This window comes from Prionailurus viverrinus, chromosome C2, assembly GCF_022837055.1.
Source record: "Prionailurus viverrinus isolate Anna chromosome C2, UM_Priviv_1.0, whole genome shotgun sequence".
Taxonomy (NCBI): domain Eukaryota; kingdom Metazoa; phylum Chordata; class Mammalia; order Carnivora; family Felidae; genus Prionailurus; species Prionailurus viverrinus.
In genome coordinates, this window is record NC_062569.1 from 78,311,926 (window position 1) to 78,417,105 (window position 105,180).

Below are 105,180 nucleotides of genomic sequence, written 5' to 3' on the forward strand. Positions count from 1 at the left end.
AGTATGGTCGGTCGCCCTAAGGTCCAGCATAGAAGGGGCATCTTGCACAGAAGCCCCTACGGCCCACGTCATTTATGTCACGGGCCAGTGCAGAGGAGGGCTGAGGGGGCTGGGAGGGCTAGAGCCAGGCTGCATCCTGAGAATGTTCCCTGAAGAAGGAATCCATGAGAAACGTGCATAGAGGCCCAGAGGAGCAGGGCCAAGGTGCAACTATTACAGCGTGGGCAAGGGCAAGGGCAGACCTTGGGATGCCACTCCCAGGCCTGTTCAAGATGGTCATGCATTTGAAAACAACATTCCACTTTGGACGATTATATAGGGAGACAGGGAGAAAGTTATTTTCTTTGGTAAAAGTTATATATTCACCTGAGCTATGACATTGAAGATAAAGGAATTATGGCATATACCAATGATATGATTAAATTGTAAACTTTGTGAACTTCGCTGTCTTTCATGTCACAGTTTTCCATTTCTTTTAATAAATAACTTTATCCATTTATGCTAAGAATATAGGCCACTTTTTAAAAAAATATTTTTATTTATTTTTGAGACAGAGAGAGAGCATGAGCAGGGGAAGGGCAGAGAGAGAGAGAGACACAGAATCCGAAGCAGGCTCCAGGCTCCGAGCTGTCAGCACAGAGCCCGACGCGGGGCTCGAACCCAGGACCTGTAAGATCGTGACCTGAGCTGAAGTCGGATGCCTGACCACCCAGGCGCCACGAAGATAGGCCACTTCTATGGTACCGGGCTTACAGTCATCTAAAAATCTCTTTTATATTATTTTTTCTGGTTGTAGGTGCAATTCTCCCCCTTTTGTTTTCTTCTCTTTTTATTTCTGTTTGTCTGGTTTTTGTTTGTTTGTTGTGGGGCTATTTGTTTTGTGGTCTGGAGCCAGGCATCTTCTTAAGACGTATATTAACGGTAATAAAATGCGTTAGCTGTTTCTGTGAATAGTGAGTGGTATTGTGTTTAGAATTGACGCCTACTTCGTCTACTGACAGCAAGCCACGGCCAGCGAGCTGGTCTCAGAGGCCCAGTCACACCCCGGGTTTGCAGACGCAGATTACAAAAACCCTCCAGAGGGAAAGCCCAGCACCCGCGAGGCTTCTTTATTTCCATTGGAGGGCGCTGTGGCACTTCCTGAGGACTAAGGGGTTGCCTGCGAAAATTTGGACTGATGGCTGCCAGGTTTCCAGTTGGTTCGAGGGTCTTTTTAGCTCTCCGGCCCGGCCCCAACTGACCCCCAGGCAGGGGCCCTGTGTGCTCTTGGGAAGCCTGGGAAAAGCCCACTGGTGTCTGGTGTAGAGAGGGAGTGGGCAAAATTACGTTGAGGGAGACAAAGAGCTGGATTGTGGAAGACTTCACGGACTTAATTTGGTGTAAAAACAATGAGGGCTAATTGCAGACTTTGTCAAAGGGAAACTGGAGAGGAAAACATTATTGATTACACATTTATTAAGCGGCTACTGTATACATGAGCTTTGGAGGCCCTGGGAACCCAGTGATGGCCAGGGGCCAGCCGCGGCAGAAGGAGCCCAGCCAGTGCAGGGTGGGGGTGCAGACTTGTTCCCTCCACAACACCCCCACGGACCCCTCAGCTCGGACTCTTTGCCAACACAGAGCTGCAGGGAGGCCTGCCAATCTAGTAGGGTATGGGCACGCAAAGAAGCACCTTGGGCCACCCCTGGTCCAGCGTTGGTTGAAGATGGTCCCGGTTCATGGGAAGACCCTTCCTAATGACATAATGACGCGCTGGATCCAGCGTGGAGCCATTTCCTCCACTCCTGGAGCATGGCCTCCATCACCGTCCCCCTCCCCATCCACACACCTTCTTTGGAGACGTTATGGTGCACCTCTCCTGTGTGTGGCCCAGAGCCAGACCCTGCCACTGCCTTTCATGGCACAAAAACTACCCCCTCGGCATCATGGCTATTCTCCTCACCCCAGCGGGGAAACTGGCCCCGGGGCGTTAGTGACACCATCAGAGCATTGGAGAGGAGGTAGAACTGAGGCCTGCAGGCACGTGTGGGTTACACTGCCACTCAGGGGCCGTTAGACCCCCTACCCTGCACCCTCCTGCTGTGCCTCAGGGTATCTGGTCAATAACTTTTCCCTGGACTTGTCTTTGAGCTCACGGACAGAGGACATATTGAATAACAAGCTGACTTTAGACCTACATTTTATTACATCAGAAAGTAAATCAACCTTGAACTGTTAGTTTTGGATTTTATACAAAGAGATAATGCTGCCACCCTCTCTCTCTCTCTCTCTCCAATCTCCCAAATTACGTGTGGTCTCTGTTGATTTATACTTTCTGGGGTAACCGTTTCCTATTCCTTCTTAAATGCGATGCTCCCAAATTGCTTTCGTTGAACGTCACGTTCTCTGTTCTTGTCTCCAAATATACCCTCTATTAGCGATTTACAAGTGAGTGGACATTGTTTTCTAACAGTGATCGAACGGGGGCGCGTGGGTGACTCGGCTGGTTAAACATCCAACCCTTGATTTCAGCTCAGGTCACAATCTCACAGTTTGTGAGTTCAAGCCCTGCATCGGGCTCTGAGCTGACAGTGAGGACTCCTTGGGATTCTCTCTCTCTCTCCCTCTCTCTCTGCCCCTCCCAGGTCTCTCTCTCTCTCTCCAAATAAATAAACATTAAAAGATTAAAAAAACAAACAATGATCAAATGACATAGGTTCAATGAGAGCAGTACCGCCTGCCCCCAGGCACTGCTGGCCCTCGTCCTGGCACCCCTAACTGCTGGACACTGCCCTCTCCCGCCTCAGCGATGGTTGTGGGGCACCTAGGGCCACAGTGACTTCTGTGCAGACAGTGGAGGAAGATCTCTTTGCTCTTCTGTGTTACAGGCTGTCAACAGGCATCAAAACAGAAATGCTTGAACTTCCTGAGGTCTTCTGGGGACAGCCTGTCTTCAGTTCTTTCTCATAATAGGGCTTAGATAATGAGTTCAAAGCAGGGCAAGGCAGGAGACAAATCTAAGTAACAGACAATATTTTATTGTTCCCTTTGACCACGGGGGAGGCTTTAGTACCAGGCAGGCCTTCCAGGCCTGGCTCTATTCCAGGGAGGTGGGTTCTGCCCCCGAAGGCCCCCCACCCCCTCTTGCAAATGGTGTCCTGGTGTCTGTCCAGCAGTCTTCAGACACACAGCAATACCGCCTAGGAGGAGGTCGAGGCTCTGGGACCACACAAAACCTCCTAGCTAGCTATGTAGCTCTGTCCCACTTAACTTAAGAGGGGAAGCTCCAACTTTTATTTTTTTCCCAACTTTTAGAAACCACACGACATTTGTATTGGAAAAGAAAAATCAAAATCATACATACATACACATATGAAAAATTAAAGCATGTTGACCAAGCAGCGAACTTTAGTACTTATGCAAATCAAGTTAGAATACAACAGAATGTATATTGGCATTGTCATTCACGATCCATGTGTTAACAGAAATAAAGTTTCAAATGCAAATTGTAGGACAGTAAGCTCGAGAAAGAGACTGTGAGATGTTCAAAAGAAAATTACATTTTTCCTTGCATGTTGTCCTTCATCCGTGTCGCCAGGGTATGACTATAGGTAATTTTCTAAGTGCCAACACCTGCTGGACCACTCTAGGCTTCTGGGTGGGGCAACCCACCACTATGGAATGAAATGGGGGGCCCATGGCCACGTGGGGTAGTGGGCAGAGGACAAGATGCAGACCCTGGTGAGAATTCAGCCTCCAACATCTGCCTGCTATGCAAATCCCTACACAGAATTTCCATTTAAAAGACAGAGAGGAGGCACTTAAGGGGATTCCAGATTGAATTTTTTCCTGGTCTATATTTGATCTATTATTTTACTTACTTAAGTATTTTTTTAATGTTTCTTTATTTTGAGAGAAAGAGAGTGTGAGCGGGGGTGGGGAGAGCAGAAAGAGAGGGAGAGAAAGAATCCCAAGCACTGACAGTTCAGAGCCTGATGCAGGGCTTGAACCCACAAACCGTAGGATCATAACCTGAGCTGAAATCAAGAGTTGGATGCTCAACCAACTGAACCACCCAGACGCCCCTTATTTAAGTATTTTTATTTTTATTTCAATAGCCATGCTTCCCAATTAAGAATTTCTATATGATGGGGCACCTGAGCAGCTTAGTCAGTTGAGGTCTGACTCTTGATTTCAGCTCAGCTTATTCCAGGGTCGTGGGATCAAGCCCTGCATCTGGCTCTGTGCTGAGCGTGGAACCTGCTTAAGATTCTCTCTCTCTCTCTCTCTCTCTCTCTCTCTCTCTCTCTGCCTCTCTCCCCTGCTCAAGTGCACTCTCCCTCTCTCCAAAACAAAAAAAGTATACAATTTTTTTAAATTTTAAAAAGAGCCCCCATTTATTGATAGTTCACCGTGTACCACCCGAGGTGGAGAATTTGCAAATGTTCTCACTAAATCTTTAGCACATATCTACTAGCCAGGTTTTATTGCCCATATTTCACAGATGAAGAAACTAAGGCATAGCAAGATGAAATCTCTAGTTAGCTCACATAGCTAATAAATAGTGGCACCAGGGGTCAGTTCTGACTCCGAGTGCGGGGCTCCTACTCATGCTAAGCTGCTCCCATTCCTTCCTCCCTACCCATCCCATCCCTCTCCATCTTACTTACCCTTACCTTCCTGCTAATATGCATCCTCACGCTGCCTCAGTCTCCATTACAATCTGAGTCCTGGAGGCTCAATTGTTGCTTAATGTGCTGAATGATGTGGCTGCCTGTTGCACAATCCCAGCATGGAAAGAGAAAAGTGCCCACATTACCTGCCCTGGCCCTGTGATTGGCACCCTCTCTATTTCAAGCTGTCGCCTTCTAATGTTCTAACAAGAACGCCAGAAGCAACGACGTTCCACATCCCTACATGTTTTCTAGAGATCACGTAACAAGCAGTGAAGACATGCTACCAGCTGAGAGCCTTGTTAGATTCAAGACGAATGGAGACTTGGTCCCCTCTTACTGGTCTTCCACTAACTAGCCTCATACATTTTCCCTCTCCACTTTTAAGAAGTCTATTCAAGGCAATCTATGGAGAAGAATGGTCTCTCTGTTTTTCAGTCTCATTGTAACTCCTTTTGAGAGTCCAGGTAAGTCTTTGGAAACCAGGAGAAATCCTCCTGTCCTATGAGTGGCAAGTGGCCTATGTCACTATCTACTAATTCCTGAATTGCCCTTCACCTGTGCACGTACAAGTTTGCCTCCACTCAGATCGCTATGACCCCCAGTGACAAGATGATTCATCCTATTTCTAACCACTGGTGCCAGACTTGCCTATTCAATAAGATGATGAGGTGGTCTCAAAACTAAGACACCTGAGAAGTACCTGAAGAAAGAGATAACAGAGGTCAGAGAAGGGTAGCATGATACAACATGGATAGCCCTAAATACCTACAGCCCAACATATAGAGCAGAGAATTGACTTAGGCTATGTAGATCTTGAGGGGGAGAATCTGGGCCCATTTGTGAGGTTACAAGGTAGGCAGGTCTTGACTCGATATGAAGGAAAGAGTGATTTAGCAATAGAATGCACTGCCAGCATGGTGGAGAGATTCCTGTATGTAAATGTCTTCGGGTAAACACCACACACACTGGAGGGGGGCCTCGGAGCTGAGTGGGAAGTTGCCCTAGTGCTTCTCAGACAGCAATCGTGCATAGGGGCCCATCTGCGCTGGGCAGGAGGCAGGTCCTAGGGACACAAGATTAAAAATAACATAGACACTCTTGTCCCATGAGACCCTTTCCAATTCGGGGCATTGTGTTCCTGTGGATTTAACGTCAGCTGAGGGCAGGAACCACAGCTTACACTTTTCTTCTGTGTTTATAATAACCAACATAGTGCTGTACAGCCAGACCCAATGTGACCATCTGAGGACAATCTTCCTTCTTGTCTGAAAATGCCACTCACCTTGTTTTGAAGACATCAAAAGTTGATGACAGGGACCAGCAGGACAGATGGATGTGATTTTCTGCATTGACTCTCATGCTCCTGGAAAACATTTAACCAGAAATAATGTAATGACTTACCTTTTATTTACCTTCTAAACCTGAAGTCAAGATAATTTCAACACCCACTGAGTCATCGCTAAAGTCAATAGGTCAAAGTCTCCTCTGCAAAATTGATTTCCAGATATTTTCCACGGACTGAAATTATGCGAATAAATTAATTTATTTATTCTTTTGTTAACCAAGCTCAATACATTTTTCTATTTTTTCACCTTTCTTCAACTATAGCACACAGCCATGTTTTCTATTATTAAGAATAATGATTTGCTCACTTAAAGGCAATGCACAGCAGTCAACCTTCTCAGCTTTCTTTGGGCCCTCTGGTCTTTTGGTTTGGGGTTAATAGAGAAAAAAATGATTGGGCTAAATCTAGGCTCCATCGCTGTGTGATGTGGTCAAGTTGCAGAACCTCTCTGAGCCTGTAAAGGAGGAAAGATGAGAATAGTAAAGCTCCTGTGGAGTTATGAGGAAAACACAGCGATTTCCACAGAATAAGGAGTCGCTAACACGAGCTCTGGTGGTGACATTTTCCTGAGGAGGAGCTATTCCAGCCTCAGAAAGCCCGACCTCCCCCTTCTTTCTTTAACCCTGTGGTGGTTCTAGCTTTTGCGAGACTGGACGTTTGCGTGGGTGTCAAGGCCACAGGGAATGGTAAGAACGGTAGGAAGTTTTCCCTCAAACAAAAGATAGTTTCTTTTGTGATCATGAAACGCTAACCCCAAGGATTACTGTGTTCTTGAGGCAGATTTCACACATAGCATCACCAGCCAGAACGATTAAAGAACTTTCCTTGAAAGAGTAGAAAGATTTCTGTCCTGGGTTTAGATAAGGCCTCTTCTCCAGGGCTGGGACTAAAGTGTGACACAGGAGAGGCCTAGGGTACAACACTGAAGGAGATGCAACCCTGAGGATGAGCGACTCCTTAAATTTTACACCTTCACCCTGGCCCTTGCCCCGCCCTAGTCCAGGATTACTCTTCCCCCATCGATCCCCTCAAATGCAGTTTCTCCTTGGGGTTTAGATCTGCAGATCCAGGTCATGGTTATGGGTGAAGCTTGTGGAACTCTTTCCCCACCCAAAGAAAGGGAGTAATTAATCACCGCTGGTCGCTGTGACTTAATTTTTGCCACGCTGAGTTCAGCCCCACATCTCCCAATTTTAGTGTGTTGGCACTGAGTGCAAAGGGCTTTTTCCAAATTATTTCCAGGGCAACTGGTGCTAAGTTACCTTCACAGAAAACCCGATTGGTCCTTGGAACAAGGGTAGTTTGTATTCCATTGGCCGATGTTTTGGAGTGGAGAAATAAATTCCAATCTGTCGTCACAAGACAAACATTATGATGATTTTGTATAATAATCTAGAGTTCTTAGCTGATGAGACGTTGCTGGGCCACGTGAGTCAAGGTGAGCTGCTTTACGGCAGATGGCGTCTTCTCATCACTCTACATCCAGACACCTGACATCACAGATATTGGGTGTTCGATAAACGTTTGTTCCATGCCCATATGAATGAAGAAACACCAGGCTTACCAGAAATTAATACTCGGCCTTCTCTGGGCCGAGGCCCTTTAAGTACCAAAAAAGGGCAGAGCCAGAAATCCAGCCCAGCAATTAAAGCACCAAACCCTGCCACTTCCTCCCTGCGAAAACCAATTGTCCCTCTGCCTGCTGCTGACGTACACTTGTCGTGTTCTGTTTCGTGAGAGAACGGGTTGCTAGCTCTCACCTCAGTTCTCAAAGCGTGACTCGGTATTACACCCCCTTCTAGTTCTATCCTTCCCCTCTGAGGCCTGTGTCTGTTGGCAGGGCCCTGACACAGGCAAACCCCGGCAACTCTGACCCCATGATCCTTCTTCTTGTCTTTGGCTCTTGATTGGTAACTATAAATGCAATATCTGCCTTGGAATAGTTCAAATGCATCACTGCCCTGGTGGGGAGCCCTACTAACAACTGCAGAGGACCTGGTGCCATTTTCAGCTGCCATCTTGAGAACCCTGCCATCAGCCACACGGGGGCTCCATCCAGCAAGCTCTGCCCAGCGCCCTGCTGCCATGTCAGGCAGGCTGTTGACCCTCTACTGGCCCTTAGGCTCTCGGGCCCGTTCTCCTCAACCAGCTTTCGCAAACCTCTGATAACCTCAGCACACTCAGACATACATGGCTTAAACGGAAAGAGTATTGTCTTAGTACAGTGATGTGGGCCTTACAGATAAATGCACAGATAAGTAGTTAAAACAATGAGACGAATGACCAGAAAGTGGGGTAAATGCCCATCCCCAATTGGCATGCAAAAAAGTTGGAGCCAGGTGGATGAAACGAACCCAAGATCACTTATAAGTGCATGCACCTGGCATGTGAAAACCTTCCCAAGTTTGAAATTTGTGCCATCAGACACAGTGAATACCTGTAGCCCTCCCTTTGACACCCTTGGCTACAAATTTCTTAGAAAACATACCAAGATATCATCTATTTTCATTTTCATTTTCATTGTCAGTAGGTAAATGGCAACACTTCTATCTAAGGAAATTGAAAAAAAAATTCAGGGACCATTTTATTCGGCTTGACTCTAAAGTATTTCAGTTTGTAAGCATTGGGGCGCCTGGGGGCCTCAGTTGGTTGAGCATCCAACTTCGGCTCAGGTCATGATCTCACAGTTCGTGGGTTCGAGCCCCGCATCAAGCTCTGTCCTGACAGCTAGGGGCCTGGAGCCTGTTTCAGATTCTGTGTCTCCCTCTCTCTCTGCCCCTCCCCCACTCACGCTCTGTCTCCCTCTGTCTCAAAAATAAATAAACGTTAAAAAAAAAATTAAAGTGTTTCAGTGTGTAAGTATTAGACATATGGAGTAGCTGCGATAAAACTAAAGATACTCATAAAATACGTTTAAAAAGGGTTCTGATGATTTTTCCCATTGCTGAGTTCCTGTAAAAGTCAGCATGGAAACAGTAGCCGAGGAAACGAGACAACACCCGCCCTGACCAAATGCTGGAGATATAAATCGGCATGGTCTTTCTAATAGGCAATTTGGGCAGAAAAACCGAGAGCTTTAAAATTGTCCAAATTATTTGAACCAGTGATTTCACTGGTTAAGAATCCATCCTGCAAAAAGAACTCGAAAGCCAAAGATTCCTAAATAAAATGTTCATTGCAGCTTTCTCTGCGATAGTAATCAACTGAGAACAAAGTAAATAAATACCCAACAATAAGCGAATGGTTACACTGTGATACACACGATAGAATCACAGGCACTCATTATGTTTTCTAAGTGTGTTTAATGACGTGGGAATATATTCAAATTGTGATGTTAAATGAAAAAATGAAGATAAAGTTTCATATGCACTATGATCTATATTGTATTATTATATATAAAATAATTACATCTAATTCTTGGCATAGAACAAAAGAGACAAGATGGAAATGCCCCGAAACATTGCCACTGTTAAAAAAGAAAGAAAGAAAAAGAAACATTGAGCTATGTATCTCTGGATGATGAGATTATGGATGAGTTTTGATAGGATTGATAGGGTGCTAGGTGAGATATTAATTGCTCTTTATTACATGCTTTCTTTTTCTACCATCAGTGAACTGAACCCATCCGTAGTGCTTTCGAAATTGTCACCCATGGAAGATCTGAGAACCAAGATACCAAAAGAAGTGCTCCAAATGCAAGAAAAAATGGTCAAACTGAACATTTTTTTTCTCCCTCCTCCCCACCCTCAGGTTGGGATGAGAGCTGAACCACCCCCGAACAGCATGGAAATCCCAAATCAGAGACCCTGAACCTCACTTCAGGGGTGGGAGGCAGGGAAGGGGTGCATGGAGACAGCATGGAAGGAGTCTCCTGCCTAGCAGGATGGCACCAGAGCAGTTGATGGGGCCATGACTGCAGTATCTAGATGGATGGGCTTAAAGGAAGCCTCGGGAAGCCCGCTACACCCTGGGTGGCCTCAATAGCCAAATTTTCCAAAGCTTAAAGAAGGCGGTAGTACTTAGCTGAAAAAAGGCCTCTGGTTTAGGAAGGGTCCCAGGGCTGAGACAAAGGGACGCCTGATCACAGGATGCAGGAGGGACATCTTGCTAAGGACGAGATGAAGCCAGCAGGACATTAGCTAGCTCGTGGGTGGACAGGCCAGCTGGCTGTGCCTGAGGACCAGATGAGATGGGTCACCTGGCCGAAGGGGCCAGCGCAGACCCTTACAGCACAGGCAAAGGCGGACACCCCTCTCTGCCCTTAACTAAAGGATATTGCCTAAGTCTCCCTCTCCCCACTCAGGCTTCCTTCTAACCCCGGGGGGCCAGAAGCAGCATAAGGGGCAAACCTAAATGGGACTGGGCTGCAACTAAGCAGCCGAGAAATAAGGCCACCTATAACTCATCAGGTTAAATTTCACGAAAGGGGGCTCAGACTCAGAAATTCCAGTGTGTGTGTGTGTGTGGGGGGGGGGATACATTTAGATTTTATACACTCAAGCTTCTGACATACAAACTACGTACTCACTGCATATATTTTTCTGACTTCCCAGTTTTTAGTGATGGCCGCATTTTGTATCTTAAAAGATTATTTAAAAGAAAAGCACTGAGCCCACACAGAGGTGCTCATGAGTCAAAGCCCTGAAGGAAATAGGGCAGAAGGTGGATGAAAGGTCACCCTTGGTCCTGAGGATCAACTTGCCAGATGACCAGAGCTTGTGTTGTGTCTCTAAGAGCCAGGACGCCGCTCTTGGAGAGAACGTGGAGTCCCGACCACAGCTTCTGAGCGTTTGTCATGAAGATTCTACAGGATGGTGTGAGCACTTGGGAGGGAGTGTGCCAACAGTCCTTACGGTTGCCTTCTTGGCCATGTCATATATCCCCCTTACTTACCTCCAAGCTCCCAGAAAATTGATATGGATAAGCTTCCTTGTAGAAGGTCTCCTCCCCACCCCCCCCCCCCCCAAGGAAATGAAGTGTTGTCCTCTGAAACACTACTCAGACAACTGGGTAAATCTGTCTACCACATAATGGTGACCTCTAAATATGTGAAGAACAGGTAGGTCTTCATGTTAGGGCTTCTTTGCTCCAGGCTAAACCCAGCCAGGTCTCTCTGCGATATTTTCCAAGCCTCTCACTGCCGTGCCCACTCTCCACTGGGATTGGCAAGGGCCACTTACGAGCAGGGCCTGGAACCCACACTGTGGCCCTGGGCTCTGGCCGTCAGGACCTTAATTCGGCTAAGGCTGTGAAGGGCATCATGGAAGTGTTTGTATTCTTAGCTGCCCCCAAAGCAGCTCAGCCTGCAGCGTGGGACTCAAGCCCAGAGCTTGGCCAAGGGAGTTTCTGTTAGACGAGGGCTCCCCTCCGCGCACTTGTGAACTGGCCGAGGCGCCAATGGCATCCAGCTACCCAGGGCCCAGGCCGTGCATTCTGAAAGGGCAGCCCACCCTGCCCTGATACAGGGAACCCTCCTCTCACCCCTGTTCCACACTTCAGGCAGAAACCTTTCCCTTCCTCCCTTCTTTTCTTCAAGGACCTTACCCAAGGTCTCAGCATCTCTCAAAGCTCTCCCTGCTCACTCTGGATCACCTGTATCTTTGCTACATCTGTGGGCCTCGTTCTCCCTCCAGGAGGAGATAAGTCTCTTTCATATTAGACGACTTTATCACTTTGCTGCCGGGCCGTACTTTCCCCTCACGGGCCCCATGCCGTGCTCAGATCTCAGTAGAGGGCACTTCCTCTGCTGAACCCACAGTACTCCAGGGCTGGCTGTGCCGGCCCCTCCTCACCTTGCCTAGGTACACACCTCCTCCCCTCTGTGTTCCAAGCTGACTCCGGAGCATCTCCCCACCCCCTTCCACCTGCCCCCAGCAGCATTGACTTTGGCAGATTTCTTGGGGACCAGAAATGTCCTAACCTGTTTGCTTTTCCGGGGCTGATGTTTGCAAGGGTTTACTTGGAACCAGAACAGAAATCATCCCACGTCCTTATGCAATTTCCCCGGCAGGTTCTGACAGATAAATAAAGCCTTTGGCCCTCCATTGGTCTACTTTTCAGAGCAGAGCCCCTGGGTTGGTCCTGAGGCTTCCAGCCATCTGCCCACCTGCTAGGGTCCCTCTGGAGCAGCCATGAAGTCCCTCGCCCTGCTCCTTTGCCTTGCTCAGCTCTGGGGCTGCCATGCTGCCCCGCATATACCAGGTCTGGTTTATAGGGAACTGGACTGTGATGACCCAGAAACAGAGCAAGCAGCCCTGGTGGCCGTGGACTACATAAATAACCACGTTCTTCAGGGCTACAAGCACACCTTGAACCAGATTGACAAAGTGAAGGTGTGGCCTCGGGTAAGTAAGCCTTCCATGTCTGAGCCGAAAGAACCCCTGTGTGGAGCTCAGCTGGGTGTCTCAAAGATCACATCTCCCAACACAATGAAACTGCAGAGGGTCAAACTCTCTGATTTCTTCTCAGGAGTGAGGGAGGGGGAAAGTGGGGGAGCGAGACATTCTGAGCTGTGGTCATGGGTCTCAAGAGGGTGCTGGATGGGGGTGAGGAGGTGTGTGGGACAAGAAGGGCTTCGAGGAATATTTTGAACAGCACAGGTAGAAAGTGCGGCTTGCTAGAAAACTCTATGCGCAAGATGCAGGATTCTGGCCGATTGGATTTCACTTCTCTTTCTTTGCTTCCGTTTCTCTGGATGAAGACTGAGAATGAATGAAACTAGCATTTGACAGCCATCTACTGTGCGCCAGGCCCCTTCCCATACACGATCTCCTTACTCCCTCCCAGCCCCCAGTCCTGCGTGGTAGGTATTGTCCTTGTCCTACATGAGAGAACCCCGAGCCTCTGACATTAGGGCATTTTGTTGTTGTTCAGGATCATATAACTTGTAAACATTGGGCTGGGATTTGATTCTGAACCCATGTTCCTTCCTCTACACGAGTTACCTCCCAAAGAGAGGTGCCCACCTCTCAGAAAGAAATCTTGGCACGAATGGCGTTTACCTCTTCACAAGCTAGACAAGTAATCGATGCAGTCTGAAGCCAGTGACAATAAAGATTAAGCTGGAAAATATGGCTTGTGGAACAGTGGAGAGATTTGGGGCAATGGGGAAAAGGTATATGTCTACTGCCTATTTTGAATTAGATTTTATATCTGATGAAGGGTGATTCTTGAAGCAAACAATTGAATACAAGCCTTTCACCGGCAGGAACCAGTGTCGCGTGCCATGAGAGATATTAAGCTGAACCATAAGAAATTTCTACTTTTGTATATTAAAACCAGTCAAATATTGGCATTTTAATGGTTCAACCTAACATAAAAGTGAGAAAGTTTTTCTTTTGAGCTCAAACGCCAAAGATATTTACAAGATATTTACAACCCAAAGGAGGGAATAAGGTACAAGATATTTACAACCCAAGATATTTACAAGGTATTTACAACCTACAAGATATTTACAACCCAAAGGAGGGAATAAGGTAAGTATCTGGATGTGGGGACTAACCTCTGATCTCACAGTGGGACAAATATTAGACATCAGGATGGATTTTAGGAGGGCTGCAACTGTACTGACGCCCAGTGGTGGTTCAGAGGAAACACCCATGAGGTCAGGGGAAATAACACACAACATAAGCATTTGAGGGAAAAGTAAGGAACAGAGGTTGCAATCTTCACTAAAGGCAGAGCTTGACAGGTGCTTTCCTAGAGAAACCCAGGAGTACCTGCTTCTATTCCTGCAGCTGTATCTTCAGGACGTTTAATTTGGGCACATCTGCACATCATAAAACACAGCTTCTCCTTGGCAAAGAGATCCCTAGGTTTCAGGTAGTAGCGAGTCAGGCAGAACTAAATGAGAGGCAATCAGAGCTGGGCTAAAAGAAAAAAAAAAAACATACTTGTATATTCTGGATTTTCCAGCCTTTGCAGAAAGGATACAGAAACAGATGAACTGGCAAGAATAACCACAAGGAGTTTCAGGGCTCCCCTATCTGCCTTCCTTGCTATTCCTTCTAGACGGTACCAGCAACTCACAGCTTCCGCAGTCTCAGAGGGAGGCTCGCGCTTCCCCTTCGTCTCCAGCAGGGGGCAGTAGAGGGCAGCAACTAGGCAAGCCCAATGACAAACCGCCAAGGACAATTTTTCCTTTAGGAAGGAAAAGAAAATGGAGAAGGAGGGAAATTAGATGATGAGAGGGAAAGCAGAAAGAAGCAGAGGGAGGGATGGAGCAGATACAGGAGAGACCATTAAGGTAAGATATTATCCTACACCACCTTACTTTGCCACTTGATTGAGAAAAAAACGAAAGCTGATTTTTTTCAAAGCGCCGATCGAAGCGTGAAATTTTCTTTTTTTTTTTTTTTAAATTTTTTTTTTTCAACGTTTATTTATTTTTGGGACAGAGAGAGACAGAGCATGAACGGGGGAGGGGCAGAGAGAGAGGGAGACACAGAATCGGAAACAGGCTCCAGGCTCTGAGCCATCAGCCCAGAGCCTGACGCGGGGCTCGAACTCACGGACCGCGAGATCGTGACCTGGCTGAAGTCGGACGCTTAACCGACTGCGCCACCCAGGCGCCCCGAAGCGTGAAATTTTCAAAGCGAAGTATCAGTGCTCACGTTAGCTTCCAAGTAGAACTCAGGGTGATGACTGTGGTTCCATCAACCCGTCCAAGGCCACGGTCCCTTCTTCCTTGCAAACACCGTCTGAGCTCGCGCAGCCGACAGAAGTAGACCTGAGAAACCCTGGTCCCTGTCCTGCCCACGGGCCAGGTCAGAGCTCGGTGGAGGTGCAGACTAACAGTAGCAATGACCTGTCCCTCGCCTCTCCAACAGGCGTTACTTCCAGCCCGCTGGGTGCTCAAGCTCTCGCCCGCGCAACGGGATCAGGCCGCTCACTGCTTCATTCTGTGTCTCCACAGCGGCCAATGGGGGAGGTGTTTGAGCTCGAAATAGACACGCTGGAAACCACGTGCTACATACGGGACCCCACCCCCGTGGCAAACTGCACCGTGAGACAACTGATGGAGCATGTGAGTGCCCCGTTTAGAGTGACTGCAGGTGGTGCCCCAGCCAGGTCCCTGGTGGTTCTGCAAAGTGCAGGCCCCGTGTTGCCCAGCTCCCCAGCCTGCCTTCATGGCTAGCCAGCGTGCAGTCGCTAAAATTACCATTGGATGCTGCCTTCCCTGGGGCTGATTTTTACAACAGTTGAGCCCTCTTGTTGTAGCCCTTGCCCCACACCAGTGAACACCGTATGTCAGTGTCACCCGGTGAAAGTGATTTCATGAGGCTCATCTTTGACAACCACGTCTGAGGGAGCGCCCCACACACCCCAGCCCCGGGATCCCAGTGGAAAATGAAAGGCCAGCCCTCCTTCTGAGGCTTCACTGTGGGTTTATTTCTCCAGGCTGTGGAAGGGGACTGTGATTTCCAGGTGCTGAAACAGGATGGCCAGTTTACCGTGTTGTTTGCAAAATGTGATTCCAGTCCAGGTAGAGATGATGATGATGATTATTGTTCTTATTTTTACCTTGTGGAGTGAGGAAAGGACCTGCGTTGTTTTCAGTGTAACTAGTTTGGGCTTCCTTGTTGGTGAGGAAAAGAAGGGGCCAAATCTCCCGGGATCTGGAATTGTAAAACTGTTTTTTTAAGGAGCTGTTGTCACTGGAGGTGGAAATTGCCCCTTGGCGAGAGGGGCTCCTGCCGAAATGTCAGCATGACAGGAGCCACCTGAAGGTTTAGTAAGAAGCAGAGAAAACACCTGAAGCCATTTGGAGCATGTCCTAGGCCTTGCAAAATAAGCAGAGCTGGGGTGAACGCTGTGGAGAATTACAACCCAGACTCGATTTCTCTCTGGGGGTAGACTCTGCGGAGGACGTGCGCAAGGTGTGCCCACAGTGCCCCCTGCTGGCCCCGCTGAACGACACCAAGGTAGTGCACGCAGTAGAGGTTGCCCTGACTGCGTTCAACACTCAGAGCAATGGCTCCTATTTTCAGCTTGTGGAAGTCTCCCGGGCTCAACTTGTGGTAAGACTGAGGCCCTCGGACAGACGGGGCGGTTTGGTGGCACTTGGGGAATGTAGGTGGTGAAACAGCGGGGAGGGACGGAGCAGGTGCAGAGGCAGTGACAGGAAGGCAAGGTGGGTGGTGAGAAAAAGGGAAGAAAGTATCCTTAGGAGTATGAGCGATATGAGGACGCCGGGTGTCCCGAGGACCCAAAGAACCCTCGGTACGTCACCCCTGCTGAGTCACTCTGACAGCCGCTGTCTGCCCTGGCTTCCTCAGTACTAGCTATAACACCAGGGCTCGCTGTGCAGCGAGTGGGAGTTTCGACATTATCCAGAAGCGCTCGCTCTAAATTCCCAGGGCGCCACGTCTTTATCACGCCTCGCCACCCATCAGCCACGGCCCTCTCCTAGTTGAGGCTTAGAAAGGTGGGCATGCAGTGGCAGGATCCCACAATGCCCTTTGAATCACTGAAACACACCGAACCGCACGGTGGACCGTTCAGCACACCGGAGCGCCACAGAATTCTGGTATTTGAGAAATGTGGCCTCCCGGCTGCCAGCGGCGGCATCCTTGGCAATACATGACAGGTATAGGTGGGGAGGCTAATTAACCGGGATCCGTGGTTCTCCCAACACCCCCACCCCAGACTACACCAAATAGCGTTATTTTAGCAGTGTGAGCGTCCCACGGTAACCGCCCTGGGTAAGCCACGGGGGCCATGTTTCCCGGCCACGCGGTGGGGTCCACGCGAATGTTGTTCCCGGGAGTGTGCAACCACACAGCCCCGGCTGCTTCCCTCCGGCCTCTCCTTCCCTGCCTTTTCCGGTTGAGTCACGTGGCCTCACATGCATTTTCATTTGTTCCCATCAGCCTCTTCCGCCTTCCACGTACGTGGAGTTTGCGGTGGCTGCCACTGACTGTGTTGCTGCAGAGGTCACGGATCCAGCTAAGTGCAACCTGCTGGCAGAAAAGGTGAGCAGGCTGGGGGCCTGGGGATGGACGAACTGGTTGTAGCACAGAGGATCCTCGGAGCAATTGGTGTTGGGGGGCTGGGGAGAAAGAGGTCACAGTGAAGAATACCCGCTCCCTGGGGGGCTGGGTCATGCCAGGCCCTCCTCTGTAACGTGGCCTTCCCCCTCACGAGCTGTCACCAAGTCATCTCACCCACTGGAGGTCCCTGGAGGTAGGAGAAAGGCAGAGGCTGTTTCCTAATGAGGCTGGGTCATGCCCTGCTGCCAGGAGTGTGTTGTAGATTTTCTAGATACACCTCTGATATGAAACCTTTCAAGTCCACAGTGCGGTAATGTCCACGTCTAGGAATTTATCCTAAAGAGATCACCAGAGATGTTCGCCAGGAATAGACCTAATAAGATGATTCATCACGGATTCAAAATGACCCCCAAAAGACTCAAATGTCCAACAGGAGGGGATCATGGAACAACATGTAAATAGAAAATTATACAGATCTTAAAAAAATACGTTTTAAAAGAATAATGAATGATAGAAGAAAATGTTATTATAGTGAGTGAAAAACGGGAGACAAAATGGCGTAGTCACAATGATCCTAATTTTTTTAAGTTTATTTATTTATTTTGAGAGAGAAAGAGAGAGAGAGAGTGGAGGAAGGACAGAGAGAGAGAGAGAGAGAGAGGGAGAGAGAATCCCAAGCATTGACTGTGCAGGGCCTGACGCAGGGCTCAGTCCCAACGAACTGTGAGATCATGACCTGGGCGGAAATCAAGAGTCAGATGCTTAACCGACCGAGCCATTCAGGCGTTTCAAAATGATCCTAATTTTTAAATATATTTAAAAATAAGAAGGGAATACATATATGTTAACAGAAGTTCTCCTGGGTCACCACTCCTTCTGGGATTACGGGTGATCTCTTACAATCTCAGAGCATACCTGTATTTCCAACCTTCTGCTTAGAGTTACATACTGCCTATCTTCTAGAGACAGAAACTAGAATACTTCAGGGGAAAAAATGTTAAAGGATTAAGCATTTAGCTTTTTCCCCTCTGACTTGTTGGAGTGTCAGTGAAACTTGGGGGGAGAAAATCCGCTTTTTAAACCAGTTCCAATAGCTTCTCTCTTTCTGTGGGCAGCAATATGGCTTCTGTAAGGCAACACTCACTGAGAAGGTGGGTGGGGAAGATGTTGCAGTGACCTGCACCATGTTCCAGACACAGGTAAGGGCATCATGGATATACCTGCCCTCATCTTCAGAATACAGTGATGCGTTAACAGTTACGCAGTGTGTTAGTAATTACAGGGCATTTGCTGCCCTGCCCTTCTGAGCCCCACAGTATAAGTAGCTGTGGGGTATATGTAATCATCAACAAATGAAAGCGTGTTTTAGCCACGCCTCCCCCTCCCAGGAGCTAGCGGCTGCAGGGTAGAGCCCATCCTAGGGAGCGGTTGACAAGTGAGCCTTTCTATTTGCAGGGGGTGGGGGTGGTATTCTGAGCGGCACAGAACAGGTGGCCAGATATGCCTGGAAGCTCCCAGTGGCTGCAGGTGTAGATGATAAGGAGGGGGACACTGCTGGGAAAAGCTATAAGGCAGGATGCTTTTGCTTGTGGGGTGGATGTGTGAGTCCACCGATCCCAAGATAATTGGTGAGAAAGGGGCTACCAGAGGCCAGTTACCCCTCCCTTGTGGCTCTGATGACAATCCTTTGCACCTAGGTAGTTCTTTTTTTTTTTTTTGCCAGATTCCTTGCAAATGAAAATTATTACTTTGAGAGAATTGGGTGGGATTCCATCCAGAAGCGTGGGGGGCCTTGCTTGGGAGGAGAAAGGTAGCTAACATGTAGAAATGGTCCTCTCTCCAGCCTGTGCTCCCGCAACCCCAACCAGATGGCACTGAAGCGTCCCCCGTGGCAGACTCAGCTGTACCTGCACCTCCTCCGGCTGACCCGCCTGCAGCTGCCCTGGTGGTGGGACCTGTGGTGGTGGCAGCCCCCCAGGCACCCCTGCCGGGACACCGGGCCCATTACGACTTGCGCCATGCCTTCATGGGTGTGGCCTCAGTGGAGTCAGCCTCAGGAGAAGCAGTCCACGTGGGCAAAGTACCCAATGTGGCACAGCCTAGCGTTCCTGTCGCTGCTGGTCCAGTGGTCCGTCCTTGCCCAGGGAGAATCAGACACTTCAAGATCTAGATGTCAGAGATGAAAAGATTTGGCCCAGGAACATAGCCACCATTATTGTCCAAGTCTGGGTATGGGTGGGGCCTCGTTTGCTATCAAAGCAGGTGCTACACTGGTCTAGATGAATATCACGTCTTCAATCCCAACTCCTCTTCATTTTTCAGAGGATGGAAGCGGGGGCGGGGGGAGGGGGGGTGGTGGCAGTTCTGTGTCATGGAAGGTATAAGGCTGGCAACTTGATCGTCATTGTTTTGACGCTCGGCCGCTACCATTGTGTTCTCTGTCTTCTTTGACCTCACAAAAATGATTGGAACTGTGACTTTGAGAGGTGTTCTTGTCAGCCTAATATTAGCTTATAAATAAAAGTGACTGAAGGACCTTCCTTATTAGAGAAGGTTCTAAGCTGAAATGTGGTCATGATTATTGCCTATTCCCTGCAGGCTTACATGTGTGGTCTGTCTTCAAAACAAACACATCACGAATGTCCCTAAGCAAAATCAAAATGAAAACAGAAATAAAATGGAACAAAAATCAGCCGTATTACTATGCACAAGAAAAATGATGAGACCAGGATCTGCTCACAGGTCATAGAACATGCTCATTTCCTTATGAGAAAATCATTCTTTTCATTTCATAAGGGTCAGAAAATGTTGCTAAAGGAGGACCCAGGGCCTGAACTTTGTACAAACCAACTATTGGTTTTCCCCAATATCCAGGTAAGGGGTGATCTGCAATTAACACAGGAGCCTCACTTTAAACATATCTCTTCATTATTATTTTTTTTTGAGAGAGAGAGAGAAAGGAGAAAGCACACACAAGCAGGGGAAGGACAGGGAGAGAGAGACACAAGCACACAAGCACACACAAGCAGGAGGAAGGACAGGGAGACAGAATCTTAAGCAGGCTCCATGCTGAGCACAGAGCTTGACATGAGGCTCAATCTCATGACTGTGAGATCATGACCTGACCCGAAATCAAGAGTCAGACGCTTAACCAACTGAGCCACCCAGGCTCCCCTATCTCTTCATTTATGTTTAAAATAACTGTTGATGGTACTACATCCACTTCATTCTGTGATAGAGGACTGGTCTTTCGAGCCAATCCATTCTAAGACTTCAAGTTAAAGCTCTGGTTTATAGTATGAATACAGGAGGGATACCTGGACAGGTAAATCCAGTGAATGTTTGTAGATACTATCCAAGTGCTCAGATTGCATAAGGGAATTAACAGTGCGTATAATAGAATGGTGTCTAGACAATTTCAACGTTTTGTCTACCACCATTAGGTGGTTCTGCGCCACCTAAATAATCGGCCCATCCAGACAGAATTTTAAAGGGGAGATTATACTTCAATAAAAGGTGCTAAGGACAAAAAACCAAACAGTTGAGTTGCTTCCCTTGAACCAGGAGACTGGATCAAGGGCTGATACCGTATTACTCTTGCCTAGAGGTTTTGCTAATATTCCAGTAACCAGAAGGAATGGCCAGGAAGGCAGGAAAACCACTACGTATTTCAGAAGCCTGGGAAGATGAGGAAGGTATGGTCAACTGGGCTGAATGCTGCAGAAAGAGCAACAAGAATGAGGACTGAGAAAAATCCACAGGTTAGTTGATGATTTGGAGGTCATGGTGACCCCTGGCAGATGTGGTTTCATTAGGAGGATGAGTGTCAAAGCCTGCCTGCAGAGGGTTGACTGGTGGGATATGATCAGGAAATAGAGGGGCACGTGCATTCTCCTCTTTCAAGCAGTTTGATGGTGAAGAGTGGGAGAGATAGGATGTAATCCAAAAATATAACTGGGGCGAGGGAAGATTTCCTTTTCAGGAATGAGGATTTTTAAGCATATTTAGGGCACACTATGGGAAGACAGGGAAGAAGAAAGACAGAGGAGATGATGGGGCAGGGTGCCAGGAGAGAGATTTAGTAGAGAGCTGGGAACAGGAGGGTTTGAACAAGTCTGCCAAGGAGTCTGGTCCTTCCTTAAGGGAGCTTGCAAGAGGATCCTGAAAAGGCACCTTTCACTCAGTACCAAAAGAGACTCATGCGCTTTCCACCCTTGCTACACAGGTATTGCTCTGAGGGAGCACACGGAGAACTAGCGTTTTCCAGGGCAGGTGGTTGATACCCAACCCAGCATAAGTGAAAGGGGAATGTTACTGTGCTGGGTGCTAGGAATTCAGATGGATGAGTCCTACCTAAGGCATGGCCGGGTCCAGTGGTTCAGAAGGTACCATCTCTCCCCCGCCTCCATGACGCTTTCAGTCATAGCTGGGATGGCCCCTGTCACCCTTACATCTACAACAGCATCAGTGCCTAAGCCTGAAGAAAGAGAGAGGGCTAAAGGAGGAACTCTTCGGGGGAATAGTAGGCACAAAGGCCTAGAGGCAGGAAATAGGTCGATGTGGCCCTGGATGAGAAAGGAGGCTGGACTGAAGCAGTTAAGAGGAGGAAGAGGGCTTTAGAAGATGAAGGTGAAGAAGTGGATGGGGCCAGATCATGAACAGCTTTGAAGTCCCCAGAAGGAGTTGGGGTGTTGTTGTCAGTGCAGTGGGAAACCACTTAAGGTTTGAAGTAAGGCAGTGACATAATCTGATTTATGTTAAAAGATCCCCAGGCTCTGTGGACCTCAACTCGGAGATGGGTGAGGTGGAGCTGAGGGGTGTCACCTTTCCCCCAGAGGGACATTTGGAAGTCAGTGGAGGCATTCACCTGGGGGGCTACCTGACAGAGGCCAAGGATGCTACACATTCTGAAATGGACAGGTCAGCCCCAATAATGAATCATGTTGTTAGATGCTGTAGGGAAAAATAGATCGTAGCTGGGACAGGGCAGCCACAGGATAGGGAAGGACTGGAGCTTTCCAGGGCAGAAATAAGTGTGTACCTTAATGTAAGGTGGTGGACAGGAGAGGTGAAACTAGGATATAATTTTCAGGTAGAAATCCTTGGAGCGCCTCATGGATTTGATGTGGGGGTAAGAAAGGGGGTGTGTGAAAGATAACTCCTGGATCTGTGGCTTTGCAAACTGGGTAGATGGTGGTGCCATTCACTGAGGCAGAGGGAACTGGTTCATTTCATGTGAGTTACCTCCTCTCTATGCTTTCCTCTCTGTCTTGAAATTGTGCCCTTGATTTTTCTGTGTCAGGCTAATAATGCCTCAGTCTCATGGCTCTCAAGGAAGCAGTGAATCTGACAGACCTGAGTGACCTGGGCCAAGCTGCCTTACCTTTCACCCATCATTGTCCTCGTCCTACAACCAGGTGTATACAGCAGCCTGGCAGGGTGCTAGGATTCAATGAGATGCTAGAGGTATATGCTTAGAGGGGCGCCTGGGTGGCGCAGTCGGTTAAGCGTCCGACTTCAGCCAGGTCACGATCTCGCAGTCTGTGAGTTCGAGCCCTGCGTCAGGCTCTGGGCTGATGGCTCAGAGCCTGGAGCCTGTTTCTGATTCTGTGTCTCCCTCTCTCTCTGCCCCTCCCCCGTTCATGCTCTGTCTCTCTGTCTCCAAAATAAATAAACGTTGAAAAAAAATTTAAATAAAAAAAAAAGAAGCATATGCTTAGAGTCTTCTTGACATGTTCTAGGTTCTCAGTAAGTGTCCTCCCTCTCTGCTTCCTCTTGCCCGTCCTCTGAATTTGGTGGCTTCAGAAGACTATGTTCTTGACCTTCTCTTAAATGTGTACTCTCCCCTTGGCAAGTCTTATGATTTTAAACTCTCAGTCTTGCATAGGTAACATCTCACTTTACAGCTCCAGTACAGGTCTCTTTTTTGAATTCCAACATTGCACTTCCAAATGTCTCCAGGATTTCCTCACTTGAATTTATCAGGAACAATTTCCGTTGTGATTTATTTTATCTAACAGATGCATGCCTGAAGATTCAGTGTTAATGAAAATGTGCATATTCCAGAAAAAATTTCTTCGCAAAAATAAACATACTTTAGAGAGGATGAGTTATGGAGCTGTTAAGTCTCCTGCCCTGATAGCACATTTCTTGCATTAATGATGCTGTCTATAGTCTCTCTTTATATATCATCTTTAATAAGTTGCAGAGTGCTCACTTCTAAATTAATAGCACTACATGTGTCTCCCTTCCTTGCCTTCTTGGTGGCTTTTTAATCACATCTAACTCATGTTCCAAGGTTACTGAATTTCAGGTATACTTTTCAGTACTGTGCCACTACCACCAACTGACAATATTTGGCGAGGGTTAGGATGATAGTAAGATTGAGAGCCATAATAATGGCAAACATTAGAATAATTGACTAGCAGTCATCAAAATCACCCATCAAGGTATTGAGGAGGGCACCTTTTGGGATGAGCACTGGGTGTTATATGGAAACCAATTTGACAATAAATTTCATATATTGAAAAAAAATCACCCATCAAAATTTTGCTGCTCATGAAAAATAGGGTGCGTCCCATGATATTGACAAAGGGTGCTAGGTATCTCTTCCATGGGGCAGTCATAGGGCAATGTCATAAACAAGGTTTACCGGTACTTACTTTAAAAATACTCAATCTTTGGCTAATTTTTAAAATTTGAGGAATTCAATTTTTTCCAATTATGTGTATAAGGTGAGGCTTTATTGCTAATATCCCACTCTTTAAAATTTGCATGACTTGGGGTGCCTGGGTTACGCATCCAACTTCAGCTCAGGTCATGATCTTACAGTTCGTGGGTTCGAGCCCCGCGTCAGGCTCTGTGCTGACAGCTCAGAGCCAGGAGCCTGTTTCGGATTCTGTGTCTCCCTCTCTCTCTGCCCCTCCCCTGCTCATGCTCTGTCTCTCTCTCTCAAAAATAGATAAACATTAAAAAAATTTTTTTATTTGCATGGCTCAAGATCATACAACATGACTATCATAAAATATAACTATTTTGTATGTGCAAACCTCAACTGGCCTATTTATCTTCCAAACTGACTCCCATCCCTGAATCTTTCCCTTTTTGGTTAGTAATACCCGGTCACCCAACATTTAAAATTTTATTCATCACAGGGTAAATTCTATTGTTTTAGTCTCTAAGACTTAATGCAAGAATATGTAGCCTATATAATATAGCATTTTTCCATTGCTTCTCAGTTAATTGTTTGCATAAAATATTACTGGTACCAGCATATACTGCCCTTCCAGCCTCTAGCCCTTTCCCTACCCCCCGACCCAGGTCCCCAAACCCCCAAGCACCACTAGGAAAATGTGAAATACATGCTGATGTACTAGCATTCCTGTCACTAGAGACAGAGAGAAAACATGAAATGTCCGTTCAGTAGGTGGTGACCCTGACCCTCCTTTCATGGCCTTCCAGAGTTGAGAGTGTTTGCAGCGTTTATCACAGCATTATTTGAAAGAGCAAAAATTGGGGCGCCTGGGTGGCGCAGTCGGTTAAGCGTCCGACTTCAGCCAGGTCACGATCTCGCGGTCCGTGAGTTCCAGCCCCGCGTCAGGCTCTGGGCTGATGGCTCGGAGCCTGGAGCCTGTTTCCGATTCTGTGTCTCCCTCTCTCTCTGCCCCTCCCCCGTTCATGCTCTGTCTCTCTCTGTCCCAAAAATAAATAAACGTTGAAAAAAAAAAAAGAGCAAAAATTGTAAACAACATAAATTTTGGGGAGTGACGACTGACTAAATTTCGTTACATCCACTCCGTGGACTGCTACACAGAAATTTAAAATCACGTTACAGAAATGTAGCAATTCATATAGGAAAATATTCAGAATATATTTTCAAATGACAAGGTCCTAACTTTGTATAAGCATATTCATACACACACACACACACCCAGGCATGAAAACTACACTGCACAGAAAGGAAAACTAAAATATTGATAGTGATTTATATCTGAGTTGTGAAATAATGAGGAGTTGTTTGTCTTTATTGTATTAATAATTTTCTGTATTTCCTAAACTTTCTATAATGCTCATGTATTAGTTTTTTATGGAAAAAGATTTTTATTTTGTTTGCTTAGAATGGGGGTTATTGGGGCGCCTGGGTGGCGCAGTCGGTTAAGCGTCCGACTTCAGCCGGGTCACGATCTTGCGGTCCGTGAGTTCCAGCCCCGCGTCGGGCTCTGGGCTGATGGCTCAGAGCCTGGAGCCTGTTTCTGATTCTGTGTCTTCCTCTCTCTCTGACCCTCCCCCGTTCATGCTCTGTCTCTCTCTGTCCCAAAAACAAATAAACGTTGAAAAAAAAAAAATTAAAAAAAAAAAAAAAAGAATGGGGGTTATTAACAAACTTCTTCTCTGGTCAGATAGTAAATGTTTTAAGCTTCGTGAGCCCATATGGTGTCTCCCTCACCTCCTTGACTCCGCTGTTGTAGCAAGAAGTAGCCATGGATGATACATAAACGCATGGGTAGGACTGTGTCCCAGTAAAGCTTTATTTACAAAGTTAACAGTGAGCTGCATCTGGCCTTCAGGTAGTAGTTTGTCAAAGTGTCCTAGAACAGTGGAAATAAGGAGAAATGGAGTTGGGAGGAAAATGGTGGTCATAGAGCAAGGTGGTTCCGTGTGGAGTTGGATACTGGTCTCTGGAGTAAGAGTGGTCAAGTAAGAAAGAAGCTAGAGTGTTGCCATAGGGATGATGCATTTGTCTGAACAACTGCAGAGGGAGGGTGGAGGGCAGATGTGTAAGCCTGGAGCGAAACACTTTACAGCTGAGAGGGAGTGACCAGAAGGTCAGAAGAGGGCAGTAACCGGAAGGGGAGGCTGATACAACCATGTGTCATGACCCTCAAAGAAACAGGTTTTATGCAAGCATGGAGGCCTAAACGTCTTGGAAATAACACTGGCAAATGGGGAGGGAGCCAGTGTTACTAGGCGTCAGCATCTAGTCAAAAGTTCTTAGGGAGAAGTTGTATCTTGGGGGAAAGCCAAGCTTGGGTTGAGCCCAGGAAATGACTAGGTTAATAAGATGGGCAGGTTTATTAACTAGGGAAAGGGGTTTCAGAAGGCACAGCGGAAAGAAAGATTTGGGCAAAAGAGGGATGCTTGGTGGTATATCAGTTTGCAGGTGAGGACAAAGAGAACATGAAGAAGAGGAAGGACGCTGGTGAGAGAGGACAGAGCAAAAGGGGTTTTGCTGGAAGCATGTGCGGCCTGCAGGGATTTATGTAGAGAATGAGTAGGCAGAAGGCTGTGTGGATAGTAGTTTGGTGATTCAAGGGCAGCCAATGGGGTTAATTCATTCCCGGGCCCTCAATACAGGAAACAACAGTAACCTCTGCAGGATGCGAGGCCTTTTCCTAACTAGGTCTCATCACCCCCCCTTCCCCCAGTGTCACCTTACCCAAAGTCATTCAAGATGACATTGCCATTGACGTGGCGTTGGTCCCCACTTAGAAGAGCCCAGATGTAACTGCACTGGGCAGTAATGTTTTTCTCATCTCTAGCGCATCCTCCATTGTATTCCTTTTTATGTTTTTCACCTCCTCTTGGTGCATTGCCTGGAGGAAGAGTGCAATGAGTAAATAAAAAAAGAATGACTTCCTCCTAACTGATCTCTCCAGCTCTTCTCCTTCCAGCTCCCTCCTACTGGGCTGCCAGATGCACAAGGCCCAGATCACGGTACTATCCTACAAAGGGAGGATTCATACGATCACAGGTCTCCTAAGTAGGGGGTCGAACCCAGGGAGTGCACAAGATAAATCACTGGCTTGTGGGGGGAAAGCACCAGAAATCCATTTCTCCAGTTTTTAATATTTTACTATATTTGTTGGCTGCATACATCTGATCGTGTGACAATGAGTTTTCCTCTTAAAAAATAGCCTTTGGGTACCTGGGTGGCTTAGTCAGTTAAGTGTCTGACTTCGGCTCCAGTCATGAGCTCGTGGTTCATGGGTTCGAGCCCCATGTTGGACTTTATGCTGACAGCTCAGAGCCTGGAACCTGCTTCGGATTCTGTGTCTCCCTTTCTCTCTGCCCCACCCCTGCTTGTGCTCTGTCTCTGTCTGTCTCTCAAAAATGAACAAATGTTAAAAAAAATTTTTTTTAAATAAATAAATAAATAAATACATAAAAATAGCCTTTATGTTTTGGAGCAGTTTTAGGGTCACAGTAAGACAGAGCAGGAAGTACAGAAATTTTTCACATACCTCTGTCCTGCGCAGGCACATTATCAACACCCCTGACTAGACTGTTATGTTTGCTATCATCAATGAACCTACATCGGCACATTGGTATCACCCCAGTCCACAGTTCATAGTAGGGTTCACTCTTGGTGTCCTACATTCTGTAGGTTTGGACATATGTATAATGACAAGTGTCTACAATTATGGTATCATACAGAGAAGTCCTAAAAGTTCCTCTGTGCTCTGACTCTTCATCCCTCTCCCTACTCCATCCCCTAGCAACCACTGATCTTTTTACCATCTCCACAGTTTCGCTTTCTCTAAAATGTCATATTATTGGAATCATACAATATGTAGACTTTTCGCATGGCCTTTCTTCACTTCATAATATGCAGGTACACTTCCTCCATGTTTTTTTTAGGCTTGGTGCCTCAGTTTCTTTTGGTGCTGAGTAACATTCCGTTTCTGGATGTATCACAGTTTATTTGTCCATTCACCAATGGAAGGACATCTTGGTTGCTTCCAAGTTCTGGAAATTGTGAAGAAAGCTGCTATAAAGATCCATGTGCAGGTTTTTGTGTGGACATAGGTTTTTCATTTCATTTGGGTAAATACCAAGGAACACAACTACTGGATTATTTGTACGGTAAGAGGATGTTGAGTTTTGTAAGAAACTGTGAAACTGTCTTCCAAAGTGACTGCCATTTTGCATTCCCACCAGGAATGAATGAACACTCCTTTTGCTCTACACTCTCACCAGCATTTGGAGTTGTCAATAGTTTGGATTTGGGCCATTCCCCGAGGGGTGTAGTAGAGTCTCATTGTTGGTTTAATTTGCTTTTCCCTGATGACATATGATGTGAAGCACCTTTTTATGTGCTTACTTGACATCTGTATCTCTTCTTTGTTGAGGTTCAGGTCTTTTATCCATTTTTTAAAAATTTTTTTTTTCAACGTTTATTTATTTTGGGGACAGAGAGAGACAGAGCATGAATGGGCGAGGGGCAGAGAGAGAGGGAGACACAGAATTGGAAATAGGCTCCAGGCTCTAAGCCATCAGCCCAGAGCCCGACACGGGGCTCGAACTCACGGACCGCAAGATCGTGACCTGGCTGAAGTCGGTCGCTTAACCGGCTGCACCACCCAGGCGCCCCTTTTATCCATTTTTAAATCATGTTGCTTATTTGATTGTTGAGGGTTTTTTTAACTTTATTTATTTTGAGAGAGAGAGAGAGAGAGAGAGAGAGAGAGAGAGTGGGGGAGGGGCAGAGAGAGGGAGGGAGAGAGAGGAACCCAAGCAGGCTCCACACTGTCAGTATAGAGCCTACTCGGGGCTCAATCTCATGCACCGTGAAATCATGACCTGCACCGAAACCAAGAGTCACACACTTAACCCACTGAGCCATCCAGGCGCCCCAAAACGAAATCTATTTTTATTTTTACTTACAAAGAAAGAAATTAAGCTTTGCTAATATTTAACATATTAATTATTGATATAAACATATGTACTAAATAGTCATATGCATATTGGGGGTGCATATTCAAACCGTTTGTTACTAATAGGGTGCATGATTTAAAAATTACAAATCCCTACTACATGGAATAAAGTCTAGATTCCTTACCTTAGCATTCAAGTCCTTACAAAATCGGCTCCCACCCCTTCTATATCCTGTCTCCTATACAGACTATGCTCTAACCAGATTCAGCTACTAGATCTCGTCTGAACACGCCCTGGGATTTCTTGTTCATGTGCACCTCACGCTACTCCCTGTCTTCTCCCCAACGCCCCCAAACCATATGTGTAAGTGCTATTCCAAGACCCATCTCAAATACCCTCTTCTTCAAAAAGCCTTCCCTGAGCCCCAGCTGTAAAACCCCGCCCTTTTCTGGACCTGTTTTATGGCACAGAGCCCTTTCTATTCTATTTTGTGGCCATTCGTTTGCATGTCTCAGATTGTCTGGTTCATTTTAATTCACCCTCTTATTCTTTAGCCTGCATAGAACATTGCCTTGTTCTTAGAAAGGCTCAAATAAAATCTTTGTTGAGATGAGACATGGTAAGTGACATCACTTCCCTCCCACGTCTTGACCCTCAACACACTGAGACTCCCAGTTTCCAGATAAAATAAATGTTCCCAAGTGAAAGTTCCCTCCATTTCCCTCTGGTACATCTCCAGAGTTGCCTGTTCTTACCTCCTCTCTTGCTCAAAGTAAATGTCTTTCCCCTCTCTCAAGCTCCTCTGCCCACCCAATCCCCAGGTCCCCGTCCCTGATTACTGTCCTTCCTGGCATCTTTTCTCTCCCAACATCAGCCTCACCCTTTCCACTGACCACAAATACTTTCAGATAATCCCCATCCTAAAAACCTACTCCCTTCTCTCAAGCCACTTCCCTATCCCTCCCCTTCCCTTTTACCACCAAACCTCCTTTTAGCAAATGCTTACTTACATTTTTTTTTTTTTAAGGTAGGGGTACCTGGGTGGCTCAGTCGGTTAAGCATCTGGCTTTGGCTCAGGTCATGATCTCACAGTGTGAGTTCGAGCCCTGCGTGGGGCTCTGTGCTGACAGCTCAGAGCCTGGAGCCTGCTTCAGATTCTATGTCTCCCTCTCTCTCTGCCCCTCCCCCACTCAAAAAAAATATTTTTTTTCTCCCCCCCCCAAAAAAAATATTTAAAGTGTTACACGTTCACTAAAGAAAATTTGGAAAATACTGGGAAACTGAAAGAGTAAAAATAATGTCTCCTGTATATAGTCCTGTATCTCAGGTACAGATACTGTTAACATTTTCCTGTACTATGTTCATACTATCCACCCCACGCAGAGGTGCTTTATAAACACCATGTGATTACCCTGTAGTTGCAGTGGTCTAGCCAGTCTTTGTAATTTAACATTGTAACATAAACATTTTTCTTTGTTACCACGTTTTTTCTGTGTCATAGGGTTCACAGATGTAATTTGTAATAATAAGTCAGTAGTTCAGCAAATGGATTTACCATAGTTTGCTTAATCCTTCTCTCTCCTTGAACACTTAGGTGGTTTCCACCCTTTCACAGTTATAAGCGGCCTGACAATAAACATTAGTATGCATAAGATCTTCCAATATTTATGAATCCTTTCTAAGGGTAGAGTTTTAGAAGTAGAATACTCCAAAATATGATTGTTTTAAAGTTACTGACATTTGGGGCGCCTGGGTGGCTCAGTCGGTTGAGCGGCCGACTTGGCTCAGGTCATGATCTCACGGTCCGTGAGTTCGAGCCCCACGTCAGGCTCTGTGCCGACAGCTCGGAGCCTGGAGCCTGTTTCAGATTCTGTGTCTCCCTCTCTCTGACCCTCCCCCGTTCATGGTCTGTCTCTCTCTGTCTCAAAAATAAATAAACGTTAAAAAATTTTTAAATAAAAATAAAAATAAAGTTACTGACATTTGTTGCCGAGTTGTTTTCCAAATAAATTTTACCCATCTGCACCCCCAAGACACGAGAGCGCCCACTTACTGAACTTTTGCCATCACTCCCCATGATGGCTGTTTCTCCCACAAAGTGCTAACTTATATCTGCCTTAGTTAATAAAAGATAATTTATTATATTCCTATCAAGTCTCAATCCACTATACTTTGACTATACTATTGGTGTGAACCAATAGAATGAAATTACTCTGGAAAAGAAGTTGCCAACATCCTCCTTATTTGCCAAAACCACTGATGCCCTGGTTTGCTTTTCCTTCTTTCACTGTTTAATCTGTGTGGGAGGTTGTCATCTGCCTCCCATTTAGAGTTTGTCTTCTGTCTCCATCTCCTCGAGCCATCTCCAAAGTGTTAGTATCCCTGGAACTTTTCTCTCAACTCTTCCTATCTTGTATGCTCTGCCTGACGAGTTCATCCACAGGGTCAAGTGACTGAGTGGCTTTATTCCAAGGTTTCCCACTTCTCTCTTTCTAACCTCTCCTCTCTAATGGGCCTGTACCATCACAAACATACTCAAATCTTTCCCACTTTTTAAAAAGCTCATTCTCAATCCTGTATTCCTCTTTCTCATATGTTGCTTTTTTTTTCTATGTACAGCCAAGCCTTTAAAGACAATGGTCCTGTCTCAACTTCTTGAACTCCCGTCTATTATTTTACTGAAAGGTGGCTTTCACCCCCATCACCCCACTGAAACTGCCATCAACAATGGGTGCCAGGGACCTCCTGGGTGCTGAATCCAGTGGACACATATTTAGCCCTTTATTTGGTTTAAGCTCTTAATGGCATCTGATCCTCTGACCCCCCTTTCTTTTCTGAATTTAATCCTCCCTTATTGATGGAATCCAGCTTTCCCCTCCGTGGCTTCTCAGTCTCAGACTTCTGTGTTATTTTTTTGTTTGTTTTGTTTTGTTTTCAGTTCATCTTCCTCTGCTCGTTCCCTAAATATTAGTGTTTCCAGAATTCCAACCCAATTCTTATCTTATTACCTTATCTGCCTTCCCAGAGTGAGCTCACCCACTCCCATGGTTTTACCTTCTATGGGGTTCTGATGATGGTACTGTTCATCCCCCACAAGCTGCAGGCACGTATCCAACACCTATTACAAATCTCTCTCTACTTAGAGACTTGTCAAGCCTTCCCAATTTAGCAGTCCCAAACGCAGGTCTCCAGTCCTCCCTCCCCAACCCCCCCCCCCCCCATCCAAAATCCCTCCACACAGTCATCTCACCTGAAACCTCTGGGCTCATTTCTGACCCCCTTCCCTCCTCCTCAGTGCCATATTTGTTGGGTTGCCAAGTCTTGATTTCCTACGTCTTTAATATAGCTTAGACCCATCCCTTCTCCTCTGTGTGCACTGTCACTTCTGTCTCTACAGCAGTGTCATCTCCAATAGCTCTCTTTTTGTTCATGATTGCACTGGTCAGGGTTCAGCCAGAGGAGCAGAGCCAGTGGGAGGTATTACAGGGAATTGGTTTGTGCAATTATGTCCCCCCCTTCTTGTGGGGGCTGAATAAACAGTCCATGTAAGACTATGTTCATATCTGCTCCTGGAGCCTGAAGTCCACAGGGCAGGTGTTCAAGAATAGATCAATTGTCAAATGGGGGGATGGAAAGCAGGATGGAACCCACAAGCATGAACCCCATTAGGATAGATGGACATCCAAGTCTATTCTTTTGCCTCTGATGGTGACACAGGTATCCTGAAGAAGCTGGATCACTGCTACCTTGAATGATCTTTATGAGAACCAAGTTCTTAAAACCCTTTGAAATTAGGAAATGCCTTAATCCAGTAATTCCATTTCTAGGCATTTGTACTAAGAAAATAATTAAGGGTGTGAACAAAGATTTACTCACAAGAATGTTAATTGTAGCATGTATATAACAGCAGCAAATTGGAAACAATGTGCATATCCATCAAAGAGAATTGGTTTGAATAATAGAATCAACTGCCAATGTTAAAAATTAAGTTGTGCAAATGGGCTTATTTGTACGTTAAAATGTTCCTGATCTATTACTGGACTTCAAAAGCAAGCTACAATATAGTAACTCAGTGTTATATTATCTGTCTATAAAATGTGTATTCTATGTATATAGAAGAAAATCTAGAAAGATATCCATCAACTATTAGCATGCAATGGGATATTGTCATCTTTTTAACTTTTCGCTCTTTTGAATTCCTCTATAGCGCACATGAATTGCTTTGTTCATATTCTTTTGATGAGAAAAGGGTTTAAATAACTTGTGAGTTCTCTAAGCCCTTGACTCAACTCCATTAAAAGGCATAAATGCATTTGAGCCAAAAAAAAAAAAAAAAAAGGAAGAGGAGAAGGAGGAGGAGGAGGTGGAGGCAAAGGAGAAAGATGAGAAGAAGGAGAGGTAAGAGAAGAAGAAGAAGAAGGAGAAGGAGAAGGAAGAGAAGGAAGAGAAGGAAGAGAAGAACCAAGTATTAAGACTTAAAATTGGCAGAGCATGCATCCACATGCATGATCTCATTTAGTCTTGGACAATATACATGTTGTCCCCATTTTTAGTGAAGAGAGAACTGAGTATGGGAGAAAATAGATTGTACCTGTGCCCCAAATCATGCAGCTATCATGCAGCTAGTGACAGATTCCATCCAACAGACCTACCCAACTATAAGCCCTGGGCCTTTCTACCATACTGCCCAGCAGAGGCCCCACTTGGGAGCACCCATCCCTGAAGCCAGTGACCACACTGAAGGTTGAAAATGAAATTGCTCCAGAGGTCATTGTCCTTTGATAAAAGCCCATCAGAGGCCAGGGGACCTTGCATTAACGGAAGCTGGATTGAAGCTGTGGGGGTGTATATTGGTTTTTCCCTGTAGTTAATGGATTAATATTCTATCTGAGTATTTACTCAACCAGATTCATGATGAAGGAGAACAACAAACACCACCCACTCACTGAGGAAAGCACTGGGTTGGAGGGTTTGGGATTCAATTCCTGGCTGGATACATGATCTTGGGGAAAGTCATCTAATTTCTCAGGATTGTGGTATGCCATTGAAAGAGAATGGTGGGTAGCCTGCTCAATATCTGAGAATACTTCAATTCTGTGATATATATATATATATATATATATATATATATATATATATATAATTATCACACAACATGTAGGAAGGTCATCTTCTTACAGGAAGGGAGACAGGAACAAACATTTCCAGTGTGTCTTAAAGACCCCAGTTTCACCAAACAGCACAGAGAGATTTTCCTATTCTTACTTTCAAGAGGAGGAAACTGGTTCATTAAAAAAAGTTACAGGGACAATTTCTTAAGCTTTTGAGCAGCTTCCTGCATAGAACTTCATACGCTTTCTTCCTCTCCCCACCCTTTCCTTGTTCTTTTTAAGAATCTGTGATTGTGATAGCTTCGAAGTTTTCAAGAAAAGTAGTGAAGGACAAATGAATGCTTTTGCTGCCAGAGTGGCAAAGGGCTAACACATCTTTTTCCTCTGATGGTCCCACCGAAGTCTCTGCCCAGCTCAGCTACACGTCCTTTAGCCTGGTTGAGGGCATGCAAGACAGAGCCTTGAAAGGGACATACCTCAAGGCTAATTAATTATTTACTTATTTCCCAGAAATAAACTCTGAGTTCTGCAGACTATTGTCTCCTCCCAGGGATCTCTAACATTCTCTATATTCTCTATATGCTTTGAGGACCTGGATCCTGAGAGCTCATCAGTACTGCCAGAATCCCCCAAGATTTCTCAGCTGCATTTTGGAAGAGAAGGAAACTCAACCAAGTCTTTGAACACTGCAAAATGGCAAGGTGATGCTCGTAATTTAAAAAGAAAGAAAACGACTTCAGAAATGTTGTTCCCCGTTCAGTCCCTAGCTGGAAGGTATTGGTGCAGTGGAGAAGGGGTGGGAAATGTAAAAAAAAAAAAAAGTGGACCCGCTCCCTCCAGATTCAGGGTAGAAGTTTTCAGTCTTCCCTCCTTCTCTGCTAACCCACCCCTGTATTCTCATCCCTCTTCCCTGCTGTCTTCTCTGCCCCCTCTCTCCCACCCACCCTTACTCTCACAGCACCAACAGGAACTGCTCAGTTGAGCGAGTTCATGGTAATTACCAGCAAGGGGCATAATTGAGGTGTTCCATCCTGGAGGACAGAACCTTCCTCCCTGCCTCCAATGTGGTGCTGAGATAGCTGGCTGCCTGTCCTCCTCTGTGCTCCCATAGCATTGTGTCATCATGTGTGAGAGACAGACAGACACACAGAGACAGACAGAGGGAGTCAGTCTTCATTAGGTGCAGATTCTGGATTTGCGAGTCCACCTACTCGCTAATCCTCATTTGTACCCTCAAATCCATACCCATCCTATTTTCAGGGTCACCCCTCGGCGTGTGCACAGTGATGAACAAGCTGGGTCTCCTGAGGCAGCTGGAGGTCCTGGCTGATGTCAGACAAGGTGACTGCTCCTTGGTGCTGCTCTCGTGCTGTAACCCAGTGTACTTTTCACCATCTATTTAGTGCCCCGTTTTTCACAATGTTGTGCTTTTTGTTGATTCTGCTGCTTGACACGGCCCCCGAGCATAGTGCCGGTGTGCTGTGTAGTGTTCCTAAGAACAAGAAGGCCAGAAATGCATGTGTTAGGTAAGCATCATGCAGGCAGGAGTCATCGTGTCCATGAGTGCAATGTTAGTGAACTAAGTGTATATGAAATAAGACGCCTTTAAACAGAAATCTGTGAAAACAAGGTTATGTATTATTGATCAGTTGATGAAAATGTTGTGACCAGAGGCTTACTGGCCCCCCCCACACACACAGACACACACACAGACACACACACAGACACATACACACACACACACACGAGGTACTGTATTTTCTCCTTACAAATGTCTGTTCTCCTATAGGCTATGTGCGCTTTAGGGATTGCGCCTCTCTCTTATTCACATCTCCCTCTCCCCTGCTATTTAGTACCTGGACTAAACTCCTCAGGAGGAGTTTGATGAATGAAGCATAAATGACCATCTTCTAAAGCTGTTTGAACCACACTGGAGAATCCCCAGTTCACTGGACCCCTCCCACAGGCCTGAATCCCCGTGTGGGTAGTTTCCGTAAGGTGATTCACGTGGGAGGCATCGAGATAAATTCATTTGTAACATAACCAAATGAATAAAGCCAATGCCACCTTCATTGTTTTAATTTTGTGCCCTGTGTACTGCCATGGCACAGATTAATTATGGCATGAGAAAGCCTGGGTTCTCTTGGCCTCACTGGCCCTGGGAGAGTAAACACTGTCAACTTATATATACGATGGGATGGCATCGTGTAAAGAATGAGTCCTTCTTACAAAAGAATGAGTCTTTTTCCATAGAAAATTATAGAAATGAAGTAGGACTCTGACATCCAGTCTGTAAAATCCCAACAGAGGTAGTGTGAACATTCTGTCCTTGACTCCTGCCCTAAACTCAGGCCTGGTGGTCTTATCGACCCTTGGGGCTTCTACTACCAACTCCAAGAGGCTATCTTTCAGTGCTCTCGCTCAGTTGGCAAACTCTGAGCAGTTGCCGTCTGGCAATTGTCACCTGGATATCCTGCCAGCATATTTAACCCAACATTTATTCCAAAATTCAGCTCCTCATCACTTTCCCATCTTTCCATCGAAGCTATTCTTCCTTCTGGTACATCTTGTCTTTGGCAGTCCTTCCTCATGTTCTCCCCAGATCACACCTCTGCAGCCATTTCTGGCCCTCCTTCGCCCTTGTCTCCATCGGCTGCTGGCTAAGGCCCTTCACACAGCCTGCACGTTGAATGAATGAACAAACTAAGGGAATCAGTGACTCAGTCCTAGGTTCAAACTGTTGAAACCTTTCCTCCTCGGTGGTATCAGGATCTAAAGAGCATGAGGTAGAGATTATCAGAAGCAATGGTAAGGAGGAAGGCTCAGGGCCCAAGGCTGGTCAGCACAAGCAACATCGGGCTTCTTGACCCAGGGCTCCAGAACTGGCGCAGGGATCCCTTGTGTGCCAAGTGACTTGGTAGAAAAATGCACATAAGCAAGCGTGCAGTGCTGGTGGGAGTGTGACCTGGGCACCTTGGGAATCCACGTGTAATGCTGTTGTTGGGAATGTTGTCTCAAGGTACAAGACTTCAGTTGTCTCGTTGGGAGAGCGCTCGGGTTTCCTGTTACTTAGTGCTTAGTCAGCTATGGCTGCTCTCACAAATACCAGAGACTGAGTGGCTTAAACAGCAGGAGCTCACTTCTCACAGTTCTGCATGCCAGACGCCCAAGATCAGGGTTCCAGCGCAGTTGGATTCTTGAGGAGGACTCTCCCTGGTTTGTAGACACTCCCCTCCTGGTTGCATCCTCCCATGACTGAGAGAGTGAGAGAACTCTGGTCTCTTAAACCTCTTCGAAGGGCACCAATCCCATCTTGAAGGCTGTTCCCCATGATGTCATCCAAACCCAATCACCTCCACAGTCCCTACCTCCAAACACTCCTGTTGCTGCTCAAGTTGGGGATTAGGGCCTCAGTATATGGATTTTGAAGGGACACACACCTTCAGTCCACAGCCTCTGGGCATTTATGCTAAGGACAGTAACTTCCTGCTTCCTAGTCATTACTTGGTATTTGTGTAGTTAGCAAATTTTAATCTTTATTGTATTTCTTGCCTTCAAAATTGCAGAAGAATTACAAAGTACCATATGCCCTTTGTCCAGATTTACCAACTGTTGGTATTTCGTGTTTTTTTTTTTTTTTTTTTTGATGTTTCTCTCTCTCTGCCCCCCACCCCGCCTCAACACAATCTAAAAACTTCAGGTCTGTTTTCTAAGAACAAGCACATTTTCTCACATAATCACAGCATAGTTCTCAAATTCAGAAAACTTAACAGATACAAACGATTATATAACTTACATTCCATATGCAAAAAATTGCTATGTCAGTGGAATTCTTTAGAGCAATCTTTCCTCCTTATCCCGAGATTCAGTACAAGGTCACATTGGAAGCACACATTGCATTTAGTTCTAACTTTTTAAAATTATTTTTATTATATTTTATTAAATAATCTCTATACCCAACGTGGGGCTCAAACTCACAACCCCTAGATCAAGAGTTGTATGTTCCACTAACTGAGCCAGCGAGGCACACCAGCTATAAATTCTTTTTAATCTCCTTTAGTCTAGAGGCTAAAGGAGTTCTTGAGGCTTTCTTTGTGTTTCCCGAATTGTCATTTTGGAAGAGTACAAGCTAGTTGTTCTGTAGAATGCCCTCCAGGTTTGGGTTTACCTAATCTTTGCTCACAATAGAGTTAGTTTATGCTTTCCCCTTCCCCCAGGAATACCAGAGAAGGGATGTTGTGTCCTCAGTGTATCACATCAGAAAACGTGGTATCTACTGGTCCCATTATTGGGGATGTCAATTCTGATCCCTCGGTTAAGGTGATGTCTTCCACGTTTCCCTGCTATATAATTATAATTTCCCCTTATAATTAATAAGTAGCTTATTAATTAATAAGTAGTCTGTAGGGAGATACTTTAAGACTGTATGGATAATCTATTCCATGTAAAAATTTTCACTTGATAGTTTAATATACACTGATGTTTCTCCCCTCAGTCCATTATTGCAACAATGGTTACCATGTTGATTTTCCGACCCCGTGGTCTATTTTTAGTCATTGGCATTTTATTGTAAACAAAAGTTTCACCTTTTTCCTTATTTAGTTAGTACTAGTATGGGATCTCTATTTCATTCCGTAGATTGTAATTCACTACCCTCATCATTTGTTGTAACGCTCAGGTAGTGCCAGATTTCTTGCAAGTGCCTTCTTTTCAGAGGCAGTCTGTCATTCTTGGAGGGCTTCCTTACTTTTCCACTTTCCCTGGGATCAACCATTACTTTGAGGAGCTTTGCTTGCTCCTAGTGGGGAATACTACTTAGAAAGCAAGACCCGAGCACTGCATGGGCTGAGTGCTCTCGCTTCCAGGACCTCACAGTGGAGGAAGTTGCAAAGAATAGTCCTTTCATTGGGTCTTGCACTCATGCAGTGTAGCTTGCACTCATGCAGTCTACATAAAATTATGAATTTCGGGCCTCCTGGGCGGCTCAGTCAGTTAAGCGTCCAACTTCCGCTCAGGTCATGATCTTGCAGTTTGTGAGTTCAAGCCCCACGTCAAGCTCTGTGCTGACTCGAGCCTGGAGCCTGCTTCCGATTCTGTGTCTCCCTCTCTCTCTGCCCCTCCCCACTTGCGCTCTCTTTCTCTCTCTCAAAAATAAGTAAACATTAGAAAAAATTAAAAAAATAAAATTATGAAATTTGTACTGCTCCCTCTATCACGGATCCAAACTCAGAAGGTTCCTTGTCTTTCCCTATTCTCACTCTCCTCCTGGGGGAGAACCCTTGTTGCCAAAGAGCAAAACATTTGCTCAATACTGAAACACACAAAATAGTTTCAGGAACTGCTACCTCCATTCCGTTAAGGAAAACCAAACCTACTAAGTAAAGTTCAAGATTTGTCTGTGTTTCTTTTTTCTTTACACTCATGGTATGTAATTAAAGAATTGTGTTCAAAAGTGACTTGGATTTCTCCACTTTTCCCCTTTCGCCGTGTCTGGTATTCATTTGAAACACAGGCGCATGTGTTTCAATTTGTACTCGTTTTTCGATGTTCGTTTTCTGCCCCCAGCTTTATTGAATCAATTTTATTGTTTGGAATAATTAAAACATTAGCATGATTCAAAAAGTCAAACTCTACAAAAAGGAATATTTAGAAACCGGTACTGGCAATTTTGAGTAATTTATTTTTTGCCTCATTATATTTAAAATTCTCTTTTAATTATTACCAGATATGTCTCTCTTCAATAGGATTTGGTGAACACCCTGGAACACTCCTCCTTCTTGTTCCACTCAACTTTAGCCACCCTATATCCCTTTTCTTTCCAGCTTCATCGAGATATAATTGACATACAGCCTTATGGTAACGTAAGGTATACAATCTGATGACTTGGTATTTGTGTATATTTAGAAATGATCACCACAATAAGGTTAGTTAGCACATCCATTGCCTCACATACTTACCTGTGGGTTTTTTTGTTTTTTCCTTTTGGTGGGGGGCATTGGGTTGGTGAGAACATTCAAGATCTACTCTCTTGGGGCACCTGGGTGGCTCAGACAGTTAAGCGGCCAACGTCGGCTCGGGTCATGATCTCTCGGTCCGTGAGTTTGAGCCCTGCGTCAGGCTCTGTGCTGACAGCTCAGAGCCTGGAGCCTGTTTCAGATTCTGTGTCTCCCTCTCTCTGACCCTCCCCCGTTCATGCTCTGTCTCTCCCTGTCTCAAAAATAAATAAAACATTAAAAAAAAATTAAGAAAAAATCTACTCTCTTAACTTTAAGCACATAATACGGTATCGTTGACTAGAGTCACCATGCTATACATTAGATCCTCAGAATTTATTCATCTTATAACTGGAAGTTCATACTCTTCGATCACCTTTGCTCGTTTTCCCCACCCTCAAACCCATATCCTTTTATTTCTTCATCAGAATCTCCTTAACCTCAACCATTCAAGCCAAATCCAGAAAACAAACAACTGAATCATAGCTGAGCTTCCACTGAAAGAAAATGTGCCAGAGCGGCCGCCCCTCCATGAGAATGTGTCCTGTGGTCAAGTTCTGGTTCTGTTAATCTGGCAGGTGTCACCACACATGGGATACCGGAAAGGGCACATGATTTGGGGTGACACAGTCATCAGATAGGGATAGAAAAATCTTCCAACAGAGTCTGAGGATGGAGTGTAAGACCTGCCCCTCAGCAGTGCTGGCATGAACCAAGCACTCAGCGGTATCAATGCCCCTTCCCTTCTTTGGTGAGAGTGTGAGTGGTCCTGGTCAGGGTGGAGTCTGCAATCAAGCCATCCACGGGGAGTGAGACCCATGAGAACCAGCACTTCTGGGTAAAGGAAGCCATCTGCAGAGTGGCCACACCCTCCAAGCTGGCTTGTAAAGGTGTTGGTGAGGTAATTTGGGAAGTCCCAGGTCCGAGCAAGGTGCTGGGTGGCTCCTCAGAGAGAAACTGTGCCTAATTAAAGATGAGCCTTCTGCCCCCAGCTCTAATTCTGGAACCAGGGTGTGTGCTTGGCAGTGGAAGCTAGCTAATGAAGGCTGCAGCTCAGCCAAGTGTATGGTTGCCTAGCATTCTGACGTGACAATGAGGTCTGTTCGCAGGATACGAAAGGGTGATCAGAGGGGAGAAACTTGTCAGTGTTGGTTCAGCCTGCTGGGGAGATGCTGGAAAGACATCCCTCTCCAGTGTAAATTAACCAGTGGGCTTCTGGTTTTTACATAAGCTGCTTGTGCGTAGGGTCAGTGTGGGTCAGCCCCTAGGTCTCAGTGACTCTGGATCCTTAGGCAAGCCTGAATGTGTGATCTGCTCTGTTGACACGTGCTTGACATCTCTTCATAAACCAGCACTGCTCCCTCCAACCTCATTCACAACCGTGAGTAGGAGATGCGGGTTTGGAGATCCTACCTGTGTTCCCTGAGGGTGCCTTCTTACCTTTTAGAATCTCCTTGGTGAGGAGCGCCTGGGTGGCTCAGTTGGTTAAGCATCTGACTCTTAATTTCGGCTCCAATCGTGATCTCACACTTCATGAGATGGAACGCCAAGTTGGGCTCTGCAGTGTCAGTGCAGAGCCTGCTTGGGACTCTCTCTCTCTTCCTCTCTCTCTGCCCACCCCCGGTCTCTCTAAATACATAAATAAATTTTAAAAAAATCTCTTTGGTGAGGTGTTGAAGGAAAACTGTATGCCAGGTACTTTGTGTGTTGGAACCCACCTGACCCTCTACATCCCTCCTGTGGATTAACTGTGGCCTCAATTTATCAGTGAGGAGGTTGAGATTCAGTGAGGGGGAGGAACCCCTCTTTGGCCACACATCTGATGAATGGTAGAGCTGGGATTCTAACCCAGGCTTGTTTGGGCCCAGATGTCCTCTTGGCTACAACACCATAGGGGTTCTTAGAAGACATCTCACTCATGACACTGTAAGGCAGATTTGCCCTAAGAATATTTTTGATACTGGGAAACGTACCCCAAACATTCTGAACTTTTTTCAAACATTACCTAAATATGACTGATAAAAGTAAGGGAGAGGAAGATGCTCCCGACGTAGGGTTCTTTGGGAGCTGGACTGCTAAAAGGTAGCTCGAGGCTATTGGGTGGGGTGGTGGGGCAAATACCATTCAGTCTATGGAGGAGACGGCTGGAAAGACAAGGAAGACAAACTATGTAACTCACATTTTATTTTTATTTATTTTTTCAATATATGAAGTTAATTGTCAAATTGGTTTCCATACAACACCCAGCGCTCATCCCAAAAGGTGCCCTCCTCAGTACCCATCACCCACCCTCCCCTCCCTCCCACCCCCCATCAACCCTCAGTTTGTTCTCAGTTTTTAAGAGTCTCTTATGCTTTGGCTGTCTTCCACTCTAACCTCTTTTTTTTTTTTTTTTCCCCTTCCCCTCCCCCATGGGTTTCTGTTAAGTTTCTCAGGATCCACATAAGAGTGAAACCATATGGTATCTGTCTTTCTCTGTATGGCTTATTGTGGTTTATATACACAATGGAGTACTACGTGGCAATGTAACTCACATTTAAAAATTTTTACTGATTCCTGCTCCCACTTTCTGGGGCTCCCTTCATGCCTTGTCTATCAGGAGTACTTTTCTTCATTCTTCCCGCCCCAGACAGAATGTTACCTCCTCCGGGAAGCCTTTCTCGACTTCCCCAGCAGAGCTAGTCTCTCCCCCTGTTGCTTTCCTAGTATCCACTCAAGAGGGCTTTCCTTTCTGAAGACATATTGGCTAGATGCAAACCCTAACCGCAAGGCTTTGGGCAACCCACTACATCTCTCTCTTCCTCAGTTTTCCTTGTCTGAATAATGAGAATAATAGTAGCACCTACCGCCCTGGGTTGGTCGTGGACTTTAAGTGACAGAAGGAATACACACTGTTTAGCACAGGGCTGGGCACATACCGAGAACTCATTAGTGTCGTCTATTATTTATAATGCTGGGCATTGGCAGGATACGGAATATGCTGGAAGGATATTCCAGGCCCTCTCAAGCCAAGACTTGGTACCTGCCTTTCTAACTCCCCAGAGACCCAATCCCATGCACCACGCCTCTCCCAGCTCTGCAGCAAATAATGTCCTGCCTGTCTGACTGCTTCCTGCACCAGAACAACAATCCTGAATCACACCTGTGTTGGGAGGCGGGCGGATGAGGAGTCCTGGTACCGGCCCCTCCTGGCTCAAGGCAAATCAGCCCTGTTTAGAACCTGACTCACCTGTTTCTCCTAATCTGGCCTACTTGCTGGTGACTCTGTTCAGGTGGATCTGGAAAAGGCGGCCAGCAGAGTCGAGTGGGATCCGCACTGAATGAGACAAGGTGGGGACACAAGGAACTTCACGGCACTGCGAGCAGACGTTGTCCCCTGGTGCCCTATATGCCAGTGCTTGACAGACACCTTGCTCACACTTCTCTGTCTCTTCCCAGTCCCGCCCTGAGGACAGCCTCAGGAGGTGGATGATCCAGCCGCCTTCCTTTGACAGGGAAGAGCCTGTATGGCCTCATCACGTGGCCACATCGGACCACTGGGCACCTTAAATGAGGTATGCTGCAGTGTGGAACCAAGAGGGAAATTTAGCTCCTTGCTCACTGTTATATTCATTTCAGATTCAAATGATAACGTCTGGACCTCATTGGGTGAAGCAAAATATTAACATTAATTTTATCGGTTTCTTTTTACTTTTTAAACATGGCCATTAGAAAATTTAAACTGCCATGTGTGAGTGGGGTTGTGTCTGCGGAGAAGCACTGAATTAGGCGATTGCCCTAAACCAGAGCCGAGATGCAGAGCCAGGCGGAAGGTGTGCACAGCCTTGCCTTTCACTCTTAAGCTGCAACCAAACTTCTTCGCTGACACTAAACTCGTCCTCACACGCGATGGGGACCAAACACAAATATACCTGGGCGGGGAGCGGCTCCTGGGGACACCAAACACGTTCTCCTCTTTCTCCAAGTGGGTGCAACGTTGTGTGCGCGTGCGCACGCGTGCACTGGGCGTGGGGCTGTTTCGCGGAGAAAGGAACTAAATGCTACGCGCACGCAGTGTCTGCGTGTCCCGGGCCCTCCACCGTGCAAAAGGCAGAGGTGGAACTGAAGCCCAGGTCTGTCTGACTCCAAAGACTGGCCTCTTGCCCGCTGTAAAATCCTAATCTGAAAGCCTCCCTCCAGTCTTGTTTTTTTTTTTTTTTTTTTCTTTTTCTCTTGCAACAAACTACCTCTGATATGTGTATGGGTTTTTCTTAACAGAAAGTTTAAGATGATATTTATGTTTTGCAGTTTCGATCAGTAGTAACTTCCTGAACCCCAAGCAGAAGCTGAAAGAAACAAAGCAAGAGTGCTGACCAGGGTATTACTGACTTTCCAGCCCACCTCCCAATCATTAGCTGTCTTTTCTTTATTGTTTTATGCACGTGCACATAAGTTTATTCTTTTAATTCTTTTAAGTTTTTATTTTAATTCCAGTTAAAATACAGTGTAATATTAGTTTCAGGTGTACAATGTAGTAATTCAACACTTCCATACGTCACCTGTGCCGTCCTTAATCCCCATAACCTATTTCACCTCCCCCCTTCCCTCTGGTAACCATCTCTGTAATTAAGAGTCTGTTTCTCGGTTTGTCTCTATTTTTTTCTCTTTGCTTGCTTGTTTCTTAAATTCCATATATGAGTGTAATCATATGGCATTTGTCTTTCTCTGACTTATTTTGCTTAGCATTATATGCTTTAGCTCTATCCGTGTTGTTGCAAATGGCAAGATTCCGTGCTTTTTTAAGGCTGAGTAATATTTCACATATATGTATCTGTGTGTGTGTGTGTGTGTGTGTGTCTGTGTCTGTGTGTCTGTGTGCCCCACAACTTTTTTATACATTCATCAGTTGATGGACACTTGGGCTATTGTATCTTGGCTATTGTAAATAATGCTACTATAAACATAGGTAGGGGTACATGTATTCCTTTGAATTAGTGTTCCCGTAGTCTTTGGGTAAATACCCAGTAGTGTGATTGCTGAATCACAAGGTAGTTCTATTATTAACTTTTTGAGGAACCTCCATACTGTTTTCCACAGTGGCTGTCCCAGTTTGCATTCCCAACAACAGTGCATGAGGGTTCCTTTTTCTCCACATCCTTGCCAACACCTGTTGATTCTTGTGTTGTTGATTTTAGCCATTCTGACAGGTTTGAGGTGATTTTGATTTGTATTACCCTGATGATGGGTGATGTTGAACATCTTGTCATGTGTCTTGTGGCCACCTGTGTATTTTCTTTGGAGAAATGTCTATTCATGTATTCTGCCCATTTTTTAATTGGATTATTTGTTTTGGGAGTGTTGTTTTTTTAAGTTCTTTGTATATTTTGGATACTAAGCCTTTATTGGCTATGTCATTTGCAAATATATTCCCCCATTCTGTAAGTTGCCTTTTAGTTTTGTTGATTGTTTCCTTTGCTGTGCAGAAGCTTTTTATTTTGATGAAGTTTCAAAAAGTTTGTTTTTGCTTTTGTTTCCCTTGCCTCAGGAGACATACCTAAAAAGGAGCTGCTACAGCCGATGTCAAAGAGGTTACTGCCTGTGTTCTCTTCTAGGATTTTTATGGTTTCAAGTCTCACATTTAGTTCTTTAATCCACTTTGAATTTATTTTTGTGTATTGTATAAGAAAGTGGCCCAGTTGCATTCTTTTGCATGTAGCTCTCCAGTTTTCCCAACACCATTTGTTGAAGTCCTTTCCCCATTGGTTATTCTTTCCTGCTTTGTTGAAGATTAATTGACCGTATAATTGTGAGTTTATTTCTGGGTTTTCCATTCTGTTCCATTGACCTCTGTATATTTTATGCCAGTACCATACTATTTCAATTCCTACAGTTTTGTACTATAACTTGAAGTCCAGAATTGTGTTGCCTCCAGCTTTGCTTTTCTTTTTCAAGGTTGTTTTGGCTATTTAGGGTCTTTTGTGGTTCCATATGAATTTTAGGAGTGTTTGTTATAGCTCTGCGAAGAATGCTTTTGGTATTTTGATTGGAATTGCATGAAATGTGTAGATTGCTTTGGGTGCTATAGCCATTTTAACAATGTTTGTTCTTCCAACCCCCTGAGCATGAAATGTCTTTCCATTTTTCTGTGTCTTCTTCAATTTCTTTCATCAATGCTTATAGTTTTCAGAGTATAGGTCTTTCAGCTCTTTGGTTAGGTTTATTCCTAGGTATCTTATTATTTTTGGTGCAACTGTAAATAAGATTGTTTTCTTAATTTTTCTTTCTACTGCTTCATTATTGGTATAGAAATGCAGCAGATTTCTGTACATTGATTTTGTATTCTGCAACTGTACTGAATTTAACAGTTCTAGCAGTTTTTTGGTCAAGTCTTTTGGGGTTTTCTACACAGAGTATCATGTCATCTGCAAATAGTGAAAGTTTTACCTCTTCCTTACTGATTTGGATTCCTTTTATTTCTTTTTGTTGTCTGATTGCTGTGGCTGGGACTTCCAGTATTATGTTGAATAAAAGTGGTGAGAGTAGACATCCTTGTCTTGTTCCTGACCTTAGGGAAAGAGTTCTTAGTTTTCCCCATTGAGGATGATGTTAGCTGTGGGTTTTTCATATATCACCCTTATTTTGTTGAAGTATGTTCCCTCGAAACTTACTTTCTTGAGGGTTTTGTTTTTTTTTTTTATCATGAATGGATGTTGTACTTTGTCAAATGCTTTTTCTGGATCTATTGAAATAATCATATGGTTCTTCTCCTTTCCCTTCTTAATGTGATGTATCATGTTGATTCATTTGGGAATACTGAACCACTTTTGCAACTTGGGGGAAAAAATCCCATTTGATTGTGATGAATGATTTTTTTAAAATATATTGTTGAATTTAGTTTGCTAACATTTTGTTGAGGATTTTTGCATCTATGTTCATCAGGGATATTGGCTGTAGTTCTCTTTTTTTGTAGTGTTTTTATCTGGTTTTTGGTATCAGGGTAATACTGGCCTCATAGGATGAATTTGGAAGATTTCCTTCCTTTTCTATTTTTTGGAATAGTTTGGGAATAGATTTTAACTCTTCCTTAAATATGTGGTAGAATTTGCCTATGAAGTTGTCTGGTCCTAGACTTCTGTTTGCTGAGTTTTGGTCGTTGATTCAATTTCTTTGCTACTAATAAGTCTGTTCAAATTTTCTATTTCTTCCTATTTCACTTTTTGTAGATTATATGTTTCTAGGAACTTATCTATTTCTTCAAGGTTGTCAAATCTGTTGGCATACAACTCTTCATAATATTCTCTTATAATTGTTTGCATTTCTCTGATGTTGGTTGTTACTTCTCACTCTCATCTGTGATTTTATTTCTTTGGGTCCTTTCTCCTTTCTTTTTTATAAGCCTGGCTGGAGGTTTATCAATTTTATTAATTTTTTCAAAGAACCAGCTCCCGGTTTCATTGATCTCTTCTATTGTTTTCTGTGTTTTTTTTTTTAAAGTTTATTTAAAAAAATTTTTTTAATGTTTATTTTTAAGAGAGAGAGAGAGAGAGGAGGAGGACAGAGGATCTGAAGTGGGCTCTGTATTGACAGTAGAGAGCCTGATGTGGGGCTCAAACTCACAAACCATGAGATCAGGACCTGAGATGAAGTCTGATACTTAACCGACTGAGCCACCCAGGCGCCCTGATCTGTTCTATTGTTTTTTTTCGTTTCCACATCATTTATTTCTGCCCTAATTCTTTATTATATATTCCCTTCCTTCTGCTGTCTTTAGGCTTTATTTGCTGTTCCTTTTCTATATCCTTTAGGTGTAAGTTTAGGTTTTTCATTTGAGATTTTTCTTGCTTCTTGATGTAAGCCTGTATTGCTGTATGCTTCCCTCTTAGGACCACTTTTGCTGCATCACAGAGGTTTTGGACCATTGTATTTTCATTTGTTTCCATATACTTTTTATTTCTTCTTTTATTTCCTGGTTGACCCACTCATTGTTTAATAGCATGTTCTTTTTTTTTTAAATGTTTTTTTTTTTTAATTTTTTTTTTCAACGTTTATTTATTTTGGGGACAGAGAGAGACAGAGCATGAACGGGGGAGAGGCAGAGAGAGAGGGAGACACAGAATCGGAAACAGGCTCCAGGCTCCGAGCCATCAGCCCAGAGCCTGACGCGGGGCTCGAACTCACGGACCGCGAGATCGTGACCTGGCTGAAGTCGGACGCTTAACCGACTGCGCCACCCAGGCGCCCCGCATGTTCTTTAACCTCCATGTATTTGTGGTCTTTCCAGATTTTTTCTTGTGGTCGAATTGAAGTTTTATAGTGTTGTGGTCAGAAAATCCTTCTTGATTGTCTCCTTCTGTTTAGATGATCTGTCCATTGATGTAAGTGGGGTATTAAAGTCTTCTATTATTATTGCATTGTTATTGATTAGTTACTTTCTATTTGTTGTTAACTGTTTTATATATTTGGGTGCTTCCATGTTACATGCATAAATATTTACAATTGTTATATTTTCTTGTTGGGTTATCCCCTTTATTATTATATAGTGTCCTTCTTTGTCTCTTTGTTTTAAAGCCTTTGTTTTAAAGTCTATTTTGTCTGATGTAAGTATTGCCACTCTGGCCTTCTTTTGACACCCATCTGCATGATAGATGTTTCTCCATCCCCTCACTTCGAATCTGCAGGTGTCTTTAGGTCTAAAATAAGTTTCTTGTAGGCAGCTTACAGACGGGTCTGGGTTTTTTTTTTTTTTTTTAATCCATTCTGTCACCCAATGTCTTTTGACTGGAGCATTTAATCCATTTATACTCAAAGTTATTATTGATAGATATGTATTTGTTGCCATTTTATTACTTGTTCGGTGGTTGTTTCTCTGATCCTTTCTTGTCTTTCTCTCATGTCTTGCTGATTTTCTCTAGTAATATATTTGGATTTCGTTCTCTTTATTCTTTGCATGTTTACTAGTGGTTTTTGGTATACAGTTACCATTATTTTGTACATAACCTCTTCTGCAAATAGCAGTCTATATTCAATTGCTGGTCATTCAAGTTTGAACCCCTTCTCTCCTCCTCACGTCTTAGGTATATGTTGTTATAGTTTATATCCTTTTTCTTGTGTGAGTCTCTTGACTGTTTTTTTTTTTTTTGCAGGAATATTCATTTTTACTGCTTCCATGTTTCCTATGTTTATACTGTCATTTTTGGTTTTTCCTTTTTACTCAAAGAGTCCCCTTTAATATTTCTTGCAGGGATGGTTTAATGGTCATGAACTCCTTTAGTTTTAGTTTGGGAAATTCTTTATCTCTCCTTCTATTCTGAATGATTACCTATCTCTTCTTAACCACAGTGTGTAACGAGTTTGCTTCCATACAGATCCATATCCAGAGAGGTGGGCTTGAAATATGATGCAAGAATTATTGATGTACCATTCACTTCTTTTTTTTTTCTTTGCTTAAATGCAGTATTTGTTTTAGAAAACTTAAATAAGGTTAAATAGAACACTTTCTAGCCACATCCCAAATTGCTTTAGGAATGTCACTGGTGCTTCATGTAGGTGATGTGATCTAACAAGAATGGTGAATATGGGAGGTCACGAGGGAAATCTGAACTCACTGAGTACCATTGAGATCAAACCCCGGGTTCCATACCGGGAATAACTATCAGTGTAGCCCAGAATATCAGCTGGAGGGCAGGTGCTAGGGGAGAAGGGGGAAGATGACAGCCCACAGGTGGACCCTGGACACAAACCAGAATTCATTCATGACGTCCTACAAGCCTTGACCTAAGTATTTATTATGGCTTCTTAGGAAAAGGTTAGGAAACGAGTTTGTTTACATGACCCATGACTGTGAGATTGCTCAGGAGTCCAAGGTTAGAAATGTTGGTAAATCCCAGGCAAAGTACTGACTCAGGGAAGTCCACACTTAGAATTCAAGGAGATAAAATGGGACACTGTGTTTCAAATCTGATTACTGGTTCAAAGTGTGATTACAAAGAGAGCACTATAAACAGCCCCGTCCCTGTAGCTCTACCCATACTGGGCCTTGTTCCCCACAGAATGGGTCTGCTCTTACCGGTGGTGCTCTGTGCACTGGCTGCATGCTGTGGGGCTACATCTCCACCCCTGCCGCCCCTCAGATTCTGGCCTCCCATCGCCCGCGGCTGCAACGATTCAGGTATTCTGGAATTGGCAGGCTTTGCCCTGCAGGACATCAACAGGGACCGAAAGGATGGCTACGTGCTGAGCCTCAACCGAGTGAGCGATGTCCGAGAACACAGACAGGCAAGTGACAGTCCCCTGTCCAGGGCATGTGCTTGCACAAGCTGAGGAGAACAACCAGGGAGGGGGGACCCAGGGACACATATTGCCAGGTACTTTCCGAATTGGAAGCCCTGCTAAGAACGCTCCCCTCTCCTCTGCCAGGGTATGCTCCACACCCCTATTGTTATTGTGCTAATAGTTATCGCACTCTGACCCTTCTCTACTGTCCCACGGGTTGTAAAATCTTCACAAACATCACAGACTTTGACTGTACCATAACAGAGACTCTTTGGCCAGTCTTTAGGGGTTTCTGCTTCACGTGGGACACAATGCATTTCTCAACCCCCTCCAACAGGTTAACAGCCTGGGATCTCTGTTCTATTTCACACTGGACGTGTTAGAGACTGACTGCCACGTACTCAGCAGGAAGGCATGGAAGGACTGTGGAGTGAGGACCCTTCATGAATCGGTAAGTGCTCGTGTCCAGGAGCTCTGGAGAAGCTAGGTGTCCTCTGAGCTGAATGAAGATTGCTCGCTATGTGCCACTCTTTAATGTTCTTCATTATAATCTCTTGGGCACAATGCCCATGTCGTTATTCCTGCGCTGTAGATCAAAGAGCATCTAATCGAAGCAGTTTCTGTGAGTCCCAGTGGGAGCCATAGCCCCAGAATTGATGTTGCCATCAAATTGTTTCCTACCTCCAAGACCCTCCTGTAGTCTCTGAGCTAGTGTTCAAATTGTGAGAAAAAAAGATCAGAGATACAGTGCTGTGGATGTGGATCTAAGGAAGACTGTAGAAGCAATGGAGGGAGAGCTTCTTTGTTGGTTTTATTTTGCTTTTGTTTCAGTGAACACTGATATGAGACATGGGGCTGGGGAGAGGGAGGGTTTACAGTGTGAGAGCTCCCAGAGGTGCCATGGAAGGATTTCCTGGATTCCTAGAACCTAAAGGGCCTCAGAATCCATCCTTTCAAAGGTGACTGTTGAAGAGGCTTGAAAATAACATAGTCAGCTTTCTTTTGATTCTCAATTATCCTGAGGTTATTTCCATTAACCGATATGAAACTATATTTTGAGGGCAGGACTGTGTTTAGAAGTAAAGTACTTTTCTAATCATTTAACCAAATTTGTCAAATTGCACCTATCTGATTTTGAAGAGCAAAGAGTGTGTTTACCCTGTTATGAATTATATTTGTTAAGGTCACACTAGCTGCTGTAATACATGCCCTAAAATGAATGGGTTACCTGGGTGGCTCAGTCGGTTAAGCACCTGACTTCAGCTCAGGTTACAATCTCACAGTTTGTGGGTTCAAGCCTCGCATTCAGGCTCTGTGCTGACCGCTCAGAGCCTGGAGCCTGCTTCTGATTCTGTGTCTCCCTCTCTCTCTGCCCCTCTCCCACTCATGCTCTGTCTCTCTCTCAAAAAAAATGAATAAACGTTAAAAACACTTTTTATAATACATACCCTAAAAAGTATATACCGATTCCAACGTGATAGCGGTTTACTTCTCACTCATGTAAAGTTCAAAATAGAAATTCCTGATGAAGAGGACACCCAAGTTTCTTCCACATTGTGGCTCCAGACTCTGCCACCTTCAACTTGTGGTTTCTGTGACTGCCATGGTCATCTGGATAAGGCTATGGAAAGAGAGCATGGTGGGCAGGCCATGCACGGCAGAGCTTCATGGGCCACGTGGAAAGTGTTACAGCCACTTCTCACCTTCCTGTGGTTCCAACTCAATTATACACAGTCACACGTAATCTGGAAGGAGGCTGGGAGATGGGGTCCAGCTGCGTCTCAGAAGGAGGTTAAACTGTTGATTTGCTGGTGATTTCTCACACTCAAAACTGCCAAAATTGATCTTTGTTTTTCATTATTGAAAAATAAAGCATCCAGTCTAATTCGGGGGCTATGTTTTTATTATTATTTATTTATATATATTTTATTTTACTTTTATCTTCAAGTTAGTTAACACACAGTGTGGTCTTGACTTCAGGAGTAGAACCCAGTGATTCATCTCTTACATATCACACCCAGTGGTCATCCCGAAAAGTGCCCTCCTTAATGTCTGTCACCCATTTAAGCCACCCACCGCCTCCAGCAACCCTGTTTGTTCTCTGTATTTAAGAGTCTCTTACTGTTTGCCTCCCTCTCTGTTTTGATCTTATTTTTCCTTCCCTTCTGGGGGATATTTTTAAAAGTCAGAGTTTTTTTCTACGACGTCATAAAATGTGTTTGTCTGTTCCAGGTTTATGGTCAATGCAAAGCATTATTTTACGTTAACAGGCCAGGAAGAGTTCTCTATGTACTTGCTTACAACTGTACTCTTCGCCCAGGTAAGAGAGCCCTCTGAATTTGTTCATTTTAATAAAATATGGAAAAAGAGCATGAAATGGGGCTATGCCTAGAGTATACAGGGTTCTCCCACCCTTACTTCCTATTCATACCAAGGCCACGTTCTTCTATCCAGTATTTGCCTCTCCCGTGAAGTCCAACTTGCACTGCTCCTCTTCCCACGATGAATCTTCTTAAATCACCTGCAATCACTTATTAGTGAGGACTGCATTAAACCCTGAATTTTCAGTCTGATGTAAACGGCATAATCTCTATGCAGGTCCCCAGGCTCCCTCTCTAGCTCTCTCTGCTATTATTTCCCTGACCACACCCACTCTGCACTTCTTGTAGCTGGATCCTTCACTATTTTCTGAACACACATTGTACTCTCCAATCTCCACATCTGCCTGTCCCTCCTCCTCCGCGGAGGATGCCCTTGCCTGATACCTTCTGCCCTTAGAACTTACACCCATTCTTTGCGGACCCCTGCCAATGCCACTTATTCTACCATGTTCTCTATTCAAGAAAAGAAAGCTTCTCTCCTGTTCTCATTCCTATAAAACTTGAGCCTGAGCGCTCCTGGAACACAACATACTGCCTTGATTTGAGTCTCCTGTCTTACATCACGTAGAACAGGTATTCCTTCTTCCTTCCTGCCAAAGCCCTCCCTGGGTTCCTATCAGGTGTAAGGAGTCCATAGTATTGTTGAATAAATGAACTGAGAATGGGGCTGAAACTAATGATGTTTCAAATATGCATATGCATTTATTCTGGATCCTTCTTTGGAAAGCAAGCATCCAAATGGGAAATGGGTATGGGAAAATAGGATATGGCTACTTGTCAAACCACTATGCGCCTGTGACTGCCCGGGTGGGTCTTGTTCAAGTGCAGATTCAGATTCTATAGATCTGGGGTATGGCCTGAAAGTCTGCATTTCTAACAAGCTCTAGGAGATAACAATGTTGCTGGTTCCTTTGGGAGATAAGACAACAGAGCAAATAGTTTCTTAGCCGCGGTTTAAGCTTCCTGGTTGTGAAGATGAGTCTTTCGTAAATAAGAGAACAGCTAACAAGGCAGATGGGAACTGAAAATGGAAGTCATAGGTGCCAGAGGTATGGGAGGTCAGGAAGTGACACATGGGGGTGGTGCCAGGAGCGACAAGCTGAGGAAACTGCCTCACAATATGCCCAGATACATGCAAATGAACACGCGATTGATCAAAACAATGCGTTTGCTCTACAAAAATAACTCCCAGAAAAGTTCTCTTACCTGACATTCATTCATATGAGTTTTGCCACCTCCAGGTCCTCCCAATCAGAAATTCTGGCTACACCTTTAGCCTGATTATTCTATCCAGTCCACACAGTGATTTGACCAATATTTGTTTCTGGCTCATTTGTATTTTTTAAAAATTTTTTAATGTTCTTATTTATTTTTGAGAGAGACAGACAGAACATGAGTGGGAAAGGGGCAGAGAGAGAGAGGGAGACACAGAATCCAAAGCAGATCCCAGGCTCTGAGCTGTTAGCACAAACCCTGACATGGGGCTTGAACTCACAGACTGTGAGACCATGACCTGAGCTGAAGCCGGACGCTTAACTGACTGAGCCACCCAGACTCCCCATCACTTGTATTTTCTCATCTGGGAGAGTGTGCTTCTATCTTCCATATGTCATTCACTCATCCATTCATTCAACAAGCATTTGGTAATAAGCACTTACAATGTAATAGACCTTGTGTTGGGTGTTGGGGACTTAAAGGTGGATTAGACGTGACAGTGATGAAATCCCAACATTTTAAGACACTCAGTCTGCCTGACAGAGGCAACGATGGTGGAAGATACTAAACTAACTGGGAAAAAGGTTTTACATCAAAATAAACACATATATTATGTATTTTTGAATAAAATTCCTAGGGTAAAAACCTTTGTGTGAGGTGAAAAAAAATCTTGCTTTAATTTTTTGTGAATAATGAAAGTAATACACACTCATGGCAGAAGACCCACAGTTGACAGCTTTCTTTCCAGATAATGCCTTTTCTAGTCCATCCTTGTCAAAACGATTATCTTTTTGTTTGTTTTTTTCAATCTCTGCCTCTTGCGGTCTTATGATTTGTGGGATTAAAACTCACTAAGAAATTTTATTTTTCAACTTCTCTCTTTGGCGTCAACAGTTTCTCGAAGAAGTATTCACACGATGTGCCCTGACTGCCCCAGCCCCTTTAAGTTGTCAAATCCCAAGGTTCTGGAAACTGCTGCAGAGTCCCTTGCAAAATACAACAAGGAGAGCGCGTCAAAGCAATACTCTCTCTTCCAAGTCACGCGGGCTTCTGGCCAGGTAAGGTTGAAGAGCTGTTATGCCAGCAATGTGTCTCATAACACTTGCTGTCCATGCTTAAGCTGAGACGTGGATATCAAGGCACTCCTTTTAGTTTGCACTGGAAAGCCTTTTCTTCATTCTCTACCTCAGTAGGCCTGATGCACAATTCAATCATGTGTCAGTTTCTGAAACTGCCATGGGATTTCCACCAGAGTCGTGGGACTGCATGTCACCTCATTCACCTTAAGGCTAGAAGGGAAATGGACTCCTAGTCTCCTTGGCAATTCTACGTAGGCTCACTATTGGCTGCTACGTGCGCATATTTGATTGACCACGGACCGTTTAGCAAGTCAGTTTGTGCTGCATCTTAAGGCCCCGAGTGGATTATGAGCTTCACAGAGTAGGGAAAATGGCGGCTCATTTGTATTTGGGTCATGTTGAATGAATTATATAGACAAAAAACTAAAAACAAATCTCCAGTGAGGGAAAATAAGCTCACCTAAGGGAAGGTTTTTAGAGCCCTTTCAAATCCTTAAGAAGGGAAGAAAGGTATGTTATGTTTTTTAAGGAACAAAATCGCAGTACTTGCTTTGATCTTGATGGGGATACAGGGTCAACAGGAGACCTGTGTTGACAATGACGCTGAGGATGTACAGTTCCCATAAATAAAATGCTGCCAAACCCAAACCATTTCTCCATGTGGTAAGATTTCATTTTTATTTCCCAACTCTTGTCTCATACCAGTGGGTGTTTGGCTTTGCCTTCTTTGTGGAGTACTTAATCAAAGAGTCACCGTGTACCAAACACCAGGCCAGCAGCTGTGCACTTCAGCCCCCTGACTCTGTGGTAAGTATTCCTGAACATCTTCAGAAATGATTTAGGATTTGCATTCACAAGTCATCTCTATATGTACTTATTGAGCATAAATTATGGCATGAGGTGTTACAATGCATAAGATGCTTTTCTTCCCCTCAAGGAACAATTGATAATGCTGTTTAATTCTTCTTATATGTTGCTGAATTCAGTTTACCAGTGTTTCTTACAGGATTGTCCTTTTATAATCATAAGAGACATTAATTTATAGTTTTCTTGTATTGTCTTTGCCTGATTTCCTAAGAGTTTAATATTGGCTTCATAGAATGAGTTGGGCAATTTTCCCTCCTCTTTGATTTTATTTTGGAACAGTTTGTGAAGGATTGGTGTTCATTCTTCTTTAAACGTTCATTAGAATTCACCAGTGAAGCCATCTGGGCCTGAGCTTTTCTCTGTGAGAACTTCTTGTTTTTGTTTGATTAATAACTCAGTCTCTTTACTTGTTATAGGTCTATTCAGATTTTCTGTTTCTTCTTGAGTAAGTTTTGGTAGTCTGTGTCTTCCTAGGAATTTGTACATTTCCTCTGTGTTACCTACTTTCTCAGCATACAGGAAGATGTTCATAGTATTTGCCTCTTATTTTTGAAATATTAGATTTAATATCCCCTATTTAATCCCAACTTTAGTAATTTGAGTCATTTTTTTTCTTGGTCTGTCTAGTTTTGTCAATTTCGTTTATCTTTTCAAAGAATCAACTTTCAGTTTGTTTTGTTTTTTTTTTTTTTTTAATCATCTAGTTCATTTATTTCCTTCCTGCTCTTTATTATGGCCTTCTTATTGCTTACTTTGGGATTAGTTCTTTTTTTTTTTTCTAGTTTCTTAAGATGGAAAGTTATGTAAATGAGTTGCTATCAATTTTTTTCTTTAAAAAATTTTTTTTCATGTTTATTCATTTTTGAGAGAGAGAGAGAGAGAGAGAGAGAGAGAGAGAGAGAGAGAGAACATGAACAGGGGAGGGGCAGAGAGAGAGGGAGACACAGAATTGGAAGCAGGTTCCAGACCCTGAGCTGTTGGCACAGAGCCCGACGTGGGGCTTGAACCCACAAACCATGAGATCATGACCTAAGCAGAAGTCGGATGCCTAACTGAACCAACCAGGTGCCCCTCATTTTTTTCTTTTTTAAAAATAACATTTACATCTGCAAATTTTCTTCTACGCAGTGTTTTAGCTGCATCTAAGTTGCATATGTTTTGTTTTGGTTTCCATTCATCTTAAAGTATTTTCTAATTTTCTTTGTGATCTCTTCTTTGACCAATTGATTATATAGGAGTATGTTATCTAATATTTGCAAAACTCCTCAGTTTTTTCTGTTATCTACTTCTAATTTTATTCCATTGTATTTTGAGAGTATACTTGATTTGATTTCAATTCTTTTAAGCTTATCGAAGTTTGTTTTATAATTTAACATAAGGTATATCCTGGAAAATGTTCCTTGCACACTTGAGGAGAGTGTATACTTTGTGCTTGTTATTAGGTGGAGCATTCTGTAATGGTTGGTTTATAGTGTTTTTCAAGTCTTCTATTTCCTCGTTGATGGTCTGCATAATTGTTCTATCCATTATTGAAAGTGAGGTTTCCAGCCATTATTGTTGACTTGTCTTTATCTCCCTCAAATTCTGTCCATTTTTGCTTATGTTCTTTGGGGCTTTGTTGTTAGGTACATAAATATTTATAGTTGTTGTGTCTTCCTAGCATTATAAAGTGTTTTTCTTTGTCTCTACTAACAATGTTTGTCTTAAAATCAATTTTGTCTGATATTTGTATAGCCATCCTAGCTCTCTTTTTGTTATTGTTTGCATTATTTTTATTTTTTTCCATCTTTTAACTTTCAACTTATGTGTGTCTTTGAATCTAAAGTGTATGTCTCAAAAGCCTCGTGTAATCAGCCAGGTGAATTTTCTCAAGGAATAATTGGGAAAACATCTTCATCCTATTCTGTAGGGTCTGTCTTTCTCACTTGTCAATAACATCTGGGGCAGATCGCATAATTTTCTGTTCATTTTCTGTAATAAGAACACTTTCACTTAGGTAATTGAGATTCACTCTGGGGTATGAATAAAATCTGTTCAATCAGTTCTGAACTAAAACTTCTATCTTCTACCCAATGCAAAGCTTTTTTTCTCTCTCTGTAGCTTCAGCCTGACTTAGAGCTTAGGACCTGATGTGAGAAAGGGGTCAGGTCTATTCTCTCAACTTTTCTTCCCCTTTTATAATCTTTTGTTTAATTCTGGCTCATCCAAGTTCCAAGAAGAATGAGAGACAATAAGAGAAAAAAGTACAAAGTCTTTTTTATATAGCTGAAGTTGTAGTTTTCTCTTGATCTCCATAAAACAAGTTCCAGACCTGCTTCTCTCAGGCGATACAGGTGTGGGTTTGTAGAGAGGTCCTTTCTTGGCAGGATGATGTATTCTCTAGCTGACCCCTTGGAACCACCCCTTCTCGAGGGGCCCCCACAGGTTTTTACTATTAAATGCCCCTTCTCTGGAAGATTGTCCCTTGAGTAGGTACTTTCAAAAGAGCCCTACCTATGACATTTGCTTAGCCCATGGAACCCTCACACATTTTTACTGTTCCAAACAGTGTGAACATCCTTCTCTTTTCTCTCTGTCTCCTTACCCTACCATAGTAGGATCTTGCTTTAGCCAAGATCCTGCCTTCATAATGCTCTGAGAGAGAAGCAGATACCAATATTCATAGCCCATATGTCCCCAAACTCTAGGGTTCACAGGTTAAGCATGCCCACAAACTCCCTCTTAGTGGTCCACTCTAGTTAGAGCACCAGATAGGCCTATGAATTAGAGTAACTCAGCAAACCTTAGAGTGGGAGTGACCAGGCTCTGCTTGGTACAGGTAACTGCAGTCTCTCCAGAAGGTTCTCATAGAGCCCATCCCCTATATGATTTGGTGATGAATTGGAGAAGGAAGAAGCTGAAGTACCATTCTCCAAGGACTTCCTACATTAATAAATTTTCCCATCTTAAGGAATTTCAAATCTTCTCTTTGCGTATTCTGGAAATGAGTGATAGAGTAATATTCAGGCAAGCCATTTAGACACATTTTAGTAAATTCCATGTGAATATTCTTAAAAATTCTTTAGAAATCGAGGCAACATTTTATTAAAATATTCTATTTGTGCTCGAATATATGTACACTGTATGACTCTAAAATTCCTCTTCTAGGAATTTACCCAAAGGGAGTAACTAAGAATTTGTTAAATAATGCAGAGGAATATTAGGTAGCGATTATAAAGAAAATCACAGAAGACTATTCAGTGCCATGAAAGGATTTTCACAATATATTATTAAATGACAAAAGAAAGTTATAAAATAAAATATGTAACATAATCCTGTTTATCTAGAAGAAAATATGTATGCAAAGGAAAAAAGGTCAGAAGAAACCAAATCATTGTAGGAAACAGTTAACTTCCATGCAGTCACAGGTCCTTTAATTTTCTTTTTGTTTATCCATATTCTAAATAACTATTATTACATTTATATTAAAGAAATGAAATTATTTTATTTCTAAATTTTAAAAAAGTCAAAGGAACTGAGAGGAAGTTTGTGTGAGAAGAGAAAACTCGGGTGGAACCTACATAAAAGGCTACCATTACGTGAGAGATGAAAACAGGTTTTCAAAATGACCCAAGGGTAGAAGTGAGGCCAAGAGGTAGATGTTCTATAGTCACAGATTTCTGCTCAATACAAATAATTTTCTAATTGGGTTTGTTCCTCAAGAAATCCTTAGTTTCACATCACTGGAGGCGATTTAGCCTAGTTTGGGTGATTATTGGTAAAAATGATCTAGTGAGAACTGGCTCAGAGTCTGCCCATAACATGATAAGAACATAAAACTGTTGATTGCCTGTGTGTCTACACAAGCAGAAAGCTAATGGATTTCCATTTATAGTCATTGATAATCATAATACTCACAGGACATTGTGTTTTCTCTGTCTTTAGCCTGTTGGTCTTTGCAAAGGTACACTGACTGAAAGAGAATTAAAAAAGTTTGTCTCCGTGACTTGTGACTTCTTTGAACCACAGGTATTTTTCAGTCTAATTGTTTGTCTTCCTGTGAAGAGAGTGGATCATCTAAATCCTATGGGCCCCTACCCCACCCTCTCCTTTTCATTTCCTAAAATCTGTGATCACCACTGTATTCAGGCTGCCCCAAGGCCACACCCTGAGGGTGGCTAAAGACCTATCACACTATTTTTTTTTAGTCACAATGAGGTCCTATACAATAAGTAAGACTCCTTCAGAAACAGGAACATCCCAGCTCAGATGGCTCAGGCTTCTGAACACTGAAATCCAGTGGATTTCTGACACTGAAATCCAGTGTCCTGAAGAGCCTTCCCCTGAACTGCAGGTAGAAGTTGTTTCACTGGAAATATCCAGTCCCTTTCCAAAAGTATTTATTGAGTGTTTACTATAAGGCAGCCAGCTGTAGTTGAGAGGATGATTGACACAGGACACCTGGTCCCTGTCCTTTCTGCCACCTGCGAGCTGTGTGACCCTGGGCAAGTTCTTACCTGTCTGAGTCTTGGTTGCCTTGTGTGTAGAAGGGGGTTGCAACACCCACCTCATTCAGATCCCTTTGGGAAACCCTAAGAGGAATTGGAGGAACGGCCCTGTACCTGGCCTGGCAATGAATAAGCAATCAATAAGATAGATGGCTGGGGCTGTACTTACTACTGAGAGCAGAGTGATGGCTCACCAGGGACTTGGAAGAGACCATTTAACCTCCCCGAACCACTGTTCAGCTCTGAATTTGTGAGGCTTGCAGTCAAGCTTCTGTTGTCTGGTTTTGCTTTTTAATCCTGAAGTTCATCCCTCTAGCTGGTCTCCCTTTGTTTTTGTTTTTCTTAATTTTTTATTTTATTTTAGAGAGCTGTGGGGAGTTGGTGAGGGAGGGGCCAAGGGAGAGAGAGAGACAGAGACAGAGAAAGAGAATTTCAAGCAGGCTCCACTCTCAGCACTGAGCCCAATGCAGGGCTCATTCCATGACCCTGGGATCATGACCTGAGCCGAAATCAAGAGTTTGACACTCAACCAACTGAGCCACCCAGGCACCCCTAGCCAGTATCTCTTTGAAACGTTCCATCAGAAAGTCCCAGAACAGCTTAGTTCCGTACCAGGTATGGCAGGAGGTTTTCCAGGGAATGTTCCCTTATTTGAAAATGTTCTTATTTCAGGTTCCCACCCCTGGAGGAGAAAACCCTGCAGCTAACCAGGGACCTGCGGACCTCCCCACAGTGGAAGAGTCCCAGCAGAAAATCATAGCCCCTACTAACTCGCCCTCCAAAGCCGTGCCTAAAGGATCTGTCCAGTACCTCCCCGACTTGGATGATGAGAAGAAGCCTGAGGATGCTCAGGAAAACAGCCCTGTTGAGGCCTTCCCTGTGCAGTTGGAGCTCACCACAGATCCCCTGGGAGAAAGTCTGGATGTTTCCTTCCTCTTCTTGGACCCTGAGGAGAAGAAGGTGGTTGTCCTGCCATTCCCCAAGAAGGAACAACGCTCTGCTGAGTGCCCAGGACCAGCCCAGCAGGCCAACCCTCTTGTTCTCCCACCTTGAGAACCACATAGAGTTCTCATGCCTCAGGTGAAGGCATGGTCCCCTGTAGGAGAAGTCAAATGTACAGAGTGACTCATAAAGTATATCTTTTTGACTCTTCTCGGTTTCATAATGTTATCTGGAAGTGGGAGTTATGAGGCTACACTCTCTACTTGTACACTGGGCTGCATCCCTTCTGAACCATCCAAGGCCTCATATCATGTTCAGATGCCACTGTGCCTCTCATGTCTTCAGCCTCTCCTTCTGCAATCTTACTGACTTTTACCTAAATCTCTGATACAGGGCCTGCTATACTTAGGTATGCCCTCTTCCATCTGGGCAAGAGCACACTGATTCTTTTGATCAAAATGAGATAAAAATTGAAGGGTATCAAGAAACTGGGATTCATCAGAGTTTCATTCTCCCTTTATTCCATAATTATTTCAGCAGCAAGTATTGGTCAGATATTGTCTGCACAGCCTTCGGCCTGAGGGTGGAATCTTGTTTCTTTCTTACCTGTTTGAATAGTCTCCACTCCCCAGAACTTGATAGACTCACTTACCTTCACTGTTGGAATACAGAGTCTGTGGCCTATGGCTGGGCCTGGAGGGAAGCAAACACTGCTCCAAAGATGGGAAGCTTTCTGATTCCATTAATAGTTTTGCTCAGAGTGGAAATCAAGGGCCCAACAACATTCATTCTCAATTTTTTTCACTTAAAAAATAATACTTGTAGGGTAGGGGTGCCTGGGTGGTTCAGTCGGTTAAGCGTCCAACTTTTGACTTCAGCTCAGGTCATGATCTCACAGTTGATGAGATCGAGTCTTGCATCAGTTTCTGCACCGACAGCACCAAGCCTGCTTGGGATTCTCTCTCTCCCTCTCTGTCTGCCCCTCCCCAGCTCATTCTCTCTCTCTCTCAAAATAAATAAACTTAAAAATATGTATATAAAATATACACATATATGTATATTATGTGTGTATATATGTTTACACAAATATATGTAACACCTGCATATACATTACACACATATCTTTTGAAGTTTGACAGGCATTAATGGGTTGAATTGTTTCCCCAGTATTCATATACTGAAGTCCTAACCCCCAGTACCTCGGAACGTGATTATATTTGGATATAGATCTTTAAAAAGGTAACTTTGTTAAAATGAAATCATTAGGGCGGGCCCCAGTCCGACATGACAGGTATCCTTGTAGGAAGAGATCAGGACACAGATGAGCATACGAGCAAAACCATGTGGGGACACAGAGAAAATGTGGCCAAGGAGAGCTTGGCCTCAGAAGAGACTAACCTTGACCTTGGACTTCTAGGCTCCAGGATTGTGAGAAGATCAATTTCTGTCATTTAAACCACTCAGTTTACGGTACTTTTTTATGGAAGCTCTAGCAAAGCTAACACAACAGAGGATTTGCAGAGTAACAGTTGTCTTCCATCCCGGCAGGTGTTTCTTGGAGAGTCACCTCTGTGCCTTGACAGCATTTGTTTAAGAGCAGTAGACAATATTCACATGCTGTTACTCTTAGCTGCATCCTTTAGGAAGGAAAAACGATTAAGGAGAGGCATCATTTGGAGTCTTAGACCCTGTCTCAGTCAGGGTCTAGCAAGAAATACAATGCATCACTAGCATTGGATAACCCTTTAAGGTTCAGTGAAGGTGGGGGGAAAGGATGTCCGCTGCTTTCGTGAGCATGCCTTAATCTCAGCAAAACTACTGTTAGGAAAAGCTTATCTTCATTGTGGGGGCCTTTCCACGTCCTGCCTTTCCCTCCACCAGCATTTAGCTCCCTGAGGGCACTCCATACTGGGGGTGGCCAGTACAGCAAGAATAGAAGCCTTAATGAAGGAGCTCGGCTCATTGAAACATACGTTTTTGTGTTCATCGATAGACTTCCCCCAGCCCCACCACAGGTTAGAGCCCCTTAGTAACACGTTAGCCAGATTCCAGACTATTTCTGTCATTCTACATTTCACTGAAGAGGTCCTGTTTCGGTATTCAAAAGCTAGGGTCGCTAACATTAAAGGTTCAATGTCAAGCGTAACTCACAACGTGTTTTTAGTACTTTGCTGAACCAACCTGGGACTCTGGGAAGTGAGGCCTTGCTTTTCACATACCTTCTCCCTTCCCTCTCTCTCTCTCTTTCAAGTCTTTCTCTCTATTCAGGATCTGTTTAGAGCCCAGTGGTTCTCAACCGTGAATGCACATTGGAATCACCTGGAAGTTTTCAAAGCACCAGTACCTGGGTCCGTTCCAAGAGATCCTGATTTAATTGCTCCGGGGAGAGGCCTGAACACGAGGATTTTTAAAAGCCCCTCAGGTGATTCTAGTATGAGAACTATTACTATGGCCTTTACGGACATTCCCTGCAGAGGGAGCGGAGAGTGGGGAGCTTCTGTTTAAGGCACTAGTCTCAGGAGGGAACCTCGGCTAAGTCCCTCTGGTCCTTTCTGATGTCGGTCAGCTGCTGGTAAGAAGAGTACATACAGCTACATTGTTTCTCTGGAGGGATGGGGGTGCGATATCAGCTTAAGGCCATTCTGAGTCCCTCCCAGGTATGGCCCACCCAACCCCTTCTAGAGATGGGCATCCAATTGCTTGACTACTACCCTCACGACCATTCTCTTCCACATGACCCAGTTCTCTTTAGCACGCTTAGGGGGCCACTGAGAATCGTGAATGACAAGTTGGGGCGTCCCCAACTTCTTCTCAGACACACCAGTGGTGATAATAACAAGACTACGTAGCATCATGCATTCAGTACCTGAATCTGTGCCAAGACGTGTCGTGGTTCCTTTATCTGTGTTTTCTATTTAAGTATCACACGATCCAGCCAAAAGGGATGAATCCCCATTTTGCAAATGAGAAAATTAAGAATCAGAGAGGTTTTATAGCTTACCCAGCATCACACACTAAGAGTAACAGGGCAGGTTTGAACTTCAGATCTGACTCCAAAGTAACAGCTGTTTAATCCTTCCATCTTATTCAGAATTCAGTTCCTTTTATGGTATTAGGAGTTTAACGTGTTACCTCCCTTAAATAATGCAGCTGCATTCTACTGAGGACGTTGGGGACATAATCCGAACAGGGGAGCGATGATGGGGAGATTTCTGGCGGCGATCGGCAGGCAGAGGAAGGAAACCTGCTTTACTTCCAATCCCACCCACACACCAAGGTAAACAGTGCCTAGGCACCAAAACACACTCCGCCGCCATTACTACTAGAAAAATCCAGATTTTGTGCAGATCACAAGTCCACCCACCCACCAGTGGCATGTCTCGACTTTCTGTCCTCAGGACCCACTAATCATTTACAGCCTGTTGGCAGGTATTTTAACCAGGGGTCAAGGTGACCCTCCCCAGTTACACAACAGAAATACATAAACACTTTGTTTAATCAATCGTGTGTGCATGTGTGTGTATCTTCAGAAAGTCTGTATAAGCAAGGGATGGTTTCCACGTTTTAACAAGATGAGAGCCTTCACCGCAGCCCTGCTTCTCATCCCCTTCTTCACGCTGCAGAATTCCTGCGCTCTGCGTCCCACAGACTGCGACGCTACTGAGCCCTTGGCCAGGAAAGTGTTAGACCTGATCAATAAAGGACGGTGGAAAGGCTACCTTTTCCAGTTGCTGCGGGTCGCTGATGCCCATTTGGACAAAGTGGTGAGGAACTGCCTGTGGTAGAGCTGAGCTGGGAGACCAGGCCCCAGGGGCAAACGTGCTGTCGGGCCCCACGCTTACTGCCTTGCACAATGAAATGGCTCTGGGTAGGGTTTCTGGTTTCGTTTCTGCTGCTCCTCTACACTGTTGGGGTTTTTTTGGGGGGAGGGATGCCTTCAAACTAACATTTGCTATTAATATCTCCTTAATTATGAATCAGTTTGTAGGTACTTATAAGCATGTATGCCGAGCCAACTCAAACAGTAAGTACCAGGAGAGGCGAATTAGAATAAGGTGTCGGCAGCACCCTCAAGGAAATAATCATCAGCTCACGTACACACACAGGCAAACTGCGTTAAGACGGGACACATTCTAGCAATCAAGTGGTATAGACGCAGAAGTAACCTAATGGAAGGAGAGCTTTTAAAATTGGTTGGGAGAAGGATGTAGACAGGGAATGAGGAAGGGGAGTGTCAGGGAATAATTGAATGCAGCGGGAATGGAGTGTTCTGGAAGTTTTTTGTGGGCTTTGGAGCAGTTAGCAGGTCGGAAGACTGACTGTAGGCTTATCGTGAAGCAAAGAGAGCCTACTGTTTTCACTTAATAAGATTATATGCTTGTTTGGAGTGGATCTGAGGCCTTGAAAGAGATTAACGGAAGGAGGGCTCTCTCCCCACCCCACCCCACCCCACCCCACCCCACCCCCAAAAAACCTACCCTTTGGTGAAACCACTGAAATCTAGGAGGACAGACTATGGGGCCCCACAGAAGCAGAGAAATTTCCACTTGTTGCTGGTATGAGAGGCACCACAGGTTGCAGAGAACAAGAGGGGTTTCAGGAATTTAGGGTCCAACCGGCAATTTAGTGACCGTGAGTCCCATTCCGGGTTCTCTGTGACACATGCAGGCACAGGACAAATTGGCACAGTGCGGCCTCTGAGTGATGGCAGGAGGGTGTGTGGGTGGGTGAGGAGGGGGGGGGCGGTGTGCCTGGGGAGATGGACACAGGAGACATGAACTAGGAAGCCATTTGTGCTCAGGAAAGAGGCAATGAGGACCAGCCCCACGCAATGGACATCAGAGCAGGGAGAATGAAGAAAAGACACGAGACATTTCAAAGAAAGGCCGCTGAACGCCTGGCTCCTGGAAAGTAAAAGCAAAGGAAAGAAATCAAGGTCACCCTCACATTTCTAAGCCAGGGACTACGGCAATAAGTCATTAATGACGCCTCGGACAACAGGCAGGGGAAGTTGAGAGAGAGAGACAGCTTGTAGGAGAAGACAGTGCGTTTAAGCTTTGGGCAGGTTGAAATCAAGGCAAAACAATCCAAGTTCAGGAATAGAGCTGGGCAAGAGGACACAACTGCACATACAGATCGGAGGCTGTCATCACTTATAATTCTGGGCCTGCACCTTCAACACCTCCACCCAAACCCACACTGCTGCTCAGTGGTTGCTTTTTAAAGCTCGTGGGCAGAAGCAACATCATGACCAGTGAAAAAGAACATTTGGAAGTAACTCTTTGAAGCTATTTATTCAAAAGAAGTAGATCAAATGACACAAAGGTAGGACATCTGTGATGATTTGGAGAGAAGCAGGAATTCTCTTTAAGAAATAAAGAGATTGCGGGTCGCCTGGGTGGCTCAGTCCATTGAGCGTCCGACTTCAGCTCAGGTCATGATCTCGCGGTTCGTGAGTTCGAGCCCCGCGTCGGGCTCTGTGCTGACAGCTCAGAGCCTGGAACCTGCTTCGGATTCTGTGTCTCCCTCTCTCTCTGCCCCTTCCCCGCTCATGCTCTGTCTCTCTCTGTCTCTCAAAGATGAATAAATGTTAAAAAATAAAAAGAAATAAAGAGATTGCTTTTATTGAAAAAGCACTAGGCTCCCACATGCTACTCACATGTTGTTCTTCCGGTATTCCTCAGGAATCTACAGCTGTCTATTATTTAGTCTTAGATGTGAAAGAATCAGACTGCCCAGTCCTATCCAGGAAACACTGGGATGACTGTGACCCAGCTCTTTCTAAGCGTGTATCTGAGATTGTAAGTAAACAGGGTACTTTGAACTTGTATCATTCTAGACTTCTGTCTATTCTGTTTACTCAGGGCAGCAGCATGCCTGCGCTAACAGAGTGAACAAGGAAGGGCAGATCCTGCCTCTTGACTCGTGAAGACTATGTTGACCTTGAGTAAAGTCTCTTGAGAGTCATTCCTGGGATTCCCAGTTCAGGCTGAGTCACTGGGGATTGTGGTCCCTTGGGATAACATGCCCAGCTGTGAGACCTTGGGAAAATCACCTCAAGTGTCTAGACTTTTGCCTCCTCAGCTGTAAAATAACAGGAGGGGGTTGGGGTACCTGCACTTTAAGGGTTCAGGCCCTGAGAGTCCACGTGTCTGAGAACATACGAACCTGTGACTGTGCCCTATGAAGACTGGCCTCGTTGGCAGGAATAGCCGAGGGGAGTAAGAGTAGTTGCCTTGAGGAACAGGGTCTCGTTCTCCATATTGCACGTGGGTACTCAGATGCCAGGTTCTCCGCCACAGGAAGAGAGCAAGAAGATGAATAAGCACGTATATCAAATTTCAGTTCTAGAAAATAAGACGTTTACCTACCGAGGAGTTTTAGCACTGTTTTCCCTTGAAAATGTTTGGGATATGGCCATGGTCTGTTTAAACAGTTTCTCCCTGGCTCTCGTGAGGGTTTTGGACGTATATAGCACCCAGCCCACAGAAACAGACTAAGAAAATACAGGTTTTGAGAGAGGACTTGGTGAGAGAAAACTAAGGTGGATTCTCATGGATAGTAGGAGTATGTGACATCACTTTTTGTCCCCTCACATTCAACCCGACAAAGGCAGTGCGCGATGACATAATTCCCTCTTTCTTACAGGTGATCGGACAGTGTAAGGTAATAGCTACATATTTGAATGAATCTCAGGATCTTAGACTGAATGATTTTAACTGCACCACAAGTTCTGGTATGGTCATATGTTCAAATGCTAATTAATTCTAAATTAATTCTAAAGCAATTCTAAATTGCTTCTCCAACCCTCAATGTACCCATCTGTAAAACGGAAGCTATTGTTTTTCTTGCCCACATGCTTATACATATGAAATCCCAGTATGGACATTGCCATTTCCAACCCTCTGGTAATGGAAGGCTGCCATCTTCTTTCTCCAGTCTCTTCGGCACTGGCCAATACCAAAGACAGCCCTGTACTCTTTGACTTCTTTGAGGACACTCAGCCTTATAGAGACCAAGCCAACAAAGCCTTGGAGAAGTACAAAAGAGAGAATGGAGATTTTGCCTTTTTCAGAGTGGACCGAGTGGAGAGAGTTGCCAGAGCGGTGAGTGTCCCCTCACGTCAGCTAGCGTCTGAGGGCCCAGCTCCGGCCTGGCAGGCGCAGACCCAGCGGCCCTGGCCCTCTCCACTGGCCTCACGTGTCGCGCTACTTTCAAACTGAGGTCCCTGTGGCAGCCTCCGTAGGCAAGAGATACCAAAGACACTGCTTTCCTGTGGTTTTTTTTTAATTTTTGGGGTTGTGGGGAGTATGAACAGCTACTGAATGGAATGGAAGGAATGGAAGGAATATAGCACAATTAGTAAAGGGAATGTCTTGGATCCGTATGCATTGGGAAGAGTTTCTAAGGGGAAAAGCAAGTTAGAGACAACACTTGGACTCTGAGCCCATTTATGTTAATTAGATATATGGGTACATGGGCGACATATTTAGGAAAAGGCTACGAGAAACCCCTCAAGTAGGTGGTAGTGGTACCTTTGGGAAGAAGAGATCGGGTACAGGAAAGGTGATTTTTCACTATGCTTGATTATGTCTATATTATTTGCCCTTTTCAATGAAACAGTATTTTTTGAGAGAGAGAGAGAGAGAGAGAGAGAGAGAGAGAGACTGAGAGAAAGAGAGAGAGAGAGAGAAAGCAAACCCATGCTTGCTCACACTTTAGCAGGGAACGGGCAGAGGGAGAGGGGGAGAGAGAATCTTAAGCAGGCTCCACACCCAGCTTGGAGCTCAATCTCATGAGATCATGACCTGAGCCTGAAATCAAGAGTTGGATACCCAACCAACTGAGCCACTCAGGTGCCCCTTTAAAAATATATTTTATTGGGGAGCCTGGGTGGCTCAGTCGGTTAAGTGTCTGACTTCGGCTCAGGTCATGATCTCACAGTTCGTGAGTTCGAGCCCCGCGTCAGGCTCTGTGCTGACAGCTCAGAGCCTGGAGCCTGCTTCACATTCTGTGTCTCCCTCTCTCTCTGCCCCTTCCCTGCTCATGCTGTGTCTCTCTCTGTCTCAAAAATAAATAACCATTAAAAAAATTTTTTTAAATAAAAATATATTTTATTTGTGATAAATTTTTTTAAAGGCAGTGGTCATAAGAAAAATAGCACATGTTGGTGATTTTAAATCCCCACAGTGCTTTATAGCATATTGGATAGCAGGTATCTACTGCTTTTTTTTTTCTTTTTTAATTGTTATGTTCCTGAAACTGCTTTGATCCAATTTCTTCTAGAGAGGAGGGGAAAGAACCAATTACTACGTGGACTTCTCTGTGAGGAACTGCTCCAGTAGCCGCCATTTTCCCAGGCACTATAATGTGAGTATAATAAATGTCTGTGAAATACTAGGTAACATTTAGAGACCACCTACTATGTGCCAGGAACCTGTCCAAGTGCTTTACACATATGTTATTAACCCCCCAACCACTCAATAAGGTAGGTCTTATTTTTATCTCTGACTTAGAGATGGAGAAACTGAGGCACAGAGGAGTTGAGTGAATCATGAGACTGTGATTTTACAATATACACCACACTTAAACTTAACACTGAGGTTTTTTCTAACCCGTTAGGATTAAAGACTTAGCTAAAACTAATAACCGGCTTATATTAAGAGCCTACACATCAGTGGGTGCCTGTGTTCTCTTCATCTCATTTATTCCTCACAGTGGCCCCATGTGACAAATGTGGAGCTGAGGATCAGCAAAGTGTCTTGCCCAGTGTTCATAACCAAGCTGAGATTAGAATCCAGTTCTCCTAAGGCTCAATGCAGTGGGCTTTTTTCTCCTAATCACTTATAAATGGATACTCCTGTATCTGCTGAAATATCTTATTAATAATACTCAGCATTTGTGTGTAGTTTACATGTATACTATTGCTTCATTGGATCCCTGTAACAACCCTGCTGAGGAGAAGCAAACGCCTGCCTCCATTTCCCTGGGACAGAACAGCCTAGAAGTTTAACCACTTTTTAAAAAATTTTTTTTAAAGTTTTTATTTATTTTTGACAGAGAGAGAGAGAGAGAGAGACAGAGCATGAGTGGGGGAGGGGCAGAGAGAGAGGGAGACACAGAATCCAAAGCAGGCTCCAGGCTCCGAGCTGTCAGCACAGAGCCTGATGCGGGGCTCGAACTCACGAACCGTTGAGATCATGACTTGAGCCGAAGTCAGAGGCTCAACGGACTGAGCCACCCAGGCACCCCTAGAAGGTTAACCACTTAACCCCAGGGCACTTAGCTAGAAAATGTTAGGACATAGGATTTTAACAATGGCCTTCTGATTTCAAGGCCAGGATAATCCTGAGGTTTAACAACAGGCTCTCTAGGGTCAAAAGCAAGGAAGCATTCATTCATTAGTTCCTTTTCTGGCTGTTCAACATTCCTGCCTGAAGCAGTTCTAGAATCTTGCTCAGTGGCCACCAGAAAAGACACCTCCCTCTCCCACTCCCTTCTTCAACAAGTCCTTAATAATCTTGGTGTGGGTGATGCCATGCAGAAACATGGCAGCTGGAAAAGAGGGGTCTCAATGTTAAGTGTTTTGCAGCATAATCTCATTTAATTAAGCCCTCCCACATCCCAAAGATAGTTAGTATTGGGCCCATTTTACAAAGACTGGATTTTAGAAATTTTAAGGAATTTGCCTGAACTCACACAACTAATAAATGGTGAAGCCAGAATTAACATAGGCCTGTCTGACTGCAAAACTATTCTCAGACCTCAGTGATTATCTGTCTCTTCTAGAAAAGCATTTCTTCTTGTCCTAGTCTACCTCTGACAGCTGGGTTTAGGAGACTCTGGGGCATAGGGGTGCAAGCCAGCGGTAGCCTCTGTACTCCCAGTAAGGCCCGCGGATGGTTACTTTGACAGGGTCCCGCAAGCCATTTTCATACTGGTTCCTTCCTTTCCAATACTTTCCTTCAAGGGACTGGATAAAGTTGTATACAAATCCCTCTTCTACACCGCTCTTAATTCTCTCTAGGCACAGGCAATTTGGGTCTTCGGTGCAGAAGGGTTGGCCTAAGGCAGGGCATCAATGATGTGGTTTCCTCACTGACCCCCGTGGGAAAGCTCAGCACGGGTCACCACTCAGGGAAGAAAACCACGGCAACCTGAAGTGAGACACTTTGGAACCTGCACTTTCTTCTAGGAAAGATTATTAAATAATTAGTGGAGAAATTTGATAATAGTACCCTGATTGTTCTAAAGCTCTTTTGCTTTCCCAGATGTCTGAAAGTTTACAACTATAGCTGGGAACCTTCATACCGGCTGCACAGAAATAGACACTCACACGAATACACACATACACACCCTAACAGGCTTCTCTCTTCTTTATAGGCCTTTGGATTCTGCAGAGCAGATTTGTCCTATGATGTAGGAGTCTCAGACTTGGAAACCCCAAATGACATTGCCATAAACTGTGAAGTCTTCAACTTGGAGGTGGGTTGCCTAAGGAGTCCTTATCAGAAGCAGGCCAGACTAAGAAATATTTTCAGACACAGAGCGTATTTTGTTGTTATAGCTCTGGGGGTGGAGGGGAGAAAGAGAAAGAGAGAGGCAGAGAGGTGAGAGGTGGCTGAAAGGAAATACAGGGAGAATAGGTCCCTGGGGAAGGGGTACTATTGCTGGTATGACACAAAAAGCATAAAAAAATTCCAAGAACTGGGGAGAGGTAAGATTCGTAAAGTAAAAATCATAACCAATTCAGTCACCCTCTAATGAATATGAAAATGGCCCTTATAGTTAAGGCACCAGTGCTGAGACTTAATAATTTCTTGGGGCACCTGGGTGGCTCAGTCGGTTAAGCAGCTGACTTCGGCTCAGGTCATGATCTCGCAGTCCGTGAGTTTGAGCCCCGCATCGGGCTCTGTGCTGACAGCTCGGAGCCTGGAACCAGTTTCAGATTCTGTGTTTCCTTCTCTCTGACCCTCCCCCATTCATGCTCTGTCTCTCTCTGTCTCAAAAATAAATAAACGTCAAAAAAAAACCTTAAAAAAATAAATAAATAAAAATAATTTCTAACTTTTATTATTAAGCATAGAGCCTAAGAGGAATGAATTAGCCTCAAACATATTATATAAAGATACATAAACTGAGGCACAAAGCAATATTTCACATCTGTGCCAGAAAGCTTTGTTCTATACCAAGGCATTCATTACAGTGCTTTTCACGTCAGCAAAAAACCTGAAAATAATCCAAATGTCCATATGCCAGACCAAAAAACAAAATGGGGGAGGGGCGTGACAGGTTTGTCACCGTGAACATGGCTCTACAGCTTTAAAAACAATTTTTTTTAATGTTTATTCTTTGAGAGAAAGATCACGAGCAGGGGAGGGGAAGAGAGAGGGAGACACAGAATCTGAAGCAGGCTCCAGGCTCCGAGCTGTCAGCACAGAGCCTGACGTGGGGCTCGACCTCATGAACTGTGAGATCATGACCTGAGCTGAAGTCAGATGCTTAACTGACTGAGCCATCCAGGCATCGCATCCACAGATTTTTTTTTTTAATTAAAATCTGAAGAAGGAGGAGAGGGAAGAGGTGAAGTACTCATCCTTTAAGACTAAGAGATGCTTATACCATAAAGCCTCAGAACTCTGTTGAGGTTATTAAGTATAAGGCACTAGTTTTCCAAATGTTGATCTACAGATGAATACCATCTAGAATATAATTTCACCATTTTATGCTGAAATGAGAAAAATGGGGATAATAAATACCGTTTCCTAATACAACATTTATTCCATCTGAAGAACCACTCTTTACTCTGAGATTATCTTTCTGACTCTTGTGTTATCAAAATATTACTATTGTGAAATAATGATGACGGTAGATGATAGTCTTTGTATTTCAAGTGTCAACTTGGGGGGATAAAAGCTTGAGAATACTGTTTTTGCTATCCTATTTTTAAAAGTGGAATTGTGGAATACAAAGTCTGCAGGCCCTAGGTCTAAATCAAGTTGTGCATCTAACTTCTTTTGTGTTCTGTAATAATATTCACTTTTCTGTATGCTTTAATAGAATGGTAGAAACATCAGTGGCATACAACAGCATTTCGGCCATCCCCTCCACCCTGGGGGGCATGAGCATTCTCCTGCTGGCAAGCCTCCATTTAAGCCTGATGAATTTAGAGATCACCACCATCCCCACAAGCCACAGGAACTTGGATGTCTTCCTCCTCTAGAAGACAAAAGTCAAACAGACAGACCACCATTTCAGGCAGAAGCCCCCCAAGTTTCGCCTGTTCCAGAGTTAAAATGTCATCATCCCCATTTTGGCACCAATAGGACCCACGGACACCCTCATAATCATAGTTCGAGTAAGCACCATCCCCACGGACCCCCTCCTCATGGGCATCACCCCCATGGACACCATCCCCACGGACGCCCTCCTCATGGACATCACCCCCATAGACATCACCCCCATGGACACCATCCCCACAGACACCCTCCTCATGGGCATCACCCCCATAGACATCACCCCCATGGACACCATCCCCATGGACACCATCCCCATGGCCATGATTTCCTTGACCATGGACCTTGTGACCCACCACCGCATAGTGAGGATCCCCAAGATCACCATCACCACCATCATGGCCCACCATCTAGGCACTCAGAACAAAGAAGTCCAGGTAAGAGACACTTTCCCTTCCACTGGAGACAAATTGGATATATTTACCGACTCTCTCCACTAAAGAAAGGTGAAGTTCTTCCTCTTCCGGAAGCCAATTTTCCTAGCTTCTCATTGCCAGACCACAGCAATGCTCTAAACCCAAAGATTCAGCCCTTCCCTCAGTCAGCCTCTGAATCATGCCCAGGGATATTCAAGAGTGAGTTTTCACAAGTCTTGAAGTTTTTTGCATATACGCTTCCAAAATCTGATTTCCTCGATGGGGAAAAATTAATGTTCTGAATTAGAACCATAAATAAAAAAAAATATGACCAACAATGAATGTGAAATTCAAGTTATTTTAATCTCACTTTCATACTCAGGGTGGGGCAAAATGTGGGTAGGGGAGGAGATAGCATGAGAAGAGAGAGACAAATGGAAAGGAAAGATCTCAGTGCTACAAGTCACTGGCCCCCAAATCCTTGTAGCAAATCTCCGATCCTCTTTCTTCCCTGGACTTAATTCTTTTAATTCTAGAGTCTTTCCTCTATGAGTACTTATGCTATAGCTGGCGTTACCATAAATTCAGGTGCACAAGAAACATCACTTTATTTTCAGAACAAAGTAATTTCCATTTCATGCCACCATCCTAGTAGGCTAATTAGGAAATTTTTAAAAATGTTTATTTACTTTTGAGAGGGGTGGGGGAGGGAGGGAGGGAGAGAGAGAGAGAGAGAGAGAGAGAGAGAGAACACAGAGGGGAGAGAGAGGGAGATACAGAATTTGAAACAGGCTCCAGGCTCTGAGCTGTCAGTGGAGAGCCTGACATGGGACTTGAACTCACAAACCATGAGATCATGACCTGAGCCGAAGTCAGATACTTAACCAACAAAGCCACCCAAGCGCCCCAAAATATCACCTTATTTTCAGAACAAATTAATTTCCGTTTCAGTCTGCCATCCTAGTAGGCTAATAGGAAACTTAACCTCAGTCCTTCTTGGACTCTCCTGACCCCACTACTCTCCACACAAAGTCATGCCACAGTTCTTGAATTTCATGTAGTGCCCAGGTGTTTGGGTGGTGGGCACAAGAAGGAGGTCTGATTCTTCATCATTGGTTCACCAGTTCTCTCCTGCTGAGGAATTCCTCCTAGCCTGTTCCCATCCCTCTCTGGGTCTAGTTTATCTCATATTACTGTATCAAACTGAGGATATAAGGGTCCCTGCAAGACTGCTAATGAACATGACTGCCAAGAGATACTGTATGGCTGTTCTCTCCCTGGAATCTTGCTGCCCTCCAGGTTGCATGCTCAGAAAGCAGGACAGAGGTGTTCTCTGCTTCAGGAATTCCAGGGCCCTCTGTTTTTCTCCTATCTTCTCCCTGGGCTAGGGAGGCTCTAGTTTCGGGTAACTTCTCTTTATTCATTTTGGTGCCGGAGGACTCTTGTTTTCCGCACTCAAGTCCTCTTTCTTTTCCTTTCTTCCCAACTCAGGGCTCAAGCATTTAGACACAGGCTAGTAAGACTTCAGGCTTGGGGCGCCTGGGTGGCTCAGTTGGTTAAGTGTCCAACGCTTGATTTCAGCTCAGGTCATGATCTCATGGTTCATGAGATCCAGCCAGCATCTGGCTCTGTGCTGACAGCATGGAGCCTGCTTGGGATTCTCTCTCTCCCTCTCTCTTTGCCCCTCTCCCCCTTAAAATAAATAAATAAACATTTAAAAAATAAATAAACATATATTTTTTTAAAGGGCTCTCTTCCTGACTTACTGAAGCAGTTTCAGCTGTGTAGTAATGGCAGAAGGTAGATTGGTGTGTGTGTGTTGGGGCAGGACGTGTATAGTAAAAAAACAAAAAACTAAGGCTGAAAGAAACATGGGTAAGTTCTTAGGTTGAGAAGAAGGAGGGGCCACAAAGATGCTGAGGTTGGGAAAGTGAGGACATTTCTAATGGTGCACAATCCAGGAGTAGTTGGAATCGGAATTTGGAGTTGATCGGAAAGTTTCCTTAGGCTTGATGAGTAGACACCCATATCCACCACATCAGAAACAAGAAGCAAGGTGGCCACCCAGGTGCCTCAGTCAGTTGGGTGACCAACTCTTGATATTTCACAGTTTGTGGGAATTATGAATTCCCACAGGTCATGAATTTCACAGTTTGTGGGATCGAGCCCCGTGTTGTCCCCTTATCCAGCTGTGTGTTGGGCTATGCTCTGCCAGTGTGGAGCCTGCTTGGGATTCTCTCCCTCCCTCTCTCTGCCTCTTTTCTGCCCACGCACTCGCTCTCTCTCAAAATAAATAAACTTTAAAAAAAGAAATAGCGGGGCATCTGGGTGGCACGGTCCGTTGTGTGTCCTACTTTGGCTCGGGTCATGCTCTCGCAGTTCATGAGTTCGAGCCCCGCGTTGGGCTCCGCACTCACAGCTCAGAGCCTGGAGCCTGCTTCAGATCCTGTGTCTCCCTCTCTCTCTGCCCCTCCCCTGCTTGTACTCTGTCTCCCTCTCTCTCTCAAAAATAAACATTAAAATTTTTTTAAAAAACAAGGCAGGATAGGGGACACAGGACTTCACTCAATTCATCTCTTCTTCTGCTTCTCTCCTGTCTCCTCCACCCTTGGGAGCATTCTTCTTTCCGAAACCAATGTAACTGAGTGGAGACCTGACCAGAAACCAGATAGGATGCACATATTTTATTTTAAGTTTTGCCGGTGTGCTGGTATGAGACTTATCCCCATGCGCATGGGCTCCTCAGACATGCCATGTGATTGTTAGCAACATGCTTTTTGGCAGCTAGAAATCTTGCAAAGAAACTATTGAAAGGTATCTGTGCATTGTACTCACTGTTGCATTGTTGTCCCATGTAGTGACCCTCAGAAACAGCTTTGGGAAAGTCATTTGGGGCAGGGAATAACAGATGTGGTTGGTGTTTTCTCCTCCTCCTTCATTGCTTTCTGTTCTGCTTTGTAATACAACATTGTGCAATCACCTGGAAATGTGTTCTGTGCTCCCACGTGCTTCCTGAATGCAAACAAGCGGGCCAATAACCTCAGTGTTGCAATGTTTTAGCCTGAAATCTGCTTGGATAACCAACCCAACAGAGCCATTTGTCCTTTGGAAATAGGGCAGATAGTATAAGAAAGCAGGAGTTCACCAGGACACAGAGTGCTGAGGCAGAGAGAGGAAAGCACAGGGGAGATAAAGGGTTGAGAATAGCTAAAATCACCATTCAAGTTGGCGCCCGGATCTTGGTGAAACCATCCCTCAGCTCCTGGAGGGAGACTGCTAAATCATGAAATTAATTGCTGTGCTTTTCCTTTGCTCTAGGCTGCTACCAAGCTTAACCGAGGAGTCCTTCTCACAAGAAATCGATTGCGATGATGAAGACCTATTCAAGGCTGTGGACACTGCTCTGAAGAAATATAACAGTAGAAACCAAAGTGGCAACCAGTTTGTGTTGTACCGTGTAACCGAGGTCACCAGGACGGTGAGTAAGCTGTGCCTTACCTTGAGATCATTTGAGATTTGTGCTGTCACTTGGAGCCCAGCCTCCTTCCCCCACACCACACACACACACACACACACACACACACACACACACCAACAATCGCCAAAGAACTGACAAGCAGAGGTAGAAGCTTACGACTCTTTGGCCCGGGAGTGCAGGGCAGGGTATGACTCGTCCTGGGCCACCAAGCTTGGGTCCCTGGGTGATCAGAGAAGCAGCATCCTCAGGTGAAAGGAAACAAAGGTAAATGGAGTCATTTGAAAGAAACTATGCAGACTAGGAGAATCCAGGAACTCAGTCGGATTGCAGCAAAAGAACTTCCTAAATGACTAGCTCTAGATTAAAATATAAAGACCTCCAGGGATACCAGGGTGGCTCAGTCCGTTAAGTGTCCAACTCAGGTCATGATCTCACCATTTGTGGGTTCGAGCCCCGCATTGGGTTCTGTGCCGACAGCTCAGAGCCTGAAGCCTGCTTCGGATTCTGTGTCTCCCCTCTCTGCCTCTCTGCCTCTCACACTCTGTTTCTCTCTCTCTCAAAAAAAAATAATAAACATTAAAAAAAATTTTTTTTAAAGATTTAAATAAAGACCTCCAGACCTCAGGTGGGGAGGGGGTGCTTAAGGGGAGATGTATAACAAATACCATATGATCTCATTATACGTGGAATCTAAAAAGGTCTAACTCACCAAAGCAGAAAGCAGAAGGGTAGTTACCAGAGGCTGCGAGGTGGGCACAATGGAGGATGCTGGTCAGAGGGTAGAAGTTTTTGGTTATAAGACGAACAAGTCCTGGGGATCTAATGTACATCATGGTGCTTATAGTTAATAATACTGTATTGCATACTTGAAATTTGCTAGAAGACTAGATTTTAAGTGTTCTCACCATACGTATATACACACAAAAGGTGAACTACATCAGATGATGTATATGTTAATCAGCTTGTTTGTAGCACTTTACAACATGTGTGTATATGTGTGCGTGTGTGTGTGTATATATGTATATATATATATACATATATAATCACATTGCACACTTGAAATATATGTAATTTTTATTTGTCAACTATACCTCAATAAAGCTAGAGGGAAGGGGAGTTATACCTAAGAGGAGGCAGAAATGAGATTAACATGCATTAGGCCAAATATCTACCATGAAGTCTGTATGGCTGAATGCGTCAAGGGTAACAGCAATGTTCTAGGTGTTTCTAATATTTTTTATAACACATTGGTGCACTCAGGTTGAAGACGAACCTTGACAGTGTTATGATTTAAAAAAATACAGATCTTTCAATAATTTGTCTAAACGAATTTCACTATAAAACTCTGTGCCTGTGATAGTTATGTAACTGTTTACTTTGGCAGAGGGGGGAAGGCTAGTCATTTGACATGATCAGGATAAAGAAAAAAGCCCAGTGGACAGAATTTCTTTTTTTTCCTGAAAGTAAATTTGAGCCATTCTGGTTCACAAACTAGTGTAATGCTGTAGATATGTGGTCCTGGCACTCTCAAGCAGCAGTTGATTAGTGTTATCTTCATTGGCTGACATCCACGGCAAATGTGGGTTTTTTTGTTCTAAAATGTCCATAGAGGGACGCCTGGGTGGCTCATTCACTTGAGACTTCCACTCTTGATTTCAGCTCAGGTCATGATCCCAGGGTGTGACTGAGCCCTGCATTGGGATCTGTGCTGAGCGTGGAGCTTGCTTAAGATTCTTTCTCTCTCCCTCTGCCCTTCCCCCCTTCTCTCTCATAAATAAATAAATAAATAAATAAGCAGCCTATAGAATCCTGCTTTGCCATGTGAGCACTATCTATACCACAACAGTCTACATCTTTTTCTTTTTAATTTTTGCTTAATGTTTATTTATTTTTGAGAGAGAGAGAGAGAGAGAGAGCAAGCTAGAGAGGCGCAGAGAGAGAGGGAGACACAGAATCTGAAGCAGGCTTCAGGCTCCAAGCTATCAGCACAGAGCCCGACGCGGGGCTCGAACTCACGGACCGCGAGATCATGACCTGAGCCAAAGTCGGACGCTTAACCGACTGAGCCACCCAGGTGCCCCCGCCTACTTCTTTATCAAAATCTGAGATCTGGAAGGAACTTTGGAGACTATCCTCTTTGACTCAATCATCCCGGATGCACCTAACATGACTCCAGCAGGCTCTGAGAGTCAGGAGACTTGGGATCTGGGGCTGGCTCTGCCTTTCCAAGGTGTGGGGGCTGCCTCGGCCATGCCCATCTACTCAGGGCCTCCTTTCTCTCACCTGCAAAGTGTAGGGTTGGACAAAATCACCTCTCCGGTCCCTTGCCGCCTGAGATGTCAGGACTTTACATCTGGAAAACTCTCATCTAACTCAACACCTTTGCACTTTTTTCTTTTCTTTTCTTCTTTTCTTTTTTTCTTTTCTTTTTTATTGAAGTATAGTTGACACAACATTACACTAGTTTCAGGTGTACAATATAGTGATAAGTCTACACATTATGCCGTCCATGTTACACATTATTATGTATGACTACCATCTGTCACCATACAACACTATGACAATATCATTGACTGTATTCCCTATGCTGTGCCTTTCATCCCTGTGACTTATTCACTCCATAACGGGAAGCCCGTATCTTCCATCCCGTTCACCTGTATTGCACAACCTCCTCAGCTCCTCCCCTATAGCAACCATTGGTTTGTTCTCTGTATTTATGATCTGTTTCTGCTTTATGTTTGTTTATTTGTCTCAGTTTTTAAAGTCCACATTTAAGTGAAATCATATGGTATTGTCTTTCCCTATCTGACTTATTTCACTTAGCATATTACCCTCTAGCTCCATCCATGATCTCAGTCTTTTGTATGGCTGAGTAATATTCCATTATATATACGCCAAATCTTTATCCAGTCATCTATCAATGGATGCTTGAGTTGTTTCCATACCTTGGCTATTGTAAATAATGCTATATGAAACGTATAGATGTGTATATCTTTTCACATTAGTGTTTTGGGATTTTTTGGGTAAATACCTGGTAGTGAATTGCTGGATCATATGGTATTTCTATTTTTACTTTTTAAGGAAACGCCATACTGTTGTCTAGAGTGGTTGCACCAATCGACATTCCCACTGACAGTGCAAGGGATTCCTTTTTCTCTACATTCTCATCAACACTTATGATTTCTTATCTTTTTGATTCTATCTATTCTGACCGGTGTAAAATAATATATCTCATTGTGGTTTTGACTTGGATTTCCCTGATGATGAGTGATGTTGAGCAACTTTTCATGTGTCTTTTGGCCATCCATTACATTGTCTCCAGAAAAATGTCTATTCAGGTCCTCTGCTCATTTTTTAATTGGGTTATTTCTTTTTTGATTTTTCTTGTGGTGTTGGGTTGTATCAGTTCTTTATATATTTTGTATACTAACCCTTTATCAGATATGTCGTTTGCAAATATCTTCTCCCATTCAGGAGGCTGCCTTTCCATTTTGATGATGACTTCCTTCACTGTGCAAAAGCTTCTTAGTTTGGTGTATCTCCAGTGGTTTACTTCTGCTTTTGTTGCCCTTGCCTGAGAATGTCAGAGAAAGGGCAATGTCAGAGGAATTACTGCCTATGTTTTCTTCTAGGAGTTTTATGTTTTCAGGCCTCACAGGTCTTTAAAGCACCTTCACTTTAGAGGTTTTATCTATTGTGGTGCCTGGGTGGCTCAGTCGATTAAGCGTCCCACTTGGGCTCATGTCATGTTCTCACGGTCCGTGAGTTCAAGCCCCATGTCAGGCTCTGTGCTGACAGCTCGGAGCCTGGAGCCTGCTTCAGATTCTGTGTCTCCCTCTCTCTCTGCCCCTCCTCTGTCTCTCTCTGTCTCAAAAATAAATAAACATTAAAAATAAATAAATAAATAAATAAATAAATAAATAAATAAAGGGTTTATCTATTATCTCATGACATGCCAGAAAAAAAAATAAAGCAAATAAAAATACTAAAGTTACCAAAAATTAATGCACCATTCAGAGATAACCATTAACATTTTTTTTGAAAATGAAAAAAGGCTTCTTGTTTTCTTGGTGTAAAAGAAACATATGTTTACTTTTTAACAAGACAACTCATAAATGTTTGTTTAGAAAACAAAGTGAGACAGGGGTACCTGGGTGGCTCAGTTGGTTAAGCATCCGACTTCAACTCAGGTCATGATCTCCTGGTCTGTGAGTTTGAGCCCCGCATTGGGCTCTGTGCTGACAGCTCAGAGCCTGGAGCCTGCTTCAGATTCTGTGTCTACTCCTCTCTCTGTCCCTCCTATGCTTGTGCTCTGTCTCTCTCTGTCTCTCAATAATAAATAAATGTTTAAAAAAAGTTAAAAAAAAATAAAACAGTGAGACAGCTGTACCTGCACCACTGAAAGACAAGCATTTTAACAGCTTTGCTTTATAACTTTCCAGACTTCTAAAAGTCCTATGTATACCTATAAATTGGTTTCCACAAAAATGGGCTAATACTATGGATAATCTTGTAATTACAAATACATATTTGTAAATATATTATGAACATTCTTCCAAGTAAATATTTATAACTTTCAGTGTTTTTAATAAATGTTTTGTTCTTGTTGAGTTAAATCAAGATCGAATATGCATATCTGCATTGGGTCCCACACAAAGTATTTGCTGGAGCATTTGGATGAACCCTATGTGTCTTTGGTTGCTTTTTTCCAGGATGACCCTGAGACATTTTATTCCTTCAAGTACCAAATCAGGGAGGGAGACTGTTCTGTTCAAAGTAACAAAACATGGCAGGATTGTGACTACAAAGAATCTGCGCAAGCTGTAAGTAGGTTGGTTGATGGTTCCCGAGCCCCCAGTTTTCTCCACCTAGACTGTCAGATTTTTCTATTTTTAGAGTTAGAGATGGTAGTATTGTTAAGCCTCTTTGTAAGGAATGCACATAAACCCTCCAATGTGTACAAAAGTCAGATGCTTGGTGTCTGCGTTCCCGTTCTCTGTATCAGAGCATGGAGAGGCCAGCAGTTAAACAAAGAGAAAGCCCTCCATGAGAAGGGCACTCTAATGACCAATTAGGACAGCGGGCCAGTCCCCAAAGACACAACAGATCAACATTTGGGCCAAGATCGAGGGCTGGTGAGGGGAGATCACGGGTGCTTTACTTGCATCTGCCTGAGTGTAAATCCTCCTCTGCGTCCAACTAGCTGACCACTCAGAACTGGTGTGCTGCCTCGTAAAGGGCAGCTAGCATTGCCTGCATCAGGTTGTTGGAGCATGAAATGAGATACAGTATGCAAAGAACCTTCTTTAATAGCCATGGCTGTCTTCACCAAATGCCGAAGTGCCTGGCACAGCACGGCTCGATCGTTTGACCTTAATGACGGGGGAGTACGGACAGTGCCCAGAAGCAAGCCGTTCTCTCCACAGTCCCAGGATTCACCCCTTCATGTCACAACACTGGCGTCCTGCACATCGTTTCAACGCTGAAATTGAAAGGGAAATCAAGAGGAGAGCTTAGGCTGGTTCTAAGGCACTGTATACATTTTGGTGGAAAGGAAGCGTACTTCAAAACCTTGCCTTTATCCTGCCTCCCCTCCAACGTCTCGTGATTTCAGTGGCTTGTAAAAATAAATAAATAAATAACCGTTAGGCTACAAAAGCTCTCCTTCTGGTGCCTCAAAACTCGCTAGAAAATTTTGGGGGGCAAGTTTAAAAAAAAAAGGGAAAGTCATATTGAGCCATAGTACTAGGTGTACTTCTCCATTTGAAAGATGAAGATAAATGGTCTCTCTCTCTCTCTCTCTGTCTCTCTCTCTCTTTCTTTTTCTTTTCTTTTTAGGCCACAGGAGAATGCTCCGCAACTGTCGGGAAGAGAGGGAATACAAAATTCTCCGTGGCTACGCAGACCTGCCAGGTTACTCCAGGTAGCTGGCTCTCCCTGGGGGGTGCTAGCGGGGAGGAAATGAACCCTGTCAGTGTGGTGCCAGGAGCACAGCCTAGAAGAAGCCCCCTCTTGGTGGGTGGTGGCAGCCTTGGGGGTGGGGCGGGGCCAGGGAGCTGCAGAGTCCAAGGTCAGGGCCAGGATCAGGCCAGTCATCCCCTCAGCACATCCCGACTCCCCTCCCGACTGCAGCATTGTATCCTCTGTGTGCAAAGGCTCTGAGAAGGGCTGAGAAGGCACAAGGGCTGCCTTCAATTATGGGCAAAGAGGGAGGGAGAAAAACACAGGCTTTGAGGTCAAACTTGGCCAGGAATCCTTCTGAGTTCTTCACCTTCTTGGCTTTCCTCTTCCGTATCCAGTTCTTACAAGAAGTTGCTTTCAAAGAAAACCAGTCCAAAAGCAGAAAAGAACATACAAGTAATTAAAAACTTTTTTTGTTTGTTTGTTTGGAGTAGGTTTTGATTATGCAGTTTAAGGACTTTATCTCGGGGCATCTGGGTGGCTCAGTCAGTTGAGCGGCCAATTCTTGATTTTGACTCAGGTCATGATCCCAGGGTCGTGAGATCGAGCCCCCTGTTGGGCTCTGCACTGAGCAGAGAACCTGTTTCAAAATTCTCTATCTCTGTCTCTCGCCCTCCCCTGCTCTTTCTCGCTCTCCCTCTCACTCTCTCAAAAACCAAAAAACAAAAAACAAAAAAAAAACAAAAAAACACTTTCTCTTGTAAGCAAACTTTATCATCCAGTACACGGAAATTGTATATAGTGAGCGACAAAGCTTAGCCAAACATTCAGAATTTACTTCTAGGTCCACATCCCTCATCTGAAACCTTTGTAACCAGATGTGTTTCAGAATCAAAAGTCACAATCTTTCTTTTAATTTTAAAAACCTCTCTCTAGAAATGTTGGGGCAGGGTGGAAAATCACTGGGACACAGAGGAGACTCCACCTCTCTCCAGCCCCCCATCAGTCTCCCCTCCCCACCCCCCGTCACAGCTGCCCCAGAGGAGGCTGACCCACCTCCTCTCTTCTCTATCTCCTTCTGCCTCTTGTTCATTGTTCTCTCTTCTTCCATCAGTAGTTCCCTCCCCTTTCCCCTGTATTCCAGTTTTCTAACTTGCCCACCACTGTCACCATAACTGGGGGTCGCCATGACTACTCAGCGGGGAAGTCTTTATTGGGACACACACACTTCCAGAGAGACCAAGAAACAGTTGCAGAGACGGTTGTGTCCACCTGCTAACAATGGAGGACGGGCTGTAGAACACCACCCACCCGGCCTCCTGATTCTGTTCGGATGGCACACGCTTGGGCAGGGAGAGCCCACTGGGCGAAGGGGCCTAGGACAGCCCCATGGCTCTTCCCCTTTCTACGGTGGGAGCTTCTACTGACCCATGGGTTAGGGCTACCTGTTAGGAACATTACTTTGTAATTTAATACAAACGTACTTCTTTTTTAACATGTTACATTGGTTTATTACAATCCCCTCAGTGGTTCCCCATTCTCACAGCAGACCATTCTTAACCAAATTCAGAGGGTCTGTGAATACCCTGAAATTACGTGGAGAGCATTGTGAGTACGCACATTTTCCTGCGGAGGGGGCGGGTTTTTCATCAGGTTCACGAGGGAGCCCAGGGGACTGGGAATATGGTTAGTAACCCTTGGCCTCCAAGGTGGGGCTTGGGCCCAGTAGCAGAGGACTCTCCACTGACTGTTCTGACCTCCATCGGCCCCCACTCCCCCACCCTCCTGCTTTAAGCCCTTGCAAGATGTATACATACCACGCCCCACTCTGCTGTCCCTGACTCAACTTGCTTTCTTGGGAGCTATCCTTCCTTCTCAGGCCTTATTGCTCATGTTGCCTGGTTGATCTTTTTTTTTTTTTTTTAAGTTTATTTATTTATTTTGAGAGAGAGAATGTGCACAAGCAGGGAAGGGGCAGAGAGAGAGAGAGGGAGAGAGAATCCCAAGGAGGCTCTGCACTGTCAGCGTGGAGGGTGATGTGGGGGGTCGATCCAACAAACCATGAGATCATGACCTGAGCTGAAATCGACAGTTGGGTGCTTAACCGATTGAGCCACCCAGGCGCCCCTACCTGGTTGATCTTGGCCTCTCTTGGCTTGGACCTGTTCTCCTCAGGAAAGTTTTACTTGAGCTCAGTCTGGGCTCCTGACTTTCCAAGTTGTTGCGAAATTATATTGAAATGGCCCATCTGCAGTTCTGACTCTCTCACTCAACTTTGCCCAACTCCTTCACAGCAGTGACCATTACTAACGAATCAACGTACTCACGGTGCCTAGCTCCGCACCTGGCACTTGACAACAGGTGCAAAACAACTTCATTGGATTGAGTTGATACAAAATGTATTATATACCCTGAGCCAGGCTTCAAGGAGTTCTAATTAATTCTAAAAAAATAAATAAATAAGAATGTATCTGTAATGTTTTACTTTTTATAAGAGTATAAATTCATGTCACTCTTTTATTTTATTCTTTTTTTTACATTTATGTATTTTTTGAGAGACATAGAGAGACAGAGCACAAGTTGGGGAGGGGCAGAGAGAGAAGAAGACACAGAATCCGAAGCGGGCTCCAGGCTCCGAGCTGTCAGCACAGAGCCCGACACAGGGCTCGAACTCACAAACCGTGAGATCATGACCTGAGCTGAAGTCGGATGCTTAACCGACTGAGCCACCCAGGCGCCCCTCATGTCACTCTTTTAAAAAATGTTTATTTATTTATTTTTGAGAGAGAGAGACAAAGGGAGAGAGAGATGGAGATGGAGAGGGGGAGGGGCAGGGAGCAAGGGAGAATCCCAAGCAGGCTCTGCACAAGCAGAAGCCTGATGTGGGGCTCAAACCCACAAACTGAGATCATTATCTGAGCCCTTAACTAAGAGTCAGATGCTCAAATGACTGAGCCATCCAGGCGCCACTAAATTCATGTTACTTGTATGATTTAAAATTACTTTTAAATAAATTTAAAATAAGTGCACAATAGTATGCATGTAAGATGTTCCTAAGTAAATAATATAGGTTTATCTCTCTGACTAAAAAGCGGTCTTGCATTCTCTTTTTTTTTTTTAGCATTTACTTTTTTTTTTTTTTTTTTTTTTGAGAGACAGAGAGAGGCAGAGCATGAGTGAGGGAGGAACAGAGAGAGACGGAGACACAGAATCTGAAGCAGGCTCCAGGCTCTGAGCTGTCAGCACAGAGCCCGACCCGGGTCTTGAACCCACGAACTGTAAGATCATGACCTGAGCCAAAGTCAGATGCTTAACCGACTGCGCCACCCGGGCGCCCCTCACTTTTTTTTTTTTAACTTTATTTATTTATTTTGAGAGAGAGAGAGAGAGGAAGAGAGAGCAGGGGAAGGGCAGAGAGAAAGAATACCAAACAGGGCCTGTGCTACCAGCACAGAGCCCCACTCGAGGCTCAGTCCTACGAACCATAAGATCGTGACCTGAGCTGAAATCGAAAACCAGTTGCTTAACCGACTGAGCCACCCAGGCGCCCCTCGCCTTCTCTTTCTTTAATGTATACTACGATTTACTGGAAAGTTTACCAGGGCCTTCTAAGTTATCTTATTTAGGGCAGCGTACGTGAACGAAGGTTTCACTCATTAATGCTGCCCTTTTGCCTGCTCTTTGTCAAGCCGAGGGTCCTGTGGTGACAAGCCAGTATGACTGCCTTGGCTGTGTGCACCCCATATCGACTGCGAGCCTTGACCTGGAGCCCGTTCTCAGACACGCCATTCAACATTTTAACAACCACACCGGTCATTCCCACCTCTTTGCTCTTAGAGAAGTCAAGAGGGCCCACAGACAGGTTTGTTCTTTAATTTTTCATTCCGCACGGTAGTCAGTATTACATGTTCTTTGTAGAGACAGTGAAATGGAAAAGCTATTCTGTCCTTAGGGTCTTAAGAAAACTTTATTAATACCTCACTACCGTGAGGCAGACTTGGCTCCAAAAATTAAATTGTATCTAAAAGGATGGCACAGCTTTCTGGGTACCCTCTAAATCATAGGTTCCGTACCATCAGGAAAAAAAGTAAATACTTGCAACTCTGGTCTTTTCGTTGCCTCCATTCGTTAAGCCTTTAGTGACGGTCGACTGGCTCCCTTGCATTTCAGCCTCTAATTACGAAGGACTCACTTTGGTCGGTAACATTCCCTGCTTTAATCGACCTTCCAATTTGCTTTCATGCAAGACATGTGCTTTGCTCAGTTATGTCCATAGCCAGCTATCAGGGTGCAACTGGGCCCAGATAAAGCAGGAGAGATCTCATTGCCTGGCATTCTGGGAACCTGAGGACCTACTGGTCAAAGTCACCCAAGTTCCAGAGTTTTCTTCATCCATCTAGAACAGCATTATGCATATTTCACAAATTCAGTGGAAGACTTTCTTCCTGCCGCCTAGCTGAGGAAATACTGCTAGGTCTTACTTAAGGAAATACAGTACCTCCGCGTGTAGATTGCATTTGGTTGTTTGATGTGTAGGAGTGTGGTGCGTGCGTGTGCATATGTGCGTGCGTGCACGTGGGGAGGGAGTGAGAGTCATAAAGCGCTCAATATTTATTCAGAAATGCCTTCTGCCTAGTAATAATCATCGTTCATATTTTTGAGCCAGGCAGCATCCTACACTCGTCATAACACTGTGAGTGATGTTTAAAGTGCCTTTTAAATATTCAGTCCAAAACTGTTTCAGGTGGTGGCTGGATGGAATTATGAAATTACTTACTCAATTGTGCAGACGAATTGCTCCAAGGAACATTTTCTGTTCTTAACTCCAGACTGCAAGTCCCTTTTGAATGGTGTAAGTAGGCAAACATCTAATTATAAAGTTCTTAGCATTTTGTGTCCAGTCTTTCCAAGCGTGGAAAGTCTCAGCTGTGTGGGAAGACTCAGTCACTAAAATGTTAGGTGACCTTCACCGGTTCACATTCCCTTGGGGATTCCGAAGCTCTCAGCACTGGTCAGGCTGCCTTACCTACCTGGTCAGAGAATCTGCACACCTAGCAATAGCCCTTACAGATATAAGCGGGGAGTAGGAAGAGCCTGAGACAAAATAATGCCATGATCAAGTTTGTCTTTTCACGCCTTCACTTTCCTATCTTCTTTTCTTCCCCATGTGCTCAATGTCCTGACTCCAAGCTCTACCCAGAGCAGTCCCTCATTTTCAACTTGTCTCTGCTTGTTTTCTCACCCTTTCTCCCCTGCTCTGATCTCTAACAAACACATCCCGAGTCTCCATCCCTTATGGACCCTTTCTGGAATGATATCTTTTGGTCTGAACCAAAATTATGTTAAAAGAGAGCATCTCAAGGTAATCGTCATTAGCACATGTTGAGATAGCTAAGTTTGCTTCCGATTCTGTGTCTCCCTCTCTCTCTGCCCCTCCCCCGTTCATGCTCTGTCTCTCTCTGTCTCAAAAATAAATAAATGTTAAAAATATATATATATTAAAAAAAAAGAGGGGCGCCTGGGTGGCGCAGTCGGTTGAGCGTCCGACTTCAGCCAGGTCACGATCTCGCGGTCCGTGGGTTCGAGCCCCGCGTCGGGCTCTGGGCTGATGGCTCGGAGCCTGGAGCCTGTTTCCGATTCTGTGTCTCCCTCTCTCTCTCTCTGCCCCTCCCCTGTTCATGCTCTGTCTCTCTCTGTCCCAAAAATAAATAAACGTTGAAAAAAAAAATTAAAAAAAAAAAAAAGAGATAGCTAAGGCATGAAGACCTCCCCGAGGATATTGGCATTTTAGCCAAAGACTGCTTTAAGCAATGGATGACTTAAATCCAGTAACTTGACTTTTAGGCTTCTAATCTATGGGAAGAAAATGAGGAATCCAGACAGCAAGGTGTTAATTTCAGCCTTATTAGTAATAGAAAAACATTGGAAGTAACATATCTTCAGCAGTAGGGAATGGTTAAATAAATTATAGTAGTATATCCATATAGTAGAATATGTGTGGCCATTAAGATTCTGTCTCAAGTTTTTAGTGACTTAGTGAAATGGCTGTAATATGTTAAGTAAAAAAAATAAGGTAAAGAACTATATAGACAGATTCATTCAAACGTGTAAAGTAAACATAAGTATCAATAGTGATGAGAAACAAATATGCCAAAATATAAAATATCATTAACCTTCAGGTGGGAATATAGGTGTTTTTTTCTGATTCTTCATACTTTTTGGAACTCTTCAGTCCTTCTCAATGTTTCTGTTGAAGCGTATACTAATTTCATAATTGGAAAATTCCCAGAATGGGAGAAAAAATTTGCAAATCACTTATCTGATAAGGGGTTAGGATGAAGACTATATTAAAAACCCCTACAATGTAACAACAAAAAGATAACCCAATTTAAAAACAGGCAGAGGGATTAAAAAGATATTACTCGGGGCGCCTGGGTGGCTCAGTCGATTGAGTGTCTGACTTCGGCTCAGGTCACGATCTCACAGTTCATGGGTTCGAGCCCCATGTCGAGCTCTGTGCTGACAGCTTGGAGACTGGAGCCTGCTTCGGATTCTGTGTCTCCCTCTCTCTCTGCCCCTAACCCACTCGCATTCTGTCTCTGTCTCTCTCAAATATAAATAAACATTAAAAAAAATTTTTTTTAAGATATTTTTCTAAAAAAAACCTATAAATGGCCAATAAGCACCATCAGAAGAATGTGAATACAAGCCACAGTGAGATGCCACTTCAGACCCAGAGGATGGTTATAATTTTTAATCATTGGAAAATAGCAAGTATCGAGGCAGCTGTGGAGAAATTAGAACTTTCGCATATTCCTGCTGGGAATGCAAAATGATGCAGCCACTGTGGAAAACAGTTTAGCAGTCCCTCGAAAAGAAAAACATAGAGTTACCATATGACCCAGCAGCTGCACGCCTAGGCATATACCCCAAAAGAGTTGAAAACGGGGACTCAAACAGTTAGTTGGATGTCACTATTCATTGTAGCATTATTCCCAATAGCCAAAAGGTGGAAATAACCCAAAGGTCCGTCAACAGATGAATGGGTAAACAAAATGTCATATATGGATAAGACAATGGAAAATGTTTAGCCATAGAAAGGAAAGAAGATCTGATACATGCTACAACGTGGATGAACCTTGAAATCATGCTAAGTGAAATAAGCTAGGCACAAAAGGACAAATGTATGATTCCACTTATATGAAATACCTAGCATAAGCACATTCATAGAGACAAAAAGTAGATTAGAGTTTATCAGAGGCTGGAGGAGGGAGAATGGGGATTTATTGTTTAATAATTGTTTGTTGAGGTGATGAAAATTTTTGGAAACAGTGGTGATGGCAGCACACGACCGAATGCAATTAATGCCACTGAATTGTACATTAAAAAAATTTTTTTTAACGTTTATTTATTATTGAGAGACAGAGAGACACAGAGCGTGAGTAGGGGAGGGGCAGAGAGAGCGGGAGACACAGAATCCGAAGCAGGCTCCAGGCTCTGAGCTGTCAGCACAGAGCCCGAGGCGAGGCTCGAACGCACAAAACGCAGGATCATGACCTAGGCCGAAGTTGGACGCTCAACCGACTGAGCCACCCAGGCGCCCCTGAATTGTACATTTTTAAATGGTTAAAATAGCTAATTTTACATTGTATCTATTTTACCATAAAAAAAAAAAACAGTAAAAAGAGAGAGGAATCTTCTAAAAAGATATGTTCTCACTACTATTTAACTTTGCCAGTTTGATTCAAGTCTGACGTTCAAGCATCCATTAACACCTCCTGCTTTTACATTTAGTTAACGGCTTGAGGTTACATAAGCCTACATCCTTTCTAGCTTTAATCTTTCTGCATCTATTTGTAAGGCCTCAATTTAGTTTTCTGTTTGCAACAAGAGAGATACTCAAAGGCCAGTTGGAGCCACAAAGCCAATCAGATTTTTGGTTCAGACTCTCTGGGCCTCCACTTCCTCATTTATAAAAGCGTGAAGAACACAGTTGGTTAAGCGTCCAACTTCGGCTCAGGTCATAATCTCGCAGTTTGTGGGTTCAAGCCCCAAGTCAGGTTCTGTGCTGACAGCTCGAGCCTGGAGCCTGATTCAGATTCTGTCTCTCTCTTTCTCTCACTCTCTCTCTCTCTGCCCCTCCCTCATTGCACTCTCTTTCTCTCTCTCTCAAAAACAAACATTAAAATAAAATTTTTAAAAGAGTGAAGAAGAACAACACCTGTCTCACAGAGGTGTTAGTATAGCTCAAGGGCATGAAATAGAAATGAAGTGTTCTGCCCACATTGGTATAGTTTAAGGCCTTGCTGTTCAAAGTGTGTTACAATGACCAGCAGCATCAGCATCACCAGGGAAGCTGTTAGAAAAGTAGCATCTCAACTGCCCCCATGCCTTCTAAATCAGAATCTGCATATTAACAAGATCCTCAGGTGATTTGTTTGCATACTAAAGCTTGAAAAGCACCACACAAGAGGTTCCATAAGTAGTTCGCAGGCCATGCTGCATATTAGAATCACTCAGCTAGCTTTAAAAAGTGCCTATTCCCAGGCCATTCCCCCAGACGTTCTGATGTAATTGGCCTGGGTGTGTCCTTGGAATCAGAATGATCTAAAATCTGCTCACGTAAACTAAATATGCCGATAGAATTGAGAACCTTTGGGCTACTTCCAGCTTCCTCACCCCATCCAAAATTAAGATATCGTGAATGTGGTGTTCGCTGTATCTTTAAAAAATATGACATTATATATATGTTCCTTTATTGGAATATACATATATAGAAAACTTTAAGAAATGCAGAAACATAAAAAAAAAAAAAAATAACACTGAATCACACATGCCCAAACATCCAAAGATATCTTAGTATATTTTCCTCTTGTCTTTTTTGTAGGGGATATGGATAATTTTTGGTAATTTTTTTGTCTGTATATATGTCTAGAATATTTCTCACTAATGATAATCCTAGATTCATTTTGTTTTTTGTTGTTGGTTATTGCTATTAGGAATTAAACCCTTATGTTTTTACTTTTTCTCTTTTAAATAAGTTATTATATATACAACTGTATCAATTTTTATTTATTTTTCTTATATCCAGCAACTTCACTGAATTCTTATTAGCTCTAACAGCTTCTCATTGATTCTTTTCATCCAGGCATACAATAATGTGTTATGCAAAAAATACCTTTATTTTCTTCTTTCTGATGCTTATTTTTTTGTTCTATGTCTCAATGAATTGACCCAAATAGCCAGAGATAATTTTTGAAAAAATGGTGATTACACACTGTCATGTTTTAGGCCTGATTTTATCTGGAAAGCCTCTAGAATTTTGTCATTATTTTGCTGTGGGTTCCAGGCAGACACTCGTTGTCGTGTTAAGGAAGCCATCCTTACATTCCTGTTCTTTAAAGAGTTTTGTTCTGTTTTGGTTTGGTTTTAAATAAGGAATTGGTATTGAATTTAGCTTTAGAATAGATGTTAAAATATGATATTAAATTTTTCTAATTTAATCTGTTATGTTGTTTTGACAGCTTTCCTAACAGCGATCTTTAGATTCTTAAACTGAACTCACTATGTGTTTAGTGTTAATTATTATTTAAATATGCTTCTGGATCCTATTTCTAGTTTAGAAATTCTACATCTATATTTACAAATGAAAGTGGCTTAACAGTTTCTGGGTGTGTGTTTGTATGTGTGTTCTATTTTTTTATGTTTTAATATCTTGATTACAGTTTTACAGAATGAAAATAGTTTGCCACTATTTTCTTTTCTTTTTTTTAAGTTTATTTATGTTATTCTAGTAATCCCTATGCCCATTGTGGGGCTTGAACCTATGACCCTGAGATCAAAAGTCATCTGCTCCACCAACTGAGCCAGCCGAGCACCTCTGCCACTATTTTCTGTATTCAGAGACAGTTTATATAACATGGGAATATATATACCTTAATTTTTGAAATTATTCATCCATAAAACATCTCTGTTATTTGGAGGTGGAAAGTAGAATGGAAGTTTAAACTAGGAATAGCATTCTCTCCTTCTTCTCCAGTCATTGGTCTATTCAAGTTTTCTTCTTGTTTTTAAGTCAATATTGGTTATTTATAGTTTTTGAGGAAAGTATCTATTTCTTTGGGATTTAAATGATCATATACTTGTTTATAATATTCTCTTATATTTTTATACTTCTCTGTATACTTTGCTATGTTGCCTTTCATATACATTTGATTTTTTTCCTTACCCCGAGTGATCTTTTGGATTTTTTTTTAATGTTTATTTATTTATTTTGAGAGACAGAGGGAAAGAGAGCAAGCAAGTGAGCAGAGGAGTGACAGAGAGAGAGAGAGAGAGAGAGAGAGAGAGAATCCTAAGCGGCTTCCTAGTTATCAGCAGGGAGCCCTATGCGGGCTCAGTCTCACAAATCATGAGGTCATGACCTGAGCCAAAATCAAGAGTCAGATGCTTAACTGACTGAGCCACTTAGGTGCCCCTGGATTTATTTTTTAATGCTAGTGCTTTCTATTTTCTAACTTATCAGTTTTGAAAAGTTTATAATCTGGCTTTATCTTGTTTTCTCCTTCTTATTTTCCTTGAGCCTATTTACTATTCTGTTTCCTTTCTGAATTTCTTGAGAGAAACACCTACATTTGGAGTTGTTTTGTTTGTTTCTCATCTCCCTTTTTAAATTACAAAAGCGTATAAAGCCACAAGTTAATTCTAAATGGTGCTCTGGCAATATGATGTGGAATTCTCATTTTTCTTCTTTCATCTCTCACTTTTTTCCTTATCCAAGGAACCCTGCCTATTTAGGCAAATGTGTTTATATTTCCAAGTTGTTTATTTGTTTAAATTTACGTCATTAATTTTCAGGGAGTTTTTTTTTTTTTTCTTTTTGGTGCTGAGGCCAAAGAACATGGCCTGTATTGTTTTTGATTTGCTAAATTTATTGAGCCATTTTTGTGACCTAGAATGGAAGCGATTAAAAATTTTGCATCATACTTATGAAAGTGTCACTTTAAATCATGTGTATTGTATGAAATTATGATTTAAATAAATCTTTATTATGTTACTCAAGTCTTCTGTGACCTTATTTATTTATTTATTTATTCCATTTGGCCTGTCTTAGGTTTATACTTGTACATTAAATTTTCCCACCACAATGATTTTTATCCATTTCTATTCCTATACATTTTCTGCTTTATGTATCTTGATCCCATGCTTCTAGACTGTATCTTTTACAAAAATAAAATAATCTTTTTTACTACATTTGTGAGGTTTTTTGTTACCTTGAATTTTACTTTTTCCAATATTAATTATATTTTAGCTCCTTTTTTTGTGATACTTGCCTCCTACAGCTTTGCTCATTCATTATATTTAACCTTTCTTTTTTTATGATCAGAAATGATACTTGAAGATGCAATACATTAATTTTGTTTTTAACTTAATCTAAAAACCTTTGCCTTTCTAAAAGAAAATTTTATCCATTCATTTATATGGTTATTATTTCTATACTAGGTATTCCTATCATCTCGTTTCATGTTTCTGTGGGTTTGTGTCTACTGTTCATTGTTGATGCTGTTAACTGTTTTTTATTCTCCCTTTGCAATCAGACTGTGTTTCCTTTTGGTTCTCTATGTGATGATTTGTAAAGTCAATATACTATTTTTAGTATACTAGCTGTTTATTTAAAGCTTCTTAAACATGTGTTAACTTTATGTACCTATGTCCTTTTTAAAAACCAGGATATCGGTGAATGTACAGATCACGCACACGTGGATCTGCAGCTAAGAATTGCTTCTTTGTCGCAGAAGTGTGAACTCTATCCAGGTAGGAGCTGATGCGTGCTAGTGCTCTATGCTGCATGTTGGTCGCGGACAACTAGCTAGGTCTTTTCACAGAACTCGTGCTTTGGTGTCTGTCTTTGGCACAAAGTCTATATGACCAGCAGGTTTACTGAGAACAACTTAGCCCATCTCTGCCCAGCAGTATGGCGGTAGGCATAGGGGAGACTGCTCTGGAAGTAGCCGGAAGGGAATGTCGTGGCAAAAGGGGAAATTGCTGCCCTCTGGGTACAAACAACGCCAGCCAGTTTCCTTGTACAAGATGTCCCTAAAATCAGGTGCTGTAAATGGGGAAAGCTGCATCTCATTTTTGACCACTCAGAGTAAAAATAAGCCTTTCAAATTAAAGATTTTCCCCCCTACATGTTATAATGGAGGGAAAGGGAAATACTGCAAGATTATGGTCAAGTCCTTATTTCTTATGTCAAGAGTCAGCTTTTCTCATCCTCGGAAGATAGTTGTATACATGTCCTGATGAGAAGCATGACTGAAGCTGACTGCTCCCCGGAAAAATAGGACTTACCTTTTTCCCACTAGAGAATCTTTCCTTTAAGTTAAGCATTGCTTTTTGCAGTTTCGATGACAAATGCAAAAACTTAGGAAAAGTACAGCATATCAATTGAGCCACTAGTGTCTCCTGATTGAATGTTTCCCTAAACACACTTGGCTCTGAGAAGAGGAAAAGAGGAGAGGCAGTAAGGTGAAGGTCAGACAGACAACCTCCACCCACTCACTCCTGGGCCTTGGGCTGTCATGTGATCCTCTGTAAATGACCCTGCAGGTCATGTGCAGGGGAGATAGTAGGCTACACTTCTCCTTCAGTGACACGCTGACTTAAAAGCTGATTTTTTTCAGGAGAGGATTTTATAGAACCGCCTCCCAGTATTTGCCCTGGCTGTCCCAAAGAGATACCTGTCAACAGCCCAGAGCTGGAGGTGGCTCTGAATCATTCCACTGCAAAGCTTAATGCAGAGAATAATGGAACGTTCTATTTCAAGATTGACCACGTGAAAAGTGCAACAGTACAGGTCTGTAAATTATGCTACAAAAATAGTGATCTTATAGCCGATGTGTGAATTGCTTACTAATTTTACCACTGTCCTTGGCTCTGCATTGAGAACCAGTGTCACGGTGAACAGGATTTGGGAGATTTGAATTTCAAGTCCCAACCTCGCTGCATTCTTTGTGAGTGATCTTGGAAGAGTCACTTAGAACATTTTCTCCATTTTCTCTCTGTAAACGATAGGGGTGAAGATCAAATAAGAACATATATGTCAGTCACTTTTCAAACTCTCAATCGCTCTCTAAATACTAGCAACTATTCTATAATTAACAAAATTCAGTGCTAGGAGAAGCAAGAGTCATTCTTTGCCTTTCTGGACTCATCTCTCACTGTGACATCACTTTGTGCCTTGGGCTCAGCCCCATCATCTGTCACTGCCCAGACTGTCTTCACCCTCTCACCTCCAAGTCATTTCTCCCCTACCTGGGGGACGCTTCCCTCCTACAAATGTACCCTCTGGGGATTCATCTCTCTTTCCATGCCCTGTCAATAGAGGCTAAGGAGTGTCCTGGTCCAGGGGTTAAGAGACCCAGCTTTACCACAGCACCACCAATGTCCTCAGCAACCCCACAGCCAGCCACTCAGACTCACTCAGCCCTTGTGGCCCCATCTGAAAATTGAGTGGCTGGATTAATAGATCCCAAATTCCTTCCACTCCAGCAACCTATGACCAATGTATTCATGAACAGAGTCCTATAGTAGACCTCAAAACTGGCTTCCGTAAATACCAGCTAAAGAAAAGTCATCAAAATAAAACCAAACTGTTACAGCAAGCCAACATGATCTTTATAATCTGGTGAAAGAAATATCACTAAAAACGAGTTCATACTTTTGACTTAGTAATTGAATTTCTAGAAATAGAAACTAGAAGTCGTCTTTATGGACAGTGATATTCGTTGCAGCTTTAACAATAAAAGCCAAAAAGAAAAGGTAAACTGTCAAAATGATCAATAATACAGAGGTGATGAAATATGTCTGGCATGCCCTTCAAATGGAGCAAATAAGCAGCAGCTTAAAGTATCTTTCTGACATGCTCTTGGCGTGTGGGCAATGACCTGTGTTAAAATATGCAGTGGAAAACAAGAAGTCATAAAACTGAACACACATTCATCTTTGAAAAAGTACAGAAAACAGGGGCGCCTGGGTGGCTCAGTTGATAATGTGTCCGACTTCGGCTCAGGTCATGATCTCACGGTCTGTGAGTTTGAGCCCCGCATCAGGCTCTGTGCTGACAGCTCGGAGCCTGGAGCCTGCTTCGGATTCTGTGTCTCCCTCTCTCTCTGCTCCTCCCCTGCTCACACTCTGTCTCTGTCTCTCTCTCTCTTTCTCTCTCAAAATAAACATTAAAAAAAAATTTTTTTTTAAAGTACAGAAAACAATGCTGAAAAGAAACAGGTGCCTCACGCTATTCACAGTGGTGGTTTTTAGGCGACAGCCCAATGAGCTATTTATTTCCATCCTTCTAATTTCCTGTTTTAGTTTTTTTTATAACCAAAGAAAACCCCTAAATGAATGGTATTAAAGTGAATCAAACCTGACCCTTTGATCTGTCTCCTACTCAGGCACTTATTCCTGCCCCCCCACCCCCCTCCATGTCATTACCCTCTCCCTGGTCTCGCTGGCACGTGACCCACACCAGATTCACTTGGGGAAGATATCAATCTGTGCTACTCCTGTTTGTCACCTTTCCTTTGCAATTTGCATCTCTGCTTCCCTGTGAATGTCCCTTATTCGTAATGTTGCCGTAGTAGCACCGTCCTCTGCCCTTTATTACATGCCAGAGGTCTGCTGTCAGGGAGAGAACCACTAATTCCCAAGCGCGAATATATAGCCGTCTTAGTTGTTACAATTCTCTCTGTAAATTAGCACATCAACGTTCTAGCCTGTATGCGCTAGATGTATGCAAGGATGCCAGGGAACACCACCAGGTAATGCTGTGAATTGAAGGGATCCCACATCCCTTCTTTTGCCAGATCAATCGGGAATGTTGTGAAAATTTCAAACTTACTTGTAAGAAATTAATCTTTGTTGCTGTTTGCCTTGAAAGAGAAGAATTTGCTCGTAGATCTTCGAGGCACAGCCTTGATGGAAGCAGCCAATTTACTAAAACCCAGTTTATCATTAAGATGACGTTGCTAAGAGCCAACCTCCAAATGACCAACCTGCCAAGTTGCTAGAGATTTATTTTACGGTTTTAGTCTCGCCTTGGCTTTGCATGTTTAGTCCTGTTTGAATGCATGTCCATTTCAAGCTGGGGTCATATTTCAGAAACCGAGAACTTCTTAAATCCTCTGTTTTTCACACGTGAATGGCTGTGGTTTCTGTCACGTGCTGTTTGTTTCTGCCTCACCCCTGCTGCCGCTGCCATCAGTGTTCCTCCCTGCCTCTGCTCAAACGAATATACGTCAAGGATCTGTGTGTGCACGTTAAGGAACTTCTCCTTTGACAAAGTCCTAGAAATGTCAAGGGATACGTATACGTCTAAGACGATGCAAATTGCCAAATTACAAAAACATTGGCAGTTATGCCAATTTACATTCGCGTCAACTGGGTATTTAGACACTGATTAATGGTCTTGAATTCTACTCCTACCAGCAGTCATCGAGGCTGCATGTTCCCCACACCTGGCCAACACCAGGCATCATCGCTGGTTTTCATCTTTGCCAACATGGGAGATTAAAAACGATGTTGCATTGCTTTTTTAAGGTGCATATCCTTGGTTACTAATCAAGTAAATGTTTTTTTTCCAGGACAAACGACCATTTTAACTTCTTTTCTGACATATCTATTCATGTCCTTTGCACATTGGTTTTGGCGCTGGGCTTTATATTGATCCTACATCATATTTTTCCCAGTTTGCCTTCTACTTTGCTTACTGTGATTTTTGAGAATCAGTTTTCATTTCTGTATAGTCAAATTTAGACAGTTTTTTCCTTCCTTTAGGTTTCCTTCCTCTGCTTTTCACCTAGGAAAGACCTTCCTCATCCTGAGATCTGATGAACATTTACTTATATCTTTCTAGCTTGTTAATTTAATTTTTAAAATGCATATGGAACTTATATTGCTATATAGCGTTCTCCACTTTAAGAGCAAAACTTGGGCAGGATGGATTTAAGCAGGAAGACTTCTGATAAGAATGATACTTGATGATGATGGCAATATGGATGTGACCTTGAGGCCCTCAGACAGAAGGTCCTCCCCTCTGGACCCTGAATAAAGTTGGGTCTACAACTGTGGTTTGCAACTTTCTAAGGCAACATCACAATGATCAACCCTAAGGCCAAAAAATTGGATCAAAGTATCCTCTGAAATGAGCAAGAAAATTAATGACCACCAAAGCATAGACTCTAACACTCTCTTAGAACCTTCCTCACCACTTACACATACACTTGGAGTTTTAGAAGTTAAATATTATATTCGTCTTAAGATTTTAACCATGCTTACCCAGCAAGACCATGGCAGGAAAGAGGGAGGAGGAGCTTTAGTTCTTCCTACAATTCTGCTTTCCTCACCTGCCTCCCATCATGCTTTCCCCATGTTTTCACAAAGTATAAGGAGACAGGGAAGCTGTTGACATTTGCTTTTATAAAAATTGGATTGTACTATCAGTCCATAACTTCATTTTTTTCACTAAGGGTCATCCCTCCAGGTCAACAGATATGCATGATGTATTCTCTTGATGGCTACATAATCTCTCTCTCTCTCTCTCTCTCTCTCTCTCTCACACACACACACACACACACACACACACACACACACTTAAATACTAGAATTAAATACCAAATACCTTGGTCTAGAAACCACACCAACTTTTCAATACCTAATAAAAACATTTTTATGCCGTGTATTTTTCAAGGGTAGAATAAGTATAGGATATGACATTTTAAAATGACTTAAAAAGCCACACTTGGGGCTTGGTTAAAGTCAGAGTGGTTTAAAAACATGATTTTATTTTGTAAATAAATTGTGCCTCTCCTAGACTGAAAAAAAATTGGGGCCATAAATTGCTTAATGGAAGACAGCATTGTGTAATGACTAATGCTGTTGATAGAGATTAAAACAAATTCTTGGGGGTGCCTGGGTGGCCTCAGGCGGTTGAACATCTGTCTCTTGGTTTTGGGTCAGGTCATGATCTCATGGTTCGTGGGTTCAAGCCCTGCATTGGGCTCAACATTGACAGCATGGAGCCTGCTTGGGATTCTCTCTCTCTCTCTCTCTCTCTCTCTCTCTCTCTCTCACTGCCTCTCTCTCAACATAAATAAATAAACAAACAAAACCCCAAATTCTTAATATCAAAAAGGAAGAGAAGGAAGCTCAAAAATGCAAATAATTTTTCTAATTCCATAATTTCTATGGTGGTACTAACTCAGTATTTCTCAGTATTTTCAAAGAAAATGTTTAAGTTTTTCTTCCTATTTTTCTTAGATTCCATTACAACTTGCACCCTTGAGTCATTCATGAATTTTGCAGTGGTTGAACAATAAAGCTCAGAAAAATATAAAAATAGAAATTACAGTTTGCTTCCACCCCTCATTTAGAAAAGGAAATGAGACTAGCCATTAGCCAAATATTTTTCACATGCATACAGATTGAAACTTTTGTTGTCAAACATTTGTACTTTTCTGTGCAACTCTCATTTGGTCAGTATATAATTCAAGTGGCAATATTCTTCCCTAAAAGTCCTTAGGGTAAAAACATATGATTTATTATACAGTATTAATCAGGCTCCTCCCTTGTGCTAATCTTCCAGGTGGTGGCTGGAAAGAAATTTTCTATTGAGTTCACAGCCAGGGAAACCACGTGCTCCAAGGAAAGTAATGAAGAGTTGACAGCAAGTTGCAATACCAATAAATTTGGAGTGAGTAGTAACACAACTGTATACTTGTTCCTTGGAAACCTTTTTGATGTGTTATACTTGTTTAAGCATCTCATGAATAACACTGTTCTCTCTTTTGACTTCCGTTTTCATGGATAGAAAATTCTAGACTGTAAAGCTGAAGTTCATGTGATACCTTGGGAGAAGAAAATTTACCCTACTGTCCACTGTCAATCACGGGGAGAGGTATGATTCTCATTACAGTCAGCTTGGGTCAATGTTGCTCATTCTAAAGTCCTATTTGGGGGTTGGAAATAAACCATTATTTAAGTGAATTGGGAGACTATCTTCTGAAAATGGGGAGAACTCTCACATTTCTGTGCTGATCTCTTTATGGCTAGAAGTGAGAGCAGCAGCCCTCTTAACTACTTGTCATGCATTCTCAGCATCCCATTGTCAGTGCGTACTCTCTTGGCAAAGTGCACACCCTGCTGGGAGAGTTGACACAAGCTGTGTACCTTCGAGGTGTGCCTGAGACGAGGCACAGCTCTCCAGTGCCCACTGCTAATGTCCAAGGAGCTCTGGAGAAATGCAGATCTCAGCCCCACTCCACATCTACTGACTCAAAATCTGCATTTAATGTGATCGCTATAGGATTCATACCCATGTTCAAGTTTGGGAAGCACTGGTTTGCATCGTTTTTTTAATTTGTAAAAGATCCCTGGGAGGTAAGTGAGACTTTCCCCGTTGTCAATGTTATGATACTAAATATTACAAAGATGCTGAGGTCCTAGGGTGACTAATAACAGTATCAAGTGCATCTCTGTCCCAGGCTCTGTAGTGAGAGCTTCACACATATTTTCCTCCTGACACCTCTATGAGGCAAGTGCTATTATCATCCTATTTACAGATGGGAGAAGTGAAGCCAGCGATGCTTGGATTCAAATCTAGATCAAATAAGAACCCACCCTATTCACTGTCATGCTGATAACTAGTAGGGTCTGACTGGTGTGACGCCCAAAACCATGCTCTTTGCACCGCCAGACATTGCCTCCAACCATCACATTCTCACAGGTAGTGAAATTGTAGGTAGAAATAACCCACAAGTCCGTATCTTCAATGCATTCGGCCTCTTCTCACTTTTTTTCTGACTTAGGTTTTTTGCCATGTGTATGTACGTATATAGCCTAACACAAACATTATACAAAGACTGCATTTCAAGCTTGTGAACATGTCCTAATGTGTTTCAGTCCAACAAAGGAATTGTGGATATACGCTCCCTAGATATTCAGCTCATAAAAGCCCACATAGGACCTTTTAGGATAAAGACAGTAATTGTGCTGAAGGAAACAGTATTGATGAGTAAATAATGTGTTGTGGCTTATATAATCATAGACTTAGAAGGTACGCTAGAGATCATGTAGTTCAACCACCCAACTTTTCCAGATGAAGAAAAAACTCTCCAGCTTAGATTATTAAGAACAATACCCACAAATTATAAAATCAATCAAAAGAGGAAAAAATATTCATTTCAACCTCTTTTCAATATTAATATAGTGTTTAAAGTCTGGTAGACTTGCCCCATTGTAAACCAAGATAGCATTGCCAAGATTCAGTCCCTTCTGTCTTCATTGATAGTATGGTTTTCGCAGTAATGCATTCATCTTAATATTTCCTGTTTAGACCACATTGATGAAAAGGCCTCCAGGTTTTTCACCTTTCCGATCAGTACAAGTGGAGAAAACAAAAGAAGGAACAACTGTAAGTCCACCCCACACTTCCATGGCCTCTGTACAAGATGAAGAGCAGGATTCAGGAAAAGAACAAGGACCCACTCGTGGGCATGGCTGGGGTCATGGAAAGCAAATAAAACATGGCTTTGGCCATGGCCATAAACATGAGCATGACCAAGGCCATAGGCACAATAGGGGACGTGGCCTTGGCCATGGACATCAAAAACAACATGGCTTTGCCCATGGACATCAAAAGCAACATGGCTTTGGCCATGGACATCAACAGCAACATGGCCTTGGTCATGGACATCAACAGGAACTTGACTATGATCTTGAACACCAAGGGAGACATGGCCTTGGCCATGGACATCAAAGGGGACGTGGCCTAGCCCATGGACATACCCATGAGCATGGTCATGGCCATGGAAAATGTAAAAAGAAAAGAAAAGACAATGAAAAGGACAATGGTTGGAGAATAGAGCATTTGGCAAGTTCTTCTGAAGATAGTACTACCTCTTCTGCACAGACACAAGAGAAGACAGAAGGGCCAACACCCCTCCCTCCCCTAGCCCAGCCAGGTATAGCAGTTACCTTGCCTGACTTTCAGGACTCAGATCTCATTGCAGCTGTGATGTCTAACACACCACCAACTCCCACAGAGAGTGATGATGATTGGATCCCTGACATCCAGATAGAAAAAAATAGCCTTTCATTTAACCTGATACCTGACTTTCCAGAAAAAACCTCCCCCAAATGTCCCGGACGCCCCTGGAAGCCAGTTAATGGAATGAATCCAACTGTGGAAATCAAAGAATTTCATGATTTTGATCTCTCTGATGCTTTGTATTAATTTATGCAGCCATGAGTCTTTCCTTAGCATGTCAGCATTCCTTCCCCCCACTGTCTAAATATCCTGATACAATGCACTGAGAGCCACGAAGCTTCAGAACAGCCTAGAAAGAAGGGGTGAGACTCCCAGTGGGGACACCGTCAATCTCTGGATGACATAAAACTGTGTGCAGAATCCTAAATCCTCTCTGGGACTTCCTCAGAAGTTTTCTTAACTAGCACAGAAAATGGACAAACTGATGTGCCTTATGGCCTGTGGCAATTTGCTTTTCTGATGACGAATGTGTACCTTAAAATGCATGCCATCGATTTTCATACAAAGATTCGTGACATTCTGAATAAAGTGTGGCATCTGATCCCTGAGCACAAGTGCAAATAAGGGAAGTCAAGAGACTGAATGCTGAATTTCTTAATGGGAAAAAAAATAAAAATAATAAAACCTCCAGAGGTTATAAAGAGGGACAACAAGAAAGAAAGCCAGTGTGGCCAAAGAGAGGATAGGGCGGAAGTAGATGAACTGACTTTCTGTTTCCAAAAGGGCTAGTTACATTACTCCCACATGAAAAAGCTGTCCTGATAATTCTCTTTCTGGGTGACAGTGTTTCCTGTAAGTCCATAATCTCCGTTTAGTCATTAAGGAGCCTTTGCAACAAGGCTTTCAAATAGGAGTTTTCTGCCTGTTTATTTGTTGTCCAGACCACATCGAGTAATCCTTAGTTTTTAGCAGCTCTGAGTTTAATGATAAGGATGGAAAGCAGAAGAAGTAATATAGAGGCAGGCTTGCCAAGGAAAACCTTTTTTTAATCATTGACAAGGGAATATCATAAGATGTGATGCAAATTTCATTCAGAAATTTTATGAGGAAATTCCTCTCTGGCCTCCCTTTATGATCATATCATCTTTTTGCTGTGACATTGAAGGTACTGATTTTTGCAAAGGAGAACAGTATGATCAATGTGATTGTCTCCAAGTGCCTTATACCACGAGGAGGCATTTATTTTCTAAGCCTTGCTATGCTTTTGCCTAGGGAGACAAGATAGGGGTTTAAACGGCTGCGCTTACTGTGGATGAATGTGTCCCTGCTACTTCGATTCATTGGATGCATTTGAACCTCCGAGTTTTTATTTCATTTCAAATATCATCGATGATGTCAGGAAAAAGTCTCGTCTTGTCAACTGGTGGCTTCACCTTTCTTTTACCGAATGATAGCAGATTAACAGAGTTTTACTATACTTACAGAGGCACCTAAGGCCCTGCGAATACATGGGCCGACCTCGGGAGGCAGGGGCCGAGCCAGCAGCTGGGAGTGAGGTCTCTTGACCAGTGGGCAGAACCTTCACGCCTGGCCCAGTAGCCCCAACAACCCCTATCACCAGCCCTGCGTGGAAGGACAAGAAGATGGGATACAATTTACAGAGAAGAATGCCATTTTACTGTTCTGTTGCTGGGTGAAATAAAGTTCAGTCTTGATGCTCTCGTTCCTGGTGGTCTTCTTTGGGCCACACCATCCTCAGCAAAGCCCAGTGGGTGGGAGAGCCAGTGCTACGGCTCTGCCATGGAAACTCATAGTCCAACTCTAGAGCGTCCTTGCTAACCGGGGCAGGAATCCTTTAAGTGAGGCTTTGCTAACCAAGACCTCCTGATGGGTGCTCAATACAGGGTTAGCGGGTCAGGTTTCTACCAGCAATCTGAGGACTCTCTCTCAGCCTCCCCTTCCTCCTCCTCCTGATTCCCAGCCTAAACCTAAAGGTAATTTCATTTTATTATTGGTTTTTATGATCCAGATAATTATCAAAAAAGAAAGAAAAATCTTTTGTTAATAGGCTACCAACTTCTTATCAGAAAATACCTAATTTCAAAAACCTTTTGAAGAAAGGTAAAATTATCA

The 105,180-nt window shown here is 43.7% G+C and overlaps 4 protein-coding genes across 6 annotated transcripts; all 4 read left to right on the forward strand.

Annotated features, from left to right (window-relative positions):
- Nucleotides 1-12,131: 12,131 nt before the first annotated feature.
- AHSG (alpha 2-HS glycoprotein) lies at nucleotides 12,132-19,291 on the forward strand. Of its 2 annotated transcripts, XM_047875735.1 has the most exons (7): nucleotides 12,132-12,344; nucleotides 14,915-15,025; nucleotides 15,400-15,484; nucleotides 15,856-16,019; nucleotides 16,872-16,973; nucleotides 18,107-18,190; nucleotides 18,835-19,291. In XM_047875735.1, exons 1-7 carry the CDS (start codon nucleotides 12,132-12,134, stop codon nucleotides 19,159-19,161), a joined length of 1,086 nt encoding a protein of 361 aa, XP_047731691.1. In that variant the 3' UTR covers nucleotides 19,162-19,291. The 2 variants fall into 2 exon arrangements, with proteins under 2 accessions (XP_047731691.1, XP_047731692.1); XM_047875736.1 differs by lacking the exon at nucleotides 18,107-18,190.
- A 15,092-nt stretch (nucleotides 19,292-34,383) lies between these two features.
- On the forward strand, nucleotides 34,384-61,182 carry FETUB (fetuin B). Its single transcript, XM_047875679.1, has 8 exons — nucleotides 34,384-34,458; nucleotides 49,779-50,004; nucleotides 50,339-50,452; nucleotides 52,234-52,321; nucleotides 54,492-54,655; nucleotides 55,382-55,483; nucleotides 59,468-59,551; nucleotides 60,703-61,182. Exons 1-8 carry the CDS (start codon nucleotides 34,451-34,453, stop codon nucleotides 61,081-61,083), a joined length of 1,167 nt encoding a protein of 388 aa, XP_047731635.1. The 5' UTR covers nucleotides 34,384-34,450; the 3' UTR covers nucleotides 61,084-61,182.
- A 3,302-nt stretch (nucleotides 61,183-64,484) lies between these two features.
- Nucleotides 64,485-73,926, forward strand: HRG (histidine rich glycoprotein). The gene is made up of 7 exons (XM_047874130.1): nucleotides 64,485-64,736; nucleotides 66,657-66,773; nucleotides 67,621-67,708; nucleotides 67,912-68,078; nucleotides 69,259-69,342; nucleotides 71,356-71,457; nucleotides 73,033-73,926. Exons 1-7 carry the CDS (start codon nucleotides 64,485-64,487, stop codon nucleotides 73,924-73,926), a joined length of 1,704 nt encoding a protein of 567 aa, XP_047730086.1.
- Nucleotides 73,927-76,699: 2,773 nt separating this feature from the next.
- On the forward strand, nucleotides 76,700-104,762 carry KNG1 (kininogen 1). Of its 2 annotated transcripts, XM_047876574.1 has the most exons (11): nucleotides 76,700-77,102; nucleotides 81,815-81,925; nucleotides 82,941-83,025; nucleotides 86,693-86,865; nucleotides 87,748-87,855; nucleotides 94,733-94,817; nucleotides 95,687-95,859; nucleotides 100,645-100,752; nucleotides 100,870-100,956; nucleotides 102,394-102,471; nucleotides 104,532-104,762. In XM_047876574.1, exons 1-11 carry the CDS (start codon nucleotides 76,908-76,910, stop codon nucleotides 104,610-104,612), a joined length of 1,284 nt encoding a protein of 427 aa, XP_047732530.1. In that variant the 5' UTR covers nucleotides 76,700-76,907; the 3' UTR covers nucleotides 104,613-104,762. The 2 variants fall into 2 exon arrangements, with proteins under 2 accessions (XP_047732530.1, XP_047732531.1); XM_047876575.1 differs by lacking the exon at nucleotides 102,394-102,471.
- The last annotated feature ends 418 nt before the right edge of the window (nucleotides 104,763-105,180 follow it).

What these genes read in the sequence shown, in the direction of transcription:
- AHSG (XM_047875735.1), top strand. Translation starts at nt 12,132, where the DNA reads ATGAAGTCCCTCGCCCTGCTCCTTTGCCTTGCTCAGCTCTGGGGCTGC. An exon ending in GCAACCTGCTGGCAGAAAAG is followed by an intron (nt 16,974 to 18,106) that starts GTGAGCAGGCTG and finishes TTCTGTGGGCAG; the next exon opens with CAATATGGCTTCTGTAAGGC. An exon ending in GCACCATGTTCCAGACACAG is followed by an intron (nt 18,191 to 18,834) that starts GTAAGGGCATCA and finishes TCCTCTCTCCAG; the next exon opens with CCTGTGCTCCCGCAACCCCA.
- FETUB (XM_047875679.1), top strand. An exon ending in ATGTCCGAGAACACAGACAG is followed by an intron (nt 50,005 to 50,338) that starts GCAAGTGACAGT and finishes CCCCTCCAACAG; the next exon opens with GTTAACAGCCTGGGATCTCT. An exon ending in GTGACTTCTTTGAACCACAG is followed by an intron (nt 59,552 to 60,702) that starts GTATTTTTCAGT and finishes TTCTTATTTCAG; the next exon opens with GTTCCCACCCCTGGAGGAGA.
- HRG (XM_047874130.1), top strand. Translation starts at nt 64,485, where the DNA reads ATGTGTGTGTATCTTCAGAAAGTCTGTATAAGCAAGGGATGGTTTCCA. An exon ending in ATGCCCATTTGGACAAAGTG is followed by an intron (nt 64,737 to 66,656) that starts GTGAGGAACTGC and finishes GGTATTCCTCAG; the next exon opens with GAATCTACAGCTGTCTATTA. An exon ending in TAACTGCACCACAAGTTCTG is followed by an intron (nt 67,709 to 67,911) that starts GTATGGTCATAT and finishes TTCTTTCTCCAG; the next exon opens with TCTCTTCGGCACTGGCCAAT.
- KNG1 (XM_047876574.1), top strand. Translation starts at nt 76,908, where the DNA reads ATGAAATTAATTGCTGTGCTTTTCCTTTGCTCTAGGCTGCTACCAAGC. An exon ending in TGAAAAGTGCAACAGTACAG is followed by an intron (nt 95,860 to 100,644) that starts GTCTGTAAATTA and finishes CTAATCTTCCAG; the next exon opens with GTGGTGGCTGGAAAGAAATT. An exon ending in GCAATACCAATAAATTTGGA is followed by an intron (nt 100,753 to 100,869) that starts GTGAGTAGTAAC and finishes TTTCATGGATAG; the next exon opens with AAAATTCTAGACTGTAAAGC.